The sequence below is a fragment of the Callospermophilus lateralis genome, chromosome 17 (genome assembly GCF_048772815.1).
Source record: "Callospermophilus lateralis isolate mCalLat2 chromosome 17, mCalLat2.hap1, whole genome shotgun sequence".
NCBI classification, from domain to species: Eukaryota; Metazoa; Chordata; class Mammalia; order Rodentia; family Sciuridae; genus Callospermophilus; species Callospermophilus lateralis.
The window spans coordinates 17087051-17231229 of NC_135321.1; the positions used below are offsets into that span (position 1 = coordinate 17087051).

At 40.5% G+C, this 144179-nt stretch overlaps 3 protein-coding genes across 6 annotated transcripts; all 3 read left to right on the forward strand.

Moving 5' to 3' along the window:
* Positions 1 to 1725: 1725 nt before the first annotated feature.
* On the forward strand, positions 1726 to 63072 carry Atp8b1 (ATPase phospholipid transporting 8B1). 2 transcript variants are annotated; one of them, XM_076836566.2, is made up of 27 exons: positions 1726 to 1915; positions 17038 to 17135; positions 18351 to 18464; positions 20572 to 20670; positions 20785 to 20846; positions 23530 to 23602; positions 23704 to 23774; positions 25411 to 25493; positions 25603 to 25761; positions 25933 to 26021; positions 27958 to 28148; positions 31811 to 32019; positions 33867 to 33914; positions 34920 to 35072; positions 40066 to 40254; positions 42768 to 42880; positions 45301 to 45465; positions 46247 to 46358; positions 47794 to 47869; positions 50655 to 50787; positions 51198 to 51486; positions 55962 to 56185; positions 57275 to 57358; positions 58341 to 58586; positions 58883 to 59021; positions 59251 to 59381; positions 60566 to 63072. In XM_076836566.2, exons 1-27 carry the CDS (start codon positions 1735 to 1737, stop codon positions 60788 to 60790), a joined length of 3756 nt encoding a protein of 1251 aa, XP_076692681.1. In that variant the 5' UTR covers positions 1726 to 1734; the 3' UTR covers positions 60791 to 63072. The 2 variants fall into 2 exon arrangements, with proteins under 2 accessions (XP_076692681.1, XP_076692682.2); XM_076836567.2 differs by lacking the exon at positions 17038 to 17135 and having other exon boundaries at positions 33867 to 33910; positions 34916 to 35072.
* Positions 63073 to 77334: 14262 nt separating this feature from the next.
* Positions 77335 to 94383, forward strand: Nars1 (asparaginyl-tRNA synthetase 1). Of its 2 annotated transcripts, none has more exons than XM_076836815.1 (15): positions 77335 to 77475; positions 78469 to 78551; positions 81636 to 81701; positions 81797 to 81889; positions 82200 to 82289; positions 83372 to 83450; positions 84256 to 84326; positions 86229 to 86315; positions 88306 to 88527; positions 88632 to 88831; positions 89216 to 89351; positions 89800 to 89913; positions 92114 to 92245; positions 92538 to 92669; positions 93267 to 94383. In XM_076836815.1, the coding sequence occupies exons 1-15, from the start codon at positions 77433 to 77435 to the stop codon at positions 93396 to 93398; spliced, it is 1680 nt and encodes a 559-aa protein (XP_076692930.1). In that variant the 5' UTR covers positions 77335 to 77432; the 3' UTR covers positions 93399 to 94383. The 2 variants fall into 2 exon arrangements, with proteins under 2 accessions (XP_076692930.1, XP_076692931.1); XM_076836816.1 differs by having other exon boundaries at positions 78472 to 78551.
* A 10515-nt stretch (positions 94384 to 104898) lies between these two features.
* Positions 104899 to 138346, forward strand: Fech (ferrochelatase). Of its 2 annotated transcripts, XM_076836533.2 has the most exons (11): positions 104899 to 105136; positions 108874 to 109000; positions 114418 to 114537; positions 115853 to 116001; positions 122775 to 122909; positions 125849 to 125955; positions 129306 to 129404; positions 132919 to 133026; positions 133298 to 133462; positions 136326 to 136385; positions 136852 to 138346. In XM_076836533.2, the coding sequence occupies exons 1-11, from the start codon at positions 105070 to 105072 to the stop codon at positions 136984 to 136986; spliced, it is 1272 nt and encodes a 423-aa protein (XP_076692648.1). In that variant the 5' UTR covers positions 104899 to 105069; the 3' UTR covers positions 136987 to 138346. The 2 variants fall into 2 exon arrangements, with proteins under 2 accessions (XP_076692648.1, XP_076692649.1); XM_076836534.2 differs by lacking the exon at positions 108874 to 109000 and having other exon boundaries at positions 104932 to 105136.
* Positions 138347 to 144179: the final 5833 nt, after the last annotated feature.

Below are 144179 nucleotides of genomic sequence, written 5' to 3' on the forward strand. Positions count from 1 at the left end.
GGTCCTTTCACTTAAAAATAATGCACATCAGTTTTCGAAACTTTGGGACTATTCTGGACATGTGGATTTATAACTCACCTCTCAATTTAATGTGTTTGGACTTTTTTGATGTCACTAAATGCTCTGCCAATCATAATCTAAATTAGTGTGCACTGTTCCACCATATAAAGGTGCAATGATTCATCTACACAATCAGTAATTCTTGGGCATCCAGGTTGCTTCTGGTTTTTACTGTTTTAAGTACACTGGATAAAAATCCTCAAAGAAGTACTTGAAATTTTCTGAAGTATAAAAATTATTTTAGATGCCCAAGATGCTAGATTTGGTGTCAAACATGAAGTCAGCTAAATACTTCCACTCAAAGCAATTTAAACTCAAATTAAAATACATAATAATTTATAACAGACATGGAGTACAGGAGACCTCTCCTTGGAAAGCAATTGTTTTTGCTGCACAATGTTCATAATTACTGTGCAAGTTATTTAATGTCCTAGAGTTTTGATTGTCTTCTCAGTAAAAGTAACAATAATACCTTCATCAGGGTGACATTAGAAGTTTCAGGGAGCCAATGTCTACCAAGCTCCTCGTGTAAGGCCTGGTGCAAAGTTAACACCAAATAAACGTGAGCTGCTATTAGTAACAATATTGAGTCCCTGGCAATATGAGGCTTGTGTAAATAGTCCAGGTTGTATGTCTGTCCTTGAGCAACCTGAGCCATTTATGTAAATGTTTCCCAACATAAATATAACTAAATGTGTCCTTCTTAGTTATGTACAGTTGCTTTATACAGTAGTAGGTACACAAACTCCAGATAGGGGAGTGAGTGGAGGTGGAAAGGTAAGGTGCGATCCCTCAAAGTCACCAGTGAAATTCGAGGACCTCAGGTTGTATTTAAAATGTGTCACAGAACAAAGGCTCATTAGCATTAGCAGAAACCAGGCCTCTTAGGGCAGTGGTTTTCCAACTCTGTCAGCCTAAGAAATTCAATTCCATCCATACCACAATGCAGATAAATGTGGTGTGTGTGTGTGTGTGTGTGTGACTTTTGTGAAACTTTTAACAAATGGCACTTATTCTTACCATGTGAACAATACTCTGATATTTTTTAGTCTGTTTAATTGAGGGTTTTTGTTTTTGTTTTGTTTGTCTTGTTTTTTGTACCTGGGATTGATCTCAGGGGCTCTCAACCACTGAGCCATAATCCCAGCCTGTCTCAGCCTCCTGATCCACTGGGATTGCAGGTGTTCACCATCGCACCTGGCTATTTCATTTTTTTTTTAATTTTTAAAATTTCTTTTAATTAGTTATACATAACAGTAGAATGCATTTATGTACTTTAATATATCATACATAGATGGGATATAATTTCTCATTTTTCTGAGAAATGTTGCAGAATCATATTGGTCACGTTGTCACATATATACATACAGTAATAATGACTGTTTCATTCTACAGTCTTACCTATCCCTCCCCTCCCCTCCCCTCACTTCCCTCTACCTAATTTAAGGTAACCCTATTATTCTTCCCTAGTGCCCCCTGCCTTATTGTGAATTAGCACCGTATATTAGAGAAAACATTCCGCCTTTGGTTTTGTGGGATTGGCTTTTTGATGTTGGATGTGACCACTAAATTTATTTTCCTGGGTAGGGACTCACAACCCAAACCTGGGCAGCAGCCATTAATTCTCCCTGGTTTGCTTTGTTTCCCACCAGATAGTCCCAGTTCGCCAGCAGAATGACCACGGAAAGAGACTCAGAAACAACATTTGAGGAGGATTCTCAGCCCAATGATGAAGTGGTTCCCTACAGCGATGATGAAACCGAAGATGAACTGGATGACCAGGGACCTGCCGCTGAGCCAGAGCAGAATCGGATCAACAGAGAAGCCGAGCAAGGCCGGGACACCTTCAGGAAAGGTAGCTGGAGGCTCATGGCTGGGGAACACACTGGTAGATGCTCACATGGGTCACAGTGTCCTATGCCAAGGAGAATCATCTGTTTCACATGGTCTAGGAGGGCCTCTTCCTTTTCTGATCTCCTCCTAGGATGGGCTTGGACAAGTACCCGTCGCCCTCAGCATGGCAGGCTGAAAGGCCAGACATCACAAGTCCTTTGGAGGAGAAAATAGAAGGTCTTGGTTAGTGTGTCTTAAAATCGAGTTGTATGTGGAAGGATTTGCTCGTTGCTGCCTCCAAGAATTTAAAAAATACACATATCAATCAATCCTTGGAAGCCAATTATTTGCATTGTTAAATTTTTGGCATAAATTATATCAATGATCACTTGTGCGCACACACACACGTGTGTATAAATTAATTTGGCTCCATAATTAAGAAATGGTAGCGGTGTATGCTTGTGTGTGGGCTCACATGCCAGTAATGGATGAACGAGGGGGATATTCTAGGACAATTCCTAGGTCATGCCCAACTAAATGTACTTTAACAAATTAACTGGAAGGTGCCCCTTTTTAAAATTTATCCCTTTCTTTTTTTGCCACCAGAGTTTGGGTTGCCACTTAGTGAGGGGAATTTCTCAAAGTTATTTCAGAAGCAAGGGCCTTTCTGGGGAGTAATGTTGGAACATTCGATTGTCAAGGACTGTATGTGTGTAAGACCAGCAGGACCAGATTTGAGCTCTCAACACCTTCACCTTGTGCACCTGGCATTTCACGGGAGTCTGGCGTTCCCATACCTTTTGTTCAGTCATTTGTGAATATAAAATGGCTTTGGCTGTGTGGCAGGAATTTTTTAATGAGCCTCTACTTGCCACGAGGGGCCCCTTCGGGCAGCAGCCGTGCCACCTGCGGGAGTCAGGCTGGCTTCAGGGGCGGGGTCTAGAGGAGGGGATATTTCATGTAAATGGCTGGACAGGAAATATTATAGGCTTTGTGGACCACACAGGCTCTGTTGCGACTACTCAACTCTGCCCACATCACCTAGAGGTGGCCACAGACAGCAGGTCACGTAGGGCGACAGAGTGTGGCTTGCTTTCACCATTGTGCTTTTCTGTTTCCTGCTGGTTCACCCAGCCTGTAAACACACATGGCCTCCCCGAGGCTCTTCTGCTCCGAGGAAGCTGAGCCACTTCTTCTGTGGCTGCTCAGAGTCTAGCAGAGGGAACTGCGTTTTGCCATTCAAAGAGGTCATCCCACACTGCTGCCTCCACCTCTCCAGCTATGTCTCCTACTGCTTCATCACAAAGAAGAAGTCTGGTTTCATTTGGTTTCCCCAGAGTCTGTCCTGCTGCTGCTTCTTGCCCCCTTTGAGATCTGCCACCTGGTGAAGCTGTTGTTCTTTTTCCGAACAGTTTTTACCTGTAGAAAAGAACTCGAGACACCATGAAATCCCACTGCTGTACTGATTCTTCTTCTTGTCTTGGTCAGGATGGGTCACTCTACAGAGGACCTGTAGGGATCCATGAGGGCCCCCATCCCTCCACAGGCTCAGAAGGCTGGGAAGCCAGGACCTGCGTGGATCCTTGGTCCTCCAGCTGTTCCTATCCAGCATTTAGATGAGTGAGACGTGAATGAGGGCTTCTGAGTGTGAATTTAAGGTATTGAGAATTGACCTAATGGGCTTTCTGTCCCAAAGCAGAAGGTTCTAAAAATCATGATCGCTGAGCAAAATCAAGATGGAATCACCACCAATCTGGACGGGAAGGTGGTCTCTGTCATAAGAGGTGCAGAATGGGTATTAGTGGAATGGGGATTCAGCTGAGGTAGGAGCCAGACAGGTTATCAAGGGAGTTCTAGGTGATTGCCCAGAGAGTGAATAAAACTTGCTTCTTCCTCATTCCTTCCCTCTGCCACTTGAGTCTCCTATCACAACCTCACCATCTCTGCAGTCTGTAGATAACCTGGTGAGTTGGCAGGAGAATTGGCTCTGTGGGGTGAAGGGTAAACTTTTCCTGTTGGTACCTGGTGCCACACGGTCAGATGTGTGGTCCCAGGATGCAGCAAAGGGACTGGGGTTGGGTGCCTGCTGAAATGTCAGAGGAGCACGTAGTGGGTAGAAACCTTGCCTCTGTGTTTTTCCACCTCTGCCTGCACATTCTGGTGGTCAGGGCCCTTTCCTATCCATTCATTTTCCAGAACATCTGTTTTGTAGATTTCTACCCTCATAATATGGGCTTTGACAGCGCTTAGTCTTGATCTTGGCTCACAGTCTTTTCCAAAGGTGGTTTATATTCCTAGGGGATTTTAGTGGTTCTCATTTTCCAAAACCTCTGTCAAATGACTGCCTGTGATTTGTTACAAAAGTCATTACTCCAACAACTCTATTTGTCTTTCCCAAGCACACAAAGGACTTTCAGTAAATGCTTGACCTCCTCCTTCCCATTTCACTTCTGCCCGGCATCCCCAGGATGCTCTCCCTCCTGGCTCCCTTCCTCCCCCTCCCCCCCACATCCCCTTCTCCTCTTCCTTCTCCTATTTTCTCCCTCCCTCCCCCTCCCCCTCCCTCTCTCTTTCCTTCTCAACGGGTTCTTTCTTTCTCCTCCCTCCCTCCCTTCCTCCCTTCCTTCCTTTCTTTTCTCTCTTGGGCATTTCTCAGTCAAGGTTGAGATCACCCTCATCTGTCTTTCTTGACACCGTACACCATGGATAATTTCCTTCCAGGAATTTAATTCTTGGGACACCAGAGCATGAGTCACCCTATGATGTGTCAGAGGGCTGAGTAGCCCTGGGCCCAGCCCCCATTCCAGCAGCCCATGAACCCAGGTCATTTCTTTAATGACATCCTCGTCACCCAGAAAGTTGGTTTTTCTTTTTTAAAAGAATGAAAATGCCCCAGCCAGCTGAGCTTTCCTGTTCAACAAGAGTTTTGAGAGACCCATTGAAAGTGCTTTTCCCTTGAAGGACCTTCATTGTGTGCTGTGAGAATCAAGAACAAGAGCAAACACGCAGCTAGAATGCACGTGGAGGAAGAGATAAGCAGGCAGAGTCGCTGGGGTAACTTTACCCTGAGTAAAGTGCTGGCAGGAACCAGCAGGAACGTTTTCCAGGCTAATGGGCCAACACTTGCCTTTCCTGGTGAACACAGGAGATCGCTGGTTCTCTTAGATAGTCCCGGACACAAACCCAGAGACCGGAAACTTGGGATTCTTGTTCTCTGTCCATTAGTATAGAAGGATCCAAGAACTTTTAGCTTCAAAGAAACCAGTTGAACTTCATTCATCCAGAGTTCCTATAATTCCTTGACTGTGGGATGCTGCTTTTTTTAAGCCAACCACCCCTGATTCTTGTGACCCAGACCAATTCCTTGGGTAATTTTGTGCCAGCAGGAACCAGCTCAGAGACACAGTCCTAAGGAAGAAATTAGTGCCCCCAGAGAGGGTTTCTGGTTGGCACATAGTGGCTGGGTCCTGCAAGCCTCTGCATGGATGTGGACACAGCCCCCAGCCTCCTTGCAAAGTTGCTTTATCTGTCCTTGGGCCTTCCAGCTGTGGCTGGCTCACACATCTGCACACTTCTGACCCAACCCCTGCCTTCCAAATCAGGTGGATGTTCTGCCTCCTGCTTTCATGGCCAAAATTCTGGAAATCCATCATGGACCATCCCATTCTCCCACTGGGCTGGGTTCTTCACTCTGCAGGCTGCCCTGCCACCAGACAGATAATGCTCTTTTTTTTAATTAATTTTTATTGTTGGTTGTTCAAAACATTACATTGTTCTTGATATATCATATTTCACACTTTGATTCAAGTGGGATATGAACTCCCATTTTTACCCCGTATACAGATTGCAGAATCACATCAGTTACACATCCATTGATTTACATATTGCCAAACTAGTGTCTGTTGTAATGCTCTTTTCAACGTCACCAAGAAGCCAGGTGCCAAGCCCACTGACCTTCTGTCAACTCTCATCCTCCACCGCTATTTGCTCTGAAGCGTCTGAACTTCCTAGCAGAGCCTCTCCCTCCTGACTCTCCTTCCTTCTGTTCCTTCCTCCTTCACCCTTTGTAGGTTCCTGTCCCCATTCACACTGTGTCTGCAGATGCTTCTGTAACCAGCTCACCTTTTTCATGCACCTATTCCCCATCACTCTTAGTGGTGTTTAAGAAGAGAGCCAGGCTCAGACCACGTGGGCTCTGGTCCACCTTCATTTCATTCTAGCTATGTGACCTTGAGGACGGGACTTCCCCTCTGTGTGCCTCAATGTCCTCATCTGAAAAATGGGCTTCATACCAAGGCCTACTCTATAGGGTGATTGTAAGGATTAAATCAGAAAGTAAATGTGAAGGACTTAGGTCTGCTTTGGGGCATGCAGTAAGTGCTAAATAAATATCAACTATTGTTACCTCCCACCCTGCAGTACTCTCTTAATATTGTTCACTTCAAATCCAAAACATCATCTGCCCACCCATCATCTCCTCTTCACTTTGGGGTATTTGGATTCTCCTGCCCCAGCCCCCCAAAACAGCTAAAGCTGCGGAGTCCTTCTTATTGACAGATGATTCCCTCCCCAAATCCAAGAGCAATGGATGGATAAACGTCTGGATCAATAACAGTTCTCCCGGTGATCAATTTGTCCACATATTAAGGAACTTTGGGTGACATTCCGGCCTCTGCCACCATAAGCTTTTCCCTTCCATACCATCTTCCCTGGGAAAGGCCGCCCCGGCTCCTGCAGAAGAGCCGAGCCAAAGCCAAGGCGGTGAAACCAGAAAGCCTCATTCATACATGAGTTGATGGGCCTGTATGTGAAGGATGAGGGGAATGCATTAGGGGAAGGGAGAGACCTGTGGGACCAAAGGGGCCGACATCCCGAAGCTCTATGGCAGGAGGAAAGGTGGCATGCTGAAGGCATGTGGAGACACTGACATCAGGCCTTGAGGAATGCGGATGCCCCAGGGAATGTGCCTGGCCTCCTTCCTATCACCGCAGAGTGTAAAACCTGAGTGACTCACTGTAGATGATCGTGTCAGTGCTGTGAGAGCCTGCGGGCCGACCTGTCCTACTCTGAGCTAGTTTTGGAGTCCTGGGCTCCGTACCTGCTTGCTCTCGAGGGGGTTTGTGAATGACTGGGGAACCAGCTGGGCTTACCTGAGCTCAGTCCTGAGCAAGAGAGAGTGAGGGGTGATTGAGCCCAGAGGCCTCAGACACATGAAGAAAGGCTCCAAGGAGCTGGGGGTTTGGGAACTGCAAAGTATTCTTAGAGCTATGATGGGGGACGAAGTCCTGCTTACGAGCTTGCACACCATCCTGAAGAATTTGGGGCTAAAAATAACGTGGTGAGTGGAGCAGCAGCCACCTTCCCCAGCCGCCTCTGGGCTGGCGCTGCTCCCCTCTGCCGGTCCTCATCCTAGAAAAAGATTCCATTGCTCTGGATCCCATTCTGGCTCCTCCCTGGCCCTCGGCCAGTGTGGTTTGGCTCAACCTTCTCTCCTGGCTGGCCTGGCTGCCCAAAGCCTTATTCACCACGGACGCCTTGTCCTGTCCTCAGTCCCTGGGTCACCTGAGCCTTTCCCACCCACCCGTCTACAGCCACTGCCTAGAGCAGCCCCTGCCTGTGACTGGCTCCTTCTCACCCTTCAGGTTGTCATGGGTGTCACCTCCTTAGAGGGGACTTCTTTGACTCTCAACCCTGGGCTAGACCAGATCCCCTCAGTGTGGGGTCTCAAGCCCCTTGTACTTCCCTTCAGACTCCTGATGCATTTAGGAAGTCCTTGAGGGATGGTGTGACAGAAGAAGCCCACCCCCCCTTGGGAGTGTTGGCTTCATGCTGACCTGGGCCATGTCTGTCCCATGCAGAGCACAAAATTGGCATTGAATGTGGCGGGGGGAGGGCATGAAGTTGTTAGGGAGCCCCCTTTAGCAGCAGTGGAGAGAAGAGGGTGGAGATAACCCAGTGAGAACCTTAAGCAAGAACCTAAAGGATGGAGAGGAAGGAACTGGTCCCGATACGCAGTAAGGATCTGACATTCGGGGTTGAAGGACAAGGAGCCCTGAGGATGAATGTGCAGCTCAGGCTCCTGAGTGGATAACCTAGATATCTATTGTGTCTCTCTCTCTCTCTCTCTCTCTCTCTCTCTCTCTCTCTCTCACACACACACACACACACACATACACACACACACTCACACTTCCAACTTTGGCGCATAGAATTACACCAGAGTGACAGGTGACATAGGGTGTTGGGGGAGAGCTTCCTTCACTGAGAGATTAGTAATAGAGGGATGGGGTGGGGTTGAGACTGGGCATCTTGCTTTATAGAACTTGTTTTTTACTAATGGGTTTATGACCAAACTTTGAGAAGCTCTTGCTCATGGAGACCTAATGCCACTGGTGTTGTTTTTCTCCCTGCTGGTTTGGAGCTTCCAAAATAGACTCACAATGATTGATGCCACCTCAGGAAGCCACTGGCCATTGCACTGATGGGGTTCTCAGTGTTGCCTATGCTTGGAGCTTTGAAAGGTCCCCAGGTGCCTAACCTGTAGGGCCACTGAGACCGTAGTTCTGGGTGAAGCCTGCGGAGAATCCATCATTTCAAGTGACTTCAGGCAGGTTCAACCTGCATCAGCAAAACAGCCCATCCCTGACAGCCTTTGACTCAAGGCCTGTCCACCCACCAGCACCATCTCTGTGCTAATTAGAAATGCAGAACCTCTGGCTGCTCCTGGTCCCAAGGTCCCCAGGGGATCCCCAGGTTCCTCATTCCCCAGTGCCTGATGTCTCAATGAGGGGGTGAGGGCAAATTTTAAAAAACAGCCAAAACCTGAGGATACCCCCCTTGCTCAAACCTGATGGGGGCCGTGGGCCTGTTTATTGCTTCAGTGAGAAAACAGCTGGTTGAGCCGTGCTCTCAGACACTGCAGCCAAGCCTCGCCTGTTAACCACACCACCCGGGATCTCTGCTGGGTCCCTGACTAAAGTGGAATCCCTGGGGTGGGGCCCAGGCATTGGGATGTATTAAGAGCCCCTTTTGGAGATTCAAATAGGATCTGGAGCAGGGCTTCTCAGAGTCCTGGGACATGGAATCCATCTGGGGTACTTTAACAAGAACCATGCTGGAAGGCTGGGCTGCGTCCCTGCATGTCTAACCAGATCCCGGGTCATGTCGCTAGTCCACACGTGTCCTTTCTGTGCTCTTGCTGATACTGTCCCATTTGCCTGGAAGCCCTTCCCCTCTCTCCTCTTCCTTTACTTGCATAATTCTGAGGTAGTTTCTAAGAAATCAATGCAAGGGCAGCTCTTCCAAAAAGTATTCCCTGACAGCCCCACCCCTGGCTGGATCAGAATTCCCACCAGCCAAGTGTTTATCATTAGGACACTTTCAGAATTCTGGGTAGGTCTCCCTCTGTGCCCCTACCCTGGCTAGACAATGAAGCCTTGGGAGTTGGGATTAGGCTTGCTTGAAATGGGTTTCACATCTCTTATTCCATATCAGTGCTTCTCAAACTTCACTGTGTATAAGGATTATATGGGGGGCTCATGAGACACTGCTGGGCTCCATCCCACCATTTCTGATGGCATCATTCTGGTGGGAGGCTTGAGAACTGACATTTCTAACAAGTTCCCAGGTGCTGATGCTGGTCTGGAACCCTCATTTTGAGAACTGCTGCTCTAGGTGATGACTATTGCAGCTGACCTGTACTTTCTCTATCCATGGGTTTTAGAGACAATGTGGGTAGAAGTTGAGCCTCAGGAAATCAGAACCCTTGGCCGGAGGAAGGTGAGCTGTATCTACCCTTCTAGGCAAGGCAATTTTGATGGTTACTTTCTGTTCTGGGCCTACGCTGTATTGGGAAGACTAGTATATTTAGGACCCAGTGACCAATGTGCAACCTGAGAGAGGCTAGGCATAAGGGGTAAGAGAGGACAGGGCACACTTCTTTTTTTTTTCTTAATCTTTTTTGTGGGGAGCCACTCCAAATGCACACACAAACTTTAAGTCCTAATGCACCATGGGTATCTGAAAGATCACTGTAGTCTGGCGTGGTAGTGCCCTAACTCGTGACTCATGCTTTTCCCTCACTGGGATAACAAGAGGGGGCCCTAGGAGTAGGCGGCACCCAGAGGGATTGAGCTACACTCAACTGTTCCTTTGTAATCTTACCCCATTGCTCTTTTTGGGATAGAATGTTCCATGGAACCTCCCCTTGTGTGTTCTCTATATAAGAATAAACAATTCCAGTGGCTGTCTCTCTTTCCAAGGACCCTTAAGTTTCACAAAGCCATCTCTGGATTATTGAAAAGGTAATTCTGGGTGATTGCATGCTTTCTTTGTTGTTTTCTTGAGTTATTGGAATAGTCAGATTTTGTGAACCTAGTCGCCAGCAAGGAGAGATGGCGATACTCCTTTTTTATTCTAATTTGTTATATATGACAGCAGAATGCAGTACAATTCATAGTATACATATAGAGCATATTTTTTCATATCTCTGGTTGTACACAAAGTAGAGTCACACAATTCGTGTCTTCATACATGTACTTAGAGTAATGATGTCCATCTCCTTCCACCGTCTTTCCTACCCCATGCTCCCTCCCTTCTGCTCCCTCCCCTTTGCTCTGTGTAGAGTTTGTGTAATCCACCCATGCTCCCCTCCAACCCCATTACGAATCAGCCTCCTTGGTTTTTTGGGATTGGCTAACTTCACTTAGCATTATATTCTCCAACTCCATCCATTTACCTGCAAATGCCATAATTTTATTCAATTTAATGTTTTATTTAAACATTGATGTGGCTGTGTCCCTGTAGTATGCTGTTTTTAAGTCCTTTGGATATAGACTGAGGAGAGAGATAGCTGGGTCAAACGGTGGTTCCATTCCCAGTTTTCCAAGAAATCTCCATACTGCTTTCCATATTGACTGCACCAGCAGTGTATGAGTGTGTCTTTTTCAGGGCCCACTTAATACCCACCGGACTTGACCTGCCCCCTTCAGGCCACAGCAATCCATTGCCCCTCAGGAGAGCTGGCTTTCTTTCTTTCTTTCTTTCTTTAAATATCTTTTTCGTTGTTGATAGACCTTTATTTATTTATATGCAGTGCTGAGAATCGAACCCAGTGCCTCACATGTGCCAGGCAAGTGTGCTACCGCTGCGCCCCAGCCCCAGCCCGAGAGCTGGCTTTCTGACCTGCCAGCTCATCAACTTCCTCAATTCTTCTTGCCATCATGAGCACCTCTTCTATCTCTACCTTTCCTTATGGCTTATCCTTGTTGACTCTTTTTTTTCTTTCAAAACATTTTATGATACCAAAAAGTACATAAAACACAAGTGCATAGCTGATCAGATAATTTTTAAGTGAATCCAAGCGGCACTAACCTCCAGGCCAATCATGGGCACATGGTCAGTGATGTGGACATCCCCCAGTCATCGCCACCTTTCCCTCCCTCCTCCCCACCTCTGTAGAGGTAAATTTCATGCTCATTTTTATAGCAATAACTCCTTTTCCACCTAATACATGTCACTAGTTTTGTTGTGCATGTGTTTGAACTTTGAGTATACTTGGGGCCACGGCAGTATGGATTCATTCTCATTTAAAGGTGTTTTTAAACATTTTTCCATATGGCTGAGTATAAATATGGTTTGCTTCCATGCCTGCACAGACTTCCATCTTTTCCAGTATTCCCCGCTTCTCTTGATTTATTCCCACAATTCATCCATTCATCCCCTTCTGCATATATATATATGAGAGAGAGAGAGAGAGAGAGAGAGAGAGAGAGAGAGAGAGAGGAAGAGTATGTATATATAGTGGAAGAGTGTATATACATGTAATACAATGATATAATGACTAAAGGAACATCAAGCAACTTACATATTTCTTTTATATAGAAACTGATAGGAGGAATGGAATTGTAAACATATTTTTTACAAAGCAGATGCATCCAATTATAAAAGGGTACAGGGTGAGAATGAAACACCATCCCTGCCCCTTCTGTCCTTCATCTCTGCATTTGCATTTCCCAGGAAGAAACTGCTCTCACGATTTTCTTATAGGTACTTCCAGATATCTATAGTAGTATGGATAGAAACCTGTGCCCTGATGTGCCCAGGGACACACATGACATCAGATTATAGGCATGTGTATGTGCATGTATGCATTTATGTTGTGCATTGATTCAGTACATCACACGGCTGAAAGCACAGGATGGTCAGCACCCTTCTGCTTCTGTCACTTTAACTGTGTCATATGGAGAACTTCCCTATTGTCCATATAAAGTCACCTGTTTGTTTAAGCAGCTGCTCTGGTAGGTATTTAGTTTGTTTCTAATCTCTCTGATAAACAGGCTGCATTGAATAGCCCTGCAGTGTGACATTGCCATCATCAGCACCCTAGGGGTGGTATATACATGGAGAATAATTCCTACTAGTGGGATTATTCAGAGATGGGGCGGGGGGCTAATGCTCCACAGAGACTACCTACAGGATCTAAATTCTCCCCTTGTTTTTTAACCCAGAGTGTCATCATATTCTTTACTCTCTGCCAATATTTTTTCTTGATAAGGTAAAAATTTGGACCTCTAGGAGAAATCACATTTTTCTTTGATGACCATGAATATCTTTTTACACATTGAAGAGCCTTTTGAATTTCCCTTTGTATGAACTGTCTATTCATGTCCTACATCCATTTCTGTCTCAGGCTTGTTTGTTTTCTTTTTGTTGTTATGATTTTAAGCTTTTGACCTGTCTACTCTCCAAGTTTGCTGTGGTTGGTACCAGTCAATGGAGGTTTTTGGTTCTTGGTAGATCTGTAAAGCAAGAATTCAGAGCCAGCAAAGAGGATAGGGGTGAGGCCAGTGTATTTCCTTGCCAGATGGTGGTGATCAAAGGACTTGGTGACTGTGGGAACACTCTAGACATCACGTAGCAGTGTTTAGATGCTTCAATGACACAAGCATTTACCAGACTGAGGGGAGGTTTGGGGCCACATGTGGCTCATGTTAAACGCATCTCTGGACATGTGCAGAGATGGTTTTGTTGACACAACCCTGGAGAGTTGTCTTTGTGGCTTTTAACTAAAGGGCCATATGGTGAAAGTGCAGTTTATTTTTTTGCTGGTAAATTTACTATTTTTCTTCTGTTCATCTGTATTTCCATTCCAGAAAATGGAACAAGATATCTTCTTTTTCTATAAATCAGCCTGTGGTTCAAGTTTCCAATAAAGGTCTAAGTGAATACTTAATAAATATTTGACTCAAAAGGCAAATACCTCAAGTGTTTAGCCTTCCTAAAGATACACACATTACTGCAGCATTTCTCAAACAATATTAATAAGTGTTCAGTGATGACCTAAAAATACACCCATGATCACATTAATTTTGAAAAGATGAATTAAATAAATTTCTTTACTCCAGGGCTTCTCAGAGCCTTTAATGGTTCAACGCATCCATTTCATGTCTGAGAGAGGGATGCAGAATTTTGCAAATGTCTTTTTGACCACAGAACACCATTTTCACATTTTGTAAGATCTTTGACTGAAATGCTACTCAAACAATTAGCTCAATTCTCAGGAAAAAATTCGAAGAAGACATCACTTTGTTTCCCCATTGATTTGTCTGAATTAGGGCAAACACGGAACCTTAACTGGAAATAGGGTTTTCGATTACTTGACTGCAACAGATTTGTGAAATTGAGTAGAAGGGCTCTTGTGGTTAAATCTCAGATATGAAGACACACCTGTGATTTTCTCTGGGCTACCCTAAGTTTTATCAAACACATCAAATTAAGAAGCCAAGGCCATACCTCTTAACCCCCCAAGATGCTCCTACTTGAGGTCAGAAACCATGCTTCCTCTGAGACTTCCAAATCAAAGTGGACTGGGGGTTAGGGTGTAGTGCAGGGACTAGATAGAGCAACCAGCAGATGGGGGCTTAATTACCAAGTGGATTTACAGAGCCACATGGGGAACCTCAGGAAGGCTGGGGAAGCTTGTGACATCCAGCTCATTAACAGGATGGCTATTCTTTGGTCCTGAGTATTTAAGATTGATTTCAGACCATTGTCATGGGGCCTTTTCTCTCTTCTCCAGGAATCTCATCTGGTTTTCTGCTCAGCCTTTCTGACATTTAATATGGCATTCTGGTATTCTTAGAGGTATTCTAGAACAATAGTAGCCAGGTTATGTCACCAAGTCATCTGCTAGTTCAAGTACACCATTAAGAGCACATACATTTGTAGATTACCATGAAATAGAATGGATTCAAGATTACTCTGTGTAATGTCTTTTTCTTTTTTCTTTTCTTTTAACTTATTTTCCTTTAGAGCACTTCTTGGAGTGGGAAAGAAATGTTCTGATTGCAGACATTATTATAGTGCTCATGAGTTGGTTTATGGTTCCATTTCCATTTTCCCTTTTGATAAAAGTGCACTTGAGCAGAAAGATGCCAGGAACATTTCTATTTGTCACAACACAACACTTATGAATACCCGATGAGTGGCAGCTGAAATCGTGCAAGAAAAGCATTCAGTAACAGCACTGTGGTTTAAAAAAAGTAATCAGGTTAATTATTTGCATTCTTCAGTAGTCCACACTTGAACCTCTTACAGTATTATCTCTATTTCCTAGGGAGTAGGAGTCGGAAAAATGAGCCATTTAAAAAGTTGAAATGAAATATTTTCAAAAGTATGATGTCTTTAGCTTTATAATAGCCCTAAGATTGATCATTTTATAATTCCTTACTTGTAAATGCTCTTTAATATATTTCCCTTCTCCAAAAAATGGTTGTGCCACACTGGTAAATTTTATCAAAACCTGGTTTACCCGCATGTGGATTTAAAGAATCACAGGGAGGGACTCATGTGCATGCCCTTCATGGGGAGGCCAATGCTGACAGGTTCTGCCTGGGATTTTCTTCTTACTAGATGGTACCCTTGTCTACAGCCTTCAGTAGCAGTGTGTTTGTCCTCCGGAGCATAGTCACACATGGGGGCAGCAGAAGAGAGGTTAAACCTGTCCTAAGCCACCCTTCCAAGTCAGTGCTTAGGTTCCACGGAGAGGTCACCCATTTTGGTAGAAAGGAAACAAGTCGAGGATAAACTGCACCTTAGCGCTTGTGGATTTTGCTTTTCCTAGTCATGCAAAAGGTATCTGGGGTGCTACTGTGTGTAAAACAGATGAATATAAGAATAAGCTTGGCATGTTCTAGTCTTGCCCAAGAACCACTCTAGGAAGGAAAGGAACACATGGCACTCATGGCCTCTGGGGGGAGCAGTAGTGGCGATTGTTGTCCTTCTGGCGGGTGTGGCTGGGATGTAGAGCAGGTGTGTGGGAGGGGGGCTGACATTACCCCTCTTCATCAGAATGTGTTCACTCAACGTGCACATGTGCCTCATCCCCATGGTCAGAGTCAACCTCATCCCTGGGAGGCTGTGGAGGGACAGCTGAAGATGAAGATGTGTATGCTGGGGGTGGTAGCCAAAAGAACAGGCCACAGAGGGTCATAAAGGATAGATACTGCTGAGGGGTGGGATTTCCGTGAAGGCCTGGGTCCCAGAGTATAATAGGCAGCTGCAGTCACTCCCTCCAGCTGGGACTGTGATTTTCAAGACCCAGAGGCAGAGGCAGAGCTGTCAAAGGACTGCCGTGAGTGAGCAGTGCAGTGGCTTGTTCAACATGTCCAGAGGGGACACCTGTCCAAGGGGAGGATGCTTCAGACACACAGACACAGGGAACAACTTCATTCAGATCGACAAAAGAGCAGAAATAAACAGCGTGCACAGCTTGGTCCACAGAGAAACCTGGGCCTTGAGTCCACTGCCGGATGTCATACTGTTGTCCTATGAAGAGCATGCTGGGCATGCCCAGCCACCAGGGCAGCAACCACAAGTCTGTAACAATCTCCAAGTGAACCAGGCTCCCTCTCTTGAAGCTTTTAAAGATCTCTGGTCATGACCCTGAGAAACAGTGCTACTGGTGAAGTTTGCCACTGGCCAACTTCCTGCTGTAGCTCCGTCTCCCTCCAGACACATGGAAAGATATTCCTGGCTATGGGAGGAAATGTGAAGCCTCTGTTGGAAGGCTATCGCAGAACCTAGATCCTCCCAGCTGGGGACACTTATGGACATGCCTGGGTTTAAGGCAAAGATAGGAAGAGTCCAGTGACCACAGAGCTCTTGGGAGGATCTCGGGATGGAGCTTGCACCAAGAGCCTCTATGCTGGATGATAAATATAGAGTGGTACACATGGAGGCTTGGACAGAGTTGGGGACTATTCTATTAAAATAGGAGCACACGTCTTCCAATGACTGTAAGGCAAACCATCCCAGGGAGAATCAGGCTAGCAAAGTCATGGGGGGGAGAGAGGTGAGAAGAAACATTTTATGGGACTTTCGTTGGGTGAGAATGTTCTCCCCCACAGCAGACAAGCTTTCTCAAGTTCCCTGGAATCTAGACACAGCAATGGAATGGACTGAGTCCATTCAGAACTTGGAAAGACATTGAACTTGATGAACATTAGTCATCAGGGTGAGGCAGTGCACAACACTGACAGGTAACCTCAGGACTGAGAAGTGTTGAATTAGGTGGTGATATCCTTTTCCTTTGATTTATTCATTCATTAAATATTTAATGCAATATAAATTTTACAAACTGTGTCAATAAGATTGAAAAAAAATAATTTAATTGAGCTGTGACCTTCTAGGGCTCTAGTATTTTTGTTTGGGTCATGTTTAGATGAGGATTATTCTTTTCAAATTCTAATGTTCTGTGAACATCTGGTCAAGTCACCACCTGGATATTAGATTGATAGCACTGCTGTAACAAAGTACCACAAACTGGGTGGCTTAAACAACAGAAATTTATTTTCTCACAGTTCTGGAGCCTGGAAGTCCAAGATCAAGGTACCAACAGATTTGATTCCTTCCAAGGATGGTGAGATCAGGATCCACTTCAGGCCTCTCTTGGCTAACAGATGGCCATCTTCTCCAAGTGACTTCGTATCATTGTCTCTCTCTCTGCATCCAAATTTCCCCTTGTTAGAAAGACATTAGTCATATTGGATTAGGACCCGTTCCAGTGATCTCACTGTAATTTGATTCCCTCGGCAATGACCCTGCTTTTTCTATTTACATACTTTTTCTCTTTCTTTTTTAAAGATTGTACTTGGCAAGTTAAAGCGAATGATCGAAAGTACCACGAACAACCTCATTTTATGAACACAAAGTTCTTTTGTATTAAGGAGAGCAAATATGCGGTGAGTTGATTCCTAAGTTATCTGTCTTAAAGCCATTTTCTCTAGTTGCTATTATGCTTGCCAGCCTCAGACTGCACCTGCCTTCCAAGTAACCACTAGCCTGGGTCTGTTGATAATCCTCCATAGTTGTATAAAATGCATTTTTATTGAAGCTTATCTACCCTGACTATAGGTAGAGAAGACTTGAAACAAGTCACTATAATTAGATTGAAACTTTCCCTAGGTGTGCGCAAAGCTCTCTTAAAAATGTTTTATAAAAGAAGATAAAATAATGTCACCAAAACTTTATGTTGGAAAGTAATGAATTCGAAGCAAATCTTAATTATGATTTTTCTCCCTCCTTTGCCTGGATGGGTTTAGAGACTTTAAAGATTTATTTTCCACCTAAAATAATACTGATTACTTTTGCAATGAAACACCTGTTAGGTGTGGGCTTGAGGGCCACCTTAACACACCACAACTGGGTGGCTTAGAACAACAGAAGTTTATTTTCTGACAGTTCAGGGAGCTAGGAGTCCAGAATTAAGATGTTGGCAGGGTTGATTCTTCCTCCAGAGAAAGTCAGTTCGGAGCCTCTCTCAACTTTGAGTGTTTGCCACCGTTCCTGATATTACCTAGTTTGTAGATACATCCCTCTGATCCCTGCCTCTGTCTTCAGGTGGCATTATCCCTGTGTGTCTCCGTGACCAATTTTCCTCTTCTTATAAGGACATCAGTCTCCACCTTAGGGTTCAATCTAATCCATTATGGCTTCATGTAGATTGTATCTGCAAAGACCTCATTTCCAAAGAATACTCCATTCACAGGTTTTGGGATTAGGACTTGTATCTTTTGGGGAACACACCTCAATCCAGAAGATTGTCTTATACTCTTTCTTCCATGGTCTTCTTCATTCCCCCTTTAATAAAGGTATTTGTGTTTCTGACCTGCTTGTGTTGACATCTGCCTTTACCCCATTTTCTAAGAGGCTGTCATGGGTCAAAGTATTGAGGGCAGGATCATAAGGCCAGTCTCACTTCTGTATCTTGTTCCTCCTTCTGACATAAGACTCCAAGTAGTCATTCTGAGGCCTGGCTAGAATTAAAGGCTTACAGGAAATCAGCATCTTTCTGATGGATGGCCCTGGGTCACTGTAGGCCATGGGATATAGTGACTTTTACAGGTATGTAGATATATGGCACCATTTAGAATAACTTTCTTATTTTTTTCCAACAGAGTAATGCAATTAAAACATACAAGTACAATGTACTCACCTTCCTACCAATGAATTTGTTTGAGCAGTTTAAGAGAGCAGCTAACTTCTATTTCCTGGTTCTTCTTATCTTGCAGGTAATGCCCTTTGGTATCTTAAATCTGTGTGAATCATGATGACTTTCTAACATTAAGTTTGGGACACATAATGTGGACAGTTTTGAAATTGTTCTGTATTAACAGTAGAGCTTTCTACACAAGGAAGTAGTGCCTCACCCACAGAACCAGCTCACTCAGTGTTTGAACAGGGAAGGAAACGCGTGGAAATCGATTCTAGTTCTATTTTTTTTAAAGTTTCATTTCTTATAATGTATGTATTGAAACTGATATCCCCAAAGTGAATAAAACTAAAACCTTCACTTTGTAGAATTATTTGTAATGAAATCTATTTTTTTGTGTTTGTCCTCTATTTTTGTATTTAGTTGCCTAATTTCCCTAAGAATATCATTGATTTTTATTAATATTTTGGTCGTAAGTTTATGTTATTATTTACTTCATTTGGAAGTACTGGGGAAATTAACCCAAGAGTAATCAATGACTGAGCTACATCCCAGCCCTTTTTATTTTTTGGTTTGAGACAAGAACTGGTCTCGAGCTTGCGATCTTCCTGCTCTGCCTTCTGAGTTGCTGAGATTATAGGTGTGTACCACTGTGCCCAGCACCAAGCTTATATTTTTGCAAACTGGTTTTTAATATAAGAAAAAACCTTCTTTCTGATTATTTTTATAACTGTGGCAAAGAATTCATTGTTTGTAAAGCAAAACTTCTATCTGTGTAGAAACTGCTGCTCTAATTGATGAAATGAGTCTGCCTTCAGTACCTGACATGTGGGTCACAAAGACCATGTGTAAGAGTTGGATTTGGAAAACAGCTCTCCTGCTGGGATTCCGGCACTAACATTTTATAAAATGGTGTGTCCAGGGGGCAATGAGGTGGAGAGGAGAGAGTAGAGAAAAGACACTCAGGAGAAGTGGACACTCAACAGATTTGGTAGAACACAAACCCACTGACTTGTCATAAAGGATGGTCCTTCTGCTGAGGGGTGTTTTCAGACAGGTGTGTGAACAGATTACAAGGTACTACTGTGTGGTCAGTGAACTACTTTTCCTTTAATTCTTTAAAGGGGGAAGAGATTCACATAGTCACAGTGCTGTGGAAATGACCTTCCTCTCTCTGAGCTGCACCCCAGTCTCCTTCTCTTAAGGTGTAGCCATCCCATCAGGATAATAGCAATAAACTTAGCGCTTTGCTTGCCTTTCTTTTATTTATTTATTTTTTGGGGGGTGCTGGGGTTTGAACCCAGGGCCTTGTGCATATGAGCCAAGCACTCTACCAACTGAGTTATATCCCCAGCCCTCCTTGCCTTTCTTTTCATTGTTTCTTCACTGGATTCATGTACTCAATGAGGTAATGTAGCCTCCATTTTGCAGAGAAGAATTGAGGCCCAGAGAGGCAAAGTAATTTGCTCTGAGGCCCAAAGCCTATGTGTATAGAGCCAAGCAGGACTGGACCTGGGAATTGAATTTCAAATAACTACCACATGATGTGGCCCAATAATCAACAGGATGGTCACAAGAAATCTTTTCAAACTTACTTTCCCAATTTCCATTCAAGCTGGGAGTCTGTCTTGATGCAGGTAGAGCTTCCTGTTAGGCCAGCCCCTTTCTTGGTTGTACCAATAGCAATGATCATGAAGGGAGCACTTCCTTAAGTGCTCCCAAAGGTGCTCCACCTTATTACCAGCTTTCAGACAGGGCCACGACCTGCTGCCACCTTTGCCTGCATCACAAGGCCCACAGAAATCACTGTCTGAGCAACTACTCTGTACAGCCTCCATGCCTTCCCTGAAAGTTAAGCATGAACCCCTTCAGTTAATTATGATTCCCACAAAACTTCAGAGCAGTTCATTTGTTGTTATCATGTCAGAAAACTCCCTTGATGTCCAGTGAAAGTCACAGTGAGATCATTTCAGGAGCCGTTGTCCTCCAGGCTCTGTTCCAGATGACCCGAAGCTAGAGAGAATCACCTGAAAGAGGTTGGGTGCTTAAACACTTTTTTCCTATGTGTTCTACAGATGTAGGCTTACATGATGCTGGAAATTAGAACGAGCAGCTTGGAATCAGCCATCGGTTACCTGTAAGTCAGCTCTGCCTTCATGTATTCAAGCCTTTTTTATTTCGTTTAGGCAATTCCTCAAATCTCTACCCTGGCATGGTACACCACCCTTGTACCACTACTTCTGGTACTTGGCATCACTGCAATCAAAGACCTGGTGGACGATGTGGTAAGAATTTCTCATGCAAATTTCCACTTCCTGCTCTAAGCTTATTCTGCTCTGACATTAATCCTTTTTGTATTAAGAAAATTAAAATAACATTTCTTCATTTCTATTTTAAAGGCTCGCCATAAAATGGATAAGGAGATCAACAACAGAACATGTGAAGTCATTAAGGATGGCAGGTACTTTGTCTCCTCAATTTGTAATTCAGTTATAAGGATGCAATGTATGTCTGCATATTTGGATAGAGCTATTAGAACCTGGAAGTCTATGAGTGCTTTTCCTTTTTCCCCACGAAGCCATCTTTTTTTAGGAGATGGAGAAGGGTGTACTTGGAATTGAACTCAGGGACACTCAGCCACTGAGCCACATCCCCAGCCCTATTTTTTATTTTTTCTTTAGAGACGGGGTCTCACTGCATTGCTTAGTACCTGCTGTTGGTAAGGCTGGCTTTGAACTCATGATCCTCCTGCCTTAGCCTCCCAAGCCACTGGGATTACAGGTGTGTGCCACCTTGTCCAGCTCCATGAAGCCATCTTAATTCACAAAGACATTGGTCCTCCTTCATGGCCTGTGGGCTAGACCCACATTGGACTACGTGTGGATGTGTGTTGGGCTTCACATTTGTCAGCACATCAGCATTTACATGACTCCTTCAGCCTGCAGTTTGCTGCTTTCACTTCCTTGTTCCCAGGCTTATCCCTTCAGGGCTATGTATGAACAGGATGTCATGACACTTTTCCTGTTCCCTCAGTTAAAGTGATTCCACCCCTTACTTCCAGAGCATTTTATTTTCATTATGACATAAATTGTATTGGAATTATTGATGTGAGCATCTCCCCTTTGTCTTGCACTGTAAGTTCCTCCGGGACACTGTCCTGCCTCCTGCATGCACAAAGTGCTCAGTCAATGTTTGTTCAGCGGTGACCGAGACACCAGACATCAACTCAGGGATCAGTAATGAGTTGTTTCTTGAGCAAGAGCCTCAAGGTAAAATTGCAAATTCAAGTGCTAAAAACGGTGACTGAGGCTCAAAAACTTTTTAAAATGTGTTGACACCGAGGAAAACAACCCAGGTAGCCATGCTTCCAATCTGTGTCTAATTCAAAAATAGACACCATTAAGCTCGAAATACGTTGACATGGCTTTTTTCCCCTTGCAGATAAATAGATTCTGATCTAGAAGTTCCCTTCCAAATCATTTAGAATCAATATTGCGAATAGTGGTGAGATACATAAACACCACACGACTCTGTTTAGCTAATGGCATGCCTAACAGTACAGGTGGAGTAGCTGTGCGTTGACTTGAATTTAGAGTTAGGTCAAATCTTGACCCCTGCAGTGGGTCAAGACAGTAAGAACTTGGGCATCAGTGGGGCAGGGCACAGGGCCTCATCATGGGGAACCAGAACATCATATAAAACAGTCCACCAGATCGTCTAGTACTTTCAAAGAGCTGGGACAGAAAGGTGCCAATGTGCCGTTTTTTTTCTTTTTGGGGTGCAGGGGTACTTGAGATTGAACTCAGGGGCACTTGACCACTGAGCCACATCCCCAGCCCCATTTTGTATTTCATTTAGAGACCCACTCTCACTGAGTTGCTCAGTGCCTCGCTTTTGCCGAGGCTGGCTTTGAACTCACAATCCTCCTGCTTCAGCCTCCTGAGCCACTGGGATTACGGGTGTATCCCACCGTACCCCTCACCATTGTGCCATTTGTAATTTCATATTAAACACAAATTTCTAATTTACACTCTTGGAGATATTGAAATATGAAATAATTTCATTTGTTAAAAGATAAGCCAAGTTTAAAAATTCCTGCAGTTTGGAACTATGTAATAAATTCTCATAAAATTGGGAAGCTAGGGCATAAAGCATATATATAAAATGACTTTCCAATCTCCAGGTTTTCTTTTATCCATAAACAAGTTGGAAGACAAGAATAGTAATTAGATTTCTGTCTCCAAGATAATTGAAATGATTACTTATGGTGGGTTCATCATGCCCATTAGTTGTATCTTTTGTATTTATAAAAATGTTTGGAACTTTTTAAAATGTTGACTTGTTAGAAATTTAAATGGGAATTTCCTATGGAGTTTATTACCGAAGATAGTCATCTTTTACTTTTATTTATTTATTTATTTTTGTCAATCGCCTCATTAGATTTATTGTAAAAGTGGTACATACCCATTAAGGAGATAATTTAAACAATGGAGGGGAAGCCAATCTTAAAGCCCCATGAGGATTCTTGGTGGCCCATGGAGGAGCACTCATGTGTGTCTGTCCTGGGGAGTGAGCAAGTGATGGATGACCTAGAATAGGGAGGACAGGAGGGGAAGCAGCCCATGAGCAAAACCCAAAGGGGGCGCCAAGTATACCCAGCCACGTGTGGACATGACCCCCAATGGACTCTTCCCTGCATGAGGCAGGGTGTTAATGGTGTCTATTGGTCACATCATGTTGCTTCCAGCAGATTTGAATACGATTCTCAAGATCACTTCCAGTACTTACATCATTCAAAGGGTGAACTTCTAGCCAACATTTTCCCTGTGATTTACACAACTTCCAGAATCTTTGACACCTATAAAGAATGGCAGGTCCCTAGCCTAAAACTTAGAAAACTGATAAACATTTTTTTTTTAAAACTGGGAATGGTACCTAGAGCTCTACTGTTGAGTGATACTCCAGTCCAACTAACATTATTTTTTTAATATTTATTTTTTAGTTGTAGTTGAACACAATACCTTTATTTATTCATTTTTATATGGCGCTGAGGATCGAACCCAAGACCTTGCACGTGTTAGGCAACCGCTCTACCGCTGAGTCACGTTCCCAGCCCGACAACTGACATTATTTTTAACACTTAGGTTCAAAGTTACCAAGTGGAAAGACATTCAAGTTGGAGATGTCATTCGTCTGAAGAAAAATGATTTTATTCCAGTAAGTGAGCAAGTTCCTTCGCTCTTGTTCCTGCCCACCCCTGGCTCATGCTCAGGTCACCTTGGGGACCCTGGTGATAATTGCCTTTTTGTTTTGAACAGGCTGACATTCTGCTGCTGTCCAGCTCTGAGCCCAACAGCCTCTGCTATGTGGAGACGGCCGAGCTAGATGGGTGAGTGGTCCTGAAGGAGCCTGTTTCAGAGTCGGCCTTGAGGGCGTGGTCATTACTTTCAGATCTGTGCACTCTGGGCAGGGGACCCTGCCATCTGGCTCTGCCTCTGTCACTTGCTGGCAGTCTGATAGTGTCCCCTGTACACTGGCCTCTTTTCCCCACCCTTAGAGTGGACTGCCTACCTTTCCCTACTTCTCAAGGAGACCACGTGCCTGGGCCCCTGGTGAATTGCTGTGGTGTCCAGACAAATGGAAGTAACTGTGGGTATGATTATCTGTTTCGGAGAAGGAAAAGGTTTTTTTAAAGTCTTTGCCATTAGGTAATTTCGACTTCTCCCTCAGTTTGCTATCACTTCAGAGAGAATGATATTCTGTTTTGGACTGGTTCTCAATACATTTATTAAGTGCTTAAGAGGTCAAAGGCACTTTGCCTATTAGCTTATTTGGTTTTTAAAATAACTTTATGAGTAGAGCATTATTATTTCCTCTACCTTCCCCATGAGGAGACGGAGGCCCAGAGAGGTGAAGTAGCCTGCCCAAGGTCACACAGTAAGTGGCAGTTGGGACCCTGCTCCCTGCGCCCTTTGCTCTTCACACCCTAGAGATGCACCTGCCACTTATGGAGAACTGGAATCATGTCATCAGAAATGAGGTCTTTCATTCCTCTGTTGAACAGTTGGCTGACATTCAGTCTTAGCAATAATCATCCCACCAGCGAGAGACACTAAAGCTTTACAAAGACATGAAAGAAAACCTCATGGTTAGCTTCCCAATAGCTGGAGATTCCCCTATGGGTGTTTGTTAAATGTATGAAGGGCTGTTCTCCCTAAGAAAGCTGCCTTGCTGTGTGTGTGTGTGTGTGTGTGTGTGTGTGTGTTGCTGGGGATTGAATCCAGGGCTTCTGCATGCTAGGCAAACACCCTACCACTGACATATTCTTAACCCTTCTTATCTTGAGGCAGGGTCTTACTCAGTTGCCCAGGCTGGCCTTGAACTTGCAATCCTCCTGCCTCGGCCTGCTGAGTAGCTGCGATTGTAGGTGTGCCCATAGGGTCCAACTCAGCCTTCCTCTTGAGAGCATCTGTCCCCACCTGCTGCCATGTGTCCACACACAGTTAACCTTCCCTTGCACTAGAGATGGGGTATACCAGGTTTGAGGGTGAAGCTGCTACCTTCTTTCCCAAAGAAAAACATTTTTCAGAAACACGTTTCATTTATTCATTCTAGAAAATGGGCTGACAGAGGCTAAGTAGAATTTCTATAACAAGTTTGTTTTGTATGATCACCTTAGTGCGGGTAACATATTAGAAACTACATTTTTTTACAAAACAGTCCATCAGAGCCTGCTGGTGTTAACTAGTTCAGTTAGTGAAAAGGAGGCTGTGGGCATGCCATGTCCTAACTGCCACAATAGCAAACCCACAAAGGAGACCAGCACTTCCCAGATTAGGAATTCTTCTCTAGTTCAGGGTATAACCTCATTCAAACTCAAAGTTCCAAGATGAAAAGAGTTTAAAGATAAAACAAGCTAATTTACTCTCAGGCATGCCTAATGGAACTTTGTGCAATTTTTTTTAATGTTCCTTTTTGAACTCCAAAATATGTTCATTTAATTTTTTTTCCCCTTCTTTCTTTAGAGAGACCAATTTAAAGTTCAAAATGGCGCTGGAAATCACAGACCAGTATCTCCAAAGAGAAGATAACTTAGCAACATTTGATGGTTAGTACAAAAGGCATCTTACTTTTTTAAAATGTTATTTATTTGATTTGAGTGTCTGTTGAACAAATCTTTTATATGGGATTATGTGAACCGTATCTTTTTTTTTAAGGTTTTATTGAATGTGAAGAACCCAATAACCGATTAGATAAGTTCACAGGAACACTGTTTTGGAGAAAGAGAAGTTTTCCTTTGGATGCTGATAAAATTCTGTTACGTGGCTGTGTCATTAGAAATACTGATGTCTGCCATGGACTGGTAATCTTTGCAGGTACTTTCAGAGTTTCTTAGAAAATTAATCAGCTATGAGCTTTTAAGATTTAAAGTAGGAAATTGCTTTTCTGTCCTTTTCCCCTTGAAGCCATAGAAAGACTAATTTTAATGACATGCTAGTTAATTGATTTTTCCCAATTGTTGATCCCACTGAATTTTCCATTTTTAGGTGCTGACACTAAGATAATGAAGAACAGTGGGAAAACCAGATTTAAAAGAACTAAAATTGATTACTTGATGAACTACATGGTTTACACGGTATTTATTTTCCATTTCAGTGGATAAGAGGATATACTGCTATCTTTTGCTCTAATTTTATTGTCTACTTTTCTAATGCAAGAAAATCTCTTTAAGTGGGATAGAAATATGCTTGGGCACTCCACGCCCTAATGGGAAGTGAGGGTGGAGGGGAAGAGCCTTCCCTTTTTCTTGGAGATGCCACATTTCTAGCAAGAAAATCCTCCAGGAAAGGGAAATTCTGGTGGTAGGCTCTCCTGAGTCCTTTGGCTGGAGGGAGACCAGTTGAAACACTAGGGAGATAAGTGGGTAGGGCCGAGCTCCTGAAGTCTTGATTTGATCGCTGTTTGCTTTCCTCTTATCTTGTTATTGGTTTTGTGCAACATACACCATATAAATCCGATTGTAAGGCAAGGCAAAAAGGTGTGTAGAGAGGGTCCTCAAGACCACACCCACCTTGGATGACAGACTGGGAGCACTTGTAGGATTTAGCATACAGTTTTACTAAGGCTCTGCCTTATTACAGCAAAAGGGTGCAAGGCAAGATCGGCAAGAGTCATGTGATACAGAGGTACAAGCTGTGGAGGGGCCTCTCCCAGCAGAGTCACACACAAGAGACACTGAATTCTCACAGTAACAGTGTTTGACAGCAATGTGAAATGTTGTCTTCCAGGGAAGCCCATTAGACACTCTTGGCCAGGATTTTTAATATGGGGCTGGGCATATAGGTGCCATCTGCCTGGCATGAACCAAAATTCCAGACTCCCCAAAGGAAAGCAGGTGGTCAGCATATACTGTGTTGTTTGCACAGTTAGGCAGGAGCCACTTTTATCAGAGAATAAGAAATAAGGGACCAGGAAAGCCTCCCACAATCTAACTTCCCAGATGCCAGCCCGGGGTCAGCCTTGCAAGCAGCACTTTTGGGGAGACCAGTCTTAGGCCTGCTGAATTAATTCTTCTCTGTGTGTAGGGTGGCCCCATATATCAAGCAGTTCTCCAACTTCCTAAATAAAGTTGTTGTTCAAAAACTTAGTCCTATATAAACCCTTCAGGACTCATAAAATTAGAATTCTGTGATTGCATCTACCTATTTAAAATCAAATAGAAGTAATATGGTGACTTAAAGAACTGCCTTAACCCTGCTTTCATGTCATGAAAATGTAATTTGAACTTGGCCCATTCACCCTCGGTGCCATCATGGTCATGACTAGAGCACTCACAGAGCCCATCATCTCTCCTCTGAGCCAAGTTGTTGTGAGTTATAGCACTTTTGAAATCTGTGCCCAGAAACTTAAATTTGTCCCTGGAAATTTTATCCCCACTCCCAAATACTCAAACAACACTAGGACAGTTGACTTTTTAATTTGTCTCTTAAGTATTTGCTCAACATTTCTGTAACATTATTCTTGTTGTATTGCTTCTTGATCTTGTTTATAATGCTTTATAATCCTTACGATATTGCACTTTCAGGAATAATTACCCAAATACGGGTGGCATTGCCCTGCCTTTCTTTCTTTTCTTTTTTTTTTTTTTAAATAATTTTCCTTCAATATTTTTCATAAGTATCCCAATTCAGCATTGTTTGAAGATGTTTCATGATATGGCAAGGTATTTTCCCAAACCACATGTTATTATTCAGAGTCAGAGTAATTGGGAGAATGCCTGTAATATAAAGTCTCTAAGAATTTCAATATAAAATACCACCTTCTCTTTTGAAAGATAATTTTGGGGATGAAACCTTACCATATATGTGTAAGGTAGAATAAACCCATCAATCATAACCATCAAATAGACTTTCAGAGCATTCTCATGGTACTCTTTTAAGTGTATTATTTTTACAGACTACCAAATTATCTTAAACACAGTGTGGAGCACGGTTAGTTAACATCTGTGAAGTGCATTAGGTTGGAAATCCATCTTCTCTTTGGAATACATTTATGTGTTTTGTGTCTTCTAGATCTTTGTTGTTCTCATTCTGCTTTCTGCGGGTCTTGCCATCGGCCATGCTTACTGGGAAGCACAAGTTGGCAATTATTCTTGGTACCTCTACGATGGAGAAAACATCACCCCCTCCTACCGTGGATTCCTGAATTTCTGGGGCTACATCATCGTGCTGAACACCATGGTACCCATCTCTCTCTATGTCAGGTGAGGCTGTCCTGTCCTTGGCCTCTTGCTTTTAGGGAAAACTGTAGTATCTTTTCCCAACTTGGCACATTTGTGTCTAGCAATAATAGTTCCAAAGGTCAAAAGGAATAAGTAAAAAAATAACTTCTATTTCAGAATTGAGGATAAGATGGGGGAAGGAAATGAATGGGCCTACTCTGTGCCAGGTACCTTCTATCCTTACAGATAAGGCCACTGACAGTGGAGGTCAAAGGCTACAATCACTTACTTGGTAAGATTCCTTCTCAGTGAGTTCCTAAGCCAAGGTTTCAAGAAGGGCCTGGGAGAAATTTAGAGACTTGGAATGTCATGGAAAAACTTGCTTTTCCATTTCACAAGTCTTGCTTCCCTCTTATAGGAGACTTCTTCTTCTTCTTCTTCTTTTTTTTTTGTTTTTAGATGTTGATGGACCTTTATTTTATTCATTTATTTATATGCAGTGCTGAGAATCAAACCCAGTGCCTCTCACATGCTAGGCAAGTGCTCCACCACTGAGCCACAACTCCCCCTCCATCCCCCCCACCCCCAGCCTTCTTCTTGACATCTGCCACACCCATGCTTACTTGGAAGCCATCCATGGAAGCCACTGACCTTCTTGCTAAGACCTCCTGGTGGAAAAGGTGTCCCACCTTACTCCACCCTCTCCCAAGGTTCCATTTCTTAAGGTCAGTTCCAATCCCTATAGAAAGTCAAGGTTGTACCCCTGACAAGTGGCAGTCTCCGTGTATGGTGCTGTGTCTTCCTGTTTTGCTCTTATTTCCTATCAAATTCATTGTCACTGGCCAGTTGGACTTTAGAGGGGCTACGCCTTGGAATATATTGACAGTGGAGTCAGTTCTTGGTTTCAATCAGTAATAGCCTGGAGGAAATGGACTCACACACACCCCTATAATTAGATGCATTTATTTTATTCTAATTTTATTATATGTGCATTTGTTTTGTTTCTAATTTTATTACATGTTCTTTCTGTTGCTCTTTTAATGGGAAATCATGCCCTGGGGCAGGCTTTTGTCCCAGCTACTCTAAAAGAGTCTAAGACAGTGCTCCCTTGTTAAGAAAGCCCTCTGTTATATGGATTATTTTGTACAAAGCTATAAAATAATACCGTATGCAATTTGGCTGATGTAACTTCTTTATTTCTCTTGGAAATCAAGGTCCTTTTGAAGAGTAAATCATATCAAGATGGTATCTCTGTTTTTTCTTCTACTCCCTGGCAGTTTGGGTGTCGTTTAGAGTAGAATCATCAAGGCCACAGGATCACACCCAGGGCCCAGTGGGATCTGGTGTTCAGTGCTCCAGCCCTACCCCTTAGTCCTGCCCCTTAACCCTGGCTCCTGCCACTCCAAACCCTTGATGTGCTTCCTGCCACAGGACCTTTGTACCTTCTCTTATCTCTGCCTGGTACATTCTTCCCTAGATAGCCTAATGCTGCTTTTTCATTTTCTTCAGGCCTCATCCCCCCCGGCCTTTTTTAGTGCTTCCTATTATGACCAAGCCATCTCTTCCCTGTTGGTCTCTGTCTCCCCTTCCCCTGCTTTGTGTTTGTGCAGAGAACCCTCAGCACCCAATAAGTACGCGTTTACTGGGTCTCTCATTTGTGTGCCTTCGCAGGTGATAAGGCGCTGACAGACTGGGTTTCCTTTTGCTTTGCTTGTGGATATGTCCCCTGTATCTAGAATGGTTTTTGGTACCTAGTAGGACATATTTATGGAAGGAGGAAAGGGAGGGAGAGAGAGTTATTTTTCCTCGTTTAACTTGTTATAAAAAGATCCTTTGCTCACTTAACTATTGCTGAATATATAAATGGCTTCCTTCTAACTGAGATGTGTTTAATTCCTATGGTGTTTTGGTTTCGCCTGTGTTTTTGTACAGTGCCAGGGATCAAACCCAGCGCCTCATTCACACAAGTGCCCTACCACTGAGCTAGGCCCTAGGGCCCCTCTAGTTTCAAAATTGAGATGATTCTTTTTGAATATCTTCTTTTGAACATTCTATAACCTAATAAAATTTAGAAAAAAAGTGTCACCTTCACAGTGAGGGATCACAATTTAGGAATTATTTGCCGAAAGACTGTTCCCTATATGAGAGCACTCGGCAGTCTGTCACCTAGTGGGCCCTGTCCTCTTTGTCCTACAACTGGAGTCAGAAATGAATATTGCCATCCCAGTTGTCCCTGGGAATGATGGGGAAACACAGTAAGATGACTGCACCTGAGCACAATCCACAGGGGTCCAGGTCACCTGAGCTGTGTATTTTGAACACGGCACTCCATGGCCGGGGCCTGATGTGCTCAGGAGTGAGTGGGAAATCATAATGAGCAGGATGCTACATCATGGGAACAAATTTTTACTCCTCACACTTCAGATAGAGCCCTAATATCCAGAGTATACAAAGAACTCAAAAAAATTAAACAATAAGATAACAAATAGCCCAATCAACAAATGGGCCACGGACCTGAACAGACACTTCTCAGAGGAGGACAGACAATCAATCAACAAGTACATGAAAAAATGCTCACCATCTCTAGCAGTCAGAGAAATACAAATCAAAACCACCCTAAGATACCATCTCACTCCAGTAAGATTGGCAGCCATTATGAAGTCAAACAATAACAAGTGCTGGCGAGGATGTGGGGAAAAGGGTACTCTTATACATTGCTGGTGGGACTGCAAATTGGTGCGGCCAATATGGAAAGCAGTATGGAGACTCCTGGGAAATCTGGGAATGGAACCACCATTTGACCCAGCTATTGCCCTTCTCGGACTATTCCCTGAAGACCTCAAAAGAGCGTACTACAGGGACACTGCCACATCGATGTTCATAGCAGCACAATTCACAATAGCTAGACTGTGGAACCAACCCCGATGCCTCTCAATAGATGAATGGATAAAAAAATGTGGCATTTATGAGCAGGATGCTTTGAGGAAACACTACTCATCTAAAGTCAGCAGCCATGCATGACTTGTCTCTCTCTCTTTTTTTTCTTTTTCTTTTTTTTTTGGTACCAGGGATTGAACTCAGGGGCAGTTGACCACTGAGCCCCATCCCCAGCCCTATTTTGTATATCATTTAGAAACAGGGTCTCACTGAGTTGCTTAGCACCTCACCATTGCTGAGGCTGGCTTTGAACTCGCAATCCTCTTGCCTCAGCCTCCCAAGCCGCTGGGATTACAGGTGTGTGCCACTGCCATTGGCTATGGCTTGTCTCTTTGAAGGTGTCTTAGTTTGTTTAGGCTGTTGCAAAAGAATGCCTTTACTTGAGTAGCTTGTAGACAACAGAAACATATTGCCCACACTTCCGGAGGCTGGGAAGTCTAAGATCCAGGGCGGGCACTTTTGGTGTCTGGTGAGGGCCACTCTGCGTCCTAGATAGCACCTTCTTGCCGCATCCTTAAAGGGCAGAAGAGGCAAGCAAGCTCTTTTATGAGATCACTAATCCCATTCACGAGGGCTTTGCTTTTAGAACCTAATCACTTATGAGAGACTCTGCTTCAATGGGATTGTTTTGACATATGGGTTCTGGGGGCCACCAACATTCAGCCTGTAGCAGTCGATGGCACGCCTGTGTGCACAAGTGAGGCTAAAATCCACCGCTGCCACTCACAGCTCAGAACTCCACACAGAGTGATCTTTTGTCTTCCTAGTGTGGAAGTGATTCGTCTGGGACAGAGTCACTTTATTAACTGGGACCTGCAGATGTACTATTCTGAGAAGGATACACCTGCAAAGGCAAGAACCACCACGCTGAATGAGCAGCTCGGGCAGATCCAGTACATCTTCTCTGATAAGACAGGGACACTCACGCAGAACATCATGACCTTTAAAAAGTGCTGCATCAACGGGCAAATCTATGGTGAGTGCGAGTGTGAAGGAGGGGGAAAGCCAGACCTTGGCCATTTCCTAAGTGGACTGCGAGCTCAGATGATCTTGTCTACAAGATGATTTCAGAGACATGCCTCTATCTACAAGACGCGGGTGTGTTTTGGGTCTGAAATAGAAGGAATGGTTGGCTGTTGAATTATGGTAGAAGATTCATTTCCTGGGTGCTGCCTAGAGCTGAACCTGCCACCCTAGAGTCACTTGTGCCCTCCCTATGCAGGTTGCTGCTGGCACAGGCACCCCAGCTGAGGGCTAAAGGGGCATAATGGACACTGCTGGGAACACACGCCTGGGAGAGGTCAGCAGATGGAAACAGGCACACGTTGCCAGGCACAGTGGCACAAGCCTGTAATCCCACAACTCTGGAGGCCAGGGCAGGAGGATCACAAGGTCCAGGCTAGTCTGGGCAACTTGGTGAGATTCTGTCTCAAAATGAGAAGGTCTGAGGATGTAGCTCAGTAGCGGAGAATTCTCTGGGTTCAATCCCCAGTAACACACACACACACATACACACAAGCACACACACACACACACACTCACACACACAAAGGTGCATGTCCCTCAAAAAACTAAATATTGAAATAGCCAACAATTCCACTTCTGGGTATATATTGTAAGAAAGTGAAATCAGAGATTCAAAGAGATATTCATACACCCACACTCATAGCAGCATTATTCACAATAGTCAAACTGTGGAAGCAACTCCAGTGTCCATTGATGGATGAATGTCTAAACAGAATGTGTGTGTGTTTATCTATAATACGTGTGTGTTTACATATGCATACATACATATGCATATATATGTACATACATATGTATATGTGTGTATATATGTGTGTGTTTATATGTGTATACATACACACATATACATACACACACACACACACACACACACACACACACACTTATGTATAGTGGAATATTATGTGTTTCCTTAAAAGAAAGGAAATTCTGATACATGCCACACGTGGATAAGCCCTAAGATCATCATACTAAATGAAATATGCCAAAACCAAAAAGGCATATGAGTCCACTTATATGAGGTACTTAGAGTGAACAAATTCATACGAACAATGTAGAATATTTACTAGGTCATTAGGGAATGGGGGCAGGGTAATAATAAATTATTGTTTAATGGGTACAGTTTTAATTATGCAAGGTAAGCACTCTTCTGGATGGACGTGGTGGTGATGGTTGCACAACAGTATAAATGTACTTAATGCCACTGAACTGTGCACTTAAGGGTTATAACGTTAAGTTTTATGTGTCTTTCAGCACAACTTTAGTAAAATTGATTTCTAATTTTCTGAAATATGTCTTACATTTAAAAGCAACATTAAGGCTAATCCTATATTTAAATAGAGTGCTTTTGAATAATTTAAGACAAGAATACAGCACATGAGTATTCTTTCCACTTATGGAAAACTTTATATTGTGAATGTGGTTTCATATGAGTGAGGAAGACTAGGAACCTGGTGGCAGGTATAGCATTTCAAAGCACAAGGAGGGTCAGGTATAGCATTTCAAAGGACAAGGCTCAAATCTCAAAAGAACAGAGAGGAACAGGCACTAGTATTTGAAACTCTAGTGAGGATGGCAAATTATTTTTGCGAAAAGTCACATAGCATATATTTTAACCTTTGTAGGCCCTATATGGTCTCTATTCTTTATTTTCAATTTTTATCCAACTCTTGAAAAAATGTGAAAACTATGTTAACTTCAGAACCATCCATGTGTAGGCTCTGAGGTGTGTGTGTGGGGGGGCCCCCTCTGGACACAAGTAAAGGAGACTTAATTTGTTTTGTCCTGTTTGTTTCTCAGGAGACCATCGAGATGCTTCTCAACACACTCATGGCAAAATAGAGGTGAGTCCTTTAGCATGAGGAACTGCTGGGATGCATATTAGTTTTCTAGAGCTGCCTTAACAAATTACCCCAAATGGGGAAGCTTAAGATAACAGAAATCCATTCTCTCATGGTTCTGGAGGCCATATGCCCAAATAAAGTTGTTGGCAGAGTCAAACTTCCCTGGAAAGTTCTAGTGAGAGCTCTTCTTTCCCTCCTCCTAGCTTCTGGTAATTGCCAGCAGTTCTTGGTGTTCCCTGGCTTGAAACCCAGGCCTCCAATCTCTGCCTCCATTGACACATAGTGCTCTCCTTGTGTGTCTGTCTCTGTGTGCAGATTTGTCTCTAATAGGACACCTGTCCTTCCATCCTAATCTCACTTGGCCTCAGCTTGGTTACATTTGCAGGAACCCTATTTCCAAATAAGGTGACATTCATAAGTACCGGCAGTTGGAACGTCTACATATCTATTGGGGGGACAAAATTCAACCCACCATAGGATGCTTTTTGTTTTAAGATAGGTGTAAACCTCTTATCACATAAGTCAAGAATGTACTAAAATCCACCAAACATGATTGTGGCAGCACATGCCCTTAATCCTATATACTTGGGGACTGAGGCAGGAGGATTTTAAGTTTCAAAACCAGCCTCAGCAACTTATTGAGACCCTGTCTCAAAATAAAAAATAAAGAAGGCCAGGCATGGTGGTCCACATCAGTATTCCCAGCTACTTGGGAGGCTAAGGCAGGAGAATTGCAAGTTCAAGGCCAACCTGGGCAAATTAATAAGCTCCCATCTCAAAATTTTAAAAAATTTTAAAATAAGCTGGGGAAGCAGGTCTGTGGTACAGCACTCTTTGGTTCAATCTCCTAGTATTACTAAATAAATAAAGCTGAGAAATGGGCTAAAATCCAAAATGTTATTTTTACATAATTAAAAACTTGACTTCAAAGAAAAGTTCGTATCACTTTTTAATCCAGTTTTTTTTTTTTAATCGCCTTTTTGTTTTCTTCTGAATTTCTTTCAGCAAGTTGATTTTAGCTGGAATGCATTTGCTGATGGGAAACTTGCATTTTATGACCATTATCTTATTGAGCAAATCCAGTCAGGGAAAGAACCAGAGGTCCGGCAGTTCTTCTTCTTGCTTGCTGTTTGTCACACGGTCATGGTGGAAAGAATTGATGGTGAGTGTTTCTCTGGCATCTCAGACTTTGGAGGCTAGATTTTTGGTTTGCAGACAACTCATGCTCTGCTTCCCATGCATGTTTAATGGTCTGCATGTAAACTCAAACAGTGGATATTTGAGCACCTGGCGCTAGATGGTATATGGAATAAAAAAGATTTCTCTGAAGTTTACATCTGATTCACAATTATAACTCTGGATGTGTTTATCACTTTGTAAATGAAACTTTATCATTAAAAGTAATGATTGGCTCTTGAATTAGGATAGAATCAAACTCTTTCTACCATATTACTAATGTGTGTTGCCAATGTAAAAATCAGGCCTTATTTGTATTGCAAGTAGACTTTAAACTTGAACAGACTTTTCTACAAAATGATTTCAGAGATCTGTTTTTACTTCCTCAATTCCGATATGTTTGGGGCTTGAACGTATCAGCCAAAGCCTGGATCTCTTTAAGGTCTCTTTCTCATTTGAAAGTGCATTTTCATGGGAACAAGCAAGGCTGAAGTTCATTTTAAAATCCAGTTTGTGCCAACTGTGCTAACAGCATATTCATCCAGTATCATGAAAACAAATTGTTTTGTCATACATGGACATAACAAATTATTTGGATTCAAATGGACATTGTAGAAAGAGCAAAAGGAATTCTTTTGATATATCTATGGTGGTGCACAGTCTGCCTTCTCTTCATTCATCCACTTTACCCCATTCTCTACGTTTTACTTTAATCACCGCAGTACATAAAGTCCCTCAGTGAAATTCCTATCTTTGTTTCATATGTAACTGATATAAAATCTCCAGGAAAGGAACAGGCCTAAAAACTTAAATATGTAGAAGCCGGATAGGATATCTTTCAGCAAGTTTCAAAAAGGCCCTTCTCCAAGGTGAATTTAATAGTATAATAAAGTGAGATGTGAGAGTTCAAAGTGGGATGGATCCTGTTAGCAGCGAATGGGGACAGGTGAAAAGAGCTGACGCCAGGTCATGAATTGCCAAAACAGAGGTCAAAGTCTGTTTAAATAGCCAAGCAAATTTTACTTGCACGATAAGAATGAAATATAATTTTAAGCATCCTGCTTCCCTTAGGTTCTGACTCATTAGTAAAACTCTTCTTCTTTTCTTTGAGTGCTAACTGGACATTTTAGGCCAATACCCATTAACCTTACAGTTCCCATTTGTTCCCACTTGGATGTTACTGGCAGAGCCCTGGACCCTGTGTTCCAGGTGAGCCCGCCCAGGTTCGGGTCCTTCCTGCACACCTGCTTCTTCAGTGTTGCAGTGAGGAGGCTGGTGTCCAAAGCCTCTTCCAGCATCACATTCTGCTGCTCTTTGTCACATTGACAGCTGAGGTGAAGGCCCGGATGTCCTGAGGAGTCCTTCAGCCACTGGGAATGAAGACAAGTTAAATTTCTAGGTGCAGGAGGTTAGAGAAGAAAATGGTTTGGTCTTTGATCCATAAAGAACCAGGAAAGAGTCCTTTGGAGGGACGTTGGGGCCACACTCTCAAATTTTATAGCAAAGGGAATTCAGACCCAGAAGGCACTAGGATCCTGCCTGAGGCCCTCCAGCAAACTCATTCTAGTGTGGTCCTTGGTGACTGCCCCTTCACACTACGCCCTGATTTTCTCCCTTTTATAAGAATGATGGAGATTAAGTTATTTCTTATTATGTATAACATCATCAATGGAAGGAGGAGATCCTTTCATATATGTGGCCACAAACTTCGGACTTCAGCAGTCCGTGTGGCCTGTGTGTTGCAAACATTAAGAGGCCATGTATGGAGACCCTTGCCCTAGTTTTTTGTTACTCTGGAATCAATTAGGGCAACCTGGCAGTTTGAAGTACCTGCTTATAAGCTCCCAATTCTGTAGGTCAGAAGTCTGAGCTTGGCTGTGACCAAGTTCTCTGCTCAGCATCTCACTAAAATCAAGGTGGAGCCATGTTCTCATCTGGAGCTCAGTGTCTTCTTCCAAGCTTATGTAGTGGGGCAAGATTCAGTTCTCTGTGGTTGCAGGACTGAGGTCCCCATTTCCCTGCAGACTATCAGATGGGCTTGCTCTCTACTCCTGGAGGTTGCCCTCAAGTCCTTGCCAAAAGTCCTTGTCGATTGGTCCCTCATCCTCAAAACCAGTGATAGAGACTCTGCCTTACATTGAAACCCTCTCAGGATTCAAATCTCTCTCACAAGGCAAAGCCCTTGGCCCTTTAAGGGCTCACCTAATTAGGTTCAGAACCTTTGGATAATCTTCCTATTTTAGGGTCAACAGAGTAGGACCTAAATTAAATTTGCAAAATCCCTTCATAGTAGCCCCTAGGCTAGTGCTTGACTAAATAGCAGCAGAAGGTGTATGTCTGCCATTGGGGTGGGAACCTTGGGCGATGGAAACTCCTGCACCCATAGGCCCTATGAGAGCAGAGTGGGAAAGGCTTGGGAGCCTCTTCTTTGCCTGGATGTCTTGAATCAGTGAGCAGAGAGCTGGCTCTAGGAGGCCTCAGCCTCACATTGGGTGCGATATTCTAGAGCAGAGAGACAACAGCCCATGGGGAGGCTGGGGGAATGGATTAGGGTGGGTTCTTGGGCAGGATGAGAAAGTCACAAATATGGGAGACATTTGGTAAATGATTTGAAGGGGATGAGAGGATTGTGGGGAAAGAGGCATCTGAAGGTTTTAAGGCTGGTGAGTGGAAGATTTGAGATACTATTTTTAGCCAGAAGAAGCGAGGAGATTAGGATAATGAGTTTATAAGAGGTGACAGTTCTGATTTTAGCATTTTTTTTTAAACATCAATTTCACGATGCACAAATTAGTCTGTAAAAGGGAAGAATGTCTCTCTGGTTGCCTTAAGTGTATGGTAAAGAGTTCTCTTCAGGCATTTGTTAGCCAGGTTTCTTCCTGAAAACATAAGGTTGAAGTTTGGACAGGGTCTTCCTAGTCAGCCCGTCTGTGACTCCATTACCAGATCATAATGGAAGGGTTTTCTTTTTTATTTAATGATAAAGATATCAAGGTGTTGGCTCCAGATAGAGTTGCCTCACTCAAGGAAAGTTTGCCATGTTTTATTATTTTGTTTCTTGCCTCTGTGAGAAGCAAGTTTGCTGTTGATATTGTGTAAAGTGTCTCGGCGCAGTGAAGGGAGGCACTTTGTTCTCATTGCTGCTTGCTTAGCTCTGGGTAAACAGTTTGCCTCTGGCATTTGTGCATGTTTGTAGAATGACTGGATTTAGCAAGTACGTTTATAACTTCTGGTGTATGACTTTCCAGATGAACAAATAGACAGCCTACAGTGCCATCTTTAATTATTAATTGGAAAATGATTAATGATGCCTTAATTAGAACAAATTATCTGCAGCAGCTTGAGAAGGAAGGAGAATGGGCAGGGCAGTTTAGTTCTAAGTCATCGCCCTGGAGCAGCCTGCCCTGCCAAGCACATTGAGGTGGGAAGAACTGCCCATGTGCCCATGGTATGCATCTGGTCACCCTGTGTTGGAAAACTAAATACTCTTTTCCATAAAAATTCCTCTGGCTATGTTGCTTTGAAGCAGAATAATTAGGAAAGAAAATAGAAAATCTTGGGTAGGCAGAGTATTTTTTTAAAACTTTTTAACTGCAGTATAATGTGTGTATAGAGTCATGCCCATGGCTATCCACAGCTTATAGCCTTTTATGGGCACCCAGACTTATTTTAAAAAACAGTATAACTAATGAGAACAAAGAAAATATATAAACTATCAACCCAGAAGTCCCTTTCATACTCCTTAAAGTTATTATCCCTCCAGGAAAATGATCTCCTAACTTTGAATATCAGGGGTTAGCATTGTAAGTTTTTCAGATTACGTCAGCAGAATCTGTGCTCTTTAGTGTCTGGCTTCTTTTACTCAGGATTGTGAGATGTATCCTTGTCCCTGTGAATAGAAGGCAGTTTCCCACTATTTAATTTTTAAAAATAAAGAAACTGATCAGAGGGACAAAGTTTTTTTTTTTTTTTTTTATGAGACTATAGCTGTGGTGAAATAAATACACTCTTCTAAAGTGGGATCAATGGGCATGACCCTCTTGAAAAATAAATTAGTAATATGGGTTTTCAAATAATAAATGTAGGGCTGGGGGTGTAGCTCAGAGGCAGAGCACTCGCCTAGAAGGCATGAGGCCTGGATTTCATCCCCAGTCCACCAAAGGAAGAAAAAAAATCAGTGTTCTTTAACTCAATGGTTTCACTACTATGAACCAGTCCTTAAAAAAAACAGAGACAGAAAATATTTGCACACACATGCACAATGGTTATTACAATGTTATTTTTTCTTTTTATTTTTTGGTACCGGGGATTGAACCCAGGGGCACTTAACCACTGGGCCACATCCGCAGCCCCCTTTTTTATAGTTTATTTAGAGATAGAGTCTCACTAAATTTCTGAGGCTGGCTTTCAGTTTGTGATCCTCCTGCCTCAGCCTCTGGAACCAGGCATGTGCCACTGTGCCCTGTTTATGATGTGATTTCTGAGAGCCAAAATTTTTGGAAATAAACTAAGTGCCAATAAAGGAAAAATGGCAACCTGTTCACATTCATTAAAAGATTGTTTATGAAGATTCTTTAAAGATATGACAACTTGCTCAAATATAACATTAAAATAGCCAGGTTGTGAATGTCTACCCAGCATGACAGAAACTATTCCAGGAATAGACGTTTTTCAAAGACTGAATGTCATGATAAAATGTGGGTAGCAGAATTATGGGAATGTCCCCCTCTTCTTGGCTAGTTGTTTTATTTCTGGTTTCTGGATTTAGCAAGTACGTTTGAACTTACACTTCAAAACAATAGTTCCGAATTTAACAAGTTTCAATTTGGGTGTGATCCTTGGGAGCCCAGGGCTGGTGTCTTGGGAATGTGTTCAGCTGTGCTAAGGAACCTCAGTGGGCACCCCCCCCCCCCCCCCCCGGAGGTAAGTCCTGCATTTAGTTTTACAGCTTTTCTGGTTTTTTTTCCTTCCCTTGTTAGGTCAGATCAACTACCAGGCGGCTTCTCCCGACGAGGGCGCCCTGGTCAATGCCGCCAGGAACTTCGGCTTTGCCTTCCTGGCCAGGACGCAGAACACCATCACCATCAGCGAGCTGGGCACCGAGAGGACCTACAGTGTTCTTGCCATTTTAGACTTCAACAGCGACCGAAAGCGAATGTCAATCATTGGTAGGTCCCCCACGCGTGGCTGGACGCAGGGTCGTCTTTGTCCGTTTTATTTGGTGACGCCAGGATAAGGCAGGTAATGAGAGGACCATTTTGGCTCCTGGGAGATTCCTACAGACTTTCCGAAAGGGGTGTTGTTTCTCTACACTTCACCACGTCACTGTGCCAAGGGGCGGCTACGGTGTATCTGCACCTGGCAGAGGCTGGGGCTGTTCTCCGCTGCAGGCGGCTTACACACCTCTCTTCTGAGCGAGGCTGTGCTTATGAATCAAAATCGCACCTCCAGGCCACCAAGTGGGCTGAGGATTGCTTCCTAATTGTTTTTTTCCAGTTAATACTTTGAAAGGATTCCAAATTTACAGAAAAAAATTCAAGGATGGTTTAAAGGGCTGTTGTGTACTGTTTAATATTCACCAGTTGTTAATATTTATCACATTTTCTTTGCCAATTTCATCATAGAATATATATATATATATCCTTTGAATCATTTGAGAATAGGTTACAGACCCAATGCCTCTTTCCTCCAAATAGGTTAATAAGTATTTCCTAAGAACAGGAGTCTGCCTCCTCCATCGTGCCTCTCTCTGTCTCTCTATGTATGTCTCTGTGTGTATGAATGATGGAAATCTGAGAATTTAACCCAATACAGCATTATCATCTAATCCACAGACTTCTGGAAATTGTACTAGGAAATTTATTTATTTATGGCTTTTCTGGTTCTCTCCATTCCTCCCTCTTTCTCTATTCACTCCCCTCTTTTCACCTTGATCTTTTTCTGGTCCAGGGTTCAATCCAGCGTGGCACATGGTATCTGGTGATCATGAGTCTGAATCAGAAACAGTTCTTCAACCCTGTTTTGATCTTTCATATGTTGACATTTATTATACGTTGCCCAGTTATTTTGTAGAATGTCCCCCAGCCTGGTTGATCAGTTGTCCCCTCAGAATTAGATCAGGTTGGGCATTGTGGTAGTGACACTTTAGAAGGCACATGATGTTGGTTTGCCTCATTCATGGTTTGCCTCATTCACGTTTGTTGGGATCACTTGATTAAGGTGGTGTCCACAAGCCTTCTCCACTGTGCTGTGAATGTTTAAACCGTAGAAACCCATAGGTTTACCTGTGTACTGAATTCCCATTTTACTAATTGCTTTCTGCGTGCCTGGCACTGATCTGGACTGATTATTGTGCCTAGCATCTACCTTGGAGAACCTAAAGTCTAGTTGTTGATCACACTCAAGCTGATTGGATTAACATGCAGATTTAAAAAAAATAAGAAAACACTCATAGGAGTCATGTTATGTCCTGAGCTTTGAAGGCAGTAAGTAATATGAGTTGATAGGTAAGAAAAGTTCCTGCTGGTTTGGAATGAACATAGAAAATCCTGTGGAAGAAAGCAGTTAGTACAGGACAGCACATTGTAGGCAGTCTGTACATTTTTTAAATCCAGGGGTGCTCTACCATTGAGCTACATTCCAGCCCCTTTTATTTTTTGAGACAGGCTGTTACTAAGTTGCCCAGTATGGCCTCCAATTTGTGATCCTTTTGCCTAAGCCTCCCCAGTAGTTTGAATTACAGTCATGTGCCACCACACCAGTGTCTAAATATTTGTTAAAAGAGTAAGTAAGGATACCACCAGGCATGGTGGCACATGCCTGTAATCCCACTGGCTCTAGAGGTTGAGGCAAATTGCAAGTTCAAAGCCAGCCCCAGCAAGGCGCTAAGCAACTCATTGAGACCTCTCTCTTTTTTTAAATTAATTTTTATTTATATATGACAGTGGAATGCATTAGAATTCTTATTACACATATAGAGCACAATTTTTCATATCTCTGGTTGTATACAAAGTATATTCACACTAATTCATGTCTTCATACATGTACTTTGGATAATAATGTCCATCACATTCCACCATTATTTCTAACCCCATGCCCCCTCCTTTCTCCTCCCACCCCTCTGCCCTATCTAGAGTTTGTCTATTCCTCTCATGCTCCCTCTCCCTACTCCACTATGAATCAGCCTCCTTATATCAGAGAAAACATTCAGCATTTGGTTTTCTGGGATTGGCTAACTTCACTTAGCATTATCTTCTCTAACGTCATGTACTTACCTGCAAATGCCATGATTTTATTCTCTTTTATTGCTGAGTAATATTCCATTGTGTATATATGCCACTTTTTTTTTTTTTTAACCAACCTAGAGACCCTGTCTCTAAATAAAATACAAAATAGGGCTGGGGATTTGGTTCAGTGGTCGAGTGCCCCTGAGTTCAATCCCCAGTATCAAAAAAGAAAAAAAAAAAAGTAAGGTTATGGAAACATATTCATTTTGCTATTACATTCAATGTAGACAAAGGCTTACCAACTTTGTTGATGGTAGCACTTCTAGATGCATTGACTGTTTTAAGATGAGTGAATTAGGAGCACAGTAACACTTCAAAGTAACTTTATCAATGTAGTTTTCTATGAAGAAATCAAACTTAACTTTGTTGTGTGTTTTATCTTCCCTTACTCCCAGTAAGAACCCCGGAAGGCAACATCAGGCTGTATTGTAAAGGTGCTGACACTGTCATTTATGAACGGTTACATCCAATGAATCCTACAAAGCAAGAAACACAGGATGCCCTGGATGTAAGTCTCACTTTTATTCTTCTTGCAAGATTTTGTTTCTGATGCTGACTCTTAAGTTCACGTGAAAGCTTTTCTTAACTCTTGACCCTCCCCTAGCTTTGGTGTCATTGAGTGGAAACATCACCAAGTAGAAAAGTGGCCACCTGGGTTCTAGTTCTTCCCTTGCTGGTGATGTTCTTGGAAATGACCATGGAGCCAGCCCTTTCCCAGCATCCAGGTCTGTAGGACAGATGCAGGGGAATGTGCCGGGTTTCTGTTCATGACTAAAAGGCTCAGGGGTCACTCCAGTTGAACTGGGCTGACTGGGCTGCGCAAAATAACCACACAAGAGACACAAATACCTTTTTCTTTGGGGTTGCTGTGACAGCTCCTCTAACCTTAAGGGTCCGCAGGAAGAGAGAGAGAGAGAGAGAGAGAGAGAGAGCACACCCGCTGATCCCTTTTATTGAGGAGAAGCTATTCAAATGAGACAAGGGGTCAGGTTTCAGGGGGCTAAGTCTATGTCCACTGTCAGCAGGTTGACTGACATCTATGTAGGCCACACCCAAGGGCACAGTAAGAGAAGGGGACACACACAAGGCACTTCCATGGAACATTCTATCCTAAACAGAGCAAGGGGTAATATTACAAAGGAACAGGTGAGCATAGCTTCACCCATGGGGCTGTAGAAAGAAACAGCCGGGGCACAAAGACACAGTCACTCGAACCCTAGAAGAGCAGGGCAGTCTAGCAGCATGGGTGCCTGACACCGCAGCATGGGTGCCTGAGGCCACATCGCCCAGCAGGGGAGTTAACTCAGTCATGTGAGAGGTTGGTCTCCCACAGGAATGGCTAGTCTCTCTTCCAGTTATCCTGAGCCAGCTACAGCTATGCTAAGCTGTAACCTTACCATCTTTGTGGCTTCCTAGAGCTCTACCCTCTTCTAGGTACAGGGGAAGAAACAGAGGCATCCTGTTTGGCAGAGGTTAAGAAAGCAGTGCGCTGGATCATGGCGTTTGTTGTTTTTGCAGTGCTGGGGATCAAACCCGGGCTCACACATGATAGCAAGCACTTTACCACTGAGTTACATCCCCAGTCCTTTTTATTTTTTAAATTTTGAGTCAAGGTCTTGCTCGAAGAGGCTGGCCTGAAACTTGCTGTCCTCTTGCCTCAGCCTCCCAGGAAGCTGAGAGTCCAGGTGTGCACACACACACCCCCCACCCCTGCTGAATCATTGAGTTTGATGCCACAAAACAGTTTGGTCTTAATTACTTCAAAGCCCTTATCTTAGGAAGCTGTGGGCACAGTCCATTGGTATTGTCACCACTAGAATGGTTTTGAACTTGCACTTTAGGAATTGCCCGCCCATCCTCAAATGGTTTTGGTTCTGCATTGCTGATGGCAGTGAGGGCTGGAGATCAGCGAGAACTCGTGTCCCAGTTCAGTCTCTTTAGTAGTTTTGTGTGGGGAAAAAGAATACTTATCATATCATATGCATCGTTAATCTCCCATGTGAAAGAGGAAGGAAATCATTCCAACCATGGCAGGTCATTGTAAAAGAAAGCATCTCGCTCAGTTCCCAGCACTTAGGAGGTACTTAATAAAGGGTGGTTTCTTCCTTTTAACCATCAGTTGAGGCTCAGAGCCTGCCAAAGGTGTTCAGAGAGAAGCTTAATAAACCTGTTGTTTACCAAGAGGGGTCACGTTTTCAGATTAGGTACTGATGCTGATGCTAATGCAGTTAAAATGGATGAATTCTCATGGGGGTGCGACAGTGTCAATCTAATCAACCAAATATAGAACCTTTCAAAAAAATCTCTGAAAAGTGAATACTCGATTGGGTCAGTTCTGACATCTTGGCTACATAAGAAGTAACAATGAAATAATAGAAGATTTTTACTGGTTCGTATTAAAGTTATTTAAAAGTGGCTTAAATCTGTTCGAATTTCCAAATACTCTTTTTCATTAAAATGTTTGATCTCAGATTTAACAATGGCTCATGGATTTTAGAATCGGTTTGAGGATTAGTGTTTGGTTGCAAGTTCACAGTTGATTGGACTTATAACAGAGTTTGTGGGAACAAGTTATAAAATTATTGGGTCTGTATTTACAACATCATTACACCTTTTGTCTGTTATTTTTAGTCTTTAAAAAAAGCTGTTTTTTTTTAACTCTAGTGACTTAATTTAGAAGAAAGGTAGACTTTTCACTTTAACCATTTTGGGAAGTAGAAATATAGTCCTGGAACCCTGGTGATGCTTACAAAAAACAAAGTCTATTATAACACAAAGTTTAATTCCTCTATAGAATCCTTCACATTTCATAGTCTCTTTTATAATTCTCTTAGTACCTTACTTCAAAGTAAGAGTTCAAACTTGACCTTGAACTAAACATAAAATTAAATATTCTTGCATCGGTGGATTGTCTTTTAAATAAAACAGATCTTTGCGAATGAAACTCTTAGAACCCTGTGCCTTTGCTACAAAGAAATTGAAGAAAAAGAATTTGCAGAATGGAATAAAAAGTTTGTGGCAGCCAGCGTGGCCTCAACCAATCGAGATGAAGCTTTAGATAAAGTATATGAAGAGATTGAAAGAGACTTAATTGTGAGTTTTAAACTTAACATTATTTTCCTTGATATTCTAAACAAAGCAAAATTTTTATTAAGTTTTATTACATTTTGATCTCATGCTTGAAAGATTATTCTAACTCCAGCAAATGAAATTGGAACAAAGAAAGTAGGTTATTTGAATTTCTTCTGTTCTGATAACAGAATAGACATTGTCATTTTAGAAACCAAAAGAGAAAAACCTATAGAGAAATGTTCTGAGTTAATCTAATTCCATGATTTTTATATCACTTATTAAAATGCATTATGATTTTATAGGATGTCAAACCAGCACTTATTTATTTGTGAAAATTACTGAAACAATTTATGTTTTGAAATATATTGAAACAAAAAAAAACCACCATTTCTAAATGAAATTTTTGAAAATTTAGTTCTTATTGCCTGTAGTGTTTAGATTAATGGAAAAATGTTCAATAGCCAGTATTTCCCTTTGGCCAGAGGGATGGGCTCATATCTATAAAGCAGCAAGTACACAATAATAGTGTGGTTTTAATTTCTGATTTTGTCCTTGCATTTTTTTTTTTTTGTCTCAGCTAATTAATTAGTTCATTCTCCAAGAAAAAAAAATATTTGGTTGTTTTTCTTTGCAGTAAGTGTGAAGCATGGTGGTAGCCTTCCCTGCCATGCTGGCCACTGGCTGTGGTAGAACACCAATTGGGGTACATAATTAGTCCTTCTCTTTAGAGGCTGGTGAACTATACCTACAGACAAGTTTTTGGTTTATTTGCTAATTCCTTCTTTTCAAATGTACATTCCAGCTATTGGGAGCTACAGCTATTGAAGATAAACTGCAGGATGGGGTCCCAGAAACCATATCAAAACTTGCAAAAGCTGACATTAAAATCTGGGTGCTCACTGGAGACAAAAAGGGTAACTCATTTATGTGGGGAAGTGTATCTATTAATTCACAAATATTTAGAACTGCTGTTTCCTTTGCCCCCGATGACTTTCTCAGACTTTCCATCCTGTAGGGACACCAGCTATTTCTTTGGAAGGGAGAGATTTTCTCTTAAAACCCTCCTCTTATCCCATCCCTCTCTGATTATGTTCTTCTCTGAATTCCCTCTATAGCAGAATCAGTTCCTTAAGATTTAGCTCCCGATTGCATCCTGCTGGTTGTCTATCTTTTCGGCCAGATGTGCACTCCTATCCTGAAAGGTGATCCCTTCTGTCTTCCTAGTGCTTTGCCATTTGGGGGCATAGAGAACAACACAAAGTGCTGAATGACATCAACTCTTGTTATCTTGCTCCTTTTATGGCTTGGAAATTACAATTAAAATTTTTTACCTGGGCAAATTTTTTAATTCTTAAATTTAGAGCTCAACAAGTTGCTGTTTGATATCCATACTTTGTTCTGCAAGCCTCTCACAGGAAACTGGATAATGTCTGTTTCTCTGCCATCATCAATGGGCTACACAGTCTGAAAGCACAGCCCTGGACTTTAATAACTACCAAATGGGTGGTTATGGAAAAAAAAGGGGGAACGTGTCATTAGTAGGCACCCCATGTGAGGACTGATGGAAACATTATCCTTCCCCTTATAACATAACAACATGTTCAGAGCATGTCAGTATTTTAATGAACATTCATTTATTAAATAATCAATTTAAATAGTTGATAATATGGCAATTTATTATTAAAAACATCTCAAACCAGACTTTGACTTTCACTTATTATAGGGAAAGGAATTGACTCATTTATAAGAGTTCTATGCACTGCTGTAGAAAATAGCGTATTTGATTGAATCTGATCATGTTCATGAATTGAAGGAAATTACCATTGTAGGTTGAGTATCCCTAATCTGAGATCCAGAATGCTCAAAATCTGAAACTTTTGGGGGTGCTGACATGATACCGCAAGTGGAAAATTCCACACTTAGGATCTCATGTGACAAGTCACAGTCAAAATGCACCTGTACTAAAAATAACTATAAAATTACCTGCAGGGGCTGGGGATGTAGCTAGTCATAGAGCACTTGCCTAGTATGTAAGTGGCTCTGGGTTTGATCCCCAGTACTGCAAAACAAAAACAAAACAAAACAAAATTACCTTCAGCCTATTCAGCCTTTGGGTATAAGGAATATGTAAAACATAAATAAATTTCCTAATTAGATTTGTGTCTCATCATCACAGCATCTCCATGTGCGTGTGTGTGTGTTCCAAAATAAAAAAAGAACAAAAAATTCAAAAATCTAAAATACTTCTGGTCCTGAGCATTTCAAATAGTAGATGTTCAACTTGCAGTAGATAGAAATTGTTTAGCTCAACAATAGGAATGACATTGGACTTGGTTTTATCTGTTGTAGAAACTGCAGAAAACATAGGATTTGCTTGTGAACTTCTGACAGAAGACACCACTATCTGCTATGGGGAAGATATAAAGTAAGTAAAGGGCCTGTGGCATGAGATCATGCAGCTGCTCATTTCACAAAGGCAACACTAGTGGCAGAGGCAGCACAGATGGAGAAATAGGGGTGGGGGTCTGTTACCTGAGACAGTCTCCTCCTGCTTAAATGAAGCAAGAGAACATCGGGCAGTTCCCAGCTATCATGGTGCAGTCTTATTTTGATCACATTTTAGTTTTAAGGAAAACTTTCGAGGCCACTTCCTCCATTCCTTAGAGCCCTTGGTGCTTTTTTGTCTGCTGAAAAAGGGAACTGAGCCTATGGTATCATTAGCAAATTAATATGACTTACGTTTTGTCTGTTGGAGGGATTTTATTTTTTGAAAGTGAAATGAGAGGAAAAAAAAAAGAAAAAGAAAAACACCACCTTGTCCCAGAAGGAAAGTTTGGAAGGTTACATTGTCATTTATAGTCTAGCTAGAGGAGGCAATCCTGGTATTTCAAACCTTAGCTTATGCTAGAACATTGGTCATCTCTGAATCAGAGTTGCAGAAGACCTGGAAACATATGATGCAAAAGTCCCTGTCTTGTTACAGAGCTATAAATATAATGTACACAGTTACCATGATGGCTTTACAGTTCCACTTATTCCTCAAGCTTTATCCTATAGTGCCTGTCTCAGGCTGGCACAGGGTCAGATTAAGCTGTTAATGTATATACTTGCTGGGCTGCTGGTCCTTACTAGTCTTCTTTCTAATGATGATAATAAAGCTTTTGTGAGTCATTCCAGTATGAGAGGCACTCTGCTAGATTAGACAAAATTGGTAGTCTTATACTCTGAATCAGCCCTGTTTGAATAGAGGCACATAAACCATGCCTCTTTGAGCTTTTAGGTTTTAAAAGGTAGCAACGGACAAATAAATGCTTCATATGTTTACTTAAGTAGTTTTCGATTGCAAACAATATGGTTAATTACCATATGGTTTTGTTTATTTTTTGTAGATGGGGGTTTTAACAAATTTCTGGTCTTTCTTTTAAAAGTGGGCCCTAAGCTAAATTAAAAGATAAAATTTATGCAAATAATAAATTTTATGATCATGCTTGTAGCCAAGTTTCCCTTTATAGAGAGATGAATTATCTTTCTAGATGGTGCCTGAAATGATGATTCCTATAAAATAGCGTAAATAAATTCCTATTTTCTTCACTTTCAGTTTTTTTATCATTTGTCTTGATTTTTAACTGATTTTCCAACTGAAAATGAGAATTAAATGAATGTGGAAAAGGGTAATAAATACCTAATCTTCTAGTTTGGTGGTTCTTAATCAGGGAGTGGGGGTTATTTTGCTTTCCAAGGATTGCTTGGAAATGTCTGCAAACATCTTTGGTGGTCCCAACAGGGGAGAAGGGGTGCTACTGGCTTCTAGTGGGTTGAGGCCAGAGATGCTATAAAACATCCTACATGTGTTCTTCCTAAAATAAGCATCCACATACAACAGACATCAACAGTGTCAAATCTGAGAAACCTGCTTTTGAGGTGTGCATGAGGAGCAGAGAAAGTCTCCCATCAACTTGCTGTAAACAAATCACATCACCTCTCTTGACTTGATTTCTTTATTTGCAACATGAAAAGGTTGTGCAAGAAGGCCCCTTCCCTCCAAAATCCCATGACTCATTTTTCTATCACATAGAAGTGTTACATGTCATCTTATCAATGATTTGTTGATATAAAGTATTGAGAATTTTTAAAAGCAGACATAATTGTATGGGGAAGTTAGTTTTTCTCTGCCAAACAGCAGCCAGGGTATTAATTTAGATGGAGATTGCCTTCCCTTTGTTGCTTATGAACACAGTGTGACCTGTTTCTTCCTTTGGTTGCTTTTGGCAAATTATGAAGTACCAAGAACTTGGTGCCACATAGTATAAGATTATATGTCACCCAATTAAAAAAGGATCAAAGAATTTTTAGAAGACATTCCTCCAAGGAAGATATGCTAATGGCTGAAAAGCTTGTGAAACAATGTTCAAATTAAAACCAGTGATATCGTCTCATTTTTATTAGGATGGGGACAATCAAAAAAGAAAAAGAAAATAGCAAGTGTTGGTGAGGCTGTGCAGAAACTGGAACATTTATCTACTGCTGGTGGGAATGTAAAATGACGTAGTCACTATGTAAACTGGTATAGGGATTCCTTAAAAAAATTAGAAATAGAGTTACCATGTGATCTAGCAATCTCACTTCTGAGTATTATACTCAAACTAAAAAAACGTTTTAAAAAATTGAAAGCAGGGTCTTGAAGAGATATATGCATACCATATTTATTACAGCACTATTCACAAGAGTCAAGCAACCCAGGTGTCTACCAGTGTTAAGAATGGTTGAATAAAAAATGGAATATTATTTGTCCTTAAAAAGGAAGAAAAATTATGACATACATTATAATATAGATGAATCTTGAAGATGTTATTAAATGTAATAAGCCAGTCACTAAATGATAAATACTATATGATTTCACTTAAAAATAGATAAAATGATAAGTCTTAAGTTGTCTTTATCAGAATTTTTTTTTTAAATATGTCAAAATTGGGGCTGGGGATGTGGCTCAAGCGGTAGCGCGCTCGCCTGGCATTCGTGCGGCCCGGGTTCGATCCTCAGCACCACATACAAAGATGTTGTGTCCGCCAATAACTAGAAAATAAATATTTAAAAATTCTCTCTATCTCTCTCTCTCACTCTCTCTTTTAAAAAAAATGTCAAAATTATCTAATAGTGTAGGGCCTGTTTATGGTTTTGTACTTTAAGTACTTCAATTTATTTTTCTCCAGTTCTCTTCTTCATACAAGGGTGGAAAACCAGAGAAACAGAGGTGGAGTTTATGCAAAATTTGCACCTGTTGTGTACGAACCTTTTTTCCCACCTGGTGAAAACCGTGCTTTAGTCATCACCGGTTCTTGGCTGGTAGGTACCATTAGTGTGTCTGGGTCTTTGGCTCAAATGAAAAAAAGTTCACTTTGGACCAATTTTAGATGGTGTTACATATTTGTTAATGCTAACTTAAAAATCTCTTAGCCTATAAATTCAAGTGTGATTTCCCAAGTTTGAAGCTTAATTTTACAGGACATATGAAAGCAATTATACCAAACAGGTAACAGTGGTTATCTTGGTTTATTAATTAATGAGTAATTTTCATTTTGTTATTTGTAGATTTTCGTATTCTCCAGATTTAGGTCATAAATGTTCTGTCATTAGAACAATATAACCAATGATGTAATCCACAAACTCTCCTGCACGAAACTTAAGTCTTGGAAATGATGATAACCTTTGGTGTAAAAACTAAAGTGACCTCAATCCTCTCCATGATTTCACAGAATGAGATTCTTCTAGAGAAAAAGACCAAAAGAAATAAGATTCTGAAGCTGAAGTTCCCAAGGACAAAAGAAGAGAGACGGATTCGAACCCAAAGCAAGAGAAGGCTCGAGGCTAAGAAAGAGCAGCGGCAGAGGAACTTTGTGGACCTGGCCTGCGAGTGCAGCGCTGTCATCTGCTGCCGTGTCACTCCCAAGCAGAAGGCCATGGTGGTGGACCTGGTGAAAAGGTACAAGAAGGCCATCACACTGGCCATTGGAGATGGAGCCAACGACGTGAACATGATCAAGAGTGAGTTGCGCCCAGGTGGCCCATAAAACCCAACTAGAAATAGCAGGAGTGTTTTGGGGGTGGGGGGTCATTTCTTCAGCTTTCATTGTGGAAGTTTTCATAAAGCAGGTGTTTAAGGAAGGCACTGGGTCACCCCTGTGCCCATGCCCTTGCCCTGGGGAAGCCAACAGACTATCCAGGAGGAGTGGGCAGGACTCACAGGGGGACTTAGGATGCCCAGCAGAAGATGAGTTCTCCAGGGTGAATTTATCATTATTTGTTTCCTACTTTTTCCTGTTTGATGTGACTTTTCCCCCCTCTTGCCAGATCTTCTCCTTTATTTCTTTAAGCTTATTTAAAACCCAGATATTTAATAAGTTTTGCAAATAGTTCTGCTAAGCTCAGCATAAACTGGTGAACTCTCTCTGGTATTCATTTGGGGAATATTATTCTCTCTCATCTGCGCACTTCTCGAGGGCTTTCTTCTTACCTTTGGCAAATTTATTGGAACTTCACCACTGGGTCACGTCAGAGAAGTCTGAAGTAACATGTTTAACTTTGAAATAAAACTCCAGCATGGTCTCACCATCCTGACTGACCTCCCAGAAGACCACCCTGGGTCACTTTACTGGATGGAAGACCCTCGGTACTTGCCACTAATGGACTGAGTTCTAGTGTGGAGAAATGAAGCTGTGCTGGTAGTAAAGCATGCACAACAAACCTGTGGCCCTCAGCCCATGTCTGAGTCTGTCCTCTTCTCTCCCTGTAGCACTATAAGAGAAGACAGGTAGAATAACCCTTATGTGTATGCCTGGGACCAGAAATGTTTCAGATTTTAGAAATTTTCAATTTGGGAAAATTTGCATAGACCTGACTCTTTAAACGCTGTTCAAAAACTTGGGAGATCCTGGGGCATTTGGGATTTTGCAATTGGGGATGCTCAATTTATATCATGTAATGAAAATGCCCAAACTAATGAGACCTTAGCACTTGGGCTTATGATCAGGCCTGTCTTTTCATCTGAAAACAAGAAACATATCTCCAATGTCACCTCTAGCTCTATGATATTATTATTCTTGTTGTTATTAAGGTGAACTATTATATGACTGTACTATATAAGCATGTCTTGTTGTGCTGGGTATTTTAAATGCATTATATATAACTAGATCTTAATTGAGCTATGTTGTGACTCATGAGGCCATCTTTTTCTTTTCTTACAGTTTTCTCCTCCTCCTCCTCCTTCTCCTTGATAGATACTAAGAATATTCCGACTTTATCTTCCTCCCCAGGAGTCATCTATATGACGTATGTCTTCTTGCTTTTTTATCAATGCATATATCTGCTGTCACCAGCTGCTTAGTTCCTCTCCACTGCTTTTTGCATGTGCTTGTCCTATCATATGAGTGGCATTCTTTGCTCTGAATTAAATCTACTTCTTTCTTCTGTAGCCAGCTCTAGTTTATTTTCCATTATACATCCTTGACATAACTAGGGTAACTCAAACATTATTTTTATTCAGTTTAATGCAGACTCTTAGATGTTGGGGAGGAAAGAAGCAGGGGATCGTTTGCCTTGAAGATTTATCATGATATTATACCATTCAAGCTGGAAGGTTTTTTCCTCTGAGTCAACCATTTGATACCAAGGAGGTAGAACAAAGTCAACCAAGATGAACTATTTTTCTTAAGTTGTTTTACATTTTTAATTAAGCTCTATTATATATTAGGTGCTTTTATATATAAATTACAGATCACGTATTTGGGATGAGATTATGGGAAGCTGAGGTCTTAGAAGTTATCAAAATAGTATTGGTACCTTTTTGTACTCTGTAAAGGCTGCCATCTCTAACAATTTTGAGAACAATATACAGGAAGAAATTGTTGGTCATAAAAGGAGGGAAATTCAGGTGTTGAAAACAATCTGACCACTAGCTAACATGCTTCGTGTTTTGCAGTTTAGTCTAGTAGAAATGGAGGGAATCATGAACAACACTTTTTTTTTTTTTTTTTTTTGATAACAGGGATTGAACCCAGGGGTGCTTAAGTATTGAGCCACATCCCCAGCCCCTTTTGTTTATTTATTTATTTTAATTTTAAGACAGGGTCTTGCTAAGTTGCTTAAGGCCTCACTAAGTTGCGAGGCTGACTTTGAACTTCTCAGCCTGCTGAACCGCTGGTATTACAGGTGTGTGCCACAGTGCCCTGCTGACCACCACGTTTTGTCCCTAGCAAGTGTCTATAGACTCTCAGAGGCTGCCCTCTTCCTGTTTTGTGCCTGAAGATATCTTATACCAGCTAGGCTGTGGTTGACTCTTTTGGTACAAAGACCCCAAGAGTACACATGAACTACAGGAGAGATGAAATGAAAGCAGAGAGATTAAATAAAGCCTTTTAATATTCAGTTTGTTGGGCAATGTTGAAGGCATGCCGCCCAGCGAAGAATTTCACACTCCATTTAGAACTTCAGGAAAATCTTATACTTATGTTTTTGGGGAAGCGCCAGTTTTGCCCTATAGTGCATCTGCTCAGTTGCCTCCTGTTACCGTGTAAACCGTGCCAGTGTTCATTTCACATGCTGTCCTTGTCTGCACAGTGATAAGTTTGAAGAATTGGGTTCAAGGGCCTGGACGGGTTCCTCTCCTCTGTACTCCCTCTGTGGTTTGTTCATGAAAGGAAAAAGGGCCATGGTTTGGTGGAAAGAGCAGTTGGCAGTCACAACTGGTCATAAGAAATGTGTGTGTGTATGTGTTTTGAAAGAGATCATAAATGCCAAATGAGATATAATATCTTCTTTGAGAATTGCAAAATGTAATTGAAAACATAGGTTTGGACAATTATTTTGAATTTTCCAGACCTTGTGTTCTGCAATTAGGGTGGGGTTTTTGAAGCTTCTTTCTAGTTGGCAACTCTGCGGAGTTGGCAGTCACTTCTCAGGGTCCAAGCCAGGGTTGTTGTGTTCTCCAACACATTTTCTCCAAATGATCTCACTATTGGTCTTTACATTCATGACTTTTAAAACTAATAAAATTCACAATTCTCTTAACTCAAAAATGTTTTTTAATGATTTTTGGAAGGATGAACAAAATTATGCCTTTTAATTTTTATCCACTCTAGAAACCTACCCCCTTGTAAGAAATGATGTCTTTAGGTCATAATGGGCCCTGAATAAGCCTTTCAGAGTTGAAGAGGGTCTTAGTTAAAACTCCTTTGATTACAAGTATTGGAAGACAGCCAAAATGAGTTTAAGAAAAACAATTATTAATTAATTTGAAAACTAAGATACCTCACACTGAAAACTAAGATACCTCACACAAAAAAGCAGGCCTAAGGAAGATGTTAGGACCAGGACCTAGAGTTGCACTAGGAACCCAGTGTCTTGTCTGTCTGACTGCCTCTGTCTATTTTCCTTCCCTGCTTTATTCCTCTGCCTCTCAGAATCCTTCAGAAAGAAATATATTCATTTTTCACTTCAATAGTTTACATGTTAAATTTCCAGATACAAACTCTAGAATGGTAGTTCTAGAATATCAAGAAAGAGACTGATTTGCCCAGCTTGGTCTTTCTACCAGTTAGGATTTAGTAGAGGAAACACACCCGTGTGTACTTTTTGTAGGAACCCATTAATGTAGCAGACTAGGTACCTTCAAAAGATGTGGATGAACTGGAGAAGCAAGTCCAGGCTGAGTCTCTGACCTTCCGGCCACTTTCCAGAGGAGTTTTTACCTTTGATATCGCTCTGAACAGCTTCCCAGTTAAGAAGCCTTTGCAGTTGCCTATCAACATTAGGACAGCTGGGGAATGGATATGAACTCTGCTCCAGAGTTCAAAAAGGAAAGGGGTTCACTTTGCTTTACAGTTACAAGTGGGTCTAAGCAATGGAACCTGATTCACAAGAACCTGGGTGTGAGGCAATCCGGGAGATATAGGGTTTTTTAATTTGCTTTCCTACCTCACCAGTTAGAATGGGATAGAAAGTAGATTGAGAAAGCCCATTTGTAGTATCTGTCCAGATGATATATCTGCTGGTGGCTGACCCAGATATGGTCAAGGATACAGGGACACAGATTGTATAGTGGATGCCTGGGGCTCACCCTGTGGGTGGGAGGGATGGCTTCTAAATTGGGCAGATAATCCAAATGGAATTCACCACCCACCCAATCCTTTCACAAATATTTATAGAGGCTCTATCATGCTTTGTTAAGCAACATGTGCCTCTGACTTTGAGTTGGGTTCACAGGCTGGAGGGTGAAGATGGGGAGCAAGAGCTTTTGTACGTATTGTTCCATGAATTGAACATCTTTGTTATTTGTTTTGCTGTGGAAACTTTCCTCCCCACCCCATGGTGCTAGGGATTGAACACAGGGCCTCGTGCATTCGAGGTAAACGCCCTACCACTGAGCTACATTCCTGGTCCTGCTGTGGAAACGTTTTTATTATCTGATGTTTTGCTTTAAAATCAGTTTATGATCCTCCGTATTTTCTCCTTCTGTCATATAGCTGCGCATATTGGTGTTGGAATAAGTGGACAAGAAGGAATGCAAGCCGTCATGTCCAGTGACTATTCCTTTGCTCAGTTCAGATATCTGCAGAGGCTGTTGCTGGTGCATGGCCGGTGGTCTTACATAAGGATGTGCAAGTTCCTCCGATATTTCTTTTATAAAAACTTTGCATTTACTTTGGTTCATTTCTGGTACTCCTTCTTCAATGGCTACTCAGCACAGGTAAAATAACATTTTTTTCATTACTTTTTATTTAGTAGAGCTTTTCTCTTAAGTGAATAAAACTCTAGTTCTACAAAAGCAAATTTATTTATTTATTTAGGTACTGGGGATTGAACCCAGGAGCACTTAATCACTGAGCCACATCCCCAGCCCTTTTTGTTTCTTATTTTGAGACAGGGTCTCCCTAAGTTGCTTAGGGCCTCACTGAACTACTGAGGCTAACATCTATCCCATAGCTGTGAGCTTCCTGAGTCACTGGGATTACAAGTGTGCACCACCACAACGGGCATAAATTTGTTTCTTTATTTTGTAGTTTGAGTTCTGTGTCTTCTCACAGTTGGGAGCATAATTAAGAGTATAACTTACTTTTCTAGAATGTTTCTGGTGCTTTAAAAATATTTTTATTTACTCTGGATGGTGGTAGAGGATTTGCTTATATTTCTCTTCACTTTAGATTATTTTTTCATGTTATCTTGTTATTAAAAATACTGATCGAAGATTGTTCAGCTGTGAATGTGTAAGATTCTATTTGACCAAGGCAAAGGGCTATAGAAATTGTAGGTAATGATAGCGCTATTAATATCACTCCTATTTGATGGTGGTGGTGGCTTTTTTTTTTCTTTCTTAGTTTTTGATGAATGAGAGGGGCACATATTTAATATGTTAAAATGGTGATGTAGCAGAAAAATAACATGAGTAAAAATGAACCTGAGTCAGTGCCCATAGTGTTGAACTTTCTCTGAAGCCATGCCACAGTGCTGTGATGTCAGGGGGGTCTCAGACTGAGCAACAGGAGAGCCTGGGCACAGTGGGGCCTACTTCCTGTTTCCAGGTAGAACTGCATAGAACTCTTGTCAGGAGTAAGCCTGTTTCCTGTATCCCGTGTAGGGGACCAGAGTGCTCAGTGTTCTTTATCCCTTTCAGAAGCCTATTTTGTTTTTATATATATCTCCAGCATATTCTATTTTATAAAATTGTTTTATAGAAATCTGGCCTTGCAAAATAAAAGGAAACCAAAAAATTTAAATAGTACTTGTGTGCTTCTAAACTGGTTTCACAAAGTGTTGTAATTGATTAATCCTCCCGTAGACCGCGTACGAGGACTGGTTCATCACACTGTACAACGTGCTGTACTCCAGCCTGCCGGTGCTCCTCATGGGGCTGCTCGACCAGGTAGGAGCCAAGGGCTGGGGGAGCTTGGGTAGAACTCCCGCTAGAGAGGTCACAGCAAACACTTGAGTGCTTTCTTCTGGTTTTCACTTTGTCCTGAATAAACCCTAGGAGAGTTATGCTGTCAGGCAACAACTGCTGTACTTCTTGTTTCATAATAAAAAAAAAAAAAAAGGAAGATTTTTGTGACTTCAATTCATTGGCAGTGCTTGCATGTTCCTTTCAGACACTGAGACCTGACTGTTTAGACACCTGAGAGTCTAGTCTATCTCTATATTAGTAATGTTCTCATTTTAAAAATAAATTTTAACACTTTCCAAAATTTATGTGTCTAATTCCCAAATTAGTCTGTATTTTATTTAGTAGCAATTCTTAGAGAAGGTGCCTCAATAAATAAAAGGTAATAATTAAAAATCAATTTACCAACTTGTATGGGAATATTTTTCCCCAAAGAATTCAAAACAATATAAATATATTCTCTAAAGGGGCTGGCAATATAGCTCAGATGGTAGAGTTAGTAGAGTGCTTGCCTCACATGCACAAGGCCCTGGGTTCAATCCCAAGCACCACAAAAGAAAAGAGAGAGAGAGAGAGAGAGAGAGAGAGAGAGAGAGAGAGAGAGAGAGAGAGAGAGAAGAAGAAGAGGAGAAGAGAAGAGAAGAGAATATAAATATATAAATATATTCTCTAAGGAAGTAAGAAAAAAATTCTCTTTACATTTTTAACATTTTCCATAAGCAGAAAAATAATAATGTCCTACCTAGTCCCTCTCTAAATTAAATATTAAATATTAATTAAATAATGGTGGATTAAAGCTATGATTGATCTCAGCACAAGAGAAATATTGCAGGATTTATTCCACTCAGTTTGTCTTCTTAGAACTCAACAGCAAGTCACAATTCTTTATGAGATACAGATTGCAGCATATCTCTGACTTCTTGACCTGATGGACAATATATCACTCTAATTTTGTTTTCTCCTTAAGGATGTCAGTGACAAACTAAGCCTCCGATTCCCTGGATTGTATGTAGTGGGACAAAGAGACTTACTATTCAACTACAAGAAATTCTTCATCAGCTTGTTACATGGAATCTTAACATCCATGGTCCTCTTCTTCATTCCTCTTGGAGCTTATCTGCAAACTGTGGGACAAGATGGAGAGGCACCTTCAGACTACCAGTCTTTTGCTGTCACTGTTGCTTCGGCTCTCATAATAACAGTCAATTTCCAGGTGCGTGGCTTCCCTCAACTGTGTCTGTTGGCACCTGTATTTTTATAAATAGGCTGGCGTGCACAGCCCGTTCTCCCTCCAGTTGAACCTCTACCACTTTATAAAATGAGTGCTATTTTTGTCCCTTATCCCAACCCTATTTCATTCCTGAGTCAGGGATAGTTTGGTTTCTGATTGCTCAGTATTCAAGTCAAATCATGCCTAAAACACAAAATTCCATTTTCAGAATTCCTAGTTCTTTCCTTTCTTGCTAATTCCCCAAATGAGTGCTCTGTTTTCCTCTCATTTCCCAACAGATTGGTTTGGATACTTCTTACTGGACTTTTGTGAATGCTTTTTCAATTTTTGGAAGCATAGCACTTTATTTTGGCATCATGTTTGACTTTCACAGCGCTGGGATACATGTTCTTTTACCATCTGCATTTCAATTTACAGGTTAGTGTTTTCTAAATCCCAAAAATAAACTAGCAGACAAATGTCATTATTTATATTTGGAGGTAACTTCTGGGTATATTAAAAAATACACAAAGGGTGAATGATTGCTGTTTGGAGGAAGCCAATCTGGTTGTAAAACTTTACCATGGATAATCAATGTGAGGTTACAGAATATTAACTAGGCCCTTAGGATAAGGGACCATGTGACTTACTCCCCTATTCTTTCCAGGCACCGCTTCCAATGCCCTGAGGCAGCCGTACATTTGGTTGACCATCATCTTGACTGTGGCAGTGTGTTTATTGCCCGTCGTAGCTGTCCGCTTCTTGTCAATGACCATTTGGCCATCAGAAAGTGATAAGGTATGCAGAGATCCAGTCCTCCTCTAATTCTTGAGTGTCCCCCACAGAAACCAAAGTGTTTCCCAACAGCACTTTTCCTGCAAACCTCAAACCTCATGGGAAGTTTGGTTAGAATGATTTTTATGACTCCTCCTCTCTAACTCCATCTTGCAAATAAGTGCTTGGGATTGGGATTTTTAGTTTGCCTGCATTTAAATACAAAAAAAAATATGTCCAAATGTAAACAAAGAGGGAGAGTAAAATAGTGAATCTCATATATTTACCCCTTCAAGTTAACAAGTGTTAGCATTTTGCTGTGTAAATAGTCTGGTTTTTTCTCTGTTTATTTAAAGCAAAATATCACCACCTTGAAGGAGCCTTGGGGTAACAAGGAACAGAAAGCTGTGAACTCAAAATGTCTTAACAATAATGCATAAAAATTAGAATTCACACTACATTGGTTAAGCAACTTAATGTTGCCAAAAAAAAAAGAACTTGGGTCCTTCTGTGTCCTCAGAGGCTGGTGTCTTCATTATTAGCATCATCTTGGTGCTGGAAGCAGCCACAGAAGTTCCCAGCATCACATCTGATGTGTGAGATGGAAGTGGGGGTGGGGCGAAGAGGCTCACCGTCCTGTAGCTTTCCTTTAAGCTCCTCCGAACGCTTCACCCAGGGGCCCAGCACACTGCCCTCAGGTCTCATTTGCCAGATTTGGGACCCAGGCCCATTCCTGGATTAGTTATGGTGGGAAGTCAATCAGGCCGTTCCCTGATGTGGGATGTGGCTGTATGGAGGAGGGATAACTGTATAAAATCACTTTCATGAGAAAAAAAGGAGAGAACAGATGTTAGGCAGGCCACCTTCAGTTGTCCCCAGAGCTCTCTTTGGCAGTGACAAAAATATGCAGTAGCAACGAGGACAAGAGGCCCATAGTTTTTTCTTCGTCCTGTACCAATCTGATCTGTGCCATGGAAGGAGCACTAGCTTAGGGAAAGTGGGACTGGTCCCAAATTCCAGCTGCCGGAATGTAGAACCGCCCCTGCTCTCCACGTCCTCCCCGCCCCCCGCCCCCCGTAGGGATGGGGACACAACAGTGATGCCTGCATCCGCCCTAGATGCCCCATCGGCTCCTTTCTGCCCTGCTCCTTTTGGCCAGATGCCCTCACCTGTATTTTCATCCCTCCCACTTTTCCCACCTTCTGCAGATCCAGAAGCATCGCAAGCGGTTGAAGGCCGAGGAGCAGTGGAAGCGGCGGCAGAACGTGTTTCGCCGGGGCGCGTCGTCTAGGCGCTCGGCCTACGCCTTCTCGCACCAGCGCGGCTACGCGGACCTCATCTCCTCTGGGCGCAGCATCCGCAAGAAGCGCTCGCCGCTGGACGCCATCATCGCCGACGGGACGGCCGAGTACCGGCGCACGGTGGAGAGCTGAGCGCCAGCCTCGCGGGTCGCGCACGCCCGGAAATGTCTATTTTTTTATCAAAGACTCTCAGGAACTTTTTTTTAAAAAAAACTGAATTTGTCGCAAAGATACTGAAGACAATAACCTTTATAAGAAAGGATCTGGGTTGAGCTGTTGAGCAATAGCAAAGCCAAGAGACCCTGTCATTCATCTGGTTATGTTGTTTGTGATTCAAAGGGAACGTTTCAATTCAGACTCAGTCTAGGGTAACAGAATTAGAAAATGTCTTCTATTTCAGTTCCAATGCTATTGCATTGTAAAATGACAATTAAATTTTCCTGTCTGTGATCTTAAGCATGAATTTCCCAGAGACTGTTTTCATAAGTGTAAGATTTCAGTCTGTTTGGGGTTTATTTCCAAGTTAAGCTGCACTTTACACATTTTTACTAATCCATATTTTAGCAACTTCCTCTACTACCAAGGGACTTGAGTTCCTACTTTTTTTTTAAGCACCTAAGTATTTAGAGACTTTTTTAAAAAGTTTCTGAAAACTGAGGATATTATCAACAGGCACTAAGAAAGTTACAGTTCAGAAAAATAAATTCTAGCATGCTATTGCAAAGAGGGTCTTTAACGTATTTCAAGAAGGCTAGAAGACTTTGAATGTTTACACTACAAAGAAATGGTAAATGTTTGAGGAGATACACAAACTAGGATTTGAACATTCCACATTGTGTACACATATGGAAACATGTGATGGGCAGCGGCTAGCTCAGGGTTAGAGCACTGCACAAGGTCTGGGATTCCATCCCCAGCACCAAGTAAATAAATATAAATCATCACATAGTACCCCATAAATATGTACAATTACTATGTGTCAAATAAAAATTAATTTTTAAAAAAGAACAGAAGAATGCCTACCAAAAAATATTAGTGTGCCTGCCTTTGAAGGGCAGTGTTCTTTTTTATCACTTACCCCACTAGATATATGGTGTGGGGGGAGGAAGAAGCTACTCTATCCTTAGGGTGATTGGCCTTGATTACCAAGATAAATGAGAGGTTGCTGCTACATAGAATAGGAATGTATCTAAAATGCAGAGGTCCTTTGGATGCTTTCCCCAGTGCTGCCTGGGAGCAATTGAAAGATCAAGTGTATACTGAAGAAAAAAATGCTTAAGCAGAAAAACCTTGGGTATATCAATGGTAAATTGCAGAACATTTCACAAAACTGTCTTTTAAAAAGCAAACTTTTATGCTTGCCTACACATAAAGTATTTTATAAGGGCCTTGAACAGAAACATACTCTTTGTATATCATGATGGAAGAGGTTAGTGGGAACCTCCTTTCTTCCTTCCTTTTTTTTTTTTTTTTAACTAAGTGTAACCACACTTCAAGTTTTTAAAACTAAATATATGGTATCTATTTATTTATTTGGCAATCTGAGGATATACTTTAATAACTTTTATTCTTTTTTTGTTGTTCTTTTTAGTAATACATGACAGTAGAATTAATTTTGACATACATACATGGAGTATAACTTCCCATTCTTGTGTTTGTACTTGGTGTAGAGTTACACTGGTCATGTATTCATATAAGAACATAGGAAAGTTATGTCTAATTCACTATTTTTCCTATAGGGAACTTCATTTCTAAGTCTGAAGCACAGCATAACCTTTGAACTTTGAAGGTAACTTTAGGCAATTACTAAAAATATTCTCCAGAAGGTAATAGTTTCTTCTAAAGCTGTTTCTCATTTAGGTGAGAAACGGATCTAGAAGAAACACACTAGTTTCCACGTTCTATTGAAGATGCAGAAGTATTTTCAACAATTCTTTTTAAAGTGGGGCTGAGGAGTGATTTTCACCTTTACCGTTAGGCTGTGACTATTCACATTGGTGCATTTCTATGAGGAAATCACAACACGTGTATAATTGACACAGGACAGGAAAATATAATTGTAATTTTATAATGTATTTTCTAGGTATAATAAAAGAATGTGTGGCTATTATGTGGAATTTCTGAACGTTTACAACTTTTGTCTTGTAAATAAAAAGAATTGTATGTTTCTCTTTTTTTACAGAAAAGTTAGCTTGTATAATTTTGTCAGTTTCAGATTTCTCTCCTGTTTTTGAATTGTGGGAAAGGTTGACGATGCAATGTGTCAAAGACTTATACTGTTGGGTGCAATATTAGCAATTTTAAAAATGCAAATTGCTTCAGATAAATTATTTCTATATGCTGTAAATCTAAGATTGAATGTATATTTTTGTTTAAAAAAATAAATGCTTTAGTAAAATCTTTGGAAAATGTAATATTTTAAAATATTTTTCAGTTAGTTTTGTTTTGTTTTTGTTTGTAAGTATAGAAGAATCTAGTCCTGCAAGATTCCTCAAGGGACTTAGGGGTTCTGTGCTGGTGAGAAACAAAGTTTTGGACACTAAATGTTAGTGGAGATGTGACTGAAAAAGGCTATTAGAGTAACATAGGGTTCAGTTGCTAAGATCAAGTCTGCTGCAAGGAAAATGCATGTTAGTATATTTAGACAAGGAACAATTTCTCCAAATGACATCAACTCTTTGAACCATAAGGAGAAAGGAGTAGATAGTTCTGGAAATATATGATGAAGAGTTTGCAGAAAAAAGGCCAAAGGGGAACAAAGAAGGAAGTAGAAGGGGAGGAAAGTAGGTAAGGAGGAGGTGGGAGCCCGAGGTATGAGCTGGGAAGAGTTGAGCACAACGACCTGTTGGGTGGTTAGCAACCCCACCAAGGAAACGTGGAGGAGTCCGGAGTCAGGGAGGTCTTTGGGAGGCATGATTAGTAGAAAGTGATAAGAGAGTATCTGTCTGGAGGTGCTTGAGGTGGGAGGAGAGGGAACCGGCCATTAGTTTTTGCAGTAGACTTGGAATAAGAAGGACTCAGAACAGACCTGGAAGATTTTCCTAAAAATATTCAAGGGTGCCAGGCACCCTTAATCCCAGCTACTCCAGAGGCTGAAGCAGGAGGATCACAAGTTTGAGGCCAGCCTGGGCAACTTAGTGAGATTCTGTCTCAAAAAATAAGGGCCGGGCATGGTTTGCGCGCCTGTAATCCCAATGGCTCAGGAGGCTGAGGCAGAAGGATCTCAAGTTCAAAGCCAGCCTAAGCAACTTAGCCTGGCTAAGTAACTGGTGAGACTCCAAATAAAATACCTAAAAAGGTCTGAGGATGTGGCTCAGCAGTTAAGCGTCTCTGGATTGCTCTCTAGTACCAAAAAGTTAAAAAAATAGTAATAATAACAAAAACAAAGGACTGAAGCCATAACTCATTAATAGAATGCCCCTGGGTTCAATCCCCAGTAGCCCCCACACGTGTACATACACACATACACAAGCAATGGACTATGCACTGAAGCTGTTTGAAGGGTATTTTTAACCAAAGAGCACCACCTAAAGGTTGTTGTCATATCTGTACTGTTCAGGAATGACAACTGATGGGATGAAATGATTCATAAGAGACCTCATTGTTACAGCAAAATGCACCCTAATGGAATCTAAATATATTCCAACAGTTGCTGCTTTCATGTGATGTGAATGAAACTTAGGAAAATTCTAAGACTGCTTCTAAAAGGCCTGTCAGAACCTGCTAGAAAGATATAACTACAGTAATATTTCTGGTACATTTACAAAACCAAAAGGTCTGTCAAGACACGGAACTAATTCTCAGGAAGAGGTAGAGGTTGGATGCTTAAAAATAAACACTGCAAAAATTACTTTATAAAAGATTTTCCCAGGGCTGGGGATGTGGCTCAAGCAGTAGCACGCTCGCCTGGCATGCGTGCGGGCCAGGTTCGATCCTCAGCACCACATACAAACAAAGATGTAGTGTGTGCCAAAAACTAAAAAATAAATATTAAAATTCTCTCTCTCTTTCTCTCTCTCTCTCTCAAAATATTTTTTCCAAAAAAGATGTATAAATAGTCAGCAAGCAACTGAAAAAGATGCCCAACGTCATTTGTCCTCAGGAAAACTCACATCAAAACTACAATGAGATGCCATAATAGGTGGCCATAATAATAGAAAATACGTGCAGAAATTGGGGCCTCAAGCACTGCTGGTGAGAATGTAAAATGGTGCAGCCACTGTGGACAACAGTTTGACAGTTCTTCAAAAAATGACAGTGAACTTTTGAAAAATAAAGAGGTATAAAGTTTGGAAATAATTGGAACACAACTAGACAGAAAGGCAATAAATTATAGATATAAAATTGCAAGGAAGGAAATAAATATATTCATGTTTAAAGGTGACATAGTAGTATTCTTGAAAACCCAGGATATTCAATTTAAATATATGATAAATTTAATATACTAGAGGAAAGAAAATAGTTAACTGTTCCAGCCCAGATGTATGTCTTTTTTTTTTTTTTTTTCCCGGTGGTGCTGGGGATTAGAACCCAGGGCCTTGTACATGCAAGGCAAGCACACTACCAACTGAGCTATATCCCCAGCCCCAGGTGTAATATGTTTTGTTAGGCCATTTATGTGCACACATATTTCCTTTGTCCTTAGAAAAAGTGTGACTAGCATCTTAAACTTATGTCAAATAGATGGAAAGCCCCAAGAGAATTTGAGAGAATATTTCAGATTCAAAGAGCAGCATGGATTTGCCTCTAGGTTGACCAGTCAATAACTAGGCTAAGATGGCCCCAGTAATAAGATATAGGAAGAAATAACTTCGGTAGGTTTAAAATTATCAGGAATTTTGTCCCAAAAATCGGAATAACATAGTAACACAGATATTTATAATACATATACAAGAAAAATAAGTCCTAATATGGAGAGAAAGCCAAACATCCTAACCAATCATGGGGGATTAAAATCGCAGAGATATTCATGCCAAATTTAGGATAGACTATTTCATTCCTGATAACCTGCTTATGATCTCTAGTTGGAAAGAAATCAATTTTCTTTTGGCCTTCAATGCTTTTACATAATAGAAATCATTCTCAAAGTTTGACATAAACCCTGGAATGTCCACTCATTTCTTTTCCAGGAGAGTATTAAAGATATTGGATCTGACTTGTGGAATCAATGTGGGAGGATTTTTTTTTTTTTTTTTTTTTTTTTTAGTCTAGTATTTCTCATCAGCAATCAATTTTCCCAGGGGGTAGGAATCAACCTTAAGAACAGAGGTTGACTTGTCCGCTGGGAGTCATCTTGCAGTTTCATTATAAAACTGTTCTTTGAGCCAGCTGCATTATAAATAAATCAGTCTATGGAAATTCTATAGGAGGTTTCTGGTTACCATGCATGGTGGGGATTCCCACCTATCTTTAGCTTTCTTATTCAAATTTTGCATGACCAACTTAAAAACTTTATGCTCATCAAAGAGCTTAATGATGTAAAGAACTATTTCTAAAAGTAGAGCTTTGGTTCAAGTTTCTGAGAAACTTGCACTGAGACTTAATTACTATGAACATTTTGAGTAAACAGGGACCTAGAATGGCTCTTGAAAACTTAACCATATTTTGACCAAGACTGGGCTATTTCTTAGGATTTTTGACTTGAGTGAAAAAGCTTTATTGGAGCCAAGATGGCTATGCATGACTCTGCCAGAGTAGAGTCAGGTCAGCAAAGGTGAACCTATTTTGATAAGTGAGAGAGAACTCTGGAAATGAAGTGACAGGAACCCTAATGTTATGGAGAGCCAGAAAGACAAACTGGGGAACAAAAATAAAAGAATTGCAACTTCAACTTGGCTCCCATTGGGGTGATGGTTGCTGAGAGCCCTCTGTGAACTGTGCATGAACCAAATCGGCATGGAAGCCTTTGGGTAGGAAAGTGGGCTCTCTGGGAATTCACAGCAACACTCCTGCTGGTGAGATCGGCCAGTACATGTGAAATTCCTACCTAGCTCTGCCAAGTTCAGCAATGCACCAGAGATGGGGTGACCCGCTGAAATCACATAGACACAGCGCAGCCTTTTAGAGATGGGTGTGGCCTGCCAAGATGCCAATCAACCTGTTTGCTACAAGTCCTCTGCCACACCAAGCAAGACTCCACCCCCTGCAACCTTATCCCTGCCTTTGATGTATATCCACTTAAATAAAAGACCAGAGCCATTTTCTGGCTGACCAGCTCCAGCTCCTGTGTGGACTGGGTTTATCAGGCACTCTATCCCTTTTAAAACTATTTCTTGGCTCTGATTCTTTCTTCTTCGGTAATTACTTCAGACTTTTATTTTCTCAGGTGGTTTATCTCCTTCTGAGCAGGGAAAATTACCCTGGCAAGGTGCTGGCCGCCTTGCAATAGGGGCTCCTGCCACAGGGCAGAGAGACAGTGGAAAAATGCCAACAATCCCATTGCAGCAGCTGACCAGTACTCCTAACTACAGAAGAACTTCATTCACTTCAAAGCTTTAAATTCAGTTCCTGGAGCTGGCTGGTCTCAGAGTGACTCCTCTGGGGCTGGAGATGTAGCTCAGTAGGGGAGGACTTGCCTGTCATGTGCAAGGCCCTTGGTTCAGTCCCAAGATCCACAAAGTAATAGTAATATTAAACACATAGATAAAAGTAACTCCTCTCTCAACCCCCAGAACTCAAACTGTCATAACAACCAGACTTGGTTTGGAAGCTGGTAGCCACAAGACTGATCCCATTAGAAATCTCAGGCTGATGTGTGTCTCACTGGGCAGAAGACAGCCTCTCAATGTCCTACAGCTTCTGTCCAGTGGCTGCCATAGTTACAAACCTGAGTCCTGCCCATGCTTGCTCACAGAAATTAGGGAAGTTCTCTTCCCCAGTCACAACTTTAGGACTCTAACCACATTGCAAAGTCCCAGCTTTATCTCTGGAACTAAAAAGCTCCCAGCCAAACCCCAGGACCCCTAGCTCCAGGTACATAGCCACCAGTGGACCCAACCCTCACCAACATCCTTGCGCACCCTGTGATACAAAAAACCTTGACATCACTCAAGTTTGTCCCCGGAGACCAGGGGAAAAGCCCATCTATGCTTTCAGATCCAGGACTATAACGACAAGGCCACAAGCCTTGACACCACTAGAGCCTTCCCTGTATGACCTAGGACATTCCCACCCAGACCCCACAGCTCTAGGACCACAGATACTAAAGCCACAAGCCCCAACACCCCGATTCTCAATCTACAAGACCTAGTAAAGGTCTGCTCCACATCTTACACCTCAAATGGTATGGAGATAAGTACCACAAGCCAAAACATTACCTACTGTACGGTTTAGATATGAGCTATCCCCCAAAAGCTCACATATGTGACAATGCAAGAAAGTTCAGAGGAGAAATTATTGGGTTGGCACCATTTGACCCAGCTATCCCACTCCTCAGTTTATGCCCAAAGGACTTAAAAACAGCATACTACAGTGATACAGTCACATCAGTGTTTACAGCAGCACAATTCACAATAGCTAAACTGTGGAACTAACCTCGATGCCCTTCAAAAGATGAATGGATAAAAAAAAAACTGTGGTATATATATACACAATGGAATATTACTCAGCATTAAAAGAGAATAAAATTATGGCATTTTCAGGTAAATGGATGGAGTTGGAGAATATCATGCTAAGTGAAGTAAGCAAATCCCAGAAAACCAAAGGCTGAATGTTCTCTCTGATAAATGGATGCTGATTCATAATGGGGGCGTGGGGGACATGGGAGGAATGGAGGAACCTTAGATAGGGCAAAGGGGAGGGAGAGAAAGGAGGGCGTAAGGGAGTAGTAAAGATGGTGGAAAGAGATGGACATCATTACCCTAGGTATATGTATGAAGACACAAATGGCGTGGCTCTACTTTATGTACAACCAGAGACATGAAAAATTGTGCTCCATTTGTAGACTATGAATCAAAATGCATTCTGCTGTCATGAATAACAAATTAGAACAAATAAATTTTAAAAGCACAATTTAAAAAAAATAAATTATTGGGGTTGGGAGAGTCTTAACCTAATCAGTAAATTAAACCCTGATGGATTAACTGAGTGGTAACAAGAGGCAGGTGGTGTGTGGCTGGAGGAAGTGATTAATTGTGGGTATGGCTATGGGGTATATAGTTGCTATCTGGTGAGTGGACTCTCTGCTTTCAGATCACCACGTAAGCTGCTTCCCTTTGCCACCCTCTCCTTACCTCCAGCCCTGAGGAATGGAGCCAGCCTTCTATGAACTAAGACCACTGAAACTGTGAGCCTTCAAATAAACCCTTCATCCTCTATAGTTGTGCTGGTTGGGTCTTTTAGTTGAAGCGGTGAAAAAGCTGACCAAAACACCTACCTGTGCCCCGGAAGATTTACAGAACAAACATATCCATATCCCACAGATTTTGCATGACAGCTGCTGGTGCCAAAAGCACCGGTACCACTATGCTTGTCCTGTGGGACCTGGAAACGTAATCATCTGGGTTCCACAGCTCCATGAAAGTGGTTAACAGCACTAGAGCCCCAGCACCAACTGCAAATGCCCCATAGAACCTGGGGAAGGTCCCCTTTGTATTTTGAAACCTTGAATCCATGACTACTCAAGGTGGAAAGAAACCAAAAATACACATAATAAGTAGATTACAATCAACAAAATAACACAAAGAAATTAATTATTATTGATAATATCATTGAATATAAATGGATTAAATTCAACAATAAACTGGCTGAATGGGTTTTTTAAAAAGACCCCAGTATATGCTACTTATAAGCAACTCACTTACTGGTAAAGATACACATAGGCTAAAAGTGAAGGGTTAGAAAAAAGTACATCACACAAATGGGAACAAAAAATCAGCAGGGATAACTACACAGAGATAAAACGAATTTTAAATAAAACACTGTAAAAAGAGACAAAATCATTATATATTGATAAAAGGATCAATTCAGAAAGAAGATATAACAATTATAAATATATATGCACCCAACATGGAACACACACACACACACACACACACACACATATATATAAAGCAAATATTATTAGATCTAACAGAGATAGGCTGTAATACAACAATAGTGAAAAACTTCAACACCTCATTTTCCTCAATGAACAGATCACTCAGACAAAAAGTCAACAAAGAACATCTGTGTTGAACCATACCTTAGATCAAACAGACCTAACATTTATGGAATAGTTCATCTAATACCAGTAGAGTTTACATTCTTCTCATCAGCACATTGATTATTCTCCATGATAGATTATATGTTAGGCCACAAATCAAGTCTCAATAAATTTTTATAAACTGAAGTTATATTATGTATCTTCTCAGACCATAATAAAACAAAACTACAAATCAACAAGAAAAATGAAAAATTTACAAATACATGAAAATTGAATAACACTCCTAAGTGACTAATGTTTAATTAAAGAAATTACATGGGAAATAAAAAAATTCTAGGAACTAATGACAATGACAATACAACAAACCAAAATATGTGAGATACAGTAGTACTGGAAGCAAAGTTTATGGCAATAAATTCACACATCAAAGAAATAGAAAGATCTATATGAGATCTATAGACAACCTAGCAATGCATCTATATCACTTGAAAAAATAAGAACAAACCAAATCCAAAATTATTAAAAGGAAACTAATAATAAAGATCTGAACAGAAACAAATGCAAAACCAAAAAAAAAAAAAAAATACAAAAGCTGTTTTTTTTCCCAAAGAATAAACAAAATTGACAAACTTTTAGCTAGACTGGAAAAGTGGAAAACATAGAATAAATAAATTCCCGAGTACATATAACCTGATCCAGAATCAAGATGAAAGAGAAAAATCTAAGCAGAACAATAATGAATAATGAGATTAAAACAGTAATTTTAAATCTCCCTTTTAAAAGAGTCCAGGACCTGGTGACTTTACTGCTAAATTCTAAAACCATTCTTAAAACTAATTCAAATATTCTCAAACTATTCCAAAAACTGAAATGGAAGGAATTCTGCCAAGCCTTTTTTTTTTTTTTTTTTTTTTTTTTTTTGGTACTGGTGATTGAACCCAAGGGCACTTAAGCACTGAGCCACATCCCCAGCCCTTCTTAACAATATTTTATTTAGAGACATGGTCTCACTAAGTTGCTTAGGGCCTCACTAAATTTCTGAGGCTGGCCTTGAACTCACTATCTTCCTGCCTCAGCCTCCTGAGTCACTGGGTTATAGGTGTGTGCCACTGCATCCAGCCTGCCAAGCTCTTTTTATGAGACCAGCATTCCAATAACACCAAAACCAGTCAAAGATACAAAGTTTGTATAAGGATAGAACAATGGTTACCAGGAATGGCAGAAGTAAGGTAAACAGAAATAAGTTCAATAAGAGGCACCAAAATAGAGGTAGAATAGAGGAATTACGTCTGTTTTTTATTTAGCACAGCATTAGGGTAGCTATTGGTTAAAACATCCTGTATTTCATAATGACTAAAAGAGTAAGCGATTGATTCCCATTACATAGAAATGATTAATGGTTGAAGAGATGGAGATGCTTATTACCCTGATTTTATTATTAGACATTGTGTATATTATTGAATTACCATAATGTACTCCATATATATATATATATATATATATATATATATATATATATATATATATAATGTTTCAATTTTAAAAATCTGTGTCTTGTAAACAATAAATAATACCTTAGTGACCTACTCCAGTAGCAAAAAATAAAAATAAAAAATAAACTAAGAAATTATCAGCCAGGAGTTCAAAGCCAGCCTCAGTGATTTCGTGAGACTCTAAGCAACTCAGTAAAGACCCTGTCTCTAAATAAAACAGAAAAAAGGCTAGGGATGTGGCTCAGTGTTAAGCACTGCTGGGTTTAATTCCTGGCACCCCCCCCCCAAAAAAAAGAAAGAAATTATCAGCCAGGCCCCCAAAAAGCCCTTCTCAGGTGCCTTAACACCTGTCAAAATGGTACACAATTGTTCTTCAAACTAACTTACAAAACATCTTTATTATTGCCAATTAATCCTGCTTTGAAAGTTTCCCCACCTCTACAAAGTTTTCTTCTCTCTTTGACTTTGACTTCACCTTTTTTTAAAAAAGCTATCCCAGGGGTTGGGGTTGTAGCTCATCGGTAGCTCTTGCCTAGCACCGGGGAGGCCCTGGGTTTGATCCTCAGTACCACATAAAAACATGTAAATAAAATAAAGGCATTATGTCCAACTACAACTAAAAAATAAATACTTTTTTTAAAGGCTATCCCAAATCTCAGATGGGATCCAGGTCAATTCAGTGAAGAAATCAGCCTGAAGTGAAGTGATCTAGGCATAGTGGCACATGCCCATAATTCCAATTATTCAGGAGGCTACAGCAGGAAGATTTTAAGTTTAAGTTCAGCCTGGGCAACTTAGTGAGAACTGTCTCAAAATAAAATACTAAGATCTGGGGATATAGCTCAGTGGTAGAACAACCCCTGGGCCACCCCTCTCCCCCGAAAGTATGGGAGGTGAGGGGTGGGGAGCAGGCAATGACAACTCAGAGCATACACAGTCTGAACCTGTGAGGATGTTGGGGTACATCCTGAGAGCAAAAGGAAGTCATGGAAATTGCCTTTCCCCCATTGAGAATGAAATTATTGTGTTTATGTTTTTAAGTGTTTGCCCTGGCTGTACCATGAAGATTAGACTGGAGAGGTATGGGAAAACTCAGAAGGTGGAGAGGTTGACAAGAGGGAGGATACCACTTGTATTGTGCTAGAAGGATGGATGCTTGAAGCAAGAAAGTTTGTAAGCTTCAAGGGAAGTCTATCAGACAGCTCCCACACAATGACTTGAAGCAAGAGATGGGTCATTTGCTGAGATCTGGGGCAGGAGAATGATGTGCTGATAGTCAGAAACCTTCTGAAATACTGACCAAGGAGCCATTAAGGAGAGAGGGGTGTTGCCTGAGGTTGGGGAATGGAAGAGGGTTCACTAGCAGCCCTCAGCAGTTTGGTTGAAGGCTTGATTCACACACGATCATAAGAATAACAAACAATCAATAATGCTATTTAATTAAATGCCATTTAATCAATGATATCACAATTCAAAGGCTTATCAAATGTCAAGCACACACTAGGCATCTTTGTATACCTGATAACCTATCATCCTCACAACTTATCCAGAAAAGGGTTATTATCACTTTACAATTAAAACATCTGCAGCTCAGAGAGCTTAAGGAATTTGAGCATGGTCATGGAGCCAGAAGAAGAGTTCTGTCTTAACAGTGCAATATATCTTGGTTTCAGAGCCCTGATTATTCGAGTTATCACTATTCATTATTCATTATATCATCGTTATTCATTCTCCATAAGAAATAAGCATCCAGCAGGGCTTTAGAATGTTTATGTATTTACTTCCCTAGGGAGAACAATAAATCAGGTGTTTACAGGCAAGCCGATCATACAGCTGGGGAATCACTGAAGAGAAGGCTCTCTAGGAGGGAGTGAGTTAAAAAGCAAACCTAAGTGCTTAAATCTTAACTCCACAAGGAAAAAACAAAGTTACATGTTCATTTCCTTAAATTGGTAATTTAGCCGTAAGGATAATTGCCACTTATTGTTTGCAGGTACAAACAACGATTGATTACCTTCTCTGACAGCTTAAGGGATTCCAAATTAAGGGAACACTGCTTGTGCCACGCCCCGTTCCCGGTCTAGCACCGGGAATGCAGCGCTACGGGCATTCAGTGATTTTTAGCCTCTTTTTCTCCAAAGATTGCTTTGAGCCGCAAAATATTGATTGTACACGAATGCTCTTGCAAGATGTCCTCGACCTTGCTTGGACACAACCCAAGTCAACTCTCTCAACCAGAACCACCCAATCTCCTTCCACGCCTGGGAATTGCGGCCGAGCGCAGGAAACCAGGAGCGGACGGTCACGTAGCTGCAGGGAGCGAGTGGATGTGGCCCGAAGCCAACATGGCGGCCACGACGTCGCTCGCCCTGAGCCTAGGTCGGCGGTCAACTACGGTGGCCGGTGCGGACCTTATACCATAATAATGGATTTGCGTTTGGTTCATGACAGGGCGAGGAGAGATCCAGTGGAAACCCGAAGGCGGAAGATGACCACAAGAGGAGGGCTCCCCTAGCTGGCCAGAGTTGGATAAGGAGACTGAACAAAGCCATAAGGAGCATTTGCGAACTTCTGCCTGTTGCAGCTATGCTATAAGGAAACTTCTGATTCTGGCAGTAGATTGCACTGAATGAGACTGATAGTTCCTAAATCCTTACCGATCGCAAGGCTCTGTGCTGAGTTCTCTGGGAAGACGGTAGCCAGCCACGTTACCTGCAATCCAGTGGAAGCGCATAAGGGCCACCTAGCAGACACAAGAAGTACAGTCATTCCTTCGTATCTGAGGTGAATTCGTTTGAGGATCCCAGTGGATAATAAAATCCACGAATGCTCCAGTCCCTTAAATAAAATGGTGTACTATTTGCGTATAACCTATATACCTCGTCCCAAATACTTTGGCATCTCTAGATTACTTGTATTTACCTAATGCAATTTAAATGCCACGCAAAAAGTGTTTTTTTTTTGTTTGTTTTTGTTTTTTTTTTTTTACCGTATGCTTATGGAATAATGATAAGGGGGAAATCAAATGTTAATTTAAAAAAAATCCCTCCATAGTCGGTTGAATCAGACAGATGCACACTGGGTCCATATCTTCTCCAAATCTCTCTCTCCTCCCTTGGTGACAGTAGAAGCAAGAAAACAAGATCAACAAAACAAGCCCATTTAAAACCCTTGCTTTGGGTCATATTAAGTAATATCCATATGACTAAAATCAACATAAATGGAGTATGAAGTATATTCTTTTTATGTAGAAAAGGAAAATATATGTGAATATTTTAACCGATAAGTATTTTAACACAGAGAACATGATTATACTATTGAATGCCATAGATATGAGCTGTCACACTTCTTCACTGAAAATATGTCCCCTGGTTAGAGGAGACATTGGGTACCTTGGAGATGGATATAAAATTCTTTAAGTCCACAGATGTTGGTGCTGTGGCTACACTTGAAGGCACATCACTGTCTCCTCCAGTGTCCTAATTTACCTGCCTTCAAGTAGCCAACTGGTCTACCTGAAGAATGGTGCCCTATTAGATCATCAGGGCAATAGCCATCAAGATGAGCCATAATGAGGAATAATCCATGAGGTTGGCCTAAATTCATGAAGGGTACTTCAGAAGACAGTCTCTTGATGCCTCCTGGCAAGACTTGTGGCCTTCAGGTGAGGTTGCAGCCAGTCTGCCATGAGGGAGCTGGGGGATAAGTACAACAATATTGGTCCCCTCCGTCTGTGCTCTAGTATTTTTCCTATTGATGGTACCAAGCCAGGAACCACAGAGTAAGGGAAATTTTGATGTATTCCTCATAAGCTACCTCTAGAGGCTCAGAGCAGAATAAAAAGGGGAAATTCATTGGCTGGGTTGTAGCAGGCAGCTCCTTTGTATTCACCTGTGTTATACCAGGGTTGTGTCCAGTACAATATGGCAGAAAAAATCAAAACATCACTTGATGAATTAGATTATAAAAGGCAGTGCAGCTTCAGTTTTGGTCACTGTGGTAGGCAGCTTTCTAAGAGGGGACCCATGATTCCTGCTTCCTAGTATTCATGTCCTGGGGTAATATTGTCCCTCAGAGTGTCAATTGGACTAAGATTCAATTCACTTTTTCTTTTTTCACCTTTATTTTATTTATTATTTTTAATTAATTTATTTTAATTAGGTATATATGACAACAGGATGCATTTTGATTCATTGTATACAATTGCAGCACAACTTTTCATTTCAGTGGTTGTACACTATGTAGCGTCACACCATATCTGCAGTCATACATGTACCTAAGGTAGATGTCCATTTCATTCTACCATCTTTCCTGTCCTCATGCACCCTCCCCATCCTCCCTCCCCTTTGCCTAATCACAGTTCCTCCATTTCCCCCATGCCCCCCCCCATTATGGATTACCTCCACTTATCAGAGAGAACATTTGGCCTTTGGTTTTTTGGGATTGGCTTACTTCACTTAGCATGATAGTCTCTAACTCCATCCATTTACCTGAAAGTGCCAGAATTTTATTCTCTTTTAATGCTGAGTAATATTCCATTGTATATATATATCACAGTTTCTTTATGCATTCATTTATTGAGAGACATCTAGGTTGCTTCCACAGTTTAGCTATTGTGAATTGAGCTGCTATAAACATTGATGTGGCTACATTATTAGAGTATGCTGATTTTAAGTCTTTTGGGTATATACCAAAGAGTGGGATAGCTGGATCTGATGGTGGTTCTATTCCAAGTTTTCTAAGGATCTCCATACTGCTTTCCAGATTGGTTGCACCAATTTGCAGTCCCACCAAGAATGTATGAATGTGCCTTTTCCCTCATATGAATCAGTTTATGGCAAAAGTGATGGGATGTCACTTCTGAGTTAGGTTACAAAAGACTGACTTCCTTCTTGCTTGCTCACTCTGAGGAAGCAACCCTATGAAGAGACCCATGTGACAAGGAGCTAAAGGAGACCTCTGGCCAACACCCATTCAGGCTAATGTGGAAAAAAGTCTCCACCACAATCTTAAATTAAGCTGACTGAAGCCCCAGCTGGCACTGTTACAGGACAGATTACAGTATGATTAATGAGAGCCTCTGAAAACAGAACCCCCAGGTAACCTGCTTCCAAATTCCTGAATATTAGAAACTGTGTGAGTTAATACCTTTATTGGAAGCTGCTGAGATTTGGGGTAATTTGCTTTAGATAACATACATGCGTGTAAGAAAGTGAAAGTTCATGAACTATCTCTACCAAAAGAAGACAAATATTTTTTAAAAGTATTTGGCTCATATTTTTGATAGGCCCTGAACCTACGATATATGGAGCCATTTTTAGAGTTCTTTTCAAACAAAATTTTTTTTCCTTTGTCTCAAGGGTGAACTCCAGAATTCCACTAAGTTAAGAATAATGATAGCTACCCTTTATTTAGTTCCTATTGCATTCTGGGGAGTTGGTGAACTTGCATTACGGTTCACAAACAGGGAACCTGAAGCTCAGACAGGTTGGTACTCTATCTTAAGACCCCCAGTAAAAGGAAGAACGAGGTATGTATTCTGAAGCCCTATGTCTTCCCACTACATTATTATGGACTCCTTAATAGTGATCCTTATAACTTTAAATGAAAGTACACCATAGTTCTTGACTTAATTGCAGAGGTTCATTCATTCTTTGAAATTAAAAAGTTAAAGTAGATTTCGCGTGAGAGACAGGACAATTTTTCTTGATCTCCACCAGGAAGAGACCAGGACTCTGGATGAGCCCAGGACCCGCTCACCCTCCCCTTATATACTGACAAGAATTCGGCCAGCATTCCAGCATCTAGGACTCTGAACAAAATCTTTGTTCTGGTTTCCAATAGAGCCCAGCGCAGCTACAGCTAGGCGAAGAAGTGAACCACGGGACCGAATTGAAACCAACGCTGGTTCTCGGGGAGGCAGGGGAGAGACTGAGCAGCTCGGGACCGGAAGTTATCTTTGCCCTGACAAAAAATGGCGGCCGTGGCGCCTCTCGCCCACCTGCCATAGCCAATGGAACCCCGACGCTCTACTGACTCACACCTGCGACCTGCGGCACTACGTTGCATGATGCAACTCTGGAGTCAAGGAAGCCTTTCGCGCACGTTGGGGTGACTGGGCGGTGGCGGCGTTGGGACCATGTCCTTGGAAGTGACCAGGGCGACTGCAGGGATGGTGCTAGGTGAGTGAGGGGCGGTGTGTGGCGCCAGGCTCCCTGCTTGGCGAGGAATGCCAGGGCTGACTTTAGTGCCTGGCGCAGGGTGGCCGCTCCTCAAATAATTGCGGAACGACTGGAGGGAAGGAGGGAGAGAGGATGGGGCCTGCACCCTCGCTGGACCGGGTCGCGTTGGGCCAGACCGCGCACCCCCGGGCCCTGAGTGCCCCGGGGTTGCCGTGGCGGCGGCGGCCGGCGCTGCAGCGCCACGGAAATCCCGAGATTCCATTGAGATCTCGTCGCTGTGAGAGGCTCAGACATAATGAGGTTCCCAGATAGAAATTTTTCCAAGGGGATCTTCAGGAAAGGAGTAAGAATTTTAATTCCCTTCCCAATAGCCCCATGTACTGAGATTTCTAATAAGAAAAAGGGGAGGGGTGATCTGAGATGTCGCTAATGTCTCAAGGAGGCTTCTACCTTATGCATTTTGTATAACTTAGGAGCTTCCATTTCTTTGAAAGACCATAGTGGACTGCTGTGCTTTTTAATTTTTCCCCCCATCTGCATATCAATACTGGGGTGTTTATTTCGCCCTCAGTACAGCCCCAGGGAGATAGATGTCGTTTTTTCTCATTTTATAGAGATAGAAGTTGAGAAAGGTTAAGTAAATTCCCCAGAGTAACTCTGGCTTTTAAGGCACAATGTCCAAGATCCAGTCTAGGTTTGGCCAACTTCAAAGCCTTTTCTTTATTACTCAGGTAAATGGAAGTGGTAACACAAGTTAAAATGACCCAAAGTTTCATTTTGAAAAGATAAATTTGTAACACGTTTTTAGGAGGCAAATATCCTTGAAATAGGGTGTTGGAGAATAATTGTGATACTAATTTCTTTCTGACTGTTAAGTTTTGCCAGTCATGTGCTTGTTCTGTTTAAAGAGTTGAAAAATGAATGAAGTAGTTACATAGTCAAGTGGCAAGGTTATTGGCCAAGCAAATAACTTACTCTCCTTTTATAAAACAGCAGAGCTGTATGTCTCAGATCGAGAGGGAAATGATGCCACGGGAGATGGAACCAAAGAGAAGCCATTTAAAACAGGCCTAAAGGTAGAGTCTCTTCTCATTAGGAAAATGACTCTTCATTTGTTAGTGGCTTATATAAATTATTATGTGACTTGCCAAGAATTTATTTCAAGCTCTAGGTTGTTTTGTGAGATAGAGTTTGTAAGTCATCTTCATTGCTGTAACCAAAATACCTAACATAAACAATTTCAAGGAGGAAAGATTTATTTTTGGCTCACTGTTTCTCAGAGACTTTTTATTTTTTTAAACTTTTTAATTTTTTTGCAGTGATGGGATCCAACCCAAGGGCTCACACTGGCCAGGCAAGCACCTTACCACTGAGCCACATCCCCAGCAATTGTAGAAGTTTAGTTCATGGTCAGTTGACTTCATTGCTTTGAGACTGATATGAGGCAGAACATCATTGAGGAAAGCACAGGAAAGCCACTTAGCTCATGGCAGCCAGAAAACAGGGAGAGGAAGGGACCATGAACAAGGTTAGTCCCCAAGGGCCCACTCTAAGGACCCATTTTATCAAATAAGGTTCCACCTCCTACATTTTCCACAACTTCCCGATAGTCCATTCAAATTATGAATCCATCAGTGGATTAATCCAGTGATGAAGTCAGAACTCTCTTGTCCAATCACGTTCCAAAAGCTCCACCTCTGAAAATCACTGCATAGGGGACCAAGCCTTCGACACACGAACCTTTGGGACATTCCAGTTCTAAATCATAACAGGGTCTCACTATGTTGCCCAGCCTGGCCCTGGGATCAAGATGACCTGCTTCAGCCTCCCAAGTTTCTGAGATTGTAGGTACATGCCACTATGTCTCATTAAAGCACCAGGTTTTGAAGGGATTTTTCAAAAGAGGGGAAATATGGTAGAACGTATACAGATATATGTCTTTAAAAGTGTTAGATAATCAAGGCCAGGTATGGTGGCACATGCCTGTAATCCCAGCTACTCAGGATACTGAGGCAGGAAGATGGCAAGTTCAAGGCTAGCCTTGTCAGTTTAGCAAGACCCTATCTTAAAAAATACGAAGGGCTGGTGGTATAGATCAGTGCTAGACACCCCCTGGGTTCAGTCCCTCTCACTGCAAAACAAAAGTATTAGATGATCAAAGCCTAAATTCTTTTTTTTTAATATTTATTTTTTAGTTATATGGACACAATATCTTTATCTTATATTTATGTGGTGCTGAGAATCGAACCTAGTGCCTCATGCATGTTAGGCGAGTGCTCTATCTCTGAGCCACAACTCCAGACCCAAATCCTAAATTCTTTTGAACATTTAAAATAAGTTTCTTCCTTTCTTTTTTTTTTTTTTTTTTTTACCACAAGGCATTGCATGTTGGAAGTTTTCTCTCTAATAACTCAGGTTGCCAGTTTTTCTAAGAATGAGAAACACCTTTCCTCAGTCACACTGAGCTCATATCCGGATGGCTTTTTGGTGAATTTTCCACAATCCTGACTATTTTCTGGAGCCTTGAGACTCAAAGCCCTGATTTATATAAACACATCAAGAATGGACTCATTTCTCAGAGCAGCCTTGTAGATCTGAAGTTTGAAAATGGATTACCAGTTTATTGACCTTCTGTTAGATTCCCATGCATTTGGCACATTCTCTCTAAGCAGATTTTTTTGAAAGCCAAATAGTGTCAAAGTGTTTCTTCTAGAGCTAGGACTCACGGTATGCATATTAGGTAACAAATAGCATCAGGTTAAGGTGTGATCCAAAACATCCCTCTTAGATCATCATGTACATGTCTGTTCAGTGGAAAGCTAGGATCTGTCACCTATGACTGCCACATAATGGAAATGGTTAAACACTTTCCCCTTGGGCAAGCACTGTACATTCATACTTGGCCAATTCCCCTTCTTGTTAACTGTATTACATTTAGTTGTTATCAAATTCTCCTAGACTGGAAGCATTCTCTGATAAGTTAGACCATTTGGTAATGCTTTAGTGTGTCACATATGGGTCTTGCTTTTTAACTCTTAGAAATCTTTCTCTCCTTTCTGGGTTATTGGGATGTTTCCTGGTGGTTTCCCCAAACTGAAAATACTTGTTTAGGTAAACCTCATGACACCATTAGCATATTGTGCCATTCTGATTTGGGGAATAACAATTTGGCCCTTTCATTTTCATTGATATAAAAAGAGGGAACAGTACAGACTATCTGATTGTGAGTGAAGTCTGGATGTTCCACAAATGCAGTCTTGCACTATTTAAACCACTGGGATAGAGTGTACTTAACACACTAAGATAATCATGATGACACTTGGCAGCATGATCTTTTGGGACCACAGTTGGAGGACGGCTCATTATTGACTAAAACATCATTATGTAGCACATGACTGTATTCCTGTTAACTTCTGTTAAAAAGATGGACTTTCATCTATGTTTTCAAAAGATCCAAGTTCCTTTCTACTCTGCAGCAGTCATTGTTTTGGGACTAATGTCCATTTAGAAAAGGTCAGTTTTTTTAAGCTTCAGATCTTGCCATCAGGGATTAGTTCATTGTAATTCCTGTTTAACTTATTAACTTGAGAAATTTTGAAAGAAAAAATGAAGCAGATTGTAAAATATTCATTTTTATATTCAGTTAACTTTTTTTAAAAAAACTATCACATAAAATGATGTATAATAAACAAATCTACATGCAGGAATTTTTTAGCCATTTGTGAACTTTGTCATTATGTTGTTATTTTATTGAAAGAATTTTTAAAATCTCTTACCTGATTCTCAGATTTCTTGCAGAGTACTAACCTTGTAGGTGTCATCTGCAGTTGGCTTTTGCTCTTGGTGGTCTTTTCTCTTGTCAGCATATGTGTGTTGGTCCCTATAGTCACTGCAGATCTTCTGCTTGTACCGGGAGCTGTGTGCTGCCAACTGAGCTTGCTGGGATTGTTTGTGGAAGGACTTAATGGCTTCTACTAGAGCAAAGTGCTTCTTAGTGCATTCAGCTAGTTGCTGTTATATCAGCTTTCAGCTCTTGGGGTCTTTATGCTGTCTTGGCTCTTGAATATGTTATAGATTGTTAAAGTTGTCTCATAATTAAGGGGTTATTTTAAATATTGTGCAACGTTAAAGAAATTCATTTTTTTCTCTTTCTCTCTCAGGCTTTGATGACAGTAGGAAAAGAACCATTTCCTACCATTTATGTAGATTCACAAAAAGAAAATGAGGTAGGACGAATCAAAAAGTTTAGTTATATTTTGTGAATAAGTTTTCATCAAGACATAGAGATCTTGAAAAATTACGTATCTCTTTTTCTTTCTAGAGGTGGGACATTATTTCTAAATCACAGATGAAGAACATTAGGAAAATGTGGCATAGGGAACAAATGAAGAGTGAATCCCGAGAGAAGAAAGAGGTGATTAATATATTTACCGCTGTGTGCATTGTATTTATTTTTTATTGTATTTGGAGATAGGATCTTTATATTTTATTTTCTTATCATTGCATTACAATTATGGATAATAGGTTGATTATGGGCATATTCATACAGGCACATAACATAATCTGATCATTCTCCTTCCCATGTGCCTTCCCTTTTCCTCCCCTTCTTCCTCCCCAGTCAGCTTGCTTTACTCCACTGATCTCTCTTCCGTTATCACTGTGTACATTTTTAAAGCAAACATTCTGGAAACCATTTTAACCAGTTGCTTTGTTTTTAAAATTAGGCAGAAGATAATTTGCGAAGAGAAAAGAACCTCGAAGAAGCAAAGAAGATTACCATTAAAAATGATCCCAGTCTGCCAGAGCCACAATGTGTAAGTGTGTATGTCATTTTCAGTGTCATGGACTTAGCAACTTTATATCATTATTTCTGGGTTTGAGGGGCATGACACATTTGTTCCTTCACATTGTTTGTTTTTCCTTTTAGAAAGGATGGGGAGAATGTTTTAGAATTATAAGACAGGGGTTCATTTTAATATAGAGTTTAGTAATTGCATGTTGAACAAATTCTGTGCTGTGTGGTGTTGGTCAAATGATTTTACCTTCTCTAGTATCAGTTTCTTCACCATCAAATGTGGAGGTGGATTTTTTTTTTTTTTTTTTTTTTTTTTAATAATACTGCATCAGGGCCTCACACATGCTAGGAAAAGCACTGTATCACTGAGGTTCACTCTCAACCTGAAAATCCATGAATTTTTAAATAGATAAAAATTATTTGTGGGGGCTGGGCTGGGGCTCAGTGGTAGCACACTTGCCTGACATGTGTGAGGCCCTGGATTCAATTCTCAGTACCATATAAAAGTAAATAAATAAAATAAAAAGGTCTGTCAACAACTTAAAAAAAAAGTGTTTGTGATTCTGTGAAATTGTGTTCACTCTTCTGGTTCCCCTATTCTTTCTGAAACCCAGATTATTGGATTATGAATGGACATGCTGAATTCTCCTACTTCCTAACCGATGGAATTGTTTATTTTACCATATTAACCATTTTCATCGTTTACTCGTCTCTCTCCTTCATCTTTCAAACAAAAAGCCTTGGTTAGCTTCAAGTCCCAGCACCGGAAAAGGCACTGGTAGGCTAGGATTGTTGCAATACTGGGAATCAGGTGCTCCACTTAGGAAAAAGAGAATTCATTTATTACCTGATTTTCTGTAGCAGTGAAATCTTTCTGGTTGTCTTTATGGCCATATTTGCCCTAAAGTGTTAAAACAGTCACAAATAATGCAAAATTAGAGTGAGTCACGCTACTACAGTTTGAACCCAAACATTTCACCATGTTGGGATGGTGAAAGAAAAAAAAAATCCAAGTATTTTTTTAGTGTCCGCTTAGTATTAGTGGAAATGTTGGTATGTGATAAATGACATGATCGAATATTTTTTATTTTCATTTGACAGGTGAAGATTCATGCATTAGAAGGATACAGAGGCCAGAGAGTAAAGGTTTTTGGCTGGGTCCATAGGCTGCGTAGGCAAGGTAAATGATCACTTTTCTTTTTCTCTTTTTAATTTTAAATAATACTGATCTCAGATGAAGAACATAAAAATATTTACTTGGGTTTGTTTACAGCTCTTTTTCTTTTTCCTGGTGTGCTGACTTTTTAAAGGATGTAGTAATTTATAGCCTATTTTTTTTTTTCCGAATTACTGCTGCCATTGAAAGTTTAAATATTACTTAAATATTATTTTAACTCTTAGCAACCATAGTGATCAGGAGGTAGCCAGTAAATTCTTGTTCAATTGAACTTTGATTATTTAATGAAAAGCAGGAAATATGTTATAGGAAAGTCAGATCCTATTCTGAAATTTGGCAGTAGGTTTACTTTTATAACTAGTATCTTTGCAGTCTGTTTTTCCTTTCGTCCTGATGTTTTGTTTTCTCTTTCTGTTATTTTATAACTTGTATTTTTTTACTATCATGATCAAACCTTTCATAAAAATAAATTGGGCATGAATTTAAATTTCTCTTAAGCAACATGCACTTCCCACTGAGTACACAGGGTGAATAAGTTATAATCTCTTAGCTTATTTCCTACCATCTTGTTATTCCATGGTGATGTGAATAATGATAATCACATAATATTTAAAGGTATAGTGCAGTGAAAATAAAATGCTTTATAAATAAAGGGGCATGTTACTGGTGTGTATTTCAAAGGAAATGGGCTATATGGGAGGATTGAACTTCCAATACTTAATCTTGATGTTTCTAAGATGTAAGATCAAATTATGAAAAAGTACTTTCTAGTCTCTAGTCTGGCTAAATTTTCTGTATTTCATTTTAGGAAAGAATTTAATGTTCCTGGTGTTGCGGGATGGTACGGGTTATCTTCAGTGTGTCTTGTCGGATGAATTGGTACATTTTTTTTTTAATTAATAATGGAAAATTAGACTTTTTTCTAGGAGGTTCCTTTATTGTTATTTTGGGGGATTTTAGGATCTATGTACATATTTTAAACTATTATTTTCACAATGGATACGTTTGTCAAAACATCACATACATCATTAAAAGAAAAAAATTATTTGTTAATTGTAATTTAATAAGGTGGGGGGTGAATTTTGTTTTGTAAAATTACCAACACATTAAAAAAAAAAATAGAACAACCTAAGTAACCCCATCACCAGCTTTAGTAACTACCAGTTTTTGGCTAATCCTGGTATGATATTGCTCCCTCAGACTTTATATTATTTTATTCATATATGCCTCTGAATCATCTCTAAGAAAAAAATACTATTTTTAGGTAGTTACCATTATCATCTCCCCCTAAATTACCACAACTTCTAAATGTTATCCAATATCCTATCAGATTCTCCCAATTGATTTAATAATGACATTATAGTTGGTTGATTTCAGAATCCAGACAAGATCTCCATCTTATATCTGGTTGATATGACTCTAAAAATCTCTCTTTTATCTATAACAGTGCCCTCATTTTCATTCTCCTCTTTTCTCCCCCAATTTATTTGTTGGGAAAAACATGACAAATTATCCCTTAGAACTTCTCACATTTTGGATTTGGTTGATTGCATCCTGTGGTATCATTTAATATATTCCTTTGTTTTCTGTATATTTTATGGGGGGAGGTCTGATTAAGTTAAAAAGTGCCCAGCCTGACCTTGAACTTCCAGTCCCCTTGCCTCAGTTTCCTGGGATCATAGGCATGACCCACCATGCCTGCTTTCCCCATCACTTTTCTCCAAATAACTCTAGCAAGTATTGATCATCATAGTGTATATGGTGTTTTTTTGTGGATTTTTTTTTTTTTTTTTTTTTAATTTAAAGATAGGGTCTCACTAAATTGCTGAGGCTGGCTTTGAATTTTCGATCCTCCTGCCTCAGGGCACCCACCACCCCCTGCAAGTTCCTAGAATTACAGGCATGTGCTACTGTGCCCAGCTTGCTTTTGTGTGTTTATTTTTTGCAGGGATACTCTACCATAGAGCTACATTCCCAAACAACTTTTTTTTTTTTTTTGGTACCAGGGATTGAACTCAGAGGCACTCACATCCCCAGCCCTATTTTGTATTTATTTAGAGACAAGGTTTCACTAAGTTGCTTAGCACCTTGCTTTTGCTGAAGCTGGCTTTGAACTCTCGATCTTCCTGTCTCAGCCTCCCAAAGCCGCTGGGATTACAGGTGTGCACCACCGTGCCTGGCTTTTTAAATTTTGAGAAAGTTATGCTAAATTGCTGACGCTGGCCATGAACTTGGAATCCTTCTGCCTCAGTCTCAAGGCATTTGGATTACGGGTGTGCCCTATTGCACCTGGTAGCCTGTTTATTGTTTGAATAGTCAGGATTTGAGGAAAATAAAAAAAGAACTGTAATATATTTTTAAGAAATGTGGACGCTATGACATCAGGTGATAAGATTTTTTTGTGTGTGTGGTGCTGGGGATTGAACCCAGGGTCTTATGCAAGGTGGTAAGATCTTGCGGGGCAAACACTGTGTATGTTGTTCATTGTTGATAGAAACATTTGGCATGTGGCTTTGTTGAAAGTTTAAGTTAAAATTTGCCCAGCCTGACCTTGAATAAAGAGCTATTCTTTATTCAGATTTAAAAAATCAATGGCAGTCTTATTTCCTTTTTACCAGTATTTGACCATATAACTTGGTCATAAATAATCCTCTTAACTTTATATATTTTAGAATATTTCTATTCATATAACTTGTTTGTAAGTAATCCTTTTAATTGTATATTTTAGTGTATTTAATAACCACACAAATAACTTAATTTTGAACTTTGATCTTTTTACAGTGTCAGTGTTACAATGGAGTAGTTTTGTCTACTGAGAGTAGTGTTGCTGTATATGGAATGCTAAATCTTACTCCAAAGGGCAAGCAGGTAAGTAGATTAAACTGTCCTCACTGGTTGAGTGAATAGGTGTCTTTTTTTGTACTTTGGGATTTGGCATGTAAGTAGCCAAATGTGAAGCACTTGTAAATTTAGTGTACCTTGTTTTTCCAATGAAATGTATAAACTACATAATTTGTCTCAGTCTTTTTTCTGTTCCTATAATAGAATACCACAAACTGCATAAGTTATAAAGAAAAACATTATTTCTGGAGGCTGGGATGTCCAAGATTGAGGACTGCTTCTGGAGAGGGCCTTCTTGTAGTGTCACAACACGGTGGAAAGCCTCCCATGGTCAGAGAACATATACCAGATAGAAATCAATATGGGGCTGAACTCACTTTCATAACTAACAAGTAACCCACTTCCAAGATAATCCATCAGTGGATTAATGGCATTAATCTGATGCGGGCAGAGTCCTCATGACCTAAACACCTCCCAACACCGTTACGATGGTAATTAAATGCCATTGTGACTTTTGGAGGAAACAAACTTTATAACTTGGCACAACTTGTTTGATAAGAATAATTCAGAAATTTCCAACCTTACAGAATACTGAAGTGATCTACACATGCTGTGGATGTATTCATAACTTTTCAACTAGACGAAAATAAAAACCTATCCCAAAATTTTCAGAAAAGAACAATAATCTAAACCTACAACTTTCTGGTCAGAATTTGAAAGCCTGTTTTCAAAAAGTCGTATAATTGGGCTGAGGTTGTGGCTCAGTGGTAGAGCACTTTCCTAGCATATGGAGAAGCACTGGGTTACATCCCAGCACCACATAAAAATAAACAAAATAAAATAAAGGTACTGTGTCCATCTACAACTAAAAAATATATTTTAAAAAAATATAAATAAATTTTAAAAAGTCATATAATTGATATTCAGAGAATTATTTGTTCTTTAGCCAAAGGGCACATAACCTATTTCAGTTACATTTACTTCTTGATAATTATAGTTCACATAATTACAGTTACCCTTTTTGATTAGGAAGGAAAATAGAAAGATGAAATATATTAGCCACAAGAGGGAACAAACAGTCCTACTAACTAGAAATGTTGGTAAGGTATGCCATGGAGTTCATACAAAAGAGCCTGCAATAAAAATGAATATCGAATTCAAGCTCATTGAGTTTTCTTAGAAGGGATGGGACTGTAAAATGAGGTAGTTGTCATGTTGTTACTTGCTGTCCAGTGTTTGGCTCCAAGGTAATTGAAAATTTCATGATATGTGACTTTTAGAATGAATTACTTTAAATGAAATTATTAGGGAGAATTCTAATTTTTAATATGTATATTAAAAAGGTTAACCGTTTTTAGTAAAATGTTTCCATTTTAGGAATGTTTACATGGTTTCTTAGTCTGAAATAATATTTCATAATAATAATAAGTAGTTTTGTGTGTGTGTGTTAATAGAAATTTTGGTTTTGTTTTTAACTTTGCATTTAAGTTTTTCAGTGTGAATAGATATGTTAATTTGTTATTAGGCAAAGGCTGGAAAGAGACACCAAATGTTAATAGTAGTTAATAGTTACTCAAGGTCATAAGATTATAATAGTTTATTTTCTAGTTTGTGCCTTTTCATTTAAAAAGAAAGTGTGGCTATGTGTGTGTGTATTTACTCTGAAGAAATAGTAAATGAAAAACTATCAATATAAAATTGAATTATTGAGTCTTCACTTTTAGAAGAAAATGTTACTAATCTTGGAAGTTCTTAGAAATATCAGCTTACATTTACCTGCACGCCTGTATTCCCAGCTACTCAGGAGCCTGAAGCAAGAGAATTGCAAGTTCAAGGCTAGCAAGATCCTGTCTCAAAGTACAATTAAAAAAGGACAGGGAATGTCACTCAGTGGTAAAGCAAAAGGAAAATGAAACAAATCAGCTTACCAAAAATTTGGACATAAAGTAAAATACTGTTAATTTTTTGTTTCCTTCTCCTTCCCTGTTTCTTCCTACTCTACCTTTTAAAAATGTAGGCTCCAGGGGGCCATGAGCTGAGTTGTGACTTCTGGGAACTTATGGGGTTGGCCCCTGCTGGAGGAGCAGATAACTTAATCAATGAAGAATCTGATGTCGATGTCCAGCTGAACAATAGGCATATGATGATCCGAGGAGAAAATATGTCCAAAATCCTAAAAGCACGTTCCATAATCACCAGATGCTTCAGAGATCACTTCTTTGATAGGGGGTACTGTGAAGTAAGTGTGTGATGGTCATCTTTTGCAGATAGTACCTCTTTGCCATTTTGTGGCGAACAGTAGTGCTCAGGACAGACCTACATTTCCTCCTTCCATGCAAATAGGTTACTCCTCCAACGTTGGTGCAGACGCAGGTAGAAGGTGGTGCCACGCTCTTCAAGCTTGACTATTTCGGGGAAGAGGCATTTTTGACTCAGTCCTCTCAGTTGTACCTGGAGACCTGCCTTCCATCCTTGGGAGATGTTTTTTGTATTGCACAGTCATACAGAGCAGAACAATCCAGAACACGAAGGCACCTGGCTGAGTATGCAGTTGTCTTTTTGGTTTTATTTATATTTAGAAAATATCTTCAGAAAAGAAATCTCTGTGTTGGTAAATGATGTCTGTGTGAAAAAAATCTGGTGGCTTATGAGGATAATGTAAGAACATGTTAAGTTTTGCCTCTTAGGCTACAGCTAAAATCTGTTTTTTCACTTTTCCTTGAGCTTTTACATATTAAGGAAGAAAAAAAGGAATCTCTACTTGAGGTAAAGAGGTATTGAAAACGCTAATTGCAGAGTTGAGAATTGGTTAGTAGTGTTGGAATTTTACCTTTCTGGATAGTTTCTGAGTGTTAAAATATTTACTTGAGAAAAATTTAGTGTTAAAAAAAAGAAAAACAAAAAACTCTGAGTGTCTTGTCCTTCAGGTACGCTCATGTGGAAGCTGAGTGCCCTTTCCTGACCTTTGAGGATCTCCTGAACAGATTGGAGGACTTGGTTTGTGATGTGGTAGATAGAGTCTTAAAATCACCAGCAGCAAGCATAGTGTATGACCTCAACCCGGTAGGTGAAGTGTTTTATGAAGGTAAACAAATCATAATCCTTTGTTGGAAGACAATGAGTCTTCCTGGATTTTTGTAGATTTTATGGCTTGGCAAGCTGAAATAAGTGACTAATAATTTGAAGACAAAATTCAATATTAATCATTGTTTGTAATTTTATAATATTTTTATGTGTATACGGAGGTTCATACATGTTTCTATTTTAGGAATGTTTACATGGTTTCTTAGTCTGAAATAATATTTCATAATAATAAGTAGTTTTTTGTTTTTTATTAGTTGTTCAAAACATTACAAAGTTCTTGACACATCATATTTCATACATTTGATTCAAGCGGATTATGAACTCCCATTTTTATCCTATAATAATAAGTAGTTTTATGTGTGTTTTGTTAGAAATTTTGGTTTTGTTAGTTTCTTTATGTACTCCGTATTTTACTTTTCTCCTGTAGAACTTTAAACCCCCTAAACGGCCTTTCAAACGGATGAACTACTCAGATGCTATTGTGTGGCTAAAAGAACACAATGTAAAGAAAGAAGATGGGACTTTCTATGAATTTGGAGAAGTATGTATTCCTTTCTCATCGTTCTTTCTAAGGTAGTAGTGTGCTGAAGTGGATTGCAGTTGCTGCTAAATTAACTAGTAATGTGGAGGGAATCTGCTTGTCCTCAAATAAATGATAATAACAGAGCCTGCTTCTTGGATTGTCTGCAGGTTCATTGTAGAGTGGGCCTTAGAACAGTGCCTTTTTTGTAGTACGCCACAAATAACTAGCAAGTTTTTAGCCTTCCTTCACATATCATCCTTTGTCTCCCCATGATCATTCCTCAGCCTCTATGTAAAAACTCTACTCATAATCCACTAGCCTGGCAGAAGTGGTCTAGAAAATTATGAAGCCTTTGAAATTAAATGCAATATGTTGGTATGTGTATAAATTTGTTTTTCTGGCATTTCCAAAAGGAATTCATTCATTCCTTCCAAAACAGATTTACAACTCCTTCCCATGGAAGGAGATTCAAAAAGAAGAGAGCCATTGTTTAAGATGCAAAACTGAGAGAGAAGGCCTTGGTGGAGACGCTTTCAGTACACAGGTTTAGCCTAGTAATCTCCCTCCCAGCATGCCTTGGGAGTGTGGGTTGGCAACAGTGTTCCAGGCCTTAGTTTCCGTGTAATTGTCCTTACATAATATTTGCAGATCTAGTTGTTTCACAAGTGAAATGTGAGTAGCTGCTACCAACTAGTTTTGTTTTGATTTTTAGAAGGAATTTATACAGAGGATAAAGAGTATACTATCTCTATAAATCACCCTATCTTGGGACTTTGGTTTGTTATGTAATAGCACAATTTTGAACTGAAATCTTGAGTGATTTGTATACCTAGTGCTTAACAGCATTATTGAATAGAAAGAATACAAGCTGTAGAGTCAGAACATGTCCATCTCCTACGTGGGCTTAACTCTTGCCTCCGCTCTGATCTGTTGTACAGCTGAAGGCCATTGACCCCGTCTGATTCTTCTCTCCTATAGAGGCAATGTCCTCTTGTCAAGATTGTGGGAACTAAATAAGCTAAATGTCTAGCAGGGTCCCTGGCACAGGGACCATGTCAGCTTGTATTGTACATTGCTCTCATCACATACACACAAGGGCACTAGAATATATAAATGGTTTTCAGGCTTTTCAGGTGTGCAGTAAGACCCCACACCTCCTAATTTAATGTTACACAGATCCCCAGAATGAAAAGTAGCACAAGCTAAGAGACCAGCACTCTCCCGCTCATCTTATCCCCTTTGGCACCTCAGAGGGCCTGGGGCTCCAGCGACTGGAGCTGAAACAGCTATGCCAGGTGATTGCTCAGCTTTCTTTCTGATTTAATATTAAACAAACCAGTGAGTCTTGTTCAAATCTCAGTCAGTTTTTAGAAGGATAAGAGTTTTCAATTTTAACTTGAAAACTCTGGTTTACTGAGGATGTTTTAAGAGAAATAGTCACTTGGTTCATCATCTTTTTTCTTGGCTAACTATTCCAGATGTGATAGCATTTTAGGGGGGTGGGGGTACTGGGGATCAAATTCAGGGGCACTCAACCCCTGAGCCACATTATCAGCCCTGTTTTGTATTTAATTTAGAGACAGGGTCTCACTGAGTTGCTTAGTACCTCGCTTTTGCTGAGGCTGGCTTTGAATTTGCAATCCTCCTGCCTCAGCCTCCTGAGTTGCTGGGATCACAGGCAGCTGTGATAGCACTTATAAAGTTTATATTGTTTGTCTTATGATGTTTTACTACTATTGAAGGTATAACTTTATAATAGGAAAGGAGTTCAGATAATAGGATAATTTAAAGATTAGTGTCATTAATAATGTACTCTGTGGAGGTCAGTGGTATTGTGGAGCATTGACAGATTACCTTCTACTTTATGAGATTAAGTAGACCATGACTTTAGAACTTGGTAAACTGGCCACTGAGAAAATAACTGAGCAGAATCTAGTCACAGCTTAGAGACTTTTGTTTGTTGGTGAGGCAGGATTTGTTCCTCAAGCTGAGACATAATAAAGGAGAAGGCACATCTTTTTATGGTTTATTTAATAATTGTGTGAATCTATAAAATGTTTATTTCTTTTTTGAAAGAAATTGCTTCTTATGTGGATGTGTTGGTGTTTATCTCCATTGTATTGTGTGCATAAGAGGAAGGGCTGTGCAGAGGGAAAGAGCTGCTTCTCTCTTGTTGCATTTCAAGTTGTAAATGTTAATGAAGTCTTTTTAACCTCAGGACATCCCAGAAGCTCCTGAGAGACTGATGACAGACACCATTAATGAACCAATCTTACTGTGTCGATTTCCTGTGGAGATCAAGTCCTTCTACATGCAGCGATGTCCTGAGGATTCCCGCCTTACTGAATCTGTTAGTTTGTGATTCAGAGATTATTAGAATTATGGTTTTTAAGGGAGTGGGGACTGTCCTTTGGAATAAGGAACTACTTGGGGCAAATATTTGTAAATCTAGAATGATAGTAATACTTGTTCATTTCCTCCCCTGATTGGGGTTAACATGCTTCATCAGGGAATTTGAATAATATTTGAATTTTGCATGATTATTGTGCTTCTTTTAACTATAGGAGGTTAATTGTAGTTTTTATTCAAGCCTCACAGCAAAGCCATGTAATTGTGTATTTTATTTTTCCTTGTATTTAAAGGTTGATGTGTTGATGCCCAATGTTGGTGAGATTGTGGGAGGCTCAATGCGTATCTGGGATAGTGAAGAAATTCTGGAAGGTTATAAAAGGGAAGGGATTGACCCCACTCCTTATTACTGGTACACGGATCAGGTAAAAGCAATTTTTTTAAAGTCTTTAATTTTTTTCATTGTAATAGTTCTGTATACACTGAAATTTTTGAAAGGAGAAAATTCCAGGTGGTACTTGGTGTTTGAATGAGTTATATTTAGTTTCATGGTATAATAATGTTGCATGTAAATGTTGCCATTTTTGTCTTTTACCAAATTATATGTTAATTTTCATTTGAAAATAACATTAATTTCCATTTGGAAATGGCCTTACTCATTGCTACTGAGTTTTAAAAATATATTATTAGAAATTTCCAATTTCTAGTACTTTCATTTTCTTCTGATAAATGGAGATGCTTAGTTCAGAGGCTGAAATTTCTTCTTTCCAGAGCGCTGCTTAATGTCTGATTTATTTTTCATTTGAATTATTTCTTTCAATGTATGTAGTTTATGAAGGTGTAAGACTATGGGTTGAATTCTGAACCACAATGAGCTAATTCCTCTATAGTGGAAATTTTAACTTTTTAATATAAAATTTTATTTATTTATTTTTTATTTATTTATTTATTTATTTTTAAGATAAAATTTTAAACTAAGCATTTACTCCTCTCTTGCTTTTGATTTCTTTTTTATTTAACAGAGGAAATATGGTACATGTCCTCATGGAGGATATGGCTTGGGCTTAGAACGATTCCTGACTTGGATTCTGAATAGATATCACATCCGAGATGTATGCTTGTACCCTCGATTTGTCCAGCGCTGTAAGCCATAACTGATTCCTCCTAAAGCATGAAGAAAAGATGGTCATGAAAGGAACAGACTGCCTCATTAAAAAGGAACAAAATGCCAGATTATCCCATGTTTATTCCATTGGGGTATAGCTTTCTGTTTTTTATTCCCAGCTACCATAAAACCATAAAAAGTAGTTCACATTATTTGAATATCAGGGGACATTGATATCAGAAAAAATATCCACTACAAAGTCTGGGGAAAATATGTGGCATGTAACTGTAGTTATGGATACAATTCGGCATTTTATCCAGTTATAGCAATTGTGTTAAATATGCCATACATAATTAAATAGTTTTTAATTATCGTGTAAGGTATCCTAAAAAATATTTTTAAAGCTTAATCTTTCTGTACTTTTAAATGTAACTGGAATTCTTTAATTTGTATCATTTTATTGTATCAGTGATTTAAAACACATCTGTGGGGGCAGTTCACAGTGTGGGCATAAAGATTTGCTAGTGTTAGAGTGTACCTCAGCAGTAGATTCTGGAATCTAATGAGTACATTGTTTGACATCAGTTAATCTTTTCTGAATCCACATAGCTGCTTTTAATTTTGAGGCATATGATTTGATATGGAAGAATTTGTAAAAGTGGAATTGCCTTAAAATTTAAAGTGAGCATAATTGTTGGGGAGAAGCGTGGTATTTAAATGATTGACAACATCCTTCATAGCATTAGTTTAAGATAAAGGGGTAGACCGAGCTTCCTTCTTTCCCGGTGATTTTTAAAATTAAAAATATGTTCCAAAAGAATTTGGCAGTTTGAATCGTAACAAAACTGACTGGCTGGTTGAGTCATCCCTCCCATGTCCTTAGAGCTGGTCTGTGTTACCTTACATACTTCATAGCAGGATTACTGAATGGCTTAGAGCAGATTTAGTTAATTTTTCCCTCAAATGCATGCCATGTATTCTCAATAGGCTGTATTTCCCCAGTGATCAATAAATGGAACACTCATTAAAAACTCTTTGCTGGTTTAATTTTCTCAAACTAAACATTACTATCTCACATTAGTTCATATCTTATGCATTTTTAATCTTTTATTTTTTGTGGTGTATATATGTAAAGTTAGATATTCAATGTAGGTATTACTAATGTTATGGTAATTAAAGAGGCCAATTTTTAAAAATTAGATATTTAGGCCCTAGTTAGAACTTTTTTGCCAATTGCCGGGTTTCTGTTCTCGTGACTAAAAGGCTCAGGGGTCACTCCAGTTAAACTGGGCTAACTGGGCTGCACGAAATAACCACAAAGAGACACAAATACCTTTTTCTTTGGGGTTGCTGTGACGGCTTCTCTGACCTTAAGGGTCCCCAGGAAGAGAGAGAGAGCACGCGCTGACCCCTTTTATTGAGGAGAAGCTATTCAAATGAGGCAAGGGGTCAGGTTTCAGGGGGCTGAGTATCTTCATGATGTCCACTGTCAGCAGGTTGACTGACACCTGGGTAGGCCACACCCAAGGGCACAGTAAAAGAAGGGGACACACACAAGGCACTTCCATGGAAGATCTATCCTAAACAGGGCAAGGGGTTATATTACAAAGGAACAGGTGAGCATAGCCTCACCCATGGGGCTGTAGCAAGACATACCCATGGATGAGACACCGACCCTTGCACCCAAGAAGAGTGCCACATTTCTGTGACTGAGAGCCTTAGCACCCAGCCAGGGAGTGTAACTCAAGTCACGTGTTAAAGTTGGCCTCCCATATTTTTGTATCCTTTTTGTGTTAATTTCTGACACTAGATTTTATTCTATGTGTAATTTAAGTGAAAATGGCAGATGGAAATGGGGCATTTGTAGTCTATGTGGCTATATCTTTAAATAAAAAGTACTTGTAAGAAGGTGAATGAGCTCTATTTGGCTTCAACTTGGCAGTTTAATTGAACAGAATTTAAGCAAATAGGTTAGGCTTAGTTAGCCTAAACTTTAATTGTATAAATAGGTTAAGAGTTTTAAAATACTAAAAGAAAGCCAGGATTAGGCAGTGGGTAAGGGAGGAGAGGTCATGGTTACCTCAGGCCATTGAACAGCACACTTCTACGCAGAGATTTCATTTGTTAACTGCGGCAGTTGCTCTGCTCTAAGTGCCACAGATACCATTCCTTGTCCCTGCCATGCACAGCTCACAGACACCCCTGGTTCTGAGTTCTGCTCTCATGGGACTCCTTACTGGACTCTTCATCTTATGGCTCTTTCCAGCTGGAAACTGTTGATGCCCATTCATTTTGGCTCTTGTGTGACAGACATGCCCAAAGTTAGAGACAAGCAAGAGGATGGTACTGTAGCTGTTCAAATTATAGATGGCGCTCAACTTCAGGATGGTTTAATTCATGACTTTTCAGGTTTAATGATGGTGCAAAAGCATCACCAGGCAAACATTCTCTATCATTTTTAATGTAGCCAGTAAATTATAGGAGATGTTTAATAAGCTATGTGTGAGGTGACTTTGCCCAACTATAGACTTATAATGTTAAATATTTTGAGCACAATTAAAGTAAGCTAGGCTGAGCTACTAGTACGGTAGGTGCATTTAGTACTTTTTCAACTTACCATTTTAACTTACGATGGGTTATGGGGGATGTAACCCATCATATCAAGAAATATCAGGACTTATATACCAACTTTACCTCTTTAATGTTCAGCCATTGCTAGCAACCAGGTTTTTCTACCTTGTTCAGCTCTCTTCTACCTTGCTGCCTCTAGCAATTCCTGAACATGTTTAATATATACAGAAGTTCAGTTCTGTCTTAAGCAACCTTGGCTGTACATTGGGATCACTTGGGGACCTTATGGTCCCTGGTGCCTGGGCCTTACCCCAGAACAGTTGAATCTGAATTTCAGGGATAGGGCAGGACATTTTTAAAACATCTCAGGTGAGGATGTCATGGAGTTGATGGTCACTAGTACCTTCCTCCTAAACTTAACCCTCATTACTGTGAGTCCTTAGTGAATGGTTTCATATTAATCATTGTAGCCGAAATAGGAAAACTGAGGTGATGCTGAGAAACTATAATGTTTCAATTATTTTAAACCTTCTTAAAATCAGTTTATTTTATTCAGCCCCTCCAGAAAAAAAGGACAGGGGTCGTGATATTCAGATGCTATAGTTCATAGGCATGTGGAAATTGCTTTCCAGTAAGGTCACTAGAGCTTTCTTGGCTGGGTAGTAGCTTCCTCTGCCCCCATGTCAGTACCTTTAGGTCATTTCCGTGGGCTGGTCATTTTCTTATGCTGAAAAGCCTCCATCTTTCTCATCAGTTGTTACTAGCATAATGATTTGGTAAAGAGCGTTCTCTTTGAAGAGAGAAATTTGATCAGAGATGAAGAGGTTATGTATGTGGGACAGACACTAGTTTCTAGAGTCAAAATCCAGTTTGATTCTGGTATAATTTAGCATACAGGCTCAGAGAGATGGAGGTATTCAAAGTTTTAGCTTATTCTTTAGATATTTACCTCCATTGGTATTGCTGAGTAACATGCTTATATTACACCGATTTTTTTTTTTGCAGTTTTAGACATTATCTATTGATCTTCTATAGAAGATGAGGATTTTGCTTCTTCATTTTCCTGTCCCCACCACTCAACATGTACCCTTCTCATCTCTTCATTTTTTCTACTTAGTTAAATTTTAATTTTGGTTGGCCACATAGTAAATCAGTTTATTTCCCTTCCTGTCTAAATCTTGATTTTCCTTAGGATTAATGGCTTTTATCTTGGTATCATGAATTCAGACATACTGGATAGTCTTGTAGTTACTTTTTCCTGGAATCTAGTTGCCCTCTGTTTTTAGAAAACAATTGCCATCCTGGGATCTATTTCACTGTCATCCTGAGTATTTCCTTTGCTTTTCTCCTATATTGGATATCCTATTTGCTGTATCCCACGTTTACTCTTTCTTGGTTTACTTTCTACTTGTGCTTGAGTAGATCCTCCAGTAATTTCCTAAGAAAAAGTTAATGGAAGGTAAATTTATGAAATGAAATGCCTAAAAATTATTTTAATCTGTGTCACATTTAAACCATAGTCTATGTATAGAATTTGGGGTGAGAAAGCATTTTTCCCTAGAATTTTGACATCTGGTTTCCAGTGTTGCTGTTGATAATTCCTAAGCATTTTGATATCTAATCTTTTACATATGGCCTGTCATTTCTGGAAGCTTGTCCCAAAGTTCTGAAATTGCATACTATTTCTTGGGATCACTCATCCATCCTGATGGGCAGTTGATGGGCCCTTTCAATTCAAAGCCATGTTCTTCAGTTGTGAAAAAAGTTTCCTAAATTGTTTTATTAGAAATTCTTTAAAGTTTCCAATTCATGTTTTCTTTTTGTATCATCCCAGTTTCCTCCAAGTTTGTTTTTGTGGTAGGTTTATGTCTTTCCTGTTATAAGCTTTTTTCAGATGTCAATTGATGCTTAATTGTCTGCTCATAATGCAGAACAAGAGACTGCAATGTCCTCTAGATGCTCCGAGCACATGTTGAAGATGTAAGACTTACTGTGTGCTGAGCTTTCTTGGCTGGGTAGTAGCCTCCTCTGCCCCCCATGTCAGTACCTTTAGGTCATTTCCTTGGGCTGTCTGGGTTTCCTGTGGAGGGAAAAAGGAGGAGAGGGTTGGGTTTCTGCACCTTCCAGAAGTATATATGGTTCATTATCCTCTGCAGTTTTCATTTTGTCTCTGTTCTCAAGCAGTGTCTGGGATCTTCCATCTAGAGCCTTCTTCTAGGAACCAAAATCTAGTTAGCCACAGAAGGGTGAGAATCTAGGCAGTCTGATGGCTGCTTTAACAGATTTTTGATCTATCTCATTCTAGCATCTTCTTTTCATCTCCACTTCAGACGTACCTGTCAATCCTGAGCCACTGAGGGATTCTGTTGTATAAATCTGGATGGTTGTTATAGGATGGCCAGCTTAAGATTATTTTCTTAGATCTATTATATCAAACACTTAACCTGTCTGCCTTCTGGATTCTAAAATTCTATTACTATGGTTCCCTTTTTCCTATCATTTTAGATTTGTGCCTAAATACAAATAAAAAGCAGCACTGCCACCAAAACCTCTGTTGACATTTCAGTGGGATTTGGGAGTGAATAGAATAAACTACATTCACTAGTTTAAACCTCCCAACTCCTACCTTTTGTGGTATTGGGGATTGAATGCAGTGGCACTCTACCACTGAGCTACATCTCCAGCCCTTTTTATTTTTATTTTGAGACAGGGTCTTGCTAGGTGCTGAGGCTGGCCTGGAACTTATGATCCTCCTGCCTTGGCCCCCTGGGTTGTTGGGGTCATGGGCATGCACCACCAGGCCTGGCTCAAGCAATTTCTTTCCCTGGAGATCATTACTGTATTTGAGGACAATTGGAAGGAAATGGGCATAAGTAAAAGGGAAGAAATATTCAATTATTAGATGTTAGAAGGACAAATTAGTGAGGAGTGATGTCGTCTCTGTAAATGGGGAAAGAAATAGTGTCTATTGAAAGATAATAGTGACATTTAATGTTGGGTGGTGGGAATGGGTAGATAGGCACTAATCTTAGGTTATGACTGTTACAATGACAATAAAAAGAATTTCCTTAGCATATTCAGATTCAGCTGTGAATCTGAATTCATAACTGTCTTCTAGTGGCTGACAGCAGCTCTAACAAACTCGAGACACTGGTTACAGGGATGACCAGTGAGTGATGGGACCTCCCTGGTCTCCACTTTTTGCCACCTTTTTCTGAGATGCAGCCTGAGGGAAGGGAGTAAGCCCTAACATTGGAACCACGTTTACCAGGATTCAATTACTAGTTTCTGCCCCTTTCCAATTATATAGCCTCAGGAAAGTCAGGGAACCCGTGTAACTCTTCCTCATCTGAAAAATAGGGTAACACTGCCTCTTTGTAAGATGGCTACAGTGATTAAGAATTACAGTGTCTGGCACTTAATGAGTAGAAAACATTATTACCAACTTTTTTTCCTGTTGGCCAAATATAGGCATGACCCAAAGATCTACCAAACTTTGCTTATTATAGTTAGTGTTGCTGAAACCGTGTCCATTTTCTTGACACTTGCAAAAGGCCCAGTGAATCAAGGACAAGTTGTTGGGGAAGGAAACGGACTTATTCAGTAAGCCAGCAAACCTGAGAAGGTAGTAAACTAGGGTCTTGAAGGACCCTCTTAACTCAGCACAAGTTTTAAGCTATTTTTTCATCTTGAAGCAAAGGAGGAAGAGAAGGGCATGATTTGGTTAGGAAGTGATTGATGGCTGTAGACTGTAACCCCAAGGTTAGCAAGCTGTTCTTGCACATAGTCACAAGGTCACAACGCCCCTGTAAATATTGAAAATCTCTTAATCTTGTTTTGCTCTCATCAATCTTTAAGGGGGAAGAGAGATCAGGGAAGCTCAAAGTTTAGGTAAATCAGTCATGTACAATCAGTTTTGGACAAACATTCTTTAAATGGTTAACAAGGGCTGTGCTCTAGGTGGCAGAGGTCTTTTCTAGTACACCATCACAGATGTGAAATTAAATACAGTATGGAGGATGTGAAGCTAATTTTTCTTTATCTGTTTCTGGTCTACCTCCATAGTATCTCCCCACATCCAGAATATTTTACTCTTCCTCCTTTTATAAATTCTAATACCACTTTGATAAAAAGCATTTCTTTGTCCACTCAGCCAGAAATCAGTTCTTACTTTTGGGGGGAAACCTGCTCACCAGTGAATTCCTTACTACATACACATTCATTGGATAAATATAATACACCTCCCCAGTCTTAGCTAAGTGTGAAAAAAGACATTTCAGGGCATCAGAGTTGGAGGGAGGAGGTAGAGAGGTTCTCAAAGAGCTGTTAGGTTACAGTGACATAAAAAGAATTCCATTTGCACATTCAGATTCAGCTATGAATGGGATGGGGCTGGAGGAGAACTGAACCAGGTAAGGCACTGAGGAATCTTAAAGTTTCATTCACAAACAGCATTTAGGGCTGGGGTTGTGGCTCAGTGGTAGAGAGCTCAACTTGCATGTGTGAGGCCCTGGGTTCAATCCTCAGCACCACATAAAAATAAATAAATAAAGCAAAGATTTAAAAGAAGAAGAAGAAGAAAAAGAATAAGAATAATAGCATTCTTATAGAATAGGGAAGCTCCTAGAAGGGCCATGCAAGAACAAGAAGGTGGAACTAGGCCATGAACTGTAGGAAAGGGGCTTCTGAGGCCTGTTGCTTCTGTGAGAAGAAATTCTGAATCCTGGTCCTATAGCTCAGAAGAAGACAAAGAACCTACCATCTGCCCAGAGCTTTGGATGTGGAATAAAAGCTTTCTGGGAAGAATCTACTCCCTGGTTTTGAACTTGCACATCTTCAAGGAGCAGGACTATCAAGCAGAGAAATTAATACCAACCTGTCCAAGATGGATGAGAGCCCTAGGTCCTGCAGAAAGCAGAAAGGCTCTATAAGAACCCTTGCATCACCACATGGAGCAGGGAAGTCTCCAAACAACAACTTTTACCAAAACTGAGCTCAAAACAGTAAATGAAAAGTATTAGTATAAATGAAAGTATTAGGTGGTGCAGAACATGTCTTAATGCTGGCTCAGGAACTCCCATGTCCCCTCTGCTCCACAAAGTGAACTTCAGGAACCTGAGCATCACTACTCTAGGGAGATCACCCAGAAGATCGTCATCACCTAAGTTCTGCATCAGTGGGCCTTTGTCTCACCTCAACCCCACCCACTCACTCTGCTCAGTCCACATGGCCTCTTTGCTATTCCCCAGCAGCCTATCACATGTTGAATTGTGTCCCCCTAAAATATGTTGCCATCCTAACGAATACCTATCTGTACATAGGACCTTATTTGGAAATAGGGTCTTTATAGATATAATAAAGTTAAGAAAAGGCTGTTAGGTGTGGGATCCAATAGGATTCGTGTCCTGATAAGAGGGGAAGTTGGCATGTGGGCATGGCCATATGACATTGGAGGAAGGGACTGGTGTGTTGCAGTTGCTGCCAGCCAAGCAATGCCAAGGATTGCCCAAACTTCTTCCCTCCTTCAGGTCCCTGCTTGGATGTTATGTTTGCAAAGAGGTGTGACTGTCTGACTGTGCTACACAAACTAGCCGTTCAAGCCTCTCTGCATTCCTTTGTCTCTGCTTTCCCTTCTAGTCCTCTAGCTATACTTGACGCTATATTGTATATCGTTTATCTTTGTCCTCAGATGATTGCCTACCAGAACATTATTTCCATGAGGGTAGAGACTCCAACTTATTTCTGCATGCCCAGTGCCTGCCACCCACCTGACAGAGAGCTGACTTCCCATGTATTTATTCATCAGTGAATGAGTTATTATTATTATTTTTTGGTACCAGTTATTGAACTCAGGGACACTTAACCACTGAGCCACATCCCTAGCTCTTTTTTTGTATTTTACATAGAGACAGGGTTTCACTGAGTTGCTTAGGGCCTTGCTAAGTTGCTGAGGCTGGCTGGCTTTGAACTTGCGATCCTCCTGCCCCAGCCTCCCCTGTTGCTGGGATTATAAGCATGCACCATTTGTGCCCAGCAAATGAATTACTTTTGTGCACAATTTTCTTCTTAACTTTTTCAAGCTTTTATCCTCCACATTACCTGATAGAATGTTTTTTACTCGTGGTGGACATTCAGTAAATATGTGAAACATTCAGTTAAAAAGGGTAAGTCAAAATGTACATTGTTTTGACCTAGATTTGATGCTTCTTTGTCATAAAACGATGGTGGGGACAATCGATCAGATTTTTCTGAGTAATCACTATAGTTTACCATTTGTCACATGCAGCCAGTGTTTTTCTTGCACTGAATCCCCTCCCCCATTCTTTTTCTGATTATAGGCACAGAGTTGAGTAATCTGAATTTAGTTTGTATAGCTCAGAGGTGCCAATCATGACAAATAATGAATTAGAGGATCCTCTCCCTGCTTTCCTGAAGCATTGAGCTGAAACCAACAAATTAATTTTATTTAAAATCACACGCTAAACTAGAGTGTTGTTGGTGACAGGCAAGTGCTTTATTTACTAATTAAGTCACCCAGGCTGAGATAAACTCTCTCCCTTGTGGCAGGGGTGCTGCTTATCTGAGGCAGCCCAGAGACTGTGCCTTTTAGCCTTCTGTTTGCTAATGAAATTGGTATATAATTTTGTTAAAAATGTGTAAGCCAGGAAAAATGTGTGTGTGTGTGTGTGTATTGTTTCCCCATTATAGTTCTGCAAATTCCTTTAGTCTTTCAAGGTCTCTTCTGATTTTCTTAGTAAACCTGCATCAGAGCTCACAATTTTTGAGGTAAGGGCCATATTTTCTACCAGTTTTGAAAAGAAGTTGTATAAAAGCATATTTTATCTGCTTTCCTTTCATAGGAACATAAAAAGTTACTCTTTGGAAAGCTGTTGTCTTTGGTGCTTGTAAGAAATAAACCATAGATTAGAAATAACAATTGTATGTACTCTCTGTTGAAGCCAGATTGTGAAGTTCCATCTTCAGTTATAATCTATGAGTCCATAATAGGTGTACTATGTGAATAAAATGGTGCTAATTCATTTAAAAATATTGTTACATTGATACATATAATAAATTTTTGCTGGTTCCTTTCTCCTTTGTGGTTGAACACAAACCTAATCTGTCCCAACTGTTGATTTTGTGAGGTTTGGAACCTTTATGCCTCGTCACTAATCATCAGCATTTCCCAGGAAGGGGCCAGAAACTCCTCTTATCTCTACCTACCAGGTGGGGCTCAGCACAGCCTAGAGGAGTCACTTAGCCAGGGCCTCCCAGAGGTGACCAGGAAGATCTCATATAGATCTGACCTCTTGAACCTCTGGCCTTTTCTAATTCTCTCATCTATATTTATTCCAGCACAGCATTTCAGAATATGGAGTGGAGTCTTTTTATGAAGTTTATTTAAAAAAAAGTGGGTTCTGGCTCTATGTAGAAAAGTATATTATCTATAAAGATCACCTCTTTAAAGTGCAACTTCAAACTCACATAATTTTGGCTATGAGTCAAGAATTAGCAAAATGCCCAGGATGGCAGCTTGATACTTGCAGCAAATTTTACTACTTTTTCTCAAGAAATGCCATGCTTGCATTAGAAGATCATGGAGGTAATATGAATGACAATCTGTTTAATTTTGACATTTTGCATTGGGCTTATAGTTATTTTTTTAATATTTTATTTTTTAGTTATTGGCGGACACAACATCTTTGTTTGTATGTGGTGCTGAGAATCGAACCCGGGCCGCACGCATGCCAGGCGAGCGTGCTACTGCTTGAGCCACATCCCCAGCCCGGGCTTATAGTTATAAAGAAACCAATAAATTAATTCAATCAAGAGCACAAATTTTAGCTGCAAAATCTGGTTTTCAATTTGATCTAGACTTTTGTCTTCCCTGAATATTCCACATGACTTGGTCCCTTAATTCCTTTAGGCCTTAGCTCAAATGTCAGTGCACTTCTCTGACCCATGGAACTCAAATTACAATAGCCCCCCTCCATCCCCTTACCTTGCTTCATTCTTTTTCTTAACTGCTCATCATCAATCAAAATATTCTGTCAAGATTATTTCCTGTTTTTCTCCTTAACACTCTACAGGAGACTTGGTCTTCTCTGTTCACCGCTGTTTGCCCAGTACCTATTGCCACAATAGGTGCTCAATATTTGTTCAACGAATGAATGATTCCTAAGACCTTTGTGTACCAAGGACTGGTCTTATACCCCACGACACATTGGACATATATGGACTGGTGGAGGTGCAGGAATGTAGGAATTGTTAAAAAAGTGTACGGCTTCCTCTGCATAAGAAATTGGGGATGGGGCCGCTAATTTGGGAAGGTGCACAGAAATGATCCCGTCAAACCTTACTATAACAACCTTCCAAGAAATGCACTTGCCAGCTGGGACTTCACTTTTCCTAACACTCTCATATCAGCGGTATAATGTTCACTGTTTGTTGTCACCTGCCAAACTGCTGCTTTAGAGGTGCTGCTGAGAAATCAAATAGTCACACAAGTGCATGATATAAAACACTCCCTTTTTCTATCCTGAAAACAAAGCAAAAAAAAAAAAAAAGTCTGTACACTTAGCCTATAAGTTAGGCAAACTGGACAACTGAGGCAAAATCATCCTCATATTTAGGTAACAGTGATGGAAATGTCTGGAGTCTCACGGAATCACGCTGCCATTCCTACCTCGGCTAGATTGGCAGATGTAACCAGGAGATTTGGTGCACTGACCGGAGATGGAGGGAAGGTGGCCACTAGCCCAGGCCTGGAGACTTTCTCACGCAGTGGTCAGCTCCCAGCCAGGGTCTCTTAGCCAGGACCGCCCTCTCAGCCACGCCCTCCCACAGAGTAGGCCAAGCGTGGACGATTCTCGGCGTGGGAGGTATCCCCATCTGGCCCCACCCCGTGGTCCCTCCTCGACCCTACAGCGAATGAGCTGACTTCCCGAGAGGGGCGTGCCCCCGTCGGGCCCCGCCCCGGTCGGGCAGCGAATGAGCGTGCGCACCGCGAGGGTGCCGGGTGCTGCGGCACCTGAAAAGGGATCGGTGCGCGGGTGGGGAGCGCTCCCCAGGTTCGGTGTTGGTTGGGCCGGTACCAGAGGGTGCCGCTGCGGGAGGAGCTCAGGAGCCCGGTCGAGGCTGCCCCGGAAATGCTTTCTGCCGGCACAAACATGGCTGCGGCCCTGCGAGCTGCAGGAGTCTTGCTCCGCGGTGGGAGTAAGTGGGGCTGTCGCGGCTGCAGTCGAGGCTGAGGTCCCTGCGTCCCTGGGGGCAGTGGGCGGTTGGCAGCGGGGCGCTCCGGCCTGCGGGCTCCTGAGTCGCGAGGCGCGTTGCGGAGGGACCCAGGATGGACACTGAGGCCGCCGGGTGGGGCCCGCGAACGGTGCGCGCCGCCGAGTCTCTCGGGCCCGCTGGGTGGACGTGAGCTGTGGCTGACTTACTCAGAGCCTTAGTTACTGTCATCTGTACTAACGATTGTTCTGGGGTTTGCGGGAAGGAAGTTACATTAAGGGCCTGTCACTTGGAAGACGGTAAAGCAGGCATCACCATTATCACTACCATGGGCATCTGCTCAGCAATTCCCTCCCAGGTGTTTATTAATCTTCGCAATATAGAACTTTATTTCTACTTTTGAACTTGGAGGTACTCTACCATGAGCTACATCCCAGCCCTTTTTATATTTTAATTTTGAGATAGGGTCTGGCCAAGTTGCTTAACTTCTTATCTTCCTGCCTCAGCTTCCTGAGTCACTATGCTTGGCTTCTACTGTTTATTATATAAAACGATGCATATTTTTATGTGCACCTTTTGAAATAATCCCAATCTCCTATGTGATAGAAAATGGTTATATTATATATTTAAGTCTTGTGTACTTTGCATTCTACCCTCTTCTGCTCTACCCCAAGCATCCAAAATATTAAAAATAATTTGCTTTTGAAGAGCGAGTGATACTCATGAATTTAAGCCACAGATACATTTTTGAATGCTTTTTCTATTGGTTTTCCCTGGAGTTGTGGAGCTTTATTTTCTTATATCATCTTTTCTTCTTCTGCATACCCCTATTTGAGAACTTTTATTGTTTATAGCTGGTCCATAGGTAGACCAGTTGTCCCTGTAAAGGCAGCGGGCAGGGCAAAGTTACTTGGTCCTAGTTTGTAAGTGGGCAAGTCTTATTACTGAATACTCTTAATCTCTTTGCCTAACCACATGCAGTGGTCAGGTCTTGTTTTGGGGATGAGGCATAGTTTTTTTCCCCCTCTAATCATCACAACAGCTGGTAAGTCAGCCTTATCACCATTTCACAGATGGGAAAAGTGAGGCTTGCAGTGCTTCAATTAATTGCCCAAGTGCAGCTTGTTGATCCTGGGTGGGATTTCCCAGATCTTTCTGTCTCCAGAACACATACTTTGTATTTAGCAGTCTCAGCTCATCCTTTGAATGATTACTTTTAACTCTTTTTGCAAGACAAATTCTAATTGTTTGGTAGAAGGCACTTCATTTTTCTAGAACCTTTAAGCTCTCTAGGGGAGGAGAGTGTCTTAGAGATGCCCTGAAGAGATAGGTGTATTAACCCTAAGTCCTGAGTAGAAAGCGTCTCTTATTAGCAGCATCACTGTCCTCTCTACAAATTTGGTCAGCCATGGAGAAAAGAATTTTATCAACAAGTGCATGGAATAGTTAACTCACAAAGCCACCAGTTCCCAAACTGTACTAGGAAATCCTAATGTACTAGATGGAGAATCTGGTCTTATCCCAACTTCCTTCCTTTTCCTTTTTTTTAGGTTTGCAAAAAGAAATTTTATTTATGACCAGTGGTCAAATTTTGGAATACCAAAGTTCTGTTCTCATACCCCATGTAATCTGATGTAATCTTATTCATATATGAAATTAAGAACTTGGTGAAATCTTACTATGTAGTTTAGAATTAAACTTTTCTAAACTAAGGAGATGTGTGTTGTTTTGAGTCTTCATGTGAATGGAACTGAACTTTTTTTTCTCCCCCCAGTATTAGCGATTGAACTCAGTGGTGTTGCTGTACCACTGAACTTTATCCACAGACCTTTATATTTTGAGACAGGGTCTCATCAAATTGCTGAGGCTGGTCTGATACTTGCAATCCTGCTGCCTCGGTTTCCCCGTTATCTGGGATTATAGTTGTGCACCAGTGGACCTGGGAGGAATTGAACTTCTTTATATCAGTTTGTACTTTCACTTTGACTTAGTTAGGATTACTCAGCACAAACCCATTTAATTGGCTCTGTTGGGAGTATGCACAATCTGGATAGTTGGAAATCTATGTGGCTTACTGATATAATTTTCCTATATTTTGTACACATGCTGGGTGATTTAAGAGAACTCAGAGCAGATGTAGTTTCTATTCTCTAGAAACTTAAAAATGAAACTAATGATAGCACCAACCATGTGGTGCACACTGTGGAGTGCTTCACTTGTCTTATCTGCTTTATTCCTCATAAGAGTTCCAATAGCAAAATATCATATTATAGCTGGGAAGTGAAGGCTCAGAAAGATCATAACTTGGCCCTGGGTTACTGCTTATAAGTGACAGAACTTAATTCAGAGTCGGACCTGGCAGGTCCACAGCCTGAATTACTCATCAGTATACTTCTGCCTCTTAGGACGACAGCAGGAGGCTGATCTCAAGCTGATTCCTCCTGTTCAAGTACTAAGCAGGCCTGAATCTGCTTAGCTTCCAAGATGAGACAAGACAAGACGAGACAAGACATTCAGGGTGACTTGGCCACAGACTCAAGCTGATTTCTAACCTGCTGGCCTGAGAGTGGGGAAGGAGGTCCTGTGAACTGCATGGGAAACAGTAGTACTGTCCCACGTTGCCCTCTTCAATACCTACTTCAATTTAATTTCACTGTATGTCTGAGGACCAATACTCTCTTGCTACAACTGAGCATAGCACGTGGACTCTTCAATTCATGTGCCTTCTCCAGGCCTACCTTTAACTCTTGTGAGGCTCTGGTCAAAAGTATAAATGGTCACACATATATAGCACATGTGGGATAGCAAGCTAATAAAATGGGATGTGTTTTGTTCTCTGACATAGATCTTGGTCTCAACTATAAGGGTACACTCTTGACTTGAACTCTCATGAGCTGCTGCAGAAACGTGGAGGCCTTGGGAAAGTCGACCTTCAGGCTTTCCTGCTTCTCTTCTTGCCGCCTGCCACCCCTTGGCCACGCTTCAGTTCCAGGATTGTTTATACTGATGGCACAGTTTGCCCTCAGGAGGATGGATGGGCAGACCTGCGGATGGGATGGGGCTTTCAGAACAGAGAATTATCGATTCCTAAGTCCTGGGATTTGGGTCTGGTGTGTGGGGTGTGGACTCTGGAGCAGGCTTGTCTCCTTGGCCATGTTGATTGCACACTCCATGGGGTGGGTGGGGTGCAGTGAGAGGATGGCCAGAGCTGGCCTGTAAAGCAGAGGCCCCTGACCCTTGCCAGGGCTCAAGGGCATTACTGGGGTTCACAGCACTGGTGCTTTACTGGTGCTTGGAGGCAGAAATGAGATCTGCAGTTCTTTGGACACTGGCCCAATTTTCACTCCCTAAATCAGTAACCCTTCATCTTTCTGTAGACCCCTCACCTTTCCCCTGACCACCACCCTCAGTAACATTTAGAATGTACAGGGGTTCTTATGAGGGATCATATCAAAACTGCAGCCAAGGCAGGGAGAGGAGGTTTGTGGCTTCCAAATTGCCTCCCTGCAGGCTCTCGTAAGCCATCCTAGGGCAGCGGATCTCCACCCATCCCCTTGGAGAGGCCTTAAGTGCTTCTACCCGCCTGCAGAGAAATACTGGGAATATCACCTCTGCCATCACATCTCTTTAAATTTTAAAGCCAGGAATTATACCCTGAGGACCTCTTCAAAAGAAATTACTTTCCAGCTAGATTTCATGCTAGCACTTTAATTTTGTCACAGTGGTGCATGGCAGCTCGAGGGCCCGTCAGCCATGGAGGTGTCAGTTGGGTACAGCGGCAGCAGCAGGCCCCACAGAGAAGGCCCAACAGACTAAGAGTACAAAACCTCAAGCTCAACTGGAAAAGAGGTATGAGTCTAATTTTAGGTACAAATAAGAATTTGTCTTTATTGTTGCACACACCAGTGGTTACAAGATACCTAGGAGGAGAGGTACTGGGAAAACCCAGGATATCAGAAGGACTATGTTATTTTCTTGGCTTCCTCTAAATAGCTGTTAAACTACAAATTTTAATGCCCCCTAACCCTCAGCAGGGCTTTTGTTGAAAAGAGAACACATGAAACTAGCCTGCACATCATGCAAGAATTTGGTCTTAGAATATGTCACACAAATTATGTGTATGCTGGAAATGTATTTATGAACTTAACATAATTATGCCTGTGAAACATGTCCCATACAGGATAAAGAGGAATTAACTTATCAAGAACTCCTATAGAGGGGCTGGGTTGTGGCTCAGTGGTAGAGCGCTCGCCTTGCATGCACGAGGCACTGTGTTCGATCCTCAGCACCACATAAATTTAAAATAAAGATATTGTGTCCACCTAAAAACTTAAAAATAAATAAATATTTTTTAAAAAGAACTCCTATAGAAGATTCTACCATAATTAGAACATAATTATAAATGACATATTATGATTTTTAACTTATTAAATAAAGTATATGTTTCCTTCCTCACCTCTTTTATTTGCTGGTGGAAGGCAGCAGGTATGTTGCAGAGTGTCCTCTTTGATAGCAGAAGCCACAACTGTCCTCAGGTCTTCCTCTGAAGGGCAGCTAGAGCAGACTCTAAAGGGAAGTTGTTTAGATCTAAGGGTACCAAGGAATGGTAAGCTTTTACACCAGGCAGAGTGAAAGAAAGAAAGTAGCTGTGACCTGTGTAACTCATTGACCTTTCTACAAGACCCCATGTCAGTGTAGGAAAGCAGTCCTGAAAATGGAATATTCCAATTTCATGTTTGCTGTTTTTCATGGTGATCATAGGTTCATTAATGGAATGCTAAGTAAACTGAAGTTTGTTAGGGTTGGACATATGGGTAGCAAACCATCTCTCTCAACTCTCAGTCTTCCTAAAAGATAGAGTTAGTGAGGAGGATGAGAAGTACAGATGTCATTTTTGGTTGGCAGTGAGCCAAGCAGGGCACTGGTCCGCCTGCTTCGGTAGTGCCTCTTCCCACCTTATCCCTAAGTTCCTAGGGGTTGGAATAGGTATTGGTTTAAGGTGAAAAACTGATTCAGTGTGGTTATTTCATCACTATAGTATTCTAGTGGCAAAAGCCAATAACATAAATAGCCTTAATTTAAATTATTCAAATTAAATAAAAATCTAAAATAAGCCCTAGATTCTATTAAGTTACTTTATATCATATTTATAGAAAAGCAATAAAAATACAAATGGGAAAAATAAAAGATAAAAAATATCACTGATAATCTTACCATCTAACATTTTATCTCTGTTATCTATTTGTATTCACTCGATATATACTTATTGAAATGTCATAATGCTGTACATACTATTTTATAATTTCTTATCTTTACTTATTATATCACCATATAATTATAAATATTCTTCTGTATTATTTTAGCAGCTTAGGAGTATTTTATTAAATCATAATTCATCCAGTTTCACATTATAGTCATAGGTTATTTCTGGGTTTTCCGTATTTGAGTTGAAACAATGCATGCCTTTGTGTATTATTCTGATGGCAGACCTTTTGAAGGCATTGTGCTGTTTAACGCTTGGACTGAACTAAATTAGAATACTTGTTTTAGTCAGCTTTTTGGCTGCTAAGAGACCTGACCAGAACAATTTTAGAGGAGGAAAAGTTTATTTGGGGGCTCACAGTTTTAGAGGTCTCAGTCCATATGTTTAAACAGAGGTTCCATTCATTCCTTTGGGCTTGATGTGAGACAGAACATCATGGCAAAAGAAAGTGGTGGAGGGAAGTGGTTCATGTGATGATCAGGAAGCAGAGAAAGAGACTGCACTTGCTAAATACAAAATATATATCCTGAAGGCATGCCCCCATTGATCTACCTCCTCCTAGCCACACCCTACCTGCCTTCAGCTACCACTCAATTCACTGATTGGGTTAAGGCTCTCATAACCCAATCATTTCTCCTCCAAACCTTGCATTGTCTCACACATGAGCTTTTGGAGGACACCTCACATTCAAACCATAACCATACTAGATGATGCTGTTTTAGATTAGGGATTGGCAGACTTGTTCTGTAAAGGTTTAGGTAATAAATTTTTTTAGGCATGTAGGCCATATCATCTCTTCACTGCTCTGCACCTCTGCTGTTGCAATGTGAGAACAAAAATAATATATGAACACATGATTGGAACTGTGTTACAGTAAAATTTCTATTTCCCAAAACAGGCAGTGTATATGTGTGTGTGTGTGCAGATTTGGTGCAGATCTTGTAAAACTACAGGCTGTTCTCTAGGTGGCCTAGATCCACAGGTCAGTTACATCTTGAAGGTTTAATTTAGGATTTGGAATTTGTTTCCTTTCCTTAATGCTGATTATATATAGTAGAATAAAATTATTATTTTCTTTATTAATTGATGAGATTAAGTTCCTAGTATGTCCATTTCGTAGTTCAAAAGAAAACTCTTATATTTTGAGAGTACCAGAATATAAGAATGGCAAAACATTTAAAGCTTTTCAAATATGTTTTGCTGCATACAGTTTTATGTTTAAAAAGAGGGAACTCGACTAGTCAGACCTTGGTCTCAGGTGTGCTCTGTCTGGAGGGGAGAAGAGACGGAGACCCTTGACTAAAGCTTTGCACTTCACTTTCTGGAATAGAGCAGAGTCCGACTAGGACTTACTAATACGCCATTCATCATGCACAACACAGTTTTGAATTAAGTGCATGTGTATTTGGGCATTTTCAAATCATGTGCATCTCTTTCATGTGTAAGATCAACAAGGGTCTGCAAAATCATGAGCAGGGCAGAGTAACATCCGCTTTTAAGCCACTCTTGTTCTGAGCTCAGGTGTTATAGATGAAAAACACAGTTCTAAATCCCGTTTGCGCATTGATACCCTCTGTGGCTTAGGTAAGTCTTTTAGCCTGGGGTTTCTTAACCAGTAATCTTTTAACTGGCAGCAATCCATGGGAAAATGCACTTAATTTATTGTGAGTCACAGATTTTGAGGGTGAAAGACAGGATCCCAGGAGAAGACTGGTGGTCTAAGTATAAAGATTAAAGGCATATTAGTCTCACAAAATGATGCTTCTGGAAGTTTGAGGTAGCAAGAAAAGAAAACCATACCACAATTAATTTAGTAATAGGACTTCTATATGGAAAAGTTCTATAATAATGACATCTTTAATGAACCAAGTGTCATCACTTGGTTCAGTCAAAAGAGGGTTAAACTCTTTTTTCTAAGATAGTGGTTATAAATGTGATTGCGGACATTGTATTCCTCTCAGGACAAATTGGGCACTATCTGGAGACATTTTTGGTTGTCATCCTGGGGTAGGGTATGTATTGTTGCCATCTAATAGGTAGAAGGCAGGGAGTTACAAAACATGCTACATTGAATAGGACAGTCCACCACAGCAAAGGATTATCTGGCCCAAAATGTCAAGAGTGCAGAGATTGAGAAACCCTGGTCCAAGACAATTATATAAAAAGTGATCTTAGTTAATTTTTATAATGGGATCTAAATTCGAAAATCCCCGACTTCCTTGTAATGCTGCGTCTCCCCTTTCCCTGTTAATTGGTTCTTACTCTAAAGTCTGAGCTGAGAATTCAGATTTCAGTCTCATTCACCTACAGTGTGTTTGATCAAGAAAGTAGTTTCCACCTACATAAATTTGACACATGCTGCTCCCTAACGTTATTGCCAGATGTTCTTAAAGTTGTTTAAAACTGCTGTTAAGATGTAATTGTAATATCATTACTTTCAGAACAATTAAGAACAGTCTTCCAAAAGAGAACCATCCCGGCAGGGTTGGTTTACTGCTGTGGGAGCCAGAGGTGGCCCCATATTAGGTTTAGGAAGTGGGCTCCTCACCATTCATAATAATGGCACTTAGATAAACTTCTGCTGGCTATTTCTCAGCTGCTTTATCAGGAATAAATGGAGGATACAGCCATACAATAGGATATTATTCAGCAATAAACAGCAGTGAAGTACTGATTCTTTCCTGCAACATGGATTAACCTTGGACATTTTATGCTAAGGGAAAGAAACCAGAAACAGTTGTATTTCCATTTCTGTGAGATGTTCTGAACTGGTAAATCCATAGATATATTTGAATTTAAAAAAGAAAAGGGAAACAAACGGAAGAAACACTCCTGTTCCTTATTTTCTTCATTGCCATCACATGGCTCTCCATTCATGGGGGCATGCAAGGCCCCCAGTTCTCCTGGTCCAGTTCAGACCCTGACCTTCTAGTTCTGGGTCTCTCTAGTCATGGTCTTTGGTGGTTCCCAGAGCACATGGAGACAGTCAGTTTGCCCTGAGCTTTACCTTGCCCCTGGCAAGGATTAGGAGTAGAGAACTCCCAGTTGGACTGACTTCAGGCCGCATAGGCTCCAATGCTGTGTGGGATTTAGAAGTCTAATTTTTTTTTTTTCTGTATAGTACTTCTGGTTTTTTTTTTTTTTTCAATTTTCCTGAAGCTACTTGACTTAAAACATTTGTTAACAACTTTTACTTTATTTTTGCTTCTTCCTGCTTATGCAATGCTTGATTCTTTAGCTTTGGACTAACTTAAATGTTAGTGACATTTTTTTTCCAGGAATTCTCTAAGCAGTGGATTTTCAGGAAAGGTAAGCATAGAGTGAGAAATGTAGTTTATCATAGCAGGGGTCATGGAAGAAAGAGTAAAGGCAGGCAGTGGAAAAGGAAGCAGAGTAGCAAAAAGTAATTGAAGTCAAGACTCATTTTATAATTCACAAAAGTGAGCAGATAAATGAGTGAGAGATGGGCTTATGCTATACTTTGGAGGTTTAAAGTTACATGGGAATCCTTCTCTGTATCAGATTTATTATGTGCCAGATCATGCTAAGTAACTCAGTACTTGAGCACTGAATTCTCAAAGCAACTTTTGACTTCTATTTAGCACATGTGAAAACCTGAAATTTGGGGAGGTTGAGAACTGTATGTCCATAAAGGCTCTGACATGTACAGATTCTTCAGCCTCAGGACAATGCTGTATTTCTACTTTGACTCTCAGTCCCTAAAGAATCAGATCTTTGTTTAGGGCTGACAGGTTAATAGGGAAACATTTGAGCCCGGTGAAGAGCAATGGATGGAGCTAAGAGACGCAGGTCAGAGTCTGAGCTGGGAAAATGGAGAAGTGGAGGCCTGTTGTGTCCCCAAATAGGCAACCGTGGGGTAGCAGCAAAAAGGTCTGTAGATTTTCCATTTGGATCCAGTTGAGAGTTTGTTAGCTGAATCAAGTATGTCCTAGAGGAAAATAAAATGTGTGACAAATGAACTGTTGCATTTTATTTTATATAGGAAGCCAAAAACTGGAATATTAATGCTAAACATGGGAGGCCCCGAAACTCTTGGAGACGTTCATGACTTCCTTCTGAGGCTCTTCTTGGACCGAGACCTCATGACACTTCCTGTTCAAAAGTAAGATATGTATAAACCCTGCACTTTAAAAAACATATGCAATGCATTTGGCTTTACATGTACCTCAGCTCTGGAGTTTGAAAAAATTGAAGAGTTTCAATACATATCTAGTAGTGGTTAGAACAGCAGCATTCCGTCTTTAGGAACTCAGAAGATGTGATACAGAAAGAACTAATAGGGTGGAAGCTAGTTAGTGAGCATTCTGCTTGAGCCCTCTCCTCCCCAGAGCCCTGGAAATTGCAGTTGTCTTGACACAATGGAAGTACCTTTAAAGATTTTTAAAGATATATTTGTACTTGGCACGTAACGGCTGATTAACACTCAGAGAAGCAATGATGATTATTCTTTTGTACTTGAATAGGGATTACTGCTATTCTCCTTCTCTCTTTCATTCTTCCTTTCCTGTGTCCTTCTTTCCTTTTAAAATAGGTTTTTCAGTGAAACATTTATACATAAATATGATTTAAAAATGTAAATAGTATAAATATATTGATGGTACAAAGTAAGTGTCCCTTTTCCTTGAACTCCAGCCTCCCAGTTTCCTGCCCAGAGATAAACACTGTTACATCCAGAAACAGTCAATGCATATCTGAGTGTGTGTATGTGTGTGTGTGTGTGTGTGTGTGTGTATACTGTAAATATCCCTCCCCAACTTTGTTACACAAATGTGAATGTACTTATGAACATTATTTATCACTTTGCTATTTTTTAAAAAACTTAGCACTGTATTTTGTTTTATATCATAATACATAGATCTATCTAGCTCATTTTTTTAAATGACTGTTTAGAATTGCACTATATGATTGTACCTTAATAGAATGATAGGCTTGTGCTTCACTCATAGACGATTAAGTTGTTTACAGTGTTGCAATGTACATATTTTTTGCACACATCATTGATCATATTTATAAGTACATATCTATAAATTAACATTCATTTTGTTAAATTAAGAGCAATATATACTTCCTAAATTTTATATACTAATTCTTGTTAGGTACAAAATCAATATATAAGATAGTAGCTAGTAAGGATCCAGGGCTCTCTGCGTGGATGTCAGGAGTCCTGAATCTTCCAGGTGTGCTGCTAGAACAACTAGTAGAGAACAGAGGTGATTATTCCTTAGTGAACATCTAGCTTCAACTTTCTGTTCTCTGTCTAAAGAACTAGCTGTGTCAGTGACCTCAAGCTTTTATTTATAAAGGCTTGACCTTGTTAGGTTTGTCTTAAATTTTTGCTTATCTTTATTGAGTAGAAAATATTTCTCAGGTTGCTAAGGTGGAATAAAATCCACTTACCTACATGTTAAATGGTTTAGTAAGCTGGCACCATTCATCGCCAAACGCCGAACCCCCAAAATTCAAGAGCAGTATCGCAGGATTGGAGGTGGATCCCCCATCAAGATGTGGACTTCCAAGCAAGGAGAAGGCATGGTGAAACTGCTGGATGAGTTGTCCCCTAACACAGGTACACTGTTTCTTCATTAACATAATGCTAGGCTTGTTATTTCAAAGTAGTTATGAAATTCAAAATAGTACTGGATGCAGTGCTATTGTATGTATTGGTCACTCTAGATTTGTAAGTTTCTGCATAATATATGATCACTTAACTGAGTTCTCAAGGCATTACCCTTGAACTTTAGAGCCTTTTCTATTACTTTCTATGTTACAAAGGAAAAAGCGGAAAATTTGTATCATGAGTTTCAAAAGGAGGTTCAAGGTGTTACGTAGCTAGATTATAAGGCAGAAGAAACATGAATAAAAAATGCATGTATCGTTGTATTGGAAAGAAGTCCTTCGGAAATGGATTGAGCTGCTGCTGTGGCCCTTTCTTTCTGTTTGGATAGCTAATTAGATCAACATCAAGAGCAGAATTAGCCACCTTCCACTGAAGCCATGAGACACTAAGCAGCATTCAGTGACTGCTTTCAGCTCTCAGCAGCAGCACCATTGGCAGATATCAAAGTGGCACATTGGACATGGAACTAAAAAGAGGATTGTACACATCTGGTGACTGCCCTTTGAGAACTTTTAAGCAGAACAATTGTGTACAGAATGAGACACCAAATGCACAAATGAATTACAAGTGCCCCTGTTGAATCGCATTCAAGACTCACTCAATGCAGGACACACCATTATTTCTGTACAATACTGAGAAACACAAAATACTGGCAATTAATTTTAAGACATCATCTGTTGTAGATGTTGAGCAATAAGAGATGTGTTAATATTGCAAAAAATGTTCATATTAGGATACAGGAAATACATTCATTGTAGATACATTTTAGGGCTTCAGGACTCAGGACAGGAGTGTGACACTGTGGAGACTGTCAAGGCAAATTAGCCCCCATTAGGCAGGACCAAAAGGAGTATTCCCCTCTCTGAGGAAAATCATTGAGCATCAACTTGAATTGCTCTCAGAATCCACCGTTTCCCATTGTACGAAGGGACAAAGGTTTCTAGTCCCTTAGCAGATCATTTCACTTGGAAAATTGTTCAATCGTGCTTCTGAATATTAGGTTGCGTCCTGCCTGCCGCTGTGGCTCAAGGGCATTTCTTATACAGTTCAGCCACAGATGCCCCAGTGCATCTTTTTAAATGTTAGTGGAAGAAAACTTGGCTGCTCTCCATTTACTCCTATTTGATAGAGAACAAACTCTCTCATTATTAACACTTTATCATCATAAAAGGTTTAGTGTGAATCAGGTTTGCAGCTTATTTAGTAGAAAAAAGAGGCAGAAAGGTGCCATTTTTTTTGTTTGTTTACATGTTACTATGGTACCCATCAACATCAAGAGCCCTAATAGAGATGTCAGACTAGAGAAAGGAAACCAGATGGAAGAGCATCCTTCCCACCTCTCCTTCCACTCTGGTTTCTATGATTTGTCCAAACCGATCAAGCCACCTTTTGCCTCAGCCTCACTGGTTGGCTGGGCAGAGTTCCCATAGAATGACCTGGATTGAACCAATGTTCCACTCAGTATCAGATGTCTGATCATTTTAATGTGTGTCTATGTTATGCAAAGACAGGAAGTTACAAGCTGGTAAATTCTGGGATTAATTGTTCTCTGCTTTGGTAGGCATCAAAGGATAATAATGTCCACTTCATGCTTACATAATCAAAATGTGAAAGTGGTTTTGAAAAAACAGGGATTAAGTGTTCTATCTTTTAGAGTCTTACTTTAAAAAGTTCACTACTCCTCATTGGAAGTGTGGGCCTAAGTTTCAGGTATTTATGGAGCCTGAGTCAGCTTGGTGGCTGGCTTGTCCCATTACACTCACTCCTAATGTGGCAGGAAACTGTCTTTCCTCTTTTGCTCATTCCATTCATTTCCCCACTTACACAGCCACTCTTTCATCCGTGAATTCCCACGTCCATCCAATAACCAGCCACCAGGTGTGCATAAGCACTGGCCACGTGTCACACACAGTGCTGAGCGACAGAGGAGCAAGTAAGCTATGTGTTACCTTCATGGAGCTAACTTTCCTGGTGGTTTTCACGGAGGCAGAAGGTTACTTCTCTTGGGAATGCTTTAGATTTCTCTGGATCTCAGAAGCTCATCTAGGGTCCTGGTCCTGGGTGGGTGTTTGTATTGGTGACCATTTTGGCAAATCACTATTCTCTGTGGCCCACGGTTGGCAAGCCACTTAAACCATGATGGATGACCACACCTATCATGTTAGTGGGCCTGCTTTGGGGTATGGCAGTGGTGTTGAACATAGGCCAAGACCACCCATTCGTTCATTCCACAGCAGCCTATTGAATGCTACACATTCTTTAGTGCTGCTACTCTGAATTGAAACTGTGGTTTCTATTTACAAGAAGCTTCCAGTTCAGTGAGACCTTGCTGCTTCAGGTAGTCTTCTTATGAAGCAGAGAGAAAATCTTTTGGAGACTTATTATAGAGATGGTACACAAAATGTTTGTGGGCTGATCAGCACAGAGTATGAATGTAGGATAAATGCAATAGTGTGTAGGCTTCAAAGCTTGGTGGGGGAGTTTTGCAATGAAGACCAAGAAAATCACTAAACGGGGCTCTGTGGCTCTCCAGATTGTCCAGAAGTAGGCTCCCTGTCCTGTTACTTGCATTTCAATGAGTGCACACTAAGCCGAACCCAATGCCTTTTAGAGGAACCAACAGTCAGTTCCGTCCCTCCTGTTCCTCTTTCATGTTTCTCAAGTTTTCTTTCTCTAGTGTCCCCCAAAGTTTATGTATTAGAAATAATCCCATAATTCATATGTTAATGACATTTGGAGTTGGGCTCTTAAGGTTAGATGAGATCAGGAGGGTGGGATACCTATGATGGCAATAGTGGCTTTATAAGAAGAACAGGAGAGAGCTGGGGTGGAGGCTCAGTGATAGAGCACTTGCCTCACATGTGTGAGGCACTGGTTCCATCCTCGGCTCCACATGAAAATAAATAAATAAGCCGGGCGGACTGGAACATGCCTGTAATCCCAGGGGTTGGGAGGCTGAGGCAGGAGGATCGTGAGTTCACTGCAGCTTCAGCAAAAGCGAGGCGCTAAGCAACTCAGTGAGACCCTGTCTCTAAATAAAATACAAAATAGGGCTGTGGATGTGGCTCAGTGGTCGAGTGCCCCTGAGTTCAATCCCTGGTACCCCAAAATAAATAAATAAATAAAAGGGATTGTGTCCATCTACAACTAAAATATTTTAAAAAGAAGAAGACAGATCTGCGCTAGCATGCTTGTTCTGTCTTGCCATGCAGTGCCCTCTGCCATGTCACTATGCTGCAAGAGGGCCCTCCCCCAATGCTGGTGCCTTGCTCTTGGGCTTCCCAGCCTCCAGAGCTGTGCCAAATGAACTCCTAGTCTATAAAAATTACTCAGTCTGTGGTATTTAGTTGTGACAACAGAAAATGACTAAGACATCTTCCCTTCTTTTCTACACAATTATAAAGTTGACCTTTGAACTATGTCTTTTTGTTTATTTCTACTAAGAAATCTTGAAGCAAGAAAACATGATTGTAAACAGATAAAAATGTTTCACACTGTCATTTTTTAGGGACATGGTTGTTGCTTAGTGGCCAGAATGGAAATTTTTGAGATTTGCACTGGTTTTGCATAGAATTGAATAATTACCTGATATAGCGAGTTATAGCAAGGGATATGGTTACATATAATTACAGGGCAGTATAATCATGTAGAACAAAGAAGACACAGGTGAGAAGAATATTCATAGGATGAAAAGTCTAAGTCTAAAATATGTTTAAAAATTATAGTTTGCTTATGTGGGCAGCGACTGCTTTTAATGAAGCTGAGAACACAGTGGGTAGGGGGTTGGGATCTGGGTCAGGTGGCCCTGCTGCTTCCTCCTGGTGTGTGACTTCGGGCAGTTTGCTTACCTCACTAAGCCCCCTTTCTGAAAGGGAGGTAGCAGAATCCACTCCTTGGGTCATTGTGAAAATTAAATGAGATAATCCTAAAAGACATTCGCATGGTATGTGGCCAAAATTTACTAAATGTGAGTTTTTATTTCTCACCATTGGCCCAGAGTTTACCATCTGATGCAAATTAAAAAGCATCATGCTACATGTTTCAGACCCTTCTTCCAAAGGATCATGTCCCACATGGGAACTATTGTACATACTAAATTAATGAAGTTTTACTGTTTAAAATCCCATTTTTCTTTCTTCTCATAGTTCCCTCCAAAGTATGTCCATTTTGAGGCAGACTAGGCCAGGCCAGTGAGTGTGTGCTTGGCCATCACCCTGGCCAGGTGTAGTGCTCACCAAATTGGTGCTGGTTAATGTCTGAGAGGCTCCTTCCCCTCCTTGTGTCCTGCCAGGGATAGCCAACTATAAGACATTCATTATGACAGCAGGGGCTCTCGTGAACATTGCTTGTTGGCTCTTTAGGCTAGGCCAAGTCAGGGTGCATGGTCACTTTTTCTAAATATGTATTTGTAGACCTTTAGAAAATATTATCTGTTCTTTCCAGAGTATTTTACTCTGTCTCATTTAAAAACATGGTCACCACCCTGGCTTTATCTTCAAGAACAGTCTCTCAACCCTCTTAGTCTGCACTATTTGGGAAACTCCCAGACCCCAGGCATTTAGACTGCACTTTCAAACACTGGACAGGTGAAAAGTCAGTGTGAGAAACTGGTTGACCTGCAGCATCTGGGGAGCTCACTCTGTCAATCTGCTAATTGTATTGTCTCCAAGTAGATTAGAAAGCTGTTTCCACTGGCTTGCTAAACCTCAGCGCTGAGAGCCAAGGTTGCCTAGAAATGAACTTGAAGTTTTTGTGATGTTTGATAATTTTAAAAATGAAGCACATAATCGTTGAACAGTTGGTCCTTTGAAATTTGCTTATAGGGTCGTGTCCCCTGGGGTGTTTAACTACAATTCATCTATTTTGTACAAAAGAACATAAAATTTGTGGCCTATAAGGAACTGACAGTTGAAAATGATTCCGTTTATATCCTTCCTTCCTCTTTTTTTTGCAGTCTCTAGCACAAGAATACTGAATCAGACCGTTCTTACACACACACACACACACACACACACAAACACACAAACACACTTGACCATTGACATCTTGTTTCTACCCTTGGTAACATGTTCTAATATTTCATTGTTCCCTGGGTCAAGTTATGAAGGATATTACCCATGTGTACATCCATGTATATATAGGATAAACTCTTTATCTTTTCATTCACTTTTTTTTTTTAAAGAGAGAGTGAGAGAGGGAGGGAGAGAGAGAGAGATTTTTTTTAATATTTATTTTTTAGTTATCGGCGGACACAACATCTTTGTTTGTATGTGGTGCTGAGGATTGAACCTGGGCCTCATGCATGCCAGGCGAGCGCGCTACCGCTTGAGCCACATCCCCAGCCCTTTTCATTCACTTTTAACCTAATTGTTTCTAGTGGTAATTTTGTGTCACATTTTTCATTGCAGTCCCTGCAAATACTTTGAAAAATAACATAATCTGGGTTCTAACATAATCTGAGTTCTGTTATTCCATGACGTTTGTATAGTGTATGCTCGACATCATTCTTGAGTGTTAGTTTTGTGTAATCTCATGAAAGGCAATGCAGTGAGACCAGGTGACTTTAGGAAGCTTTCAGTTTTATGATTTTATGAATGCCTGAATATTTATGTGATATGACTGCCTTTGGAATTGCAGGAGGATAAAGAAGATAGAAAGGGGAATTGGTGAAACCACAGAGGAAGAAGGAACATAGATGCAGACTCAGGCCATTTTAGGGCCACAAACAATTACTGTACATCTCACTTGATGCCTCTAACTTAAGCATTGTTTATGTATGTTATCAATGAACTTTTAATATGACTCTCAGTGTTTTTGCATTTGTTTAATAAAGTGGGTGACCTGGGGGCTTAGGGAAGTGGGTAATGGAAACAGATGGGATGTAGAAGGAGATGGGCTTTGGAATGGGGGACCCGGGTTACAATTCCAGCTCCACTTCCTACCAGGTATGGTTTTGGACAGATCAGTGAACTTTCAGCATCTCTGTTTCCCTATCTAATAAATGGAGTTTAAGTGTGTGTGTTGGGGGAGGAGTGCCGCAGCCTGGCTGGCTGGGCAAAATATCCGGGGGGGTGACGAATAACTTGTGTACATTGATGCAGCAGGAATGGAAGCCGTTTATTGTAGGACAACCGAGGTATTTATACATTTTACACAGCTTATCTAATTAGCATAAAATAGATACAGCAGTCAACCAATAAGGAATCTCCACACTTAATGGCTTGTTTTTGTTACTTCACAAACCACTCCCTCTGGCATTTTGCCAGGCGCCATCCAGACTTGTTTACAGACTCTAACATTTCTCTGGCAAAATAATAGGTGCCAATCTGACTTGTTTACAGACCTTAACAGAGGAGCAGAGTGACTCCTCCAGTGTCTAGTGTGCAAGAGTTGACACTTTAAGAACAAGTGCTAGTTTTTCCTCCATTTTCTTGAATCTCTCTTTTCTGAGCCAACAATTAGGAACAGAAGTATGAATTTTAAAAACCATCATACTAAGTAAAAGTGTATGGGTTGATCCTAGAGAATAGTGACCGAAAGTCCGTTTTCCAGCTGAAGAAATAATTAAGATCCCAGGAATATTCTAAACTTGCCCACATTATCAGCATCATAGGACATTACATTCAGTGTTCTTTGTTCTGGGCATTACATTGTGTTTGGTGACTCTAAGGAATCTATATAAAGATTAATACTTTCTCCTTTCCACTTGTGCTTCCTAATAGCTCCTCACAAATACTATATTGGATTCCGGTACGTCCATCCTTTAACAGAAGAAGCAATTGACGAGATGGAGAGAGATGGACTAGAAAGGGCCATTGCTTTCACACAGTATCCACAGTACAGCTGCTCTACTACCGGTAAGGGTGGCTTTTAAAATTTATTTATTCTAATTTGTTATGTATAACAGCAGAATGCATTTCAATTCATATTACACATATAGAGCACAGTTTTTCATGTCTCTGGTTGTACATAAAGAACAGTCACACCATTTGTGTCTTCATACATGCACTTAGGGTAATGATGACTGTCTCATTCTAAGGGGTAGCTTTTTTGACAATGGGCAGGTGGATAAGACCCTGGCAAAGTTAACCAGGGAGTCTGAGTGCTGTAAAAAGAATAAATCACTTAGATTTGAATGGCAAATCCAGCCTGTCTCCTTTAAACATGGGAGTTCAGGTCAGTCCATTTGAAATCTCATGGTTCATCTGCTCCTTGAATTATTGGCTGGTCAGCTGAGAATTACAAATGGTGGGTGGAAGGCGGTGGCTGTGTGTGTGTTCACTGCCTTAACACAGTTGGATAACAGATCAGTAATGAACCTTAAGCCACTCTCTAGGTTTACATCACATTCTTGTTTTTTTTTTTCGAAAATGTTTTTGGTGATACTGGGGATTGAACCTGGGGGTTCTACCCTTAGTCCTTTTTTATTTTGAGACAGGGTCTTGCTAAATGGCCCAAGCTGGCTTTGAACTTGTGGTCCTCATCCCTTAGCCTCCCGAGTAGCCCCTGTGCCTAGCACACATATAGCCTTGTATTTATGGCTACCCTGATATTAATTAGCAGAGGTGATTGCTGTTTCCCTTTTGAAAGCAGATGCCTGTGTAGCATGGACAGTATTGGTATTTTTGTTGTTATTGTGCTGCATTCAGTGATGGTTGGTTGATAGTTAAACTGAAATTCAGTTCTGGATTCCCTTTGCAAACTTCCCTCAGTGTACTTTATTTTAGAAAATGTTACTGCTTGCTGTTCCCATGTACTTAACTGGAGCTGGAGAACAAGTTGTTTGGCAATCTCTGTGTCATTGCTAATAGGTAAAACACCTACTGTCACCTACAAATACATTAATTTTTACTCCCAAAATGCTCTTAGGCAGTAATGTTTATTATTTCTATAACTATAAGGAGAAACAAAGGCTGCTGGTGGGAGAAACAAAGGCTACTGGTGGAAGAAACATTCAGAGCTTGTTGAGTGCCTTAAATATTTATCCAGAGCCCCTGTCAGGCACCCTCAAGCATTTGAATTGTGATTTCTTTTCAAAATGTACTTCTCAACTTCAAATTTTTCTGGTAATATATTATTGGAAATGAGTCAGATCTTAGAATTTTTAAACTCTACTTCTGTCTTGCTTTTAAAAAAATTTACCTTAATCTATAAATGTTTGCTCTCAAAAGTAGGTAGGTTTAGAAGATTGTTCTTCTATGACAAAGGGTTGACTTTGGGTTTTGTTTTCCAGCTGGCTTTTTGTGTGTGTGTTTGGAGCTTCAGAACATACTCAGTTTTTCTTGAGTGCATCTGTGTGTAAGGACAGGTACATCTTTACCTCTGAGGGTTGAAGCCTTTGAGATACACATTTATTCTTTGAGGGCCTAGAGTGTCGTTTATCTATTTTGTCTTTTAGACATGAGCTGTCGTAGCAGAGCCAGTATGGTTTGGGTGTTATCACAAGCACTTTTCTCAGTTGTATTTACCCCTTCTGCTGGTTTATTGTTTCCGAGTAATCTGAATGTGCTAATATAGTGGCCCAAATACCTTTTGTTATATCCAATAATGATACCCAGGTATTTTGTGAATCTGAAAATGACATGTAATATGTTTTGAAAATATTGGTTTTCAATATTCATATTGGTTTGCAATGTGAATATAGTAGTAACTACTTTTGATTTCTAGAGATTATTTTTGATTATTGAATGGACTCAATTGGGATTCTTTTGATTCACTGTTTTCTACTTACAAAATTGAACCTTTTTATTTTTGTGAAAGTTGAGCCTTAGCCTAACCATACATTTGAGTTAAAATATGGCTCTGTTCTGATTAGCCTTTTAAATGGGAAACCTAACTGACTAATAGTTCCTATGATTAGAAAACCCACTGGATTGGTGATGGGAAGCAAGCAAATATTTTGGAACTATTTAACTATTTTAAGATTGAGGAAGAGGCTCCACTTAGGATTGGCTTCATGGATTGGAGTTTGGCCACAATGCCCAGTTCCCTGGGCCAAGAAAAAGTTGCTTTGGTTGGTACCATCTGCCCTCCTGTAGGCTTCAATTTTTCATCTCCCACTTAGAAATACAAATTTTGTTAGATTGCCTCTAGGGACTTGGTATCCATTTAACTTATTCTAGGGATGATGATGATGATGTAGCAGCTCATACAAAGAGAAAGTCCTGATAGAAAGTGTGGCTCACCTTATTGTGATACCACAAAGATGTGTGGTGATAACACTGTCATTGTAACATAGAAAGTATTTATCTCATAATATTAAATAAAAGTGCACAAATACTCAAGAGAAAGAATTATATATATATACTAGTATTATAACTTTGTAAAACAAAGCCGCTATAAAGAAAATACCTGAAAACAATTGTGTTAGAACAGAACAATGACTGCATTAGCATGCTGGGATAATGGCCGGTTTCTTTGTTCCTTTCTTCCTCATCCATACATTTTCTGTAACGGGACTGATTACCCTCATAATGGGAAAAAATTCTAACCTGCTTTCAATTGTAAGGCTTGGTCCTGATAAGTAACAACTGCTTATATTTCATAAATCTCCAACCATCACGTTTCTCACTAGAAATGGCTTCAATAATCTTTGAGAGTCTGTTGAAATTGATTGCTTTCTTGTGACCTTCATTTGCAGGGTAGTTAAATCTATATGCATTTTAGAGTATTGAAAAGATTGTAATTAGACTGGGATTCTGTATAGAAGCAGTTACCTACTTTGAACTTTTAATTACTGCCTTTCCTAGTCTTTTTTAATTTTCACAATAATCAAAGTATGTCTACTATATTTCAGGGAGCAGCTTAAATGCCATATACAGGTACTATAATGAGATGGGAAAGAAGCCCACGATGAAGTGGAGCACTATCGACAGGTGGCCCACACATCCCCTCCTCATCCAGGTAAGCCAGGACTGCCAGCAGTCCCCATCACCAGCCTCTGGAGTGATCAGGTTCTTGTCCCTTCTTGGTTTGTGGTGTTCTTCTGAGCCTCCTGTTCTCTTGCTTAAATTACATGCCAGGGGTTTAAAAGAAAGTATTAGATTCCTGATTTATTATGAAAAGAGAAAATAAATTTAAAGATTGAAATAGTTCTACTCTTTTCTTTCTTCACATTAATGCTCTTAGTCTCAAATCATAACAAAATAACATTTTGAGTTTTGTGTTTCCCAATGACCAGAAGAATATTTAAGATTGTACATGTTTTGGCTAATTTACATTCATAGATTGAATTACTGACAATAACTAAAACCCTTTATTTTCTAAATATTTTAAAATATCAAATTTAAAAAATTTAATATGCCTGCATGTTCTGAGACATGAAAATAAAAATGTTTCAATGGAAAAAAAGTTTCATTGATTTAAGAAGTTTCAACTTTCTCCTGTACAACTTATATGTATAATACGTATATTAATGGGTACTTGATTTTAGGAAAATCATTTTAAACTACAATTCTAAAACAAATAGCTTTGAGTTGGTATTTTATTCTTTTATGTCCTTCAAATATGGGAAGGCAGTTGGTAATATATTGTCCTGATTCATACAAATAAGTGTTTTTTTTGTTGTTTTTTTTTGTCAGTAGTTCTAGATTGTCCAATTTATTTTCCATTCTTTGAACATTCTCTGACCTCTGGCAAAATACCCTGTGAATTAAAATCTACAACCACTAGATGGTGCTAGACATCATTAAAATCAGACTCTCTCTCTCCAGAGCAGACCCGGCCCCTTAGGCTGGTAAAGGGTTAATTCAGGGGGTGAACTCCAGTTTTAAGTAAAAGGTGAATAGAAGGAGCCCCCATGGGGATGAGTGTCACCGAGGGCTCTGTGTTCCCTGGCAGGACCCAGCACTGCCCGGAGCCCCACATCCCTGACTGCAGCCCTTGGAGGCTGTGGCTGGAGGAAGGGGTGTTTCAGGTCAGCGTCGACATGTGGTGCAGAGTACCGAGGGATCTGCACAGCATCTGCCTGCGCTGATCGAGGGAGTAATTAGATTTGCATTAAAATTCAGCCCTTTGAAAAGGGGGGAAGCAGAAAGATGGAAAGGTCTCTTAACTGAGGAAGTCTCTGTTCATAAAATAAAAGGGAATTTTAGAGGCATTTATCTGCCCTCCTGGATGGTGTGATTGAAAGCTCTGAGGGCCGCGGTGCCTCTTTCATTCTATAGAGGGCTGTGCTCAGAAGATCCCGCAGATGGGCTGTAGGTGATTTAAGCTGCACCTTACGTGCCCATGACGCCTCGGTGTTGAAGATGGTCTGGACACTGCGATGAGCCATGATGAATAATGTTGGTGTTTGCAGTTTTGCAAGCTGAGAAAGGGAAAGAAACACTGAGCTCTGGATGAGTTAGGAATTTTTTTGGAAATGAAAACAAAACTAAAACCCTTAATTAAACTAAAACTAAAAATATAGTTTAAAGAAACTTAAAGTATGGTTCCTTAAACCACATTTCTACTTGTTACAGGTAATAATTACTCAAAATAGTCATTTTACTACTATGATCTCTGATATTGCTATTTATCTCACTGTTGGAGTAATTGGAGTCAAATTATGTCCCAAGCTACTTAAACTTCACAGTGGCCTCCTTATCTAGGTTGTTGCCCCCAAATAACCCTTTCTAAACATCCTTAGTTTCATCTGCAAAGACCACTGGAAAGTATAGTTTTTGTTTATATCAAATATTACCACATTTAATCTACTGTTAAATCATAAATTCTGAAGAGGGAAACTTAAATTTAGGTGTCTTCTTGGGTAATACGATATTTATTTATCAAATTTGAGAGTTCTAGAATGATTGATAGTACCTCAATATTCATTAGGGAATAGTTTGCACCTTTTACAGTATTGACTGACTGCTGATATAGCAAAATACTTACAAAGGCAGATTTGTATGGCTCTGGGAAATGACCCTTTATCAATTAAAAAATCTTTTTATTTGGAAATAATCTCAAGGATTTATAAAAAATGATAAGCATAAGAAGAGTATAGCCAGGTGTGGTATACACCTATTAGCCCAGCTGCTCTGGAGACGGAGGCAGGAGGATCACTTGAGCCCAGGGGTAGGTGGCCAGCCTGGGCAATAGAGAACCCTGGGTCAAAAAAAAAAAAAAAATGTATAGGGAATTTTCTTCTACTCTTTGCCTACATTCATGTATTATTAACATTTATCCTACTTACTTTATTATTTGCATGCTCTGTGTGTATGACTATGTATGTTTGTGCATACATGTGTATTTTTTCAGAACATTTTGAGAGTGTTACTACCTTCTACACCTAAACATTCTAAGTGTATATTTCTTAAAGACCAGGACTATTCTCATACATAGCTGCAACACAACATTCGACATCAGTGAATTTAAACACTGATACTCAATTTTATCTCATTTCTGTTCATATTCCAATTTTGTCAGTTGACCTGTTACTGTCCTTTGTAGCACTTTCTTTATAAGTGAAATGATAAAGAATGATTCAAGTGTGAGATGAAAGAAAGCCTCTTATGATCTGGCATTTCAGCACCTATCCATGTGAATTGGGAAATGCCAGCTAGATGGAGGGAGTGAACTGGTCTGGTGGACAGAGGTTTGTAGGCGGGACCTGTGTTCTAGCCCCAGTTCCCAGATGTGGCTGGACGGCCTCACATCCACAGCATCTTTCCCTGCTCTGTTCATCTAATGGGGGTTGTGCCACCTGTCATCTGTTATTAGGGAGGGTGTGAGAAAGGTTGAGATTGCCTCCATGAGGATCCTGGACTCAGGAGGAAGATGTCATAAAAATAGAAGAGTATTTTCTTATTTCTCTCCAATTTCTAGCTAATGTATTTTCATGCAATATGCCTGAAAGCCAAAGTAAGGAAGATTAAGAAAGACCCTGTAAGCTGTTTTCCTGCTAACAGAGCAGATGAGAGGCCTTAAAACAGCTTCTCTTTCCCATCTGTGTTTCTTTTCCATCTGGAAGTGTGCCCTGCTCTTCCCGAGGGGAGGCAGATCCACAGCATTCATTTGCAGGGAGCCATTAGTGAGCTTCAGAAGTTTCCCATCAAATTCCCCAGGCCCCTCAAACCGTTATGATCCATTTTGATGATGGACCAAAGCAAAGAGACTGTACTGTTTGCATTTTTTCCTTAAAAAAAAAATTGTTCTGATTTTTTAGAGTTGCTCTGAGACTTTTGGTATAACTCTTATTTTTGAAATATTTTCTTGCTTTCCACTTCTTTGTTCCTATTTCCCTGTTTTCTCCTTTCTTGGGATTCCCACAGTGCTTTGCAGACCACATTCTGAAAGAACTGGACCATTTCCCACCTGAGAAGAGGAATGAGGTGGTCATTCTGTTTTCTGCTCACTCACTGCCAATGTCTGTAAGTAAGAGCATTTTGTTGGGTGACCTAGTGGTAGGAGACTGGGTTGTTTTGTCTTCTAGATATGTAAAATGAATGTAGCTCCAATAGGTTCTAATCCCTTATGGAAGAATGACTTCTAAAATTCTAGGCTTAACTTGGTACAGATTTCTTTTGACTCAGTATTTGCAACCTCATAACAATACAAATTAAAATATTGTAAATATTTTCTTAGTGCTCTTAAAATGATAATTGGAAGAGATATTTAGAAGAATTTCTAGGAAGTAGGAATTTTTTTTTTGCCTGCCCCATTGAGGCTGGTATTTAAGTGTGTTCAGTTATATAGCCAGCCACCATTCAGACCAGGTCCCCCAGTTCTATTCTTCTGTTCTCAAGAGTTGGGACAAGCCATTTGAATTCCAGGAAGAAGGTATAGTTTCTGATTTGTGAAGACTAAGGACCATATTTTGGCAAGTGAATACATAGCACAGCAGATTGTGATCTGGTTGCTCCTTAGTTCATCATATTACACCGAGTTGTTTATGAAAGTACCACAAACTGGGCCATGAGAGTAAAATATTTAGAAACAAGATCCAGTTAGTGTGCCATATAATTTAAATATATTGTGATGTTTGTTTTTGGCACTGGGGGTCGAACCCAGGGGCTCTTAACCACTAAGCCACTTCCCCAGCCCTTTTTTGTGTTTTATTTAGAGATAGGGATCTCACTGAGTTTCTTAGTGCCTTGCTTTAGCTGAGGCTGACTTTGAACTTGAGATTCTCCTGCCTCAGCCTCCTGAGCCACTGGGATTATAGGTGTGCATCACTGTGCCCAGCACCATGTAATTTATAGAAGGGCTTGGAATAAGTGATTAGTTTCATCAGCTCAAAACTGGTATTGGGTCCTAAAAACATTGCTTTTCAATGCTGGATGCGGTGGTGCATGTCTGTAATAGCAGCTACTAGGGAGGCTGAGGCGAAGGATTGCAAGTACCAGGCCAGCCTGGGCAACTTAAGAGAAATCCTATCTTAAAATAAAATAAAAAATAAAAAAGATCTGAGTGAAGTGGTGAAGTGCCACTGAGGTCAGTCCCCAGTACTGGAAAACAAAGCAAAGTAATTACAGCAAAAAATATTGCTTTCCAAGCCAGAGGGTTGAGAATTATATTTTCTTAAGTGTGATTTAAGTTTGATTTGATGGTTAATGGAGCCAGCCTGAGCATGGGGGGTCACTCTTCTTGCTGCTCCATACCGCCACTTGGTGGTCATCAGAGCCAAGCCCTGTGCAGCGTGTCCTCTCCTATACCTCAATTAGGCAGTCGCTGCTTGGGCAGTAGGTGGCTCTGGAGATAAATTTCTCCCTTCTTGCCTATTTCATTTTAAGAGGATTATATTCTCTTTGCTGGTGTTATGCAGATCCTCTTTTTAAAAAAAAATTTAAAAAAATTTTAGTTGTAGTTGGACACAATATCTTTATTTTATTTATTTATTTTTATGAGGTGCTGAGGATTGAACCCAGGGCCTCACACATGCTAGGCAAGCGTTCTACCACTGAGCCCCAGCCCCAGCCCCATGCAGATCCTCTCCACATATCCATCCTGTGTGTAATGAAACCTGAAGTGCCAGAGGGCAGCTCCTGAACAGGGCCAGGAGAACATTTTGCACTGGAACATTCCCTGTGCCTCCTTGTGGTCTCTTACCCTCGGTCTCCCTTCCCTTGCCTTCCTGCGGGGTCTGGACATGGTACTGTGCTTCTGGGTTCCTGTTAGGGACTGAGGGATGCCATGAAGTCACCAAAGCTAGGGAAGGTGGCAGGACTGTCAAGAAAGAAAACTGACCTAGGAAGCCCTCTTTTCACCTACACTCATAACTAATAACTTTTTTACTTTGAAATAATTTTTAAACTTACCAAAGAGTGGCCTGAAGAGAACAGAGAAGTCCCATATGCCCTTCATCCAGCTTCCCCTAATGCTAAATCTTACATAAAATAGTATAGTATCAAACTGAGAGGTGAGCATTGGTGCTATTCTGTTGACTAAACTGCAGATTTTATTTGGATTTTACTCATTTTCCCACCAGTGTCCTTTTTCTGTTGCTGGGTCCCACGCTGTGTTTTGCAGTCTTTTCTCGCCAGTATCCTCCAATCTTTGACAGTTTTTCGTACTTTTCTTTTATTGCCCTAATATGTTGAAAAGCTATTTCCCGGATTCCGTTGCTTTTGGTGTGTCCCTCCATTTGGGGTTTATCTGGTATTTTCCCATGATTGGATTGTGACTGTGTGGTATTAGCAGGAGCACTCTTCTCAGTGAATCATGTAGGGCCCTGTGACATTGGTGTGTTTTATTTCTGGTGACATGGTCTTTGGTTATTTGGTTAAGGTGGTATCTGCTATATTTGTCCCTGGAAAAGTTACTGTTTTTCTCTTTGTAATTAAAAATACCTTGGAAGAGATGCTTTGGGACTATGCAAAATTTTGTTATTCCTCAGATTTTTGCCACTGATTTTAGCATTGGGGGTGTAGCAATCATTAATACACTGTCCTAATGGCCACTTTATATTTCCTTCATTTCTTTTATATTTTGCTTCTAATGGCTTTTTAACCAATGGTACTATCATAAAATATAGTTTGTCAGTATTTCATGTCAATAATACGATATTTATTGAGCACCAATTATAATCTAGGTACTGTTCTCTCATAGGATATGAGAAGAAGAAAACAGTCAAAAATCTTTGTCTCTGGAGAGTAGCAGTAAAAGATACTAAACATAATATGTAAGAAAATAGCAAGGTAGATTAGAAGGTAAGAGATATCAGAGAAGAAAATAAAGCAGGATGAGGAGGTAGGGAATCAGTACACAGGAAAATATTAAAACAGTTAAAATATCTGCACCAGACATTTTCAAATGTAGTAGCAGGCTGTCCTGACAGAACGTGTATCAGACATTTGCTGCACACGGAGCATTTGTTTACTGTCCATTGTTGTGGGGAGAGAGGAGAGAGAAGGAAGCAGAAGACACAGGTCATGTTCCCCAGGAGCCTGGATTCTGAACCACACGCTTCCTCCTTCCTCCTCTTGTTCCCTTGGAGTTTATCGTAAACTCAGCAGCTGCATATTTTGTCCATACAGCATATGTTCAGTTCCTGCTTTAAAATCTTCCACTCACGTCACTACACAGATACAGGTTTCTATCCCATGTTGGCTCTTCCTGCCCAACTTCTTTGTGTTATTTTTCCTATCAGAGGTGAGGTGGGGGGAACAATCCTCCATAGTTAGACTTTGTCAATCTCCTACAATCAACATTGTAGAATTGTTAAATCTTCTTAGGGACCTTGAAGGTGATTGAGTATAGTTGTTCTCTTTGGCCAGTGAAGAAATAGAACCAAGGAAGCACTGTGATTGCTCAGATGACATTGTCTTTAATGCCGGAGACAGGGAAGACTCTGGTCTGGGACTCACACCATGTTACCGCACAGTCGGAAGCTCTTGGAGCTTTTCATGATGTTGGCAACTGAACACCCTTGTGTCTCTGATGCAGGTGGTCAACAGAGGCGACCCCTATCCTCAGGAGGTAGGCGCCACTGTCCACAAAGTCATGGAGAGGCTGGGTTACTCCAACCCCTACCGCCTGGTTTGGCAGTCCAAGGTAGGTGGCTTTCACACATTTGCAGTCCGCCTGCAAGATCATCTGGTTCAGGACTTAACTATAAAATGATTCAGTTTGGCTCATCCACATAGATAGACTGCTCTATGACCTGCTTGCTCATCCTGGGCAGAAAGAATTCACTGAGCGAGTAAGATAAAAGATAAAAGGAAATCAAAGGATTAGTTGAGTTCTATTGGCTTAATATTTCATTTTTAATTGTAATGACAGGCTGTTATTTACTTATTTATGTGCTCATCCTCCTTTCTCATAGGTTGGTCCAGTGCCCTGGTTGGGTCCTCAAACAGATGAGTCTATCAAAGGACTTTGTGAGAGGGGGAGGAAGAATATCCTTTTGGTCCCAATAGCATTTACCAGTGATCACATTGAAACGCTGTACGAACTGGATATCGAGTACTCTCAAGTTTTAGCCAAGGAGGTGAGCACTCCCATCTGGCTTATTGAGCCCATTGTCATCTGTTTTAAAAGGAAAGTTTCTCTACAGCCATCTGTCATTCAAAAATATTGTTTGCTGTATGTGATTGCAGATACTCCAGCCTCATTGTTTTAAATAATGCTTCATCTGTGTGATAGACACTCAGAGTTACTTCTGGAGTTACTTTTGTGCCTTTTTAAACCAGGTGGCCCAGGGATCATTTTATTTAGTTCAGATGACTGTAGTATGTGAAAATAATAACCACTGCATTCCTTTAAGAAAAGTGAATTATATACATTACCTATTCAGATGGAAAAATTTTCCCTGTTCCATAATTCCTTTTCTTTACCAATATGGTTGTATCATTTATGTAGACTATTCTGTTTCTTTTTGGATTTCAGGGCATATAGGGCTTGTTGTCATTTCAGAGAAGAGCATGGAATGAACAAGAAGCAGAGTGTGTTGTGATTTCCTTGACCTCTTTTATGCACTCACTTAATTAGCTGTTTGCTACCATGTTGTGATCAATCTGATTATTGAAATAATACCACCTTGGTATCTCATAAGATGGATGTTCAGGATGGAGAAAAACTATTGCTTACCTATCTCATGGCTTCTGAGGGATGGCCTGAAAATTGTGTCCAATTTATAGTTGTTTCGGTGAGATTGTGGAAGCCCGGGGACTCAGAAAGCCCCTTCTCCCTCTCATCTTCGGCCAGAATTCCTGTCATCTCCATCGACAGAGGCCTGGCCTTGCAAAGCACTGTAACCCCTCGGAACTGGGTGGCAGGTGCTGGGCATGGTGGAGAGTGGGTGGGGGCAGAACCTCAGCCAATCCCCAGCCTCATTATTTGTATATACATTGCTGGTCTCAAACATCCAGGAAGGTAAGAAGGTTCTAAACTTGCTCATTAATTCCACAATTAAGAAGAATTTGCAGGCAGGCAGATTGTAAGTGACCAAGGTGAGGCAGTGACATTGCTTATGCATTTTGTTTGATGATTCTTCTGTATCTCATGATCACGTGGGCCAATTGTGCACTTTATAAAAAGACTGAAGTGAAAATATGGTTCATACCAGTGTGTTTGGAAAACAAGTTTTTGTCTGTACTGAGTGACAATCTCATCCATTCATATTACTTAATAACCAAAGCAATTATTAGTAGCTAATAAATTAGTCCCTACACTGATTAAAGAAAACCAACTAAACTATAGTGTATTTCATTATTTTTATGGTAGAATACAGTATATTTAAAGTAACTAACTTCAAAAAGTTTAAAAAATTCTCCCTAAATAGAAATTACTTTATTGCTTTTTGATAATAAAAATAATAAAGATATTAGCACAGAGAGTTGTATGGCATAAAGAATAGAATGCACTCATAATCTTACCCCAAGAGAGAACATCTATTCATATTTTGATAAAGATACGTCCCTTTTTCTCCTAATAGGTAAATATGTATTTTAATAAAGCTAGGTTTCTTGTTTCTGCTTGTTTATTCATACTGTTTTATAATCTTTTTTTCTTTAAAAATGTATATTATGAACTCATTAGTAAATATAATTAGATCTCTAATTATTTTTATAGAGATTAGTATCCATTTTATAGAGATTAATATATATTTAAGGCATTTTTAATTTTTATTCTCATACACTAATGTAGAATAAATGTTTTCATTTTTTCAGTTGTTTTCTTTGGATAAGTTCCTAGAAAGGCATGGCAGTGCTGACATTCCTCTCAGTTTTCCTGAAGAGGTGCCCTGACTGTCCTTCAGCAGTGAGGGAGGCTGTCCCCCGCCAGCACTGGTCATTCTGCTGCGACTGACTTTGGCGTGGGGTTTTAGGATCAGCCTCTTCAGTGGAGAGCGAGGTTTTTGCCTGGGATCTTACTGAATTCTTGTGCCCACCTTCAGATGTTATGGCCAGTCTAACACTGAAGTGACCCATGAGCTCATCGGCAGGAAAGGGGAAAGAGAAGAGCATGACTACCCCCAGCGCATCACTGTTAGGCAGTTCTCAATTCTTTTGGGGATAATTAACTGGATGTTTTTGGACAGGGAAAAGAAAAGTGATACTAAAATAATACTCAGGTTAAAATTTTTTTTTCTATAGGATTATGTTTAGAATCTAAACCCTATGGATCCAATCTAGACCCAATATATATCTTTTTTAAAAATATATATATATTATTTAGTCGTAGTTGGACACAATACCTTTATTTTATTTATTTATTTTTATGTGGTGCTGAGGATCAAACCCAGAGCCTCTCACAAGCTAGATGAGCACTCTACCGCTAAGCTGCAACCCCAGCCCCCCAATATATACCTTAGAGTTTATAAATTAATTTCCTTCATTTTGGCACTTGAAATGGAAGCAAGTAGGAAATTTTACTTAATTAAAACAACATTCTGGGGCTCGGGATACAGCTCAGTTGGTAGAGTGCTTGCTTTGTATGCACAAGGCCCTGGATTCTATCCCCAGCACCAAAAAACAAAACAAACAAACAACATTCTATTCAAGTAGAGACAGTAAGAGTATGCATTAGAAAAGTGGAATCAAAGAAATGGTTAGAAGATTTAAATTACTTGAGAATTCCATCAAGGAGTATCTCAAACATGGTTTGGAAGCAAACCACCTTTGGGAAGGAAATGGGGTGGGGGAGAACATAGAAATTGAAGAGCAATTTATGATAAGAATCAACCTATGTGCCCTCTCCCTGTGTGTCACTTAACACTGGAAGTCAGGCTGTGAGTTGTGTGTGCATGTGTTTGTTTATTTTTTTTGTTAGCAGTCAGTTTCTTTAAAAAAAAAATGAAAATGAAAATAAAACATGTCTGTGTTTTTCCTCCCCTTTCTCGTTTGATTCAGTGTGGAGCTGAAAACATCAGAAGAGCGGAGTCTCTTAATGGAAATCCATTGTTCTCTAAGGTATCTGCAGTGTTACAACCATTTTAGTAGAACATTCCGGGGAGTAATCCTCTGAGAAACTCTTGCAGAATATTGGTTTTCTCACATATTAGAACATTTGGAGTTCCAATTAATTACAAAAATAAGATCGAATCCCTCACCCACTCCCTCCTTTCTCCTTTCGGTAGCCCCCATTTTCTTCTGTCTGCCCACCATAACTATGTCTAATTTAAAATTTGCTTTTCAGAGAAAAGGTAGAGTGGGTGGGGTAAGAGGATTCATTTTCTAAAATCTTGATTTTAACTTTCCTTAACTGAGGAAGCTCAGTAAAGGACAGTGTCACAGAATTCAGTTCAAGGGCTGCACAACTCCAATTAAAAGAATCCCAGATAACCAGAGCAGTCATGCAGACAGACAGGAGGTGGGCGTCCCGGGGCCAGCGGACTCTGCGCTCCTGATGGCTCTGTGCTCCTTGTGTGTCTTGCAGGCCCTGGCCGACTTGGTGCTCTCTCACATCCAGTCCAACAAGCTGTGCTCCAAGCAGCTGACTCTGAGTTGTCCACTCTGTGTAAATCCTGTCTGCAGGGAGACTAAGTCCTTCTTCACCAACCAGCAGCTGTGACCCTGCTAGAGGAGCCCGTGGGATTAGGCAGATGGCCAACATCCAGACACCACTGTGTGGAGGGGATGCTGTTCAGAGATTGGAAAGAAGCCATTTTAGTGGATACACAGCCTTTGGGCACAGACTGTGTGATTTGCTGAGGAATGGACTCTGAAATCCTTACTGAAGGACTTGTATTTTCATAAACCTATATCAGTAGCATTTGTACTCCCTCTTTCTGGGTGAATTTACTAGTTTGTAACATCCTCTATGACATTAAAAAATGAGTTAAAAAATTTATCTGATGTGATACATACCAATTTAAAATACAGGTTTTGTTTTTATTGCCCCAAACAACCTCCTGAAAGGGTATGGAGGGTCCCATCTGTGGGCCATGAGGGTGCGTGAGATCGGTTTACAGCCTTGTGCCTACAGGTTTTTAAATGCATATAGTTGAGTTTATGCAGTATCATTTGAAAAAGCAATATTAGCTAAACTTTCCCTAAACCCATAGGTTATGGAACGTCTCTGAGATGGTTTGGTTTCCTTCCATGGTTGCCATTGCTAGTGAGGCCACCATTTTTTGGTCATGTAGGTGTCTGCATGAGAATCTCTCTCTCTCTACCCTGAAACTGAATCAAATGCAAATTTCAGAAGTGTTCTGAGATTCCCTAAGCACATAAGGCTAATAAGTGTGTAGAAATCAGTGTTTGGCATATCTGCCTTGGTTTGAATCCATGGTGCCTTAGGGAAGGGGACTCCCGCTGCTTCCTGTCTCTGAGGACATCACTGCCAGGAAACACTGCTGATGGGCTCCCTCTTGAAATCTCCCTGGAGCCTTTCCAGCTGGTATCTTCTTGATCTCAATTGAATGTCTCCTTTCTGCACATTTAAGAATTATTTTATCAAGTTGACTACATTTTGTAACCTTGGATCCTTTCTTCATTGACATTTTTATTATAGAAATATATAGCCGTAGAAAAACTGAAAAATACAGAAAGGAGAAATAACCCCTCGAATGCAACAACTATTATCATCTTATTGTATTTTATGCTAGTCTTTTCCTGTGGATATTTTCAATGCCATTGTCACCTTGAAGTGGGAGTAAAAAGTTGTTCTAAAAATGTAGAAATAATATTGGATCAGAATCTGATCTTCTATAGTTGGATTTAAATGGCTTAAAAACTCTGATGGATCTATGAAGCATTTGTACTGATCACTTTTTCTTCCTCCAAACCCCCAAACTTTGTTCTTCAAAAGAGCATTTCTTTGATTATTTTTAAAAAGCCAGTTCATAAAATGGAAGTGATTAGGGGATTCATAGATCTTCTATATTCAGGATTTGCTGTTAATAAATATTATGACATCATTAAAGTTTTAACCAGTTTGATCCATGCTGTCTGTTAAAATTGATCAAAATGATTAAATATGAGGAATTTACTTTGTAATGCAGAGAAAGATATACACCAACTGCTCAAATCGTTTTCCTATACTGATAATGGCCCTTAAATTTGAGTAACATCTAACACTTTCATTTCCAAATTGTCTTTTTTATTCGCTGGAGGTTTCTAGGGAAAGATAGAAGGCATAGATATTGGGAATTTCCCGATATCCTTTTCCATCACCTTTTTAGGGATTAGGTTCAAAGCAGACTGAGTGACTGTCCCACGGTAGAGTGAATTCTCTGGGTAGTAATGCTACCTGGTGTTGGAAGGCAGCTTCCCTCATAGCCTTTCTCCCTCCTTCAGGATACTGGCTGATGATCTGTGTCACTCCTTCAACTGCTTTAAAGGTGAAAATATATTACTATGGAGATGTAGAAAGTTTTGACACAGGGGACCCCTTGCTAGGGCATCTGAAGCCCCTCATTTGCTAAGGAAACTGCAGATCTGATCATCAGATCAGCACTGACTGTGCTGTTTGGAATAATATTCTTAGTACTGAGCTGGAAGCAGGTCGGCCTGTGTAGTGAGAGGCCAGGTGGTTTGGGATCACTGCCCATGGCATTTGTTGCTTTAATTATTATCCTTGATTCTTAACCATGAATGCATAAGAGCCATACATGGTTGTAGAATTTGGTAGGACAAAATCTCTTTACAGATAATAGTCTTTGAGGCTTGTTATTCTGTTTGTCAACTTCGAAGCACAAATGTTTGCCCTGGTAATTTGCAATGAACTGAAGGCAGTTTCTTCAAGCTGTGCTATGTACTGACCTGGCTTTTAATTGATGAGTCCACTTCTTTAGAATACTTGCAGGGGGCTGCATTGGTGAGGCAGGTTGGCTTACCTGGACAATTCAAAGGACCAGGATCACATAGTGTAGAGAGGAGGAAAGAGCTCTACTAAAAAAAAAAAAAAAAATGCATTAAAGGAAATTTTTGCATTGAGAAATTAATCCTTGAAGTGTGTATCAATGGTGAATTGATGCTGAATAAATAGTAAAAATCCAACATTTTTTTCCTGATTTTAACTCAGAATATACATCCTTCTTTAAGCAATCCCATGATCCAAATGAAATGTTTTTCTAGGATTCTGTTAAAACTTCTTTTTATGGCTGAAATTAGATAGTGATGATCAGGTATAAAGAGAAAGTGGACCAGCGGCTCAGGAAGTGAAGGCAGGAGGATCTCGAGTTCAAAGCCAGCCTAGCAATTTAGTGAGGTGCTAAACAACTCAGTGAGACCCTGTCTCTAATAAATACCAAATAGGTTGGGGATATGGTTCAGGGGTCAAGTGCTCCTGAGTCAATCCCCAGTTTCCAAAAAGAAAAAGAAAGTGGAATTTTCTTCTCCCAGTTGCCCACACTGAGCCTGCTATATGGTACATTGTATCAACAACCCTTAAGTAATATCAGGCCATTTAGATTTTTAGCTGATCTTTAAAATTTGGGTTTTTTTTTTTAAAATGTTTTTGTTAGTGCAGTATGTCTATGCTCCTTGGTTTCTTTAGCGGGGAAATACACTGATATAATGGGACAAGTCACTTAGAATAAAATCACTACCTTAGTTTTTCTCAGGTAATCTATTCCCATAAATTGGATATTCCATTTAAGAAACCATAATTTAAGGCACATGCAGAAAAATGTTTGCTCAATTTTATGCCATTAGATTTATCCAAAATAACATTATGACACCATGAGGTAAGACCATTGAGGTATTCAGATGTTATAGGAAATTTTCTGTGGGGCCATCAGTAAGACCTGCAGCATGGGTGTAGATGACCCCATGGTGCTTGAAGCCTTGGGGACTCTGCTGTGTTTGCTCTTCTGTTCTATGGGTGGGCATGGACACAGCAAGGGGCCGCATTGTGCAGCTACATGAAGAAAGCAGGCGTGTGTGTGTGTGTGTGTGTACATGCTTCTCTGACCTCTTCACCTGGCCTGGGAAACCCTTTTGGTCAGGATTCTGAAAAAGGCCCCAAAACATGCTTCCCAACATTAAGTGGAAATTAAGCGTGGTGAGTCTTGGGAAGAGGCGCTCTGGGGGCAGCTGCCTCTGGAGAACACTAATAAAATTATGCAGTTCAGCCAGGCATGGTGGTATACTCCTGTGATCCCAGTGACTCAGGAGGATGAGGCAGGAGGATTGCAAGTTAGAGGCTAGCCTCAGCAACTTAGTGAGACCTTAAGTAACTTAGCAACACCCTGTCTTGAAATAAAAAAATAACAATAAGGCTGAGGTTGGGGCTTAGTATAGAGTGCTTGCCTTACACGTGTGAGGCATTTGGTTTGATCCTCAGCACCACATAAAAATAAAGTTTAAATAATAAAAAAAAATAATAATAAAGCTTGGGATGTGAATCAGTGGTAAAGTGTTTCTGGGTTTAATCCCCAATACAAAAAAATTATTCAGTTCATCATTGTTTAATAGCAATATGGGGATTCCTCAGAGGAAGATGAAAGCTAATCATTTCCTTCATTTCTAGAAGTTATAAAATTAAAAACATTTAATTAAGGTCATGTCGCAGAAAGGCTTTGCAATTATTATTCACAGGAACTTTATTGTAATTGTCTGATAATTTTAGAGATTCCTTTGTAACAAGCCCTTTCATTTACTCCTCCTGGAACAGATAATTTTCTATATTACATTTGAATTTCATTTTATAGAAACTAATAAATGATTTCAGAGTATATATGTCAAATAGATTAAAACTGAATATTGGTATGACTCAAGAAACCTGAATTCTGCTTGGATCAGTGCCAGTTAAAAATACTTAATCATATCATAATTATGTTGAGGTCTCATGTGCTTCACTTATAGCAGTCCTTGCTAATTCAAGCAGTGACATCTACAAACCTTTGATCTATTTTTTTTTTTTTTTTTTTTGGCCAGGTTTCCTCCAGTTAGACAGTTGTGTTATATGTCTGTGATCTGACTTTTGCCTTAAAAGTTGTTCTTCTTTCAAAATGCACTTATTTGGGAAATCGTAAAATGTGCAGAGCTACGTAGCACTGAGCCAAGTGCTGGGTGCTGTGGGTGTTCAAAGGAAGGAAGCTGATGTGCCCTCACGTGTTGAATGGCAGACACTGAGCAGGCACAGGTAGTGCACCCTCGAGCGTAGTGAGTCTTGGGAAGAGGCGCTCTGGGGGCAGCTGCCTCTGGAGAACACATTTGTAATATTCTCGGGTCCCAGGAGAGGAAGAGATGGTTTTGCTTTTGATGTGGAAATCTTATTAAGGCTTTCTACAGGGAAAAGGAAGTGGAAAACAAATGCACCCATGATAATCAGTTTCTTATAACATTCTTTGATAATACTGGCTTGGTTGTTTTTAGTGGAAATCATTAGCTTCCATTTTTAGTATAATAGCAACTATTGGCTAAATTAGTCTATAGGAGGCCATTAAGATGGATGTTGGAATTAAAAACATTTTTGGAAGAAAGCCTGGTCTGAGCCTTTGTTATAAGCCCTTGGGCAGGGACCTGGGTCCTGTTCCTGTTCCTATTGTCACTCTGACACTTCATTTCCAGATATACATTCTTAGTGACTTGCTCCCAGAAGAAAACAGGAGCACACAGTCCAGCTTCTCCCCTTCCAGTCTCTTTATGGGTCAAATATTTACTTTCCTGTCATGTTAAGAAATGGTAGATTTTACTCTGAGAATTTGTGATAAATTTTATCTTTTTCTTATTTAAAAGGAGCTTCTAGTGTGGGATGGAGTTGACTACGTGCTGTGTGCTGGCTTTTATTCTCCATTTTTAACTACAACAGTCATTATATGTCTGTTATCTGACTTTTGCCTTACATGTAACATTTACATGTAACAGTTATATTAGAAGCAAAGGTAAGCCAGGCATGGTGACACACACCTGTAATCCCAGCGATTTGGGAGGATGAATGGTGAGTTCAAAGACAGCCTCAGCAATTTAGTGAGGCCCTAAGCAACTTAGTGAGACCCTCTCTAAATAAAATTTGAAAAGGGCTGGGAATGTGGTTCAGTGGTTAAGTGCCCCTGGGTTCAATCCTCAGTACCAAAAAAGAAAGGGTGGGGGGGAGGGAGGGGGGGAAGGAGGGAGAGAAAAGCAAAGATAGCATTCAAAACCCATCCCTTCATAATTATTTTACTGCATAATTGTTTAGTTGATTATCTACACTTATGAAAGTGATGAACAAAGAGTTAATGTGATTTAAAAATGTGGCCATTGTATCATGAATGGCACCAACACATGAGTAAACATTCTTCTAATGTTTGAAAACTATTATCCAGTTTGTCTAGTGACTTTTTGGGGGGATGATGGGACACTGGGGATTGAACCCATGGGGAAGCTTTACCACTGAGCTACCTCCCCAACACTTTTTATTTTTTATTTTGAGACAGGGTCTTGCTGAGATGCAGGACGGGTCCTGACCTTGTGATTCTCTTGTCTCAGTCTCCTGAGTTGCTCGCATCACGGGGATGTGTGCACCACCATGCCTGGGTAGCTAGGTGATGTTTGATGTACAAAGGAGTTGTCTGGTGTTTGTGTTACTCATTAATGAAAATGAAAACATCAACATTCATGTCAAAGTTATATTTATTTTTTTTTAAATTTTTAATTGTAGATGGACACAGTACCTTTCTTTTATTTGTTTATTTTTACGTGGTACGGGGGATCAAACCCAGTGCCTCAGGCATGCTAGGCAAGCGCTCTACCACTGAGCCACAACCCCGTCCCCAAAGTTATATTCGTTGATCAGTTGTAACCATAGATTGTCTGCAGATGCAAGAGCTTGGTAAAAATGAGCAAAAGTATGCTTTGAGAATCAATTGACTATATGGAATATATAGGATATAGTATCTTTTATTATTATTTGTAGATTTTAAACTAGTGGCATTTATAATAAACATGTTACTCACTCACACGTGTGTGCATAGATTATTTTTTCAGATTGCTGGTTGTTGACATTTCCCAGCACACCACTGCCCTCCAGGATACTTCTCCGGGGTGCTGGAGATGACACATACAGATTGCACCTTTGAATTGTTCTCCAGATTCACTAGGAGGCAGCTCTCCTTTATGTCACTGTCTGGAGGGAAAGTTAGCCCACTGGGACTAGTTATTTAGTCTTTCCAGTATGATTCCATTTGTCTCCAACACAACCTATGGGCCTGTTGTCCTACCTGAATCCCTGGAATCTCAATCAGCAGTTGAGCTGGATGGGAGAACTTTACAATAGCGAAGGTCTACCTGAAGAGTAGGGTTTAATTAATTTATCTCACTTTGTCCAGGAAAACCATCACAAGTGAGGATCACACACAACAGTGGTGCTTGTTCATGGGAACATGAACTGCTCCTTCTTCAGACGAGGCCGTGGCTCTCTGTGTACCTGCTTCTGAAGGTGGCCCAGCTGTTTCCCAGGCACCAGAAGGACCCATCACCATGATGTCGCCATCATACCCCAGTGCCTGAGGGTGTGCAGTTCCAATTTGTCCGGAGTCAGAGCCATCTTTTCCCACAGTTAGGCTGTGAAGACGAGCAGTTGCTTTTACTCATGTCTTTCTCATGTCGATGACACGAGAGAAAAGAAAAAGGTGTCAGTTAATCCCACCTCTTCCTGTGCTTCAGAATTGACCAAAACAGAACCAACAGCTCCTTGCAGCCCCTTCCCTCCTCTCTGTGCTTTTTCTGAGCTCCCCTTCTACCCTGAGTGTCTGAGAAACCTTCTTTTGTTTCCTGATACAGCGTTATCCTTGACTGCAATCCCTTGATCCTCAGGAGCTAGGAATATCTCCAGGA

Excerpts from the sequence above, each read along its gene's own strand:
- Atp8b1 (XM_076836566.2), top strand. The coding sequence starts at position 1,735 with ATGACCACGGAAAGAGACTCAGAAACAACATTTGAGGAGGATTCTCAG. Across the intron at positions 28,149-31,810 it reads CCCATCTCTCTCTATGTCAG|TGTGGAAGTGATTCGTCTGG; the intron begins GTGAGGCTGTCC and ends TTGTCTTCCTAG. Across the intron at positions 56,186-57,274 it reads TCAATGGCTACTCAGCACAG|ACCGCGTACGAGGACTGGTT; the intron begins GTAAAATAACAT and ends ATCCTCCCGTAG.
- Nars1 (XM_076836815.1), top strand. The coding sequence starts at position 77,433 with ATGTCCTTGGAAGTGACCAGGGCGACTGCAGGGATGGTGCTAG. Across the intron at positions 89,352-89,799 it reads TAGTGTATGACCTCAACCCG|AACTTTAAACCCCCTAAACG; the intron begins GTAGGTGAAGTG and ends TTTCTCCTGTAG. Across the intron at positions 89,914-92,113 it reads CTTTCTATGAATTTGGAGAA|GACATCCCAGAAGCTCCTGA; the intron begins GTATGTATTCCT and ends TTTTAACCTCAG.
- Fech (XM_076836533.2), top strand. The coding sequence starts at position 105,070 with ATGCTTTCTGCCGGCACAAACATGGCTGCGGCCCTGCGAGCTGCAGGA. Across the intron at positions 122,910-125,848 it reads GTACAGCTGCTCTACTACCG|GGAGCAGCTTAAATGCCATA; the intron begins GTAAGGGTGGCT and ends ACTATATTTCAG. Across the intron at positions 125,956-129,305 it reads CACATCCCCTCCTCATCCAG|TGCTTTGCAGACCACATTCT; the intron begins GTAAGCCAGGAC and ends GGATTCCCACAG.